The sequence below is a fragment of the Magnolia sinica genome, chromosome 17, assembly GCF_029962835.1.
Source record: "Magnolia sinica isolate HGM2019 chromosome 17, MsV1, whole genome shotgun sequence".
NCBI lineage: Eukaryota > Viridiplantae > Streptophyta > Magnoliopsida > Magnoliales > Magnoliaceae > Magnolia > Magnolia sinica.
The window spans coordinates 60773311-60917489 of NC_080589.1; the positions used below are offsets into that span (position 1 = coordinate 60773311).

Sequence of the window (144179 nt, forward strand, 5' to 3'; positions counted from 1 at the left end):
TAATAATTTTTCTCAAATCATTTTAATATATAATATAAAAAATTAGGTAGGTAGAGGGCTTAACTGGACCACAAAATGGGGATTTAACTTCCACCATTAAAAACTTCTTGGGTGCTGGCGAAGTTTCAAATCAAGCTGATATTTGTGTTTTAACTTCATCCATGTCTGCATGACATTATTAATAGGTTGGATGGTGAAAAAAACATCATGGTGGCCATTAGAAAGGTTTCAACGGCGAGAATCATTATCACTAAAGCTTACTTTGATGTGGTCCACTAGAGTTGTGGATCTGCTTCAGTTTTTCTTTAATACCTTAAAATGATATAAGAAAAGAGATGAGCAGCATGTATAAAACACTTACATCACTTTGGACCCCACAGAGCCCTGCCCAGACGGATTACCGTCTAGGCGCCCTCATCCGCATCCCGCCTCTAGATATCTATTTCCTAAAATAGAATCAGATCGAAACGGATTCATATAAGGCTGCGTTTGGATGCCTGTAAGTTTTTTAAGTTGTAAGTAAGTTACAGATAATGTACTCACACGTGAAAGAAAGTTATAGGTAATCCTGTTTGGGTGTAAGTTGTAACTAACTTACAGGTAACTTAGTTTATATGTTTAGATAACCTGTAAATTAGTTATAGATAAGATATTTTATATTCACACCAACCGGAGTTTAAAGTATAGAATTATTAAAAAATCAAATTGTCTCATAGAAAAGTTTGGATCAAAATATATAATTTTATTAAGCCCATTTAGATGACTAGTTGAACTGATTCTAAAGCTAAACTAATTATTATGTGATAAACATTATTTTTATTTTAAAATATAAGTCTGAATAAAAGCTTTCATACATACTAGGTCTTATATACTTAGGTGTTTTATGTTATACCTAGAGAATTTGAGTTTCCTCACAAGCGAGTATGTGTGTGTGTGTGTGTGTGTAAGTATGTATATATATGTGTGTGTGTGTATATGTATGTATGTATATGTATATATGTACATGAATACGTGTATATGTATGTGTGTGTGTGTGTGTATACATGTATATGTATATGTATATATATGTATACATGTGTATGTATAGGTACATGTGTATGCATATGTATGTCTGTGTATGTGTGTGTCTATGTATGTATACATATATACACACACATATGTATATGTATATGTATATGTATATTTATGTGTATATGTATATACACATACATATACATGCATATATTATATGTATATGTATATGTATATATGTATACATTTATATGTATGTGTATGTATATGTGTGTGTATGTGTGTGTATGCATTTGTATATGTGTGTACACACATATACACTCACATACACACACATATATGTACACATACATATACATATACATAAATAGATATATATGTGCACACACACACACACACACATATATATACATATACATATATATATATATATACATATATATATATATACATACACATACATATAATATATACATGTATACATATACATATATACATTCATATATATAACCATGTATGTTAGTTTATCTTACAAGAGTCATGACCCTTAAGAAGACCCGTATTGTTCATAATTTAATACCTTCTACTTATGCACTTCTCTTAGATAATTTTTTACTAAATCCTCATATTGACAACATAAGCTAATTATAACGAAAATTTTCAAGGGTTTTTTGAAATCCCAAATAACAAAATTTTGGGACATTACAAGGGTCTATAAAATTTGGTGACGTCGCTTCTCGCTATTATCAGGTTTAGTAGCTAATCCATGTCCCAACCAATCTTAAGTATTGTGATTTTCATGCAAACCTTATCTTAACCTAGGTTGGGCCCATTACAATATTTGTGACAAATCCAATTCATTCATTTGTTTTGACAATTCATTTTAGGATATGTGATTAAAGAAGAGGTAGATTTGAAGCTCAATTTGACTGCACGATGGGAAACAATGTGAAAGGATGCTCACCGTTGAAATATCTTGAGGCCATTCAGAGCCACTTTGAACCTTAGATCTTTCTCATTTCATGCCCCATGCTATCACGCCCCAAACTCGAAAATCGGGCTCACAAAATTCCCGATCACCGAATCCGGCACCGATAACCTCTATAATACTCCATTCTCGGCTCCCGGCACCCATATACCAGCTTCCGTTCCTAGGATCCTAAAATGAGGATTTTCAACATGAATTTATTTCATAATAAGCATAACCATAAGCATAACCCACAAAAACAACCAACAACATCACCACATATCCACTATAATCAAAATCTTTTAAGTATAATACATAAAGGGAAATACAAGATAATATTGAAACTCCAAAAGCTCAGCTACATGCTCCTGCTCCTGCTCGGTTATGTCTTAGCATCACCTGCACGCAACGGTCGTGTATAAGCTTATAGAAACCTTAGACGGTGGTGTAAGTGTGTGCACAAAGTATATGCCAAGTATGCAATATCAGAGTAATGCGGAATATGCTGGCGAGTCCATGAATACTATTAGTCATACCAAGGCTATGCAATGTAAGGCATGAATGCTATCAGCTATATCAAGCCTATGCGATGCAAGGCATGAATATTAAATGTCATATGCAATATGCAACACAAGCACGCCAGTCCTTGGCTGGATCTACATATCAATACAGCTCATCTCTGGGATATCACCAGGGTCAAATACACTCAACACCAGCTTGCCACCCATCTAAGTGCACAACTGGGTAAGTGGAAGATACCTCACTATCCGCATGCCAATACGGGCCCGGCTCATCGATAGCAGACCCATTCCTTAAGCTGGGTCAGACTCAGCCTAGTCATTGCCCCCTCACTTGGGTGGGTAAGGCCACACCCCCTTCCAACCGACCATGATACAGTGGGAGACGCAGCCAACTGGTATTCGGCCCTCATGCGCTCATGCATCCACTCGGTCTAGACATTGGACATCCTCTTGGCACCATAAAGGTTTGGAAACTTTCACCTTGGGACATCTATGGCGCTCCCGTGCTAGTAACAAGTATTTTCAATATCCAATCCTATAATCCACGTTATGCCTATAGAGGCTACGGCCCTGATGTCGCTAAGGCATACAGCAATCGAATCACACAATGCAAGGTGCATGAATCACACTATCCAATCATACATCAATCCTACACGTACCGTGCGCTCATGTGGGGTAACTCCATCTATCAGGGAATCTCATAAACAATCCACTCAATGGCATATGCTATGATCAGTTACTCTTTATAACAAGCATACAAATGATGCACATGGGCATGTAACATGATGTTATGCTAGCCTATACTCAGTATGTCCTACTAATTCAAGTACACTAGCATGATTACCATATATAATATCAAGATCAGTCCTCAACAGTGGATATACCAAATCTGATATCACGGATCCTTCCATCTAAGGTGATGATGCACTCTACTCATATCAAGGATAGGCTTAGATGGCCTACTCATATCAAGAATGGGCTTAAGAACAAGGAGTGGGCTTTCCTCATCAACTTTGACATGTAGTAAACTAGGCTTCCTAAGGGGCCCAATAAACATAAGATGGGCCTAACAACTTGGATAATCTACAAGGCATGATGAAAGCATCAACAATAATGGGGGCCCAACAGTTTGGGGTAAGCCCAATGAGGTGGATCATGCTAATGTTAATGGGGGCCCAATGAATTGAGATAGAATTGAGATAGCCCAATAAGGTGAGATAAGAATAGGTCAAATCAACTGGCCCTAGGGAGGATTATAATGTGGACATTTAACCACCATTGCTCTTATAATGTGGACATTTAACCATCATTGCTCCCAAGGCATGGCCCATTTAAAAACTACCTTATAATGGGGTCCATGGTCCTCGTGCTAACTAAGAGATGGATGGGCATCATAAACATTATCACACACATCATGGTGGACTCACATAACTCAATTGGGCCTCACATGCATCACATTGGGCCTCACATACATCACATTGAGCCTCATACAAGGGCCTTATATACATCACATTGGGCCTCACTCAAGGGCCTCACATACATCATATTGGGCCTCATACATCGGCCTCACATATATCGTAATGGGCTTCATCATAATTCCCGATCGCCGAATCCGGCGCCGACAGCCTCCGTAGAACCCCATTCTCGGATCCCGGCACCCATTCACCAGGTTCCGATCCTGGAATACTACAAGGAGGATTTCGAGTCATCAGTCTGATTCATAATGAGCATAACAAAAGCATAACCCACAAACAATAACCACAAGAACACCACTACAAAATCCACTATGATCAAAAACTTTTTAAGTACAATACGACTGAAAGAAAATAAAATACAATGTAACAAAAGAAACAGAACTCCAGAAGCTCGGCTGCACGCTCCAACTACAACGAGACTATGGCTGCGACTGCGTCCTGACGTCACCTGCACGCATCAATCGTGCATAAGCTTATGGAAAGCTTAGAGGGTGGTGTAAGTGTGTGCGCAATATAAACGTGCTCAAAATGCAAGGTCAGAGTGATGCGGAATCATGGTGATGAGCACATGAATGCAATCAGCCGTACAAGGCTATGCGGTGCAAGATATGAATGCTATCGGCCATAACACGGCCATGCGATGCAAGATGCAACTCAAGCATGCCAATTCTCAACATGTATCAGTACAGTTTTCATTCTGGATAATCACCGGGGTTCAATACACTCCAAATGGCACTGTCGCTCTCCTAGCCGCACACCCAAATGAGCGTAAGAAACCTCACTATCCGCCCGACCAATAGTCTGCCAATACCTATCCGGCACGTCGATAGCGGACCCATTCGCGAGCTGGTCAAACTCACCCTAGTATTGCCCCCTACCCTCGGGCGAGTAAGGCCACACTCCTTTCCAACCGACCACGACACGGTGGGAGACGCGGCCTCCCGGTATTCGGCCCTCATGCGTTCGTATATCCACTCGGCCTCGACGTTGGAGTCATCCTCCGGTACCATCGGGTTTAGGGATTTTCACCCGGGGACATCTATGGTGCCCGTATGCTAGAATCGAATATTTCCGGTGTCCAATCCCGCCATCCACGATGTGTTCTGTGGAGGCTATGGCCCCGATGTCGCTAGGGCACATAGTAACTATAATCACACAAATGCAAGTGCATGAGTCACATTATCAGTCATGCACCAGTCTGTATGTACCATGCACTTATATGGGGCAACTCCGCCTATCAGGGAGCCCATAAACAGTCTGCCCAAAGGCATATGCTATGATCGGTCACTCCTCATGTCATGCATACATATGATGCGAATGATCATGAACCATGGATCTATACTAAACATGCATATAGGGATGGGCTCTGCGTATCACAAAAATGGGCCTAGACGGCCTGCAGAGTATAAGTATGAACCTATCAGTGGCCTTAAGGAGTATGACAATGCGGACATTTAACCAACATTGTTCCCAAGGCTTAGCCCGCCATAAAGCACCATTACACAAACCATAGGAAATCACACATTGCAATGGACTAATATACATCTCATTGGGCCTCGACCCATAGTGCTCAGATACATCAAATGGGCCATCTCATATGGGCCTTATATAAGTCAAGTGGGCCGCATTAGTGGGCCTTATGTACATTGCAATGGGCCATAACCCATGAGCCTTAGAATACGTCACAATGAGTCTCGTAACATGGCCCTTATATATATCAGAGTGGGCCTCGACATCGGGCCACCAATACGTCGAATGGGCCTAACCTCATGGGCCTTATATATATATCAAGGTGGGCCTCCCCAATGGCCAGAAATACATCAATATGGCTCCACCACATGGGCCTAGGGCCCACCATAATATTTATTTGAAATCCAACCTATTCATAAGGTCACTTGGACCTTGGGTAAGGCCCACTGAAATGTTCATTTGAAATCCAACTTATTCATAAGGTCACACGGGCCAGGGAGGAGGGGAACAACAATTTTCAGCTTGATCTGAAAATTCTGTGGACCCAGAAAGGGTTTCAATGGTAGAGTTCAATTCACACTTTTTCTTGTGATGTGGGCCGCCCGAGCGCTGGATTGACCTGATATTTGAGGGGGGTCCATGTCAAATGGTGGCCCACCAAATGGACGGTGTGGATACAAAATATACATCATGGTGGGGCCCACGGATGGAACCGTGGGTCCCTGCCTCGTGGCCGCCCGTCAATGCAGCAGCAGCAGCGCTGCTGCTGCTGTTTTGAAATTTTTATTTTATTTTATTTTTTTTTGTTTCGGGGCCCACCGAGATGTGATTCACAATCCAGCCCATCCAATATGTGAGTCCCATCTAAATGACCGTTCAGACCAAGTTTCAGATTCATCCAAATTTCGGACGGGTCCCACCAAGTGTTTTTATATGTTTAGGAATGTCTTTACATGATTTTTGATGGTATGGCCCGCCTGAGCCTTGTTTATGGCTGATTTTTGGGGTGGACGGCCAGTCCATGGGGAACCATCAAATGTACGGTGTTGATGGTCGAAAGGAATCACGGTGGGGCCCACAATTGGGGCCATAAACCCAGCCCAGCCGTCCGTCCGTCAGTGGCAGCGCAGGCGCTGCCTGCGTCTGTCGTCAGCGGCAGCGGCTGCTGCTGCTTCTTTTGAAAAAGGGTTTTTTTGCGGTTTTTCCTAGGTGGGGCCCGCTTTAGTCCGATCCCCTCCCTCCATTGGTCTCTGTGGCTTGATACCAACCCATAGAGTCCAATATTGACCTTTTTCAGATGTACAGGAGCATCAGGGAGCAAATCAAAGGTAGAGATACTGTTTCCTATATCACGGCCCGTCAGAAAACCAAATCAATCTCATTTTTCGGTTCAACGCCTTAAGTGACCTGAGGAAGAGAATGGACGGTTTGGATTGTATAGAAACATTAAGGTGGGGCCTGCATGAGAGGCCCACCACTCCTTCTCTTCTTTTTTTTTTTTGTTCAAAGTTGCAACGTCCAGCGTCCAGGGACGCTGGACGGTCTGTATATTTTCACAAAAATGTGGTGGGTCCCACGTGAATGTGGCCCACCAATATATATATATATATACAGATACATTTAATATTTATCTTATATTGTATATATATATATACATAAGTACATATTATATTATATATTATATACATATATTATATAAAATATATCATACATATATATATATATACACATATAAAAGATGCATTGGGCCCATCCCAACAGTAGAGGGTGCGGATCATCACCTGTGATAGAGTGGGCCACGCCGTCTGGTGTAGATGGACGGGGTAGACGTAGCACATATTGGTGGGATCCACACCATTACAAAGAGAGAGAAAGAGAGAGATAAAGGGAGGTATACGGTGAGATAGAGGAACCCCGCCACTATGGGCCCTCTTGATTAGATCACATACATCCAAATGGGTCCCACCAACAAGTGGGCCCTGAGATTCAAATTAATGACAAAGCACCCACCTTATCTTCCTTCTCCTAGCTCCCTTGGACACCTTAGCTCCTTACCTTCACTTTTAATGGAGATTGATGAAGGATGAATGGTTGAGATTGGAGATGAGAGGGTGGGCCACACTTGAAGTTGAGAGGGAGTGTTGGATGAGTGAAATTTCTCATGGGATTTGGAAAATTTGCTAGAGAATGAGAGGGAGAGATAGAAATAATGGATGGAGGGATGGGTGGAGTGGTGGTTGTAAGAAAGAAGTGATGAGGGGTATGGCTTAGTTTGAAATTGGTGGAGAAGAGGGATGGTTGAGGTTGAAAATGAGAAAAGAGGAATGGTGAAGTGGAAAGATGGTGGACTTTTGGAAAAAGAGGGAATGGGTGAGGTACTTTGAGGTATGGTTGCATTTATGTTTAATTAGTGGGACTAATTGTGTAGAGATTCCCTCGAAATCCGCAACGCGCGGTGTTTCTTCGGAATAAACGCTGATCGGCATCTTCTTACCTGGGTATCGGTTCGGTGCGCAAGTCACGGCGTTGGAACCGCGGCGACGACGCGATCACCAAGACATAAGTTTCGGATCGAGCCGACGTGGTGTGCGGGACCTGGCTTAAGATCGTGCGCAAACACCGAATACGGTGCGAAGGTTGCCGGAATTTGACCGGAAGGACCGCGGAAGCTAATGACACATACATCATATTGGGCCTCATACATCGGCCTCACATATATCGTAATGGGCTTCATCATAAGGGCCTCATGTACATCACATTGGGCCTCACACATGGGCCTTATATACATCACATTGGGCCTCATACAAGGGCCTCATATACATCATATTAGGCCTTATACAAGGGCCTTATATACATCACATTGGGCCTCACACATGAGCCTCATATACATCATAATGGGCCTTATGGGGCAGCCCATGATTCAGTAAAAATGGATGGGTAGCATGTACAACACACACATTAAGTTGGGCCCTGCACATGCAACGGGTGGGCCTGCACATTCCAGATGGGCCCCGTACATGCAGCAAGTGGGCTTGCACCTTCTAAATGGGCCCCTACCAGATGAACAACATGGATATACAACGCATACATCATGGTGGATCCCGGTGCGGATATACAACATAATCATCAAGGTGAGTCGCACTGTCCAGGGATGGACGGTGTAGATACAACACATGCCTCAAGGTGGGCCCCACCCCCACATGCGCAGCACGTATTGGATGGGTCCCACATCCAGTAAATGGACGGACGGCATGGCTATAAAATACATACATCGTGGTGGGGTCTAGCCCACGTGGACGGCTTGGATAAAACACGTACATCACATGGGGTCCATGCCCCAGCTGGACTGGACAGTATGGATAAACCACAACCATCAAGGTGGGGTCCACGTCCAGCTGGACTGGACGGTGTGAATACAACACTTACATCACGGTAGGGTCCCACCGTCCATGAACTGGACGGTGTGGATATACACATATCATCAAGGTGGGCTCCACCATCCATAGCTAGACGGTGGATGGGATGGATGAAACGCATACATCTGGTGGGTCCACACGTGTGGCCCACCAGCTTGTATCAAGCTAATATTTATGTTTTCCTAGTCGTCCAGGCCTGCTAGATGTCCAGCGGACAGACGACTTGGATGAAATACTTACATCAGTGGGTCCCACGTACACGTGGCCCACTTTAATCAAGTTGGTATTTGTATTTTTCCTTCTTCTCGGCTGGCCCGAAAACGGGCAGTAAGGTGGGTTCCGTTAACTGGATGTCCAAAAAAAATCTAGACAGTCTAGATTTGTTGATCACATCAAGTGGGCCACACACATCATCACCACCAAAGAAAGAGAGAAAGAGAGAGAAGGAGAGAGAGAGAGAGAGAGAGAGAGAGAGACGTGTGATGGAGGGGCCCCGCCACTATGGGTCCCTCAATACATGCATCTACATACATCATACATTCATAGATCAAGATGGGTCTCATCCATGTGTGGGCCCCCAAATCAGTAAATCAAGGTGGGGATGTCATCCCCACCACAAATCAAGGGTCTACATGACCCATCAATAGCATGGATTCAAATAAAACATCATAATGGGGTCCATGGAGAATGGCCCCATCATGGCTCATGCATGCAATAAGGGTGGGCCATTGGCCACATCCAAGGGGTCAAATAGGATCTCCACCATTGATTAGTGGGTCCTACATGTCCTTAAGCAAGAAAATCAAAGAAAATAGAAGATCTACCCTAAACATGGCACCCACCTGAAACCTTCAACTCCTTCTTCGACCTTGGGGTCCTAGTGCTCCAAAAGGAAGGTTTTAATGGTTGAGATGGGGTTTATAGGGTCGGATTGATAAGGATTAATGGTGGAATATGGCTAGATTTTTGGGAGTCCATGGCTTCTCTCTTGCTAGGGGAGATGAGATATGAGGGAGAAAGGGGGAGAGAGAGAGATGTAGTGGAGGACTGATTGCCATGTAAGACAATCATCACACATGTAAGAGGCATGGGTAGCTAGGAATGATTTCATGTAAAAAGCATGGGAGTGGATGATGTCACCCCTAGGCTAGTAGCCTAGGGTGACATCACCCTTATGATGGTCCTAGGAAATTGTACTTTTTGAAATGTCCTGGCCCAGCAACATGCGGTCCACAGTCGGAATAGAGCACGGGCCACATCTCACAATCTAAGCGTCGGATTGGGGCACAAGATGTGGCGTCAGAATTGTGATGACAGCGCGGTCGCAATGGCATAGGTCTCAGGTTGAGTCGGCTCAGGTTTAAAGGGTGCGACTCAGGGTCGCTCGCAAATGCTATCTACAGGTCGCGGGTCGCCAAAATTCGACCGGGAGGATAGCAAGATCCTATGGAACGGCGAGATGCTAGGACACAGGCCTAACACATGCCCTAAAATAGGTGTCAAAATAAATGGGCGGAATAGATTTATCAGACACATCAAAGTGGAACCCACATGTGCTCAATGTGATATTTGTATGACAATCAACATCAATACATGTTGTTTAGGAGGGATAGTTGGACATTTAACCCTACATGTCAAGGGTGGCTCGATAGTAAGTGGGGCCATTATGATGCTTGTTACAAATCCACCCCGTCTATCAGATTTGTCATCTCATTTTAGAGCATGGGCTTGAAAATGAGGCTATTAGAGAGCTTGAGTGGGCAACACGAACATAAAATTGGGGATTGAAAGTTTACCATTGAAATATTCGAGGGGTTACAGTTATTTTTTGATAAATCAACTTTATCTATTAGTTAACTCAACTCATTCAGGGCATAGGCAGGAAAATGATGCAAATTCATATTCGACCTAAAACAATGGGCTATATGACAAAAAATAGTGGTAAAAAAGTCTACGTTGAAATGTCCTAAGGCAATTGTGGGGCCCACTTTGATATGTGGATTTGCCTCATTTTTGGGTCCATGCCCTCAAATGAGCTGGAAAAACAGATGAACGGGGTGGATTTCTTACAAACATCAAGGTGGACCCCATGTACAAATAGGGTGAGGGTTGGTATGGTAATAATTCAACTTCAAATTGATAGTCGCCATAAAGTAATGGAAGTTTTATACATTCGAAAATACAAAAACCAATTCGTACATATAATTAATAGTAGTAAGTTTAATGACTAACAGTTTGAACTATAAGCAAGTTTGGAGAAATAGTTTAAAGGTAGGGGGTTTTTGGTCCATAGCCAAAAAGGTAGGCAGCCAAAGAAAGAAATCCCTTAATAAAAATACCGCACGTCATCTCTGTATATATCACTTAAAGTTTCTACCTTCCTTTTTCTTTTTGTCTTTTTTTTTTCTAGGCTTTGTTTGGATGCTTGTAAGTTTTTTAAGTTGTAAGTAAGTTATCAGTAACCTACTTACATGTGAAAGAAAGTTATAGGTAATCCTGTTTGGGTGTAAGTTGTAACTAACTTGTAGATAACTTATTTTCTGTGTTTGGATAACCTATAAGTTAGTTACAGGTAAGATGTTTTATATTCACATCAAGCGGAGTTTAGAGTATGGAATTATTAAAAAATCAAATTGTCACATAAAAAAGTTTGGATAAAAGTATGTAATTTTATTGAGCCCATTTAGATGACTAGTTAGACTGATTTTAAAGCTAAACTAATTATAATATGAGAGACATTTTTTTTATTATAGAAGATAAGTCTAAATAAAAGTTTTCATACATGCTGGGTCTTATATACTTAGGTGTTTTATGCTATACATGGAGGATTTGAGTTTCCTCGCAAACGAGTGTGTGTGCATGTGTGTGTGTGTGTAGGGAAATGGTACTATAAGGTCGAGCACATAAAACCATAACATACGGTCGAGTCGTGTCCTAGTGTGAGTCATTTGATGATAAACATTCAAAATGCATGGGGAGATGAGACAACCTCTCCGGGAAGCTTAATGTGATAGGAAGTTAGTTAGGGCCCACCATCAAGTTATAAGAAATCCACATCGTCCATCTATTTTTTTATTTCATGTTCGGGTATGAGACAAAAAGGGGGGCAGATCTGAAAATCACGTAGGTTTCACGGCAAGAAATAGTGAGGAATGGATGTCTGCTGGTGAACATTGGTGGGTTACAAAAGTTTTGGATTAAGCTAATATTTTTATATTTTCAGTTCACCTTAGTAAGAATAACCCTGTGAGCAGTATAGATGGCGCATATAAGAATAATGGTAGACCTTAGGAGGGTTTCGACAGTATGCATTTAACTACTCACATTTTCTTGTTGTGTGGCCCGGTTGAATTATAGATATACCTCATTATTTTTCCCACATCCTAACATGACCAGAAAAAATGAATGAACATAGTGGATTTCTCATAAACATTATAATGGGCCCACCTATCTGTGTAGATAAAAATTCCTTCCCATACAATCCAGAGGACAGGCTATCTGCTAGGTGATTATTCAATCACCACTGTTTCCGATAGTATGGTTCACCTTAGAATTGGATCTTCTTTATCTTTCGAATCAAGACCTAAAATTGTCTTCCAAAATAGATGGCCATGTGGGTACACAATATGTAGATCAAGTTGGGCCCCGCGATGAGGGACGCACTGTCCTAGGTTAGGCGGAGGCCACACCTAATTTGCTCCCTTCCGCAGGGCACGGATTAGCTACTGAGAAGTTGAGTAGCGAGACTAGCTACTAAACTGACATCACCAAGCTCCATGGGCCCCCACCATGATGTATGTTTTGCATCCACACCTTCCATCCATCTGGAGAGATCATTTTAGGTTAATATCCAAAGAACGAGTTAAATCCAAAGCTCTAGTAGATCCCAGCACAAAAAACAGTGGGACAGTGACGCCCACCTTTAAAAACTTCTAAAGGCCACAAAAGTTTTAGATCAAGCTGATATTTGTGTTTTCTCTTATTTCATGTCTTTTTTTAACTTTTGAACAGGTTGGATTTCAAATAAACATTATGGTGGGCCTTAGGATAGCTTCAACGGTGGGAATCACTCTCCCCACTGTTTTCTATGGTGGGGTCCACGATAGCTTTTTAATTGCCTTGTTCTTTGACCCATGCCTTAAAATGATATCTAAAAATGGATGGACGGTATGGATATAACACATACATTATAGTGGAACCCACGTGTAACGCCCTGAAAATCGGGGGTCGAGCAGATACTCAGCTCCCAAGTTCCAACGCATCACTTATGCAATACCGATAATGATGAATGAAAGTTGTCCGTACTAGTGCTTTAAACATGAATGGGATTATAACAAATCAGCATATCATACTCCAGAGGCAATTAAACTATGCTAGTGGAAGACTGTGATATGTATATAAACTGCATAAAAGTAATAGCATGCCCTCAGAGTGTGAATGTCACTAGGTTAAATAATTACAAGTTTAGTTTCAAAATGTACAAAATAAGATAGTGTAATGTTCTTTATCCAAAATCGTATAGCCCCGTCAGCGCAACAACAGGACTACATAAACCCGCCTGACAGCTGCATAGAGGAGAACGCCTCCTCATCGTCCTCGAAGTCCGGCTCCACCTCGCAAGCATCACCATCACCTGCAGCTATGACAGGGTCTGGTTGGTGTTTAAAACACCATCCCAGAATGTGGGAGTGAGTGATCAACTCAGTGGAGCCATAAAGCAAAGGTTAATATGCTGTCAATTCAGTCAAGCACTAATGATAAAGCAATACAATCAAACATCCCTAAGTACTATGATTAATGCAAGAATGGTATGTAATAATGATGCATGCCCTCGCCTACACTCCCTCTGCGATCTTCATCTCACAGTCGTGGCATGTCAGTCACTTCCTCAATGCTCTACCCAACGCTAAATGGCACATGTAATGTGGTGCATGAGCATGATTACTAAGTTCTTATTTGGCCTTTTCATACAGCAGGATTGGGAAACTAAGGTACCTCTCTTATATCATTTCCTAAATAATGATCCATTCTAGGGTCGTCAGTCCTAGCTAATCTCATACGATGTTATAGTTACAGGTCGATATAAAGGGCTCCTCACCTTGATGCATGCCTAGTTTATACTCTTGTTTGCTACGGCAAGGCTCATCACCTCAGCGCAATCTTAGAGTATGCTCGAGGTCACTACGAATGGCTCGTCACCTAGTCGTAGGCCGACAGCTCGAATACAATGTCCCATACCACCGTATTCAGCTCACGAGTCTGGGTTGCTCACTAGTCACTACGGGGAGGCTCGTCACCCCAATATAGGCTGACAGCACGACCATGGTGTCTCATACCACCATGTTCGGCTCATGAGTGTTAGCGGATCGAGGTACCAAGGTTAACGGGATTTTCACTGGTGAGTTTGGTACCTTTGGTTCAAGCAGTAGCGTCCATACATGGTGAACATACATCGGGTCAATCGGATTACTTGACGAGCTCGACTGGAACGAGCACACCTCGAGTTAATCGACATGAAGTTCGTAAGCACTCCGTGTGACCTAACCACCGTCGACAACCAAAGTACGGCTCGGATTCATCGAACATGTCCTGCGTGGCGAAACAACCTCAGCCAGAACCTGTTACCAATTGCCTGGACTATACTATAGTCCTAAACACACCCAATTCCAACAAGTACTCATATGACATAGTCAAGCAGTAATGAATAAATCATTTCAATCCTACAACCATTTGAGCATGTTATGAAATACAACATACACATGAATTCATACATATGCATTCCATGAGTAAAACAGACAATACTGTGTAAGTTGCATGGAGGGATTTATACACCCAGTTAAAGTAGTGAGAATCTCATCTCAACACCCACATAAAGTATAATTCACCAAATACTTACTCATACAAACATTTTTACAAACACTTAGACTATACGTTCCAACATACATGACGTATGTTGGCCCTAATATATATTAGGGCAAATCCTTTCGCCAAGGAGCTATCGCATATACAACAATCATATATTCACGACAATTAATCATGGCAAGCACAAATCCAGATTCCATACGAATCCAGTCATTTCATCAAACACATGGAATACACTAAACTCAACATAGTTCACATATATCTAAAAAGCAAAACAAACGTCGCAATTGGCATGTGAAATGGCACCCATGTTAGTTATAAATCATTAACCGACATTGAAAGCCTTAAAAGTCATAACCTAAATGTTTATAGTCTGCACCTTACGTCAAAAAACATGTAACGAACTCAGTTTAACCACTAAGTCTTTGTCTGCGGCACCATAACAACCTATATCAGGGAATAGGTTAGCTATTTCATCTATTACATTAGTTGAAAATCCTAAAATAGGTTAGGGTTAGGATTCCTTACCCAAGTACGTTGTTAGAAACGCCGGTATAGCGATACAGATGGGGTGGTTGAGTGCGTGGAGTAGCGAGATCGAATCCCAGGAAGAATCAGCAACTCACTTTCTCACTTTCTCTCTCTTTCCTTCTCTTTTCTCTCCTCTCTCTCTCTCTTAAGGTTTTCTAAATTCGTATGGAATGAGGGAGAGAGAGAGAGGGTTTAAGGGGCTTATATGGGCCCAGAATTGATGGGAATGGCCTCAGGGCCATGATATACTTAGGTTATAGCCAAATAGTCAGTTGTTCCGGCCCAACGGAGCACTTCTGGAGGCTCCTTTTTTACGTGCGATCGGACTTAAGCTCCCAGACATTGGGTCTAGGTCAAGCTGAGTTTTCGGTCCGATCAGATTTACAAATTGACCTTGATGGAACAGTTTCAGTTCGACGGTCACCGGTACTCGATCAGGGCCACAAGTGCACTGACATAGGTTAAAAATTTTCCCTGATCCGAGGGTGTAATTGTGTCAGATTCTGACGGTCTGAATCCTTATATTTGGGTCTACAAGTGAACGACTCAGTTTACTTAAGTTTGAGTTTATTTCTTAAAGATATTCACGTTTCTCACACACTTCGCTCCGTGCTCAAGTTGTGCATTTTTGGATATTATTAGGACTTGATTTTTGGGATGGTTGTCAAGTCTAATAAGGTGGTCATATTCGTATAGTTTCGTAGTTATCGAACTTTCGACGTGCGGTCCAGGTCTAATACGGAGTTTCGATGTACTCCCGAGAGCAACCGGGTATAAAGATTGATTTTAGATTTCAGCGTAAAGTAGTGTCAATGATTCTACAAGTTTTGGGTCTTACAGATCGTATTTAAAGTGATTAGTGTTAATTTCACAGATACTCTAGTTTAGCACTAGCTAATTCTTGCCTAATTTCTAAAGGATTTAGTCCTGAGTGATTTTTGCCTGAGGTGATACTTGGGCCTTTGTATAGATTTTTCTGAGACGTTATAATCTACCCCCCTTAAAGAAAAATTTTATCCTCGAAATTAGTACCTTTTCGTATTCCTCGAGAATCTGAGGGTAGTTCTTACGGACCTCGGCTTCAATTTCTCAAGTAGCTTCTTCTTCCGTGTGATGTGTCCACAGTACCTTCACAAGTGGGATAACCTTACTACGCAATACCTGCTCCTTCCTATCCAAGATACGCGTCAGTCGTAATACGTATGTAGCGTCCTCACTCAACTGTACCTGCTCCCATTTGATAATGTGGGAAGGGTCAGGGACTTATTTCTTCAACATAGATACATGAAATACGTTATGAACATCCGCAAGTGGTGTGAGCAAGGCAAGGCGGTATGCCACCACACCCACTCAATCAAGTATCTGAAATGGGCCCATGAACCGCAACGTAAGCTTCCCCTTCTTGCCAGATCGAAGGACTCCCTTCATGGGGAAAACTTTAAGGAACACATGGTCTCCAACCTCGAACTCTAGTTGCTGCCGCCTCGTATCAGCGTAGCTATTGTCTACTCTGTGCTGCCAGAAGTCGACGCCTAATAATGTCAATCTTCTCTGAGATCCCCTGAACTAACTCTGGGCCAATCAAGCTCTTCTCGCCAACCTCTGCCCAGCAATGCGGTGCTCGATAGGGGCGCCCATACATGGCCTCATAGGGAGCCATGCCAATGCTCGCCTGAAAACTATTGTTATACGTAAACTCTGCATACAAGAGACAGTCATCCCAACAAGGACACAAGCTCGCAACATATCTTCCAAAATCTGATTCACCCGTTTCATCTGCCCATCAGTCTTTGGGTGGAACGCGATACTGAACTTCAGTTTCACACCCATTGTTTCCTAGATGCGAGTCCAGAAGATAGATGTGAATCGCGTGTCTCGGTTCGACATGATCTCTAAAGGAACTCCATGTAGATACAAAATCTCTCTGATGTACAGTCTGGCCAACTCGTCTGCTGAGTTCGAAGCTTTAATCGGGAGGAAGTGAGCCAATTTTGTTAACCGATCCACGATCACCCATATGGAATCATAACCCTTCTTCATCTTCGGTAATCCCGAGATAAAGTTCATAGAGATGAAATCCCACTTCCATTCAGCTATGGGCATGGGCTGAAGAAGTCCAGGAGGTCGGCGATGCTCTGCCTTGACCTGTTGGCATGTGAGACAACGGGATATATAATCTGTTATGTGGGCCTTCAGTTTATCCCACCAGTACGATCTCTTCATATCGCGATACATCTTCGTACTTTCAGGGTGCATTGCCATCTTCGAATTATGCGCAGCCTCGAGAACTTCTCGCCTTATATCATGAAGATTTAGGACGCATAGGCGGCCATGGTAACGTAAGCCCCCATCCATACCAACTCTCCACTCAGCATCCTCACCGTCGCTAGCCTGCTCTCGAAGCTCAGACAATCATCCATCGCCCTTCTGAGCCTCAATGATCCTATCATCAATAAGTGGCTGCACATGAACGTGCGCGACGCTCTCAAACGGCTCCTCTACAGTGAGCTTCTACTCAAAGTTTCGCATGAACTCTACCATACCCCATTATGCCACCATCAACGGAGCTACAAACTCTATGGTCTTCTTGCGGCTCAACGTGTCAGCCACAAGGCTAGCCTTGCTCGGATGGTAGGAAACCTCGAACTTGAAGTCCTTCAAGGTTTCCATCCATTGTCGCTACCTCATATTCAGGTCCCGCTGATTGAATATGTATCTGAGGCTCTTATGGTCACAAAAGAGCTTGAACTCCTCTCCGTAGAGGTAATGTCTCCAAATCTTCAAAGCAAATATGATGACCACTAACTCCAGGTCTTAGGTAGGGTAGTTTTTCTCGTGTTTCCTCAATTATCATAATAAGTAAGCAATAACCCTATCCTTCTGCATCAAAACACCACCCAAATCGATGCGAGACGCATCCGTGTATATCGTATACTTGACCCCTTGCTCTAGAAATACTAGCACAGGGGCGGACATCAACTTGTCTTTCAACTCCTGAAAAGCTGCCTCTGCCTTTTCATTCCAGGTGAACTTAATGAAAAGGCCTAGCTATATGTCCTAGAGGGGGGGTGAATAGGACAATGCCAAATAAAACTTATAACAGCGGAATTAAAAAGAATATGATAGCCAAAATAAATCACAATGCAAGAAAGTAAAATAGCCTCAAAATTCAGATCTTGAGAGGTTGATACAAATGTTGTTCTAAGGACAACCTTACACTAAAAACCAGAGTTTATGGTAGGACAACCTTATTTCTAGAAAGATCTTTGTATCAAATCTCAAACCAAAGAGGAATACAGAAATAAATACAAACTGAATTGAAATAAATTGTAATCACAAATGTATTGTTCTAGGGACAGCCATACACCATAAAAATGGCAGGGCAACCTTGTTGGAACAACTTTTAAAGGAAATTGAATATCAAGCTGATAAAGGAATAGCAGAAAATAAATTTTAAACTATTACAAAATTCTCACAATGCTTGAATTAAATGATTACAACATTCACCACCATACATACATCCCATAAAAGAATAATTAAAGATCAGAAGTATAAATCATTCAACCACAACACAAGGGATTATAGTGGTTCGCCTGTGTGTTCACCAACTGTTAAACAACAGCCACACAGAATGCTACTCCACTCCTAATATCCTCACACAGGGGATATTAGCGTTCACTAACAAAATAGGTTTTTCCAGGTTCACCCAAAACCTTTACAATTGTGTCTTTATCTGGGCTTACACAATTAAAAACCCCACTTCGAGTTTTCCTGGCTCTCCTCGGATAACCAATACAACAAGATTTTTCCGCAAATCTTGAAAGAAACCAAAACAGAAAGGAATTTACAATTGAATGTAAAATACCGATTATCTCCTTCGTTGTAGCAGCCGGTAGAACCAAAGTCGAGTAGATGATTGAATGTCCAAGTTCAATGTCCAGTACTCAATTACAATGGTTCTAATTCTAATAGATTTTAAATTGAACCAAATAGGGCTTGCCTTAATTGATTTTGATTCCAAAGAAAGGGAATAACAATTCCTCTTATCAAATTAGATTGGAATAGCAGAAAAAAAATCAATTAAATAAAGCTAAGGAAAGAGAATATTAAATAAGCACACTTAGCTTAGATGGAGCACAGAATTATCTCTCAGAAGTTCGACGAAGATTGGCTTGAATGGATTAATTAATTCAATGATTTCTTCTGAGATTCGTGCACTATTTATAGGTGAGCAGATCGCGTCTTCGACTGGTCTAGGGAGCTCTTCGACTAGTCGAAGCAATAACAGATATTTGAAAGATCAGGCGGGATAAGCTTTGATCATTTTACGACTGGTCGAAGGTCACCTTCGACTGGTCGTAGGTCACCTTCGACTGGTCGAAGGTCTCCTTCAACTGGTCGAAGAACCTGAAAAACATCGCTGGATTTTGAGTCGAAGATTTTCGACAGGTCGAAGATGCAGTCGACACTGTTCCTTCGACTGGTCGAACAGATTCCTGGACTAGTCGAAGTCTAACAGATTTTATCCGAAATTTGTAACAAACTCACGACTGATCGAGGAATTTCTTAGACTGGTCGAAGCAACTCTAGGACTAGTCGAAGAAGGCCTAGGACTAGTCGAAGAACAGACCAAACTTATGTAAAATAAACATTCGATTTATGTATCCAAAGTGACCTACTTCTAAGGTCAACCTAAGGTCAGTCAAACCTCAACCATGAAGTAAGGACATTGAAACATTAGGAACTAGTGACCTTAAAGTATGAGCCTTGAAGTCTTGATGTAGATCAATCTTGAAATCTTGATGTAGCTCAATCTTGAAATCTTACAGCTTGAGTCTTGTCATGAGAGCAGTTCTTGCATTCAAGATTGATCCTTGTACTTGTGAGCTTTGCTTGTTGTGAGCTTAGCTTGTTCATGAATGTTGATCCTTGAGAGAACTTCACTTATGCAAGTTATATATAACAGTGATTTTGGCACCACAAATTTGACAACAAACAGGGATATAAACTATAGCACTTACACTTAAGATCCTTCCGAGTCAACTGAGATAAAGGTCTGGCTATCTTGGAGAAGTCTCAAATGAATCGTTGATAATAACCTGCCAGCCTAAGAAAACTCATCACCTCAATAACCGAACCAGGCTGCTCCCAGTCCTAAACTACGGCTACCTTAGCAAGGTCCACAGCCATCCCTTCCTTGGACACCACATGTCCCAGGAACTTGACTTCCTCTTTTTAAAAGTCGCACTTCTTATACTGTGTGAACAACTGGTTCTTCTTCAGAGTATCCAAGACTACTCGCAGGTGTTCCTCGTGCTCTTCCTGACTCTTAAAGTATATCAGGATGTCATCAATAAACACGATGATGAATCAGAATAGAAATAGCTGAAACACCCTATTCATCAGGTCCATGAACATGGCCGGTGCATTCGTAAGGCCGAATGACATCACGAGAAACTCAGTGTCCAAAACTAGTCCTGAAGATCGTCTTCTGCACATAGTCATCCCTGATGCGCAACTGGTGATACCCCGTCTGCAAGTCAATTTTTGAAAAATACTGTGCCCCCTTCAACTGATCAAACAGGTCATCTATCCTGGGTAAAGGATACTTGTTCTTCACCGTCACTTGGTTCAATCTGCGATAATCAATACATAATCATAGAGATCCATCCTTCTTCTTTACGAACAATACGGGTGCTCCCCATGGAGACACGTTAGGTCGTATAAAGCCTGCATCCAACAGATCATCGATCTGTTTCCTCAGCTCCTCCATCTCACACGAGTAAAATCGATTTCACGCTGAGGGGGTAGTCCAAGTATCTTCCTGAACACATCTGAGAACTGTTGGACCACAGGAGTGTCCTCGAGTGTTGGACCATAAACATCCTCCAGTGTGGAAGCGGAACAACTAATGCAATAGGGCCAACAAAACTGCACTGGGAATGTAAAGGTCGTGCCCTCTAGTCCACAGGCTGTCACCACTCTAGTATCACAGTCAATCTCTGCCTTCATCTCTGTGAGCCAATCCATACCAAGAATGACATCATAATGATGTAATGGGGTGACAATCAAGTCGATGAGTACTGTCCTGCTCCCTACGTCTATCGAACACCCCTTATACATCCTTGTAGCATCCGAGAAAGTCCCTGTGGCGGTAAGGATTTTCACCCCAACCATAGGACTAATTTCCAACCCCAGTCGCTTGACTGCTACACACGATATTATAGAGATAGTGGACCCGGTGTCCACTATTAAAGAAGACTGGAGTACCTTGAATATGTGTCGTAACGTCAAAAGCCATAGGTGTTGTAGGTGTTGTCTCTGATGCCTTAGCTATAAGTGAGTGCACGCGAGTCTGCTGAGATCGGTTCGGCTCCGGTACCATAGGTCGCTGAGGCGGCGTAAATTGGGGTGCAGGCGGCCGAAAAGATGGATGTGCCAGTGCTAATCGCAGAGGTGGGGCTATAATGGCTTGAGGAAGCGAGCGGTTGATCCTCTGAGGCGACGAGAAGCCACTGTCCCTCATCCTAGTAAAACAATTCGTCTCTGTGTGGCCTGGCCTCTTGCAATAGGTACACCACACGGTATTCCTAAAAGCTGAGATATCATACGGACGTCTACAACTGTTTCTCGCCTTACCACAGAGATCTTGAATTGTAGAGACTCCAACATTGGGTCCCGTATATGGGCATAGAAAAGCTCGAACAGTGTTCTCACATGCGTGAGACTTGCCCTCAAAGATGGGACCCCACCCGGCGTCCACCAGGAGGTCCATTATCGGATGTAGCCCAAACAGTCTCTTGTCTACATGAGCTTCAAGTACAACCCTACGGTCACGAAATCGACCGTGCTCGATGCCAATCGATAATGCTCTTTTGATTGGAATTTGGGGATCTAGGTCCCGCGTCGACCTATACTCTCGGGCGGTGCTTGTGCTAGCTTCAGTGCCTGCTCTCCTCCTTAGACGGGTAGGACGACTAGGCCCGGCTTCCTCTGTTGGAGCCCTCTTCTTCCCCATGAGGGAAAGAAGCAAGGAAAGCAAAAAGATGGCCACCAATAGCTCAAAGAGAGCCATGAAGTCAAATAAAATAGAAGGATAGAAGGGGTTGTTGAACTTTAAAGTTTTTGAGACACAAAGAAGTGTTTGTGTTCTCAAATGAGAGGGATTAAGGGAGATGGGTAGTTGTGGAAGATGGATTTGAGAGAAGAGTGGAGGCGGTGCAAGAAAAAGGGAAGAAGATGAGATTGGAGGGGTGATTTGAGAGGGGAAAAAAGTTTTTTTTTTTTAGAAATAGGAAAGCTTGGAGGGGTGTAGGGAAGGAAAAGGGGGAAAAGGGGAAAGAAATAGGGGTCCCCACGAGATTTGGTGGGCCCCACACGTGTTTATGGGTCGGCCCGCTGCGGCTCAATAGGCCTGGTCGAACCCGACTGAGGTGCAGAGCAGTAGGCGCGGTGCCGCCGCGGTAGGGCGGTGGCCACCCCACTCCCAGGGTGCTGATGATGTATGGGGTCCCCCCCGGATTGCATCAATTTGGCCCTGACTCCTTTTTGAGTCGTTCCGGGCCCTAACTCATGTGTATTCTCATTTTCTGGGTCGTTTGAGGTTGGAATGGGTTAAATCTTCATCTAAACCCGTCGATTGATGGTCTAGAAGTAATCCGGGGTCCCCTCAAGTGATCACGGGTGTGTACGGGCCCGATCTCGACGGTCGATTTCAGTTAATTTCACCAATTGGTGAAACTAGGAATCCTATGCCTATTTTTACATTTTATCGCACCCTCCTACGTCGAAATGCATCAGCGTACGTGGTGTGACCATAACCCAAGTCCAGTTTAATCCAAATCATGATTTGATACCAACTTGTAACGCCCTGGAAATCGGGGGTTGAGCAGATACTCAGTTCCCGAGTTCCAACGCATCACTTATGCAACACCGATAATGATTATTGAATGTTATCCATACTAGTGCTTTAAACATGAATGGGATTATACCAAATCAGCATATCATACTCCAAAGGCAATTAAACTACGCTAGTGAAAGACTGTGATATGTATATAAATTGTATAAAAGTAATAGTAAGCCCTCAGAATATGAATGTCACTAGGTTAAATAATTACAAGTTTAGTTCTAAAATGTACAAAATAAGATAGTGCAATGTTTTCTATCCAAAACCCTGTAGCCCCATCAGTGCAACACCGGGACTACACAAACCTGCTTGACAGCTGCATATAGGAGAACGCCTCCTCATCGTCCTCAAAGTCTGGCTCCGCCTCGCAGGCATCACCATCACCTGCAGCTATGACAGGGTCTGGTTGGTGTTTAAAACAGTCCCAGAACGTGGGAGTGAGTGATCAACTCGGTGGAGCCATAAAGCAAAGTTAACATGCTGTCAATTCAGTCAAGCAGTAATGACAAAGTAATATAATCAAACATCCCTAATTACTGTGATTAATGCAAGAATGGTATGTAATAATGATGCATGCCCTCGCCTGCACTCCCTCTACGATCTTCATCTCACGGTCGCGGCATGTCAGTCACTTCCTTAGTACTTTACCCAACTCCAAACGGCACATGCAATGTGGTGCATGAGCGTGATTACCAAGTTCTTATTAGGCCTTTTTATACAGCAGAATTGGGAAACTAAAGTACCTCCCTTATATCATTTCTCAAACAATGATCCATTCTAAGGTCGTCAGTCCTAGCTAATCTCATACGATGTTGCGGTTATAGGTCGCTACAAAGGGCTCGTCACCTCGATGCATGCTTGGTTTATACTCTTGTTTAATAAAGCAAGGCTCGTCACCTCAGCGCAGTCTTAGAGTATGCTCGAAATCATTATGAATGGCTCGTCACCTAGTCATAGGCCAACAACTCGAATATAGTGTCCCATACCACCATATTCGGCTCACAAGTCTGGGTTGCTCACTGGCGACTACAGGAAGGCTCGTCACCCCAGCGTAGGCCGACAGCTTGACCACGGTGTCCCATACCACCATGCCCAACTCATGAGTCTTAGCGGATCGAGGTACCAAGGTTAACGGGATTTCCACTGGTGAGTTTGGTACCTTAGGTTCAAGTAGTAGCGTCCATACATGGTGAACATACATCGGGTCAATCAGGTTACTTGACGAGCTCGACTAGAATGAGCGCACCTCGAGTTGATCGATATGAAGTGTGTGAGCACTCTGTGTGGCCTAACCACTGTTAATAACCAAAGTACGGCTTGGATTCATCGAACACGTCCTGCATGGCGAAACAACCTCAGCCAACTGGTCAGAACCTGTTACCGATTGCCTGGACTATACTGTAGTCCCAAACACACCCAATTCCAACAAGTACTCATATGACATAGTCAAGTAATAATGAACAAATCATTCCAATCCTACAACCATTTGAGCATGTTATGAAATACAATATACATATGAATTCATACGTATGCATTCCATGAGTAAAACAGACAATACAGTGTAAGTTGCATTGAGGGATTTATACACCCAGTTAAGGTAGTTGAGAATCTCATCTCAACACCCACATGAAGTATAATTCACTAAATACTTACTCATATAGACATTTTTATAAAGACTTGGACTACACGTTCCAACATACACGATGTATGTTGGCCCTAATATGTATTAGGGCAAATCCTTTCGCCAAGGAGCTATCGCATATACAATAATCATATATTCACAACAATTAATCATGGCAAGCACAAATCTAGATTCCATACGAATCCAGTCATTTCATCAAACACATGGAATACACTAAACTCAACATAGTTCATATATATCTGAAAAGCGAAACAAACGTCGCAATTGGCATGTGAAATGGCACCCATGTCAGTTATAAATCATTAATAGACATTGAAAGCCTTGAAAGCCATAACCTAAATGTTTATAGTCTGCACCTTACGCCGGTAAACGTGTAACGAACTCAGTTTAACCACTAAGTCTTTGTCTACGGCACCACAACAACCTATATCAAGGAATAGGTTAGCTATTTCATCTATTACACTAGTTGAAAACCCTAAAACAGGTTAAGGTTAGGATCCTTACCTAAGTACGTTGTCGGAAATGCCGGTATAGCGATACAGATGGGGTGGTTAAGTACATGGAGTAGTGGGATTGAATCCTAGGAAGAATCGCCAACTTACTCTCTCACTTTCTCTCTCTTTCCTTCTATTTTCTCTCCTCTCTCTCTTAGGGTTTTCCAAATTCATATGGGATGAGAGAGAGAGGGCTTAAGGGGGTTATATAGGCCCAGAATTGATGGTAATGGCCTTAGGGCCATGATATACTTAGGTTATAGCCAAATAGTCAGCTGTTCCGGCCCAACAGAGCACTTTTGGAGGCCCCTTTTTTACTTACGGTCGGACTTAAGCTCTCTGACATTGGATCTAGGTCAAGCTGAGTTTTCAATCTGATCGGATTTACAGATCGACCGTAACGGACCAGTTTCAGTTCGACGGTCACTGGTACTCGACCAGGGCCACAAGTGCACTGACATGGGTTGAAAATTTTTCCTGATCCAAGGGTGTAATTAGGTCAAATTCTGACGGTCTAAATCCTTATATTTGGACCTACAAGTGAACGACTCAGTTTACTTAAGTTTGGGTTTATTTCTTAAAGATATTCATGTTTCCCACACACTTCGCTCCGGGCTCAAGTTGTACATTTTTGGATACTATTAGGACTTGATTTTTGGGATGGTTGTCGAGTCCAACAAGGCGGTCATATTTGTATAATTTCGTAGTTATCAGACTTTCGACGTGAGGTCCAGGTCTGATACAAAGTTTCGATGTGCTCCCGAGAGCAACCGGGTTTAGAGATTGATTCTAAAGTTCAGGGTAAAGTAGCGTCAATGATTCTACAAGTTTTGGGTCTTGCAGATCGTATTTAAAGTGATTAGTGTTAATTTCATAGATACTCTAGTTTAGCACTAGCTAATTCTCACCTAATTTTTAAAGGATTTGGTCTTGAGTGATTTCTGCCTGAGGTGATACTCGCGCCTTTGTACGGATTTTTCTGAGACGTTATACCACGTAACTTGGTGACGTCACTTCAGTAGCCGACTCGCTACTTTACCTGTCAATATCTAATCCGCGTCCCCTTCCGCGTGAGAAGCGGATAGGCTGGTGTGCCACACGCCACCGACTGTGTTGTCGTCACTAAGTTCCGTGGCCCCACCATGATATAAGTATTATATCTACACCGTCCATCCATTTGGAAAAATCATTTTAGGACATTAGCACAAAAATTAAACAGATCCAAAGCTCAAGTGGACCATATAGCATATAAAGTAGTAGGGATTGAACGCCTACCATTGAAAACTTCTTAGGGCCACAAAAGTTTTGGATCAAGATGATATTTGTTTGGTCCCTTCATCCAATTTTGTGTCACGTTATGGATAGGTTGGATGTAAAATAAACATTATGATGGGTCGTAGAAAGGTTTTAACAGTGGGCATCATTATCTCCACTTTATGTGTCATGGTCCACTTGAGGTTTGAATCTACCTGAGTGTTACAATAAAGCCTTAAAATGATATCTCAAAATGGATAGACAGTATGGATAAAACACATATATCATGGAGGACCCCAAACAATTGGTGACAGTAGCGCACCCCAAGATTGTATAACTCCGATTTATCCAGTTTTGCCCCTTTTTTTTCCAAGATTGCATCTCCACTGTGTATTTTGAATATTTATCATCCAACAGCTCACACTAAGACATGACTCAACTGTATGTTATGATTCTATGCGCTCGACCTTGTAGTACCATTTCCCATATGTGTGTGTGTGTGTGCATGTAGATGTGTGTGTGTGTGTGTGTGTGTGTGCATATGTATGTATGTGTATATGTGTGTGTGTGTGTGTGGCTGTATATGTGTGTATGTATATGTTTATGTATATGTATATATATGTGTATATGTATATACACAAATATATACATGTATATATTATATGTATACATGTATATGCAAGTGTGTGTATGTGTATGTGTATATGTGTGTGTGTGTGTGTGTGTGTATGTCTGTATACATATACACTCATACATGTACACACATATAAAGTTCCACACATAGGTTAATGATCAATAAATTATGATGACTTTGATAACACAATTAGGATCCGATCACGATGGTTGGCTTAATCGGAAAATAAAACAATTTAATTTTTTTAGTAAATGATATAAGAGATTAGAAAATTATGGATTAGCACCATTAACATATATTCTCAAGCGTAAGTGATTTTAAGCATTCAATATCCATGAGATAATGAATCAAATAATGTAATAGGTTGAGAATATCTTCCATCTAAGAAATTTAATTGATCCAGGTCAAATCTATCCATCAATACGGATCTCATATGATGGAAACATATGAATCTCACATGATGATAAAAAACCTAAACCTAGATAATTGATAACATGCATACACTATTCATCTCATCATTAAAAAAATTAATTATCATAATTTATAAAATCATTAAACCAATGTGCTTCCCTTTTAGCATGGGCTAGAAGGAACTAGAAAAACATAACTAAATTTAAAAATTAAAAAACAACAAGAAAGCAAGAAAATAAATTAATAAAGATTTAAAAAGAACTTGTAAAGATCTAAAAACCCTAGAAAAAAATCTTAGATATTGCCCTTCACTACCAAAAAATAGGGCAAAGTCGGCGACTCAAAACCGTCGCCATTGACCTTCCCTGACGGCTTCTAGCCGTCGGACGGGCCGTCGCGAAAAGGGGCATGGGCGTTGCTCGCCAATGGATTATAGCCATCGGCGTTTCCGACGGCTAAAATCGTTGGTGTTTCCAACGGCCAAGGACAACAGTTTTAGCCGTCGGCGTCTACAACAGCTAAAACCATCAGTATTTCCGACTGCTATGCAGGACGAAAAAAACCGTCGACATTTTCAACGGCGAAAAGCCGTCGGCATTTCTCATAAATAAATAATAATAATAATAATATTAATTAATTACCTAATCAACGCACATCAAAAACTAGATGATCCTAACCATTCTAAAGGCATTCCAAACACATTCATAAAAACATTATACTAGCAACAAAATATACACTAAAGCACAACAGAAATTAAAGATGATCCTAACCATTCCAAATGCATTTCATTGGAGAAATACATGAGTAATGTTACTAATTGCAGACAAGATAAACATATCACATTTTTTTATGTTGTTCAGGGACTAATCTTCGAGTATCTTTCAACGACTACTCAAATCACCGAAGAAAACAAGCCTAAAAGAATAAAGCATTCCATTAGAATAGATCTTACTCATTTTAAACAATCCAGACTTAAAAGAGGGGTAGGCTATAACCAAACAAGAATATTGCAACAATGCAACATGGACACAGATATGTATACCTGTTTTGGACATGGGCAACAATATTTTATCTAACAAGGAAATACGAAATTAGACAAGGTTGTGGAAAAGCGATCTTGCCCACATGTCTTGTGCAGCTTAGATTGATATTGTAGTAAAATGGCAAAATCCGATAGATAGCACTTTCAATGAATTTTTATTATCCTTTCCAAGGAAAAAAAGAAGAAAGAAGAAGCATGAGCTCACTATGCTCCCCAAAAATGTCACTCTTGCACTCTTGCTCCAATGTAGTGGCAAATGTAAATGGAGAACCAAGAGCAACTGACCATCCAAGGGCCAAGTCTGTAGCTCTACCATCAACATCCTACACAACAAGATACAAGATGTAAGACACTATGTTGCTAAAATAATACCCAAGCTAACACCGTGGTACAGTTGATTGGCTGTGACAAAACATCAGGAATGCACATGGCGAAACTGACCTGATGGACGGCTTGGAGCTAGAGCATGTGGCATCTTTTTGCGCGTGGTGATATGTGCAGATTGGCCGTGATCCACGTGTGCAAATGGCATACCTAGCATATTAAAATGACCCTGTATAATAGGACCACCCACATAACATTAGTTTGTTTGGCTTACTTATGGGAGAGTCCCACTATGTGGGGCCAATCATAGACACCTGCAGCACTTTTCTTTTAACAATCAAAGACAATTCCCCATGTCATCTCTCAACCTAGAAGTATTGATTTAAGAATTGCTAAGACAATAATCGGTTTTTCTTTCCTTTGTTCTTTTTCACTATGAACATAACAAAGGCCAATGCGTGGTTGTAAGATTAGGAAAACAAACATCCAATTGAGCACTACCAATTTAAATTTATCGTGGCCCGTACCAAAAAATTGAACTGTAAGATGAACTAGGGTACATATGATGGATACTTTTAGTATAGCATCTGGTGTAAAGTACTTATGTTTTGCATACCTTAGCCAATGATACTTGAATACTTCAACCTATCATGTCCAGTACAGTAGGATACTAATACTGGTAATGGATACTCTAGGATATTAGTACGAAATGTTTAACTGAACCCTATTGTATTTAATTTTTTATATCTAAAAATTTATCAATTTTCTTAAGCATGTAGATTCTAGCTACGCTTCCATGGTAATAATGCAAAATTTACAGAAAACTAAATAACCACAGACATTTCCAAAAACTTGCAATGAAATGTAAGAATAGGATAATTACCTATCCATGTGTACAAGCTGATGGTTGCCAACAGAAAGAATTCTCTACTAATGTTGTTGAAACTGGAAGGACAATGCAAGGTGTCGATGAGTTCATTACAACGCCAGAGCTCATAGGAATCTGGTGTGATGGTGTTTTGCAAATATAGCTTTATAAACAAGAGATAGCTTACCAGTACATGCATATGAGGTTCTCCCATCCATATAGAAAAGATGCCCAAGATGAAGCAGTAAACCTGCATTTTCAAATTTCGGTTAAATGACAAACCTTCTTAATGTAAAATGGAGATACCTCACTAAATAAATTCTTTAATTGGACTTCACTTCATGCAAAGTTCAAAGAAATTTGAAAGAAGTTCATTATAGAACTTGGAAGATGTTGTCATGGGAATGGTTGGTAGAGATCCATGTATAAATGAAGTCCATTGGATCTTTATTCTATAGCAAGTAATCATTTTGACCAGTTTGAAGTGCCAGGTGAAGCAGTAAGGATAGTCTGCTTCACGGTATAAAGGCTCCTTCAAAACCTAATGATCTGGAGTATTTCAATTTTGGAGTTTTTTTTTTCAATAAATAAAAGATATCAAGGAGGGAATCACTCTAAACATGTGAATTGAACCATATCTGAAATGAAACCTTACCCATACCCTATGAGGCTGAACGAACCAGCACTCTACACCTGTGCAGCACTCCCTCACAATTAAGAACTTCAGGAAGACAGTCTTGAGCTTGCTAAAAGATCTTTGTTAGCACAATAAACATCCTTTCTTAAAGCAAAAAAACATGCAAAACATAAAAGAAGATGTAGAGTTTAGCAAGAACGTATCATGGGGTTTATTGATCCTTCCCTAGCCATTGGATTTGCTGTCATAGACTCCAATCCAACCCCAATCCCTATATTGAGAAGATTTAGAAAAATAAATAAATAACAATAATAATAAAGATATGCTGGCTCTCATCTGAGCAAGTGAATGCAGGATGGTTGCATTTTATGCTGGTTTCCCTGGTATGCTTCCTTTTACATGGTCTATTTGAGAACAGTCGGTTTCTTTTTTTAACTTTATCATTTGTATTTACTATCTGTGTCAAACAGAAACTGTGCCTATAAGAACTGTAAACTAGCAATACTCATCTGGACTCTAAGCAGTTGTTGATATTGCTGCTGCCATTAAAGCTGGATTTTATGACATAAGTATGCATGCATCCTATTGAGAGGCAGCCTATCTAGCGACTCAGCAATCTTTGTTTGCTTCATCACCGTTGCCTACAATACCAGAGATTCTGACAATCACCATATGAAATTATTCAACAGTATATCTTTGTACAACATGCTGTGTGCATCTGAAACTTACTTTCTTCATCTTCTCAAGGTCAAACTCAATGGATTTGATAGCCTTAGAAATCTGCATTATCTGCACATTCAATCCATGTATGGTAGCCTTAGAAATCTATTATAGGCTTAAAGGATAGTTCAGATCATTCGATTGATCTGTCTAAGAGAAAAAATGCATTTAGGAACAAAAAACACATTCGATTTTCCTTACCCATGTATGATTGAACCACCAACAGCTGCCACAGATGATGATAATTCCCTACAGTTCTCTCTCTCTCTCTCTCTCTCTCTCTCTCTCTCTCTCTCTCTCTCTCCAAGTGCAAATAACACTAAAAGTAAAAATTATTACAAATCTTTCAATTCCTCAAAGGGAGGTTGAAATGCCAAACAAATATATCAAAGCATAAACGTGGGTGCTAAATCCATTCCATATATGTGGGTGTAATCTAATGTGAGTGATAAATGCATTCCATACCATTCCATATATGTGTGTGTAATCTGATGTAAGAGTTAAATACATTCCATTCCATAATATTCAGATAAGTGTCTATGTTACCGTATAGTTTGAAAATAAAAGTAAATTGTTTCAGTTTTTGTAATGTCTAATTATAAACATCATGGATAGATGGTTAGAAATAGCTTGGGCCAAATAACAAATCCTCCTATGCCGACCTCTCCAAGTGTATGATGATAACCATCTTCCTTCCACAACTCTGTGTGCGAAGCTTTAATCTCGATCAAGACAACTCTAAAATTTCCTTCGCCTAGATCCGCTCCATGGACATGGGCAGTTAGATCAACTTCATGCACCTCACCACGAGCAACTACCCATTTCTTCCAATTGCAAAGATCGCATCTCTTGCCAATATGTATCAAATCAGGCTACATGTACAAGTATAACATGTCATTAGTTTTTTTAAATGGAGGTGCATATAATCATAAACATAAATTTGTAATAGAGAAACACATACATACTAACAAGGCACGACTAGATTTAAATGGAGGTATTGTCGGTGGATCCACAACCCCCTGTTCCCCTTGCTTTTCTACAATATAATTAACCTTCATATGGAGGTCTACTAGGCTTTTCTTCATTTCACTTACTTCCTCCTTCAAATTATCTCGATCTTGTGTCACCATATTGAGCTTATCTATAATAGGGATTGTCTTCCTCAATGCAATCTTGCCTACATTTCCACCTATACCCCGCATGTGCCCTCTACTATCACTCCCAATTGACTATAATCAGAATTACAAGTCGATTTATCAGAGAATGCGTAAGTATAAATAAACTCAAGTACTTGAAGGACAAGCATATATACCTGTGTAAGGGCATCATCTACATTGGTCATCTGAGATGCTGGATTACTACTCTGAATCGACTTTGTTTTTTCCTATGACAACATCCAAAAGAAAAATTAGCAACTAAAAAACACATTTAAAATTCATATGGATAATGACAGAATGTACGAGGGTTACACTTACAAAGGCTTCGGAAAACTGTAATTTGTCATCATTTGTTGTATGGGCTCTGATGTACACATCAGCCCTACCAACCTCGACATCACTAGTAAGATTCCTCTCAATTACCTTTTCCACATTACATACATGCCAAAACACATTAGTAATGGAATTAAATGACTAATAATTTCAAATAATCATCATAAATATAGTAAGATATATATTATAAGACATGTACCATCCGATGGCATATGACAGCCATGCTACGCTGCCGAAGTGTAGAAGGGCCAACTTGTTTGGCCCGATTGGATGCATTTCTTGCACTTAATTCCTTAAATTCATTTGTATTACGTTGATCCACAAAGAGTATCCAATCCTTTATAGGCACACCAACAGGGGCTGGAGATGACTTCACAGCTACAGGATCCTTGTCCTTAACATACTTTAAATGCAACCGGTTCTTGTAATTTCTCCAAGAGGTATTCACGCATTCATGAACGTAAGTTATCATCGCATGTTAGTCATTTTGAAAATCATAACTACACTCTAAGCTTTCAATGACCCTCTGAAGGTGCTCCGGAGGCACCTGGCGAAAGTCTGTGTAGGTGATCAGGATGTGGGAGCGGGTGAGAACACCAATGCATGAATTGAATGTAACCTGATTTATATCCCCCGCATTCGGTTGCCCAAATTCATTAGTCGTAATGACCCTCTTCAATGAAGTCTTCTCATTTAATTCTCGACCTCGCGTAGCACCTCTCTTCTAGACGATGAAGATGACAACCCGTCTGCATAAAATGGGAAATCAACTACACACATGTTTCATCACATGTACAACTTGCAACTTAACCTACTGGGAACTGTCATGCACCGTAATATCTTACGGCAGAGCGGGTTCTGAGGAGTTACAAGTTGGATTTCTACAAATTATACCTGATTCAGCAGGTTCTTAAAATGTAGCAGGAGAATTGGACTTGTAACAAATAGGATTATATTCCTGAAACATCTAGAAGCGTCATCTTTCAATTCAACATTTAACAAAGGATCATGAGTATAAACATTTAAAGAACAAATGGTTGACACTTGATAACATTTATTTAACATTTAAAGAACAAATGGTGGAATTTCTTTTCAAAGGCTACAAGAGAATTTTAGACTGAGAGTTGAGACATTAGACTGAGAATTTCTCCAGGTTGGACCTTGTGCTACATGTGATGGTGTATTTAGGCTAGCAAACATAAAGTTTATAATGTGAAAGATAGATAGCAAGATATGGGAAATGAAATAGACTTCCACCTTGATGTCTCACTTTTCATACAATGCTCTCTCCTTAAATTCATAAGAGGTTTATTCCTTCCACGTGTAGAGACATACATATAAACATACAAGCGCATAAATATGAAACGTGTGTATGAGATATGATAGTTCCATCAGGTTGTAAATAACATTGAGAACTTCAACCTAAAAAATCAGACAATTACACTCTTTAAATGAGCACTGGCCACAATAAACAAAATTGACAACTACATTTTTTTACCCCATTCATTTGTTTGATATGCTGTGGCCCACGTGAGGTGTGAAATGGCCTGATTTTTACTCCAAAAGAACTAAACCACATATATCACCTAATGGAAATCTCAGATTTCACATCCGTCACATTATGAAACACGTGCCCATGTGGATGTGCGCATTTCCCAAAAACATGCGACATCAATTTGAAAAGTGCAGTTAGTCTCTCAGTTTGTTTCAGTAATTCAGACCATTGATATTGTTAGCCTCATCAGCAGCAGCCTTTGCAATGTGCACCAAAATCCCCCAAGGAAAAAATCATGATCATTCAATAAGTAGCCCAAAAAAATAAATTCACAGCTAGAAGTCGTATAGATGCCTGTAAATTGGGTTAGTGGTACATCAATTGTAGTTAAATGATTTACAGGGAGTGTTTGGATGCTTAAAAATGTCAGTTAATGAATTACAGGCTGTAAAGCATTTACAACTTTTAGTTGTAAATGAAAACCTGCTGAAATTTCACTTACCTGCAACTAAATTCAACCTAACAGCTAGAATTTTGAAATTTGGCAATAAATAGATTACAGTTTATATAATTTACAGGCTATCCAAATACAATTAACTATTTACCTGTAAACAAATTACAGCTTAAAGCCAAACAGGACATGCAGTAAACAATTTAACTGTAAATGAAAACCTGTTGAAAAGCACTGATTTCATTTACTTGCAACTGAATTCAGCATAACAACTAGAATTTTGAAATTTGGCTATAAATAGATTACAGTTTAAATAATTTACAGGTTATCCAAACACAATTAACTATTTACCTGTAAACAGATTACAGCTTAAAGCCAAACAGGACATGCAGTAAACAATTTAACTGTAAATGAAAACCTGCTGAAAAGCACTGATTTCATTTACCTGCAACTGAATTCAGCATAACAACTAGAATTTTGAAATTTGGCTATAAATAGATTACAGTTTAAATAATTTACAGGTTATCCAAACAAAATTAACTATTTACCTGTAAACAAATTACAACTTAAAGCTAAACAGGACATGCAGTAAACAATTTAACTATAATTCAATTACCTGCAATTCATTTACCACTTACAAAATTTCCAGGCATCCAAAGGACCCTTAAGGAGAAAAACATAGATAAGTAGCAAGATATGGGAAATGATATATACTTCCACCCTTGGTGACTCACCCTGATAATTGGATCAATGTGAAAGCCCACCTTTTGGATGGGTCATATGGCGTACACACGTAAATAAAGCTGATACAATTTTTATTTTATTTTTTCTGTTGAGGTGTATGTGAAGAATGAACATTACTCATTTTTCACCATACTTAATGTTCCAATTTACTACGGGTATTCTACAGACTATGGTATGTTCCATTTCTACATAGCGGATAGTGAACATGATTGGAGAGAGGGTTAGGAACAGTACAGATTCATCGAGCATTGCCTTTCGTCAGCGGATAGGCAAAAACAACCATGGTTGATCTTTGTTGGTCATCATGTTCTTGGCTACAGTTTAAGGTATGGGTACAACCTGAGTGGTGAATTTGCAAAGCCTATGGGAAGAGAGAGCCTACAAAAGCTTTGGCAGAAGTACAAGGTTGACCAACTTCATACATCCAAACACCCCTTGGTAGCTCATTCCTCACATGACATAGGGTATTTACCAAACCACAAAAGTGTTGCCAAAAGAAAATATTTCATGAACTGAATAACATCCACACGTTAATAAAAGTGAAATGAATAACTCAAACATTATCGATAATAGATGCTAGCCAACCAGCTAAATGACTCTTAGAGATATTTTATCGTGTACATTAGTAGAATGGTTTAAGATATTGTCAATTTTTATTCGCATAATAATTTGTGAATTATCATCATCATGTAAGTCTCATCCAAACTAACTGGGGTCAGTTACATGAATCCTATTCTAGCATTCCACACCATCAAGGACCATTCTTTAACCTGTATATGTTCCATAGAAAAAAAAATAGTTAGGATTTAACTTTTACCGTTGAAAACTTCCTACAACCCAACATAATGTTTATTTGCCATCCAATCTATTAATAAAATCGCATAGACTAGGATGAAGAGAAAACATAAATATCTGCTTAATTCAAAACTACTACTGTCCTATTAAGTTTTCAACAGTAGGCTTTCAATTCCCATTTTTTCACGTGATGTAGTTAGCTTAAGCTTTTAACCTGTCCCCTTTTCTAGCTCATGCCTTAAAATAATAAGTCAAAATGAATAGATACATGAATAAAATATATACATCACAGTGGGCCTTATAGAGCCACTTGTAGGACTGTCTGTCTCTAGCTTGGTAGAGACTGGACCAGCTAGAGACAAATAGTCCTGTCCTACCCATCAGGACCAAGATAGAGACGGACGGTCCGTATTTTATCCACCATCTATTTATTTTGACAGGTCATTTTAAGGCATGAACACAAAAACGAACTAGATTGAAGGGTCTGTGAGGGATAATCTGGATAATCCAGTCGATTAGCATCTAATCTATCCATCCATCAGTGGTCAGAAATTTTGATGGTACTATAAATCACCGTGGGATTATGCCACATGTATGGTAGAAGAATTGCCACCATTTTAAAGATGATGCTGAAGAATGATACCAGTACGACAGGAAAAAGAGAAAGGACAGTAAACTAAATTTGCCCCTTTATCTTACGTTCTTTCAATTTTGTATCTACATGAGAAGGAAGGCTCAATACAGCTTCTTGAGCTACAATGCACTGATGATTCTCTTTCAAGAAAGCAATGACTCATACATTGCACACATGGCAAACATATAACACGATCAAGACCGTCCAAATCATAGGTCTCATTGCAAATGAAGTACAGGCTGAAAATTGCATATAAGGGGCAATCTTCACTGTCCCATTTTGATCGTTTGATTTAGACAATATGCCTACTTTTCTTGTAGTGTGGATCAATGCAGTAAAACTCATTGCAATTAGAAGATCCTAGCCACCAATCATGGCTTTCGTTCAACAGAATGCAGTCCAGTGCTATCGTCCCCAAACGAAGCACCGACTACCATCTGACGTTCCAACGGTTATCAGCTAAATATAATCGAATGCATTCAAAAAGATCTCTAATAAACAGATATTATGAGAAGCTCTTTTTTATAATTCCTCCAGCTACATCATATTCACGAGTTTGATCAAGTTTGGCCAGAAATATAAATGTGAATACAATAATCCAAGAACGTTATCAAGAAAAAAAATCTGATTACATTTCATGACTCACCTTAGCATGAAATCTGCATATGAGCTTGTAAATGAACAGTCTGTATACGAGCTTCAAAAAGGGCGATCAAGGGCGATGAAGATGGCACTTGAAAGAGGGAAGGGAGAGGAAGAAAACGACGGTCGAAAGAGGGAAGGGAGAGGAATAAAAGGGCGGTCGAAAGAGGGAATCGAAAGAGGGAAAATGAAAATTCCTCTTTAGAGAGAGGGAAGGGAGAGGAGGAAGCGGGCGTTCCAGAGAGGGAAAAATAAAAAATCTCTTTTCTAAAATCGTGGAAAAATTCAGATCCGTTAAAATGTGAGTTTTACATATTTTATATACTAAACTATATTCACAGCCGTACAATTAAGGGTCCATTTAGTGGATTGTTAAGATATTATTCAATAAGATAATTATAAATATAAATCATCTACAATAAGACCCATTATTTGGATGGTCCGGATAGCCATATATCAAACCCACATTTTATGTAGACGAGTTTCCACTATTTAACATAAAATGTAAATTTAACATTCATTTACCGTAAAATGAAAACGGTGGCTTGGATATTGGATCTGGTAGGGCTCTATGGGCCCCACCATGATGTTTTTGTTTAATCCAAACCGTAAATCCATTAGTAAATAATTTTTTATGGTTGATATCAAAATATCATATCAAAATAAAACTCAGGTGAACAACAATACAGGAAAACAGTAGCGATTGAACGTCCACCCTTAAAATACAGGCTATCGCTACGGATTGTTTATGCTTTAGCTACGGATTTTAGCCGTCGGAATTTCCCACGGCTAAAATCTGTAGCTAAAACAGCCACACATCCGTTGGCTTTGCCCTATTTTTTGGTAGTGCATGAATGCTCTGAATGATGCTTAGGAATGCCTTGGGAAGCCCTATTTATAAGTGGGGAATTCCCACCTTCAAACTTACTTGAAAAATCTGGAAACCATCTCAAAATTTCTCATTCCACATAGGCTCCGCGTAAACCTTTCGATGACATCGAATTGCTTTCGATGTCATCTAAGACTGACTTCTGGTTTCGATGTCATTGAAGACTATATATCCAGTTTGTCCAGCGACTAAACTTGATTTTTCTGTAATTTTTCGATGTCATTTAAGACTGGCTTCAATGTCAATATCGAAACTAGTTCGATCTCATCTAAGCTCAGATTCTGTGAATTTCTGCAATTCCCTCATTTTTCACTTGGTTTTCTTGACTCTTGGGGTCTTAAAATCTTCGATCTTGGTTTCCGAATGGTCCATTCTTTTACCTTAATGATTCTTGAGCATTAAATAAACACTTTTAATATTGTTTTCACTTTAACCTCTTAAGTTCACCTTGCAACACAAACATGAGTAAAACATAACAGTAAACAGTATAATGTTCATAAAACCAAGATATAAATGGAAAAAAATATATAATATTTGCCACTCAACACATACACATACATATACATAGATATATATACATATACATATACATATATATATAGATATATATATACATTTACATATATATGTATGTGTGTGTGTGTGTGTGCGTATACACATATATATTATATGTATGTGTATGTATATGTATATATGTATATATATATATATGTATGTGTGTGTACACATATACATACATACATACATATATATATATATATGTATGTATGTATGTATATGTGTACACACACACACATATACATATATATACATATATACATATACATACACATACATATAATATATATGTGTATACGCGCACACACACACACATATATATATACATTTATATATATACATATACATTCATATATATAACCATGTATGTTAGTTCATCTTATATGAGTCATGGCCTTTAAGAAGATGCGTAGTGTTCGTGATTTAATACCCTTTGCAAGTGCATTTCTCTCAGATAATTCTTTACCAAATTCCCATATTCCCAAAGAATCTTGAACAGCTCTTGACGAGTAAGATGAGAATGAACTCAATGAAGTAGGGCAAGCTCCTCCACTACCACCACCTCCAGTTAATATGGCAGATGCTGGACAGCACGGAACTTTCATTATTCACAAACACTATTCGAGCTAACATAATTTGTGTATTGTATCCAATCAATCCATCCATTTTATTATATTATTTTAAGTCTTGATCCAAAAAATGAAGAATATCCAAATATTAAATGAACCACACCAAAGGAAATAATGTGAATTGAACTTCTACCATTGAAAAATTCTTGGGGGCCATAGAAGTTTTGGATCAAGCTTATATTTGATTTTTCCCTTCATCCATGTTTGTATGATCTTATGTACATGTTGAATTGTAAATAAACATCATTGTGGGGCCTAGCAAGGTTTCAATGGTGGAAATCATTATTCCCAATGTTTCATGTGGTATGATCCACTTGAGCTCTGGATTTGCTTCAACTTTGGTCTTAACCCCTTAAATAAGTTGGAAAAATGGATGGATGACATGGATAAATCATATGCATTCACCATGAGCCAAACTAAGTTTACTCGATATGATAAGAGATCCGATTTCCTTGCCAATAGGTTTGATGGGAAATTGGATTGCATACTGAGTTACGCAGTACGCTCTTATCGTATTGAGTAAACTCAATTAGGCCCACCCTTGAACGTATGTGGTCTATTCATGCCTTCCATCCGTTTTTCTATCGAATTTAAGGGTTTAAGCCCAAAATTGAAGCATATACAAAGATGAGGTGGATCATACCACATGATAGTTGGGATAATGATTTTCACCTATGAAACCTTTCTAGGCCCCATGGTAATGTTTATTTGTCTTATTTGTCATCCAACCTGTTTATAAGATTACATGGACAAGGAAGAATGGAAAACAAAAATATAAGCTTGATCCAAAACTTATGTGGCCCTAAGAAATTTTCAATGGTAGAAGTTCAAGTCAACCGTTTCCTGTGGTGTGGTCCATTTGAAAATTATACATGCTCTAAAATTATCTGGGAAAATGGATGGACGGAGCGGATAAATTACATGAGTCATGGTGGACTTTGTAGGGTTTACTAGCGCAGTGTGTTGCTCACTGGGCGAACCGCTTCCGTTAGATGGAAAGTAAATATTTCAGTGATCAATGATGTTTTTAATGGTAGGAATTTAGTTAAGATTGTTTCTGTTGGTGTGACCCACTTGATATTTGGATCAGCTTATCATCCAAAAATGAGCTTTCAATACGGATGGACGGTGTGGATGTAAGGAAAGTACATCACTGTGGGCCCACAGTTAGGCATCCGAAACTGCCCTGCCAAACAGCCCCGTTCCGCACTCGAGCAAAAGAAAAAAACAGGGGAGGAAAAAATACAAAAGAAAAACTAGGGTTAGGGCCTCCCTTGCCAGAGCAGAGAGAGGGAAGCTGAGAGAGAGAGAGAAGAGAGAGAGAGGGAGAAGGAGACGTTGGGTCAGAGCAGGTAGGCGCACTTTCAATGCAGCTGCGTTTCTACCACCCTCTCCCAAATTCGAAATGGATAGCCATTGCCTGTAACAAAGTAACCTGTGACTTGAAAAACACCTAATTCCTCTGTTACATTTCTTGCAATCTTACCTGATAGAAAGTTACAGGCATCCAAACAGCCCCTAAGCTGAGCCACCTGCTTCTCGTTGTTTCTCGTTCCTAGGGTTACATTCCCAGCAATAGCGCTCTTTCTCTGGCTGCGGATTGCTCGTGGGCTATCGAATCGAAATGGGAGTTCCAGCGTTTTACCGATGGCTGGCGGAGAAATACCCGATGGTGGTGGTGGATGTGGTCGAAGAGGAGCCTGTAGACATCGAAGGCATATCGATACCCGTTGACACCAGCAAACCAAACCCTAACAACATCGAATATGACAACCTCTACCTAGACATGAACGGAATCATTCACCCTTGCTTCCACCCCGAAGACAGGGTACGTATCTTCCATCTTCTTCTTCTTCCAAACATCTTGATCTTCATTTAATGCCGAATTCATGTGTCCTTTGTTTCTGTCGCGGGAAAATTCTTTTTAATTGCTCGTTCGAGATGGCTGGAAATCAGAGAACTGGTGGATAACCTTGGAAACCTGGAAAAAAAGAGGGTTGCGTTTGGATGCACTATTGAAATTAACTAAACTATGAATTTTGTTCCCTAGCATTCCTATTCATGTTCTGAGTTCCAATCTGCAATTGCGTTGTTTCCAAGTTGGGTTGAAAGCAACACGGCTACAATTCGAGGGTGACTATGTAATTATGAATAGTTGGAACCATCATTATACTTTGTTGCTTCGTGATGCCATTAGAGGCCTAGTATAGTTTGGAATTTTGGTATGTTTGTTTTTTATTTTATTTTTGGAAACAGTTTGGTATTAGTAGTTGGATATGATTAGGAGTGTGCTAGGCACAAATTAGTAATAGTTTGAGTTTCACTTAGAAACCTATGTACTTCAGCCTATAAGTAGGCTAGTAGGTCATGAACATGAACAAGATCTATGATTTTTTCAAATAAGAAATTATTTACTTTGAATTTCATGTGAATGTTGTTTTCTTCTAAAGGTGCGAGGCCCTAGAAACCGTCAGTGCTACTCCATTGGCTTCATGTGGAGCTACTCCATAAATTTATCTTTCCGTTTACAATCTTTATGCTTCAAGTCTAGTACCTTTTCTGTTTTTGAAAGGTTGAGTCTGGTAGGTGGTATTCACTTTATGCATGATTTTTGGTATCAGAGCAAGTTCCTTCCTTGGGAATTCCCTTGCTTTCTTTCCTCTCTTCTCCCTTTCCCTTTCCATCCAAAAACCATACCCCTCTCCTTCCCCCAAATAAAAAACAAATCCTTTTCCTTCTCCTTCAATCATTTCCCCCCTTTTCCTTATTTACGCATCCCAAATCCATGACCAATGTTTTAAATATCGTTATCGCGTAATTTATTGCACCCTTGGGATACGGATACATATCGGTTATCATATGGGATATATCGGTTGTATGGCGTAATGTATCGCTGTTGTTGGGAAACATGGGAACATTGGAAAATTGGTCAACTTTTTTAATGAAACTATAGGGATTGTTGAAAAAGATATCAATACACACTTAGAAATCAAAACATAACCAAAAAAAAATGCACATAATAAGGGTATCCTTTGTATGGGGTCCTAATATATGCGCTTTCTAACTGAACTGATGCAAGTATATTCAAAGTCTATTCATATAATTTATAAATGTAAGAAGACATGTATGGAAACACAAGCAATAAATTCAAAAGCAAAAGAAGAATCACTAGATCAGGTTACATACATGTTAAATTTTGTGTTTGGAATTTGGATACAAAGATTGTAACTGATTTGCGAGAAATTGAGAAAATTTGATTTTTCTCAATTTTCCACAACTTGACCCATCTCCCATAAATCTTGAAATCGAAGTTCCAAATGCATGATTTTTAATGGAAAATATGAAGAATCATATATTTGTAACAATTTGACACTGGTTTAATGTGATTTACAACAAAAATATGGATCGAAAATAAAAAATACTCACTGGATCGAATAAGTGGGATATATCGGCACCGGTGTTTAAATTATTGTCGATAATATTGAATTATTGCCGATATTTTCGGTATCGGTGGCTTGTCGATAACGAAAACCCCAAATTTCGAATCTCTACTAGATATCAATTTTCGGTATCGGTGGCTTGTCGATAACGAAAACCCCAAATTTTGAATCTCTACTAGATATTGGTGAGATTTCGCCGATTTTTTTTGATTTAAAATGGCGAAATTTCGACATTGTCGGTGATTGTCTGCGATAAAATCGAGCATGTCCAGCGTAAATACCGGAAAATTTTAAAAAATAAAATAAAAAATAGAAAATACCTTTTGAGGAGTTTTGGAAGATCTTCGGTGGGAGGATTGTGGATCAACAACTTTGGTCTTCAAAAGTACAAAATAAACCTACAAGTCTTCCGTTAGGGTGATGATTTTTAAAAATTTTAGTGAGTTTTCCGTTAACTTGCTTGATTTCCGTAAAAAAAATCCTCCATTTTTTCAGTGAGAATCAATGTTATAGATGTTTCAAACTGAATTTTAGCGTGAAAAAAGGAAAAAGGTTTCGGTTTCCCTTTTCTCACGGAGGATTTTAGGGTTTTTGCTTCTTTTTGTTTACGGAGGATTTTTAGAGGTTTAAAAGAATCGAGTTCCCTTTTTTAATAAGGACGTGCGACGACTCTACGGGCCCACCTCAACGTATGAATTGTATATCTACGCCATCCATCCGTTTTTCCATGTCATTTTAGGACATATGCCAAAAGATGAAGCATAGTTAGATCTCAGGTGCACTACACTACAAGAAACAGTGGTCATTAAACACCCACCATTAAAAACCTTTAAAGGGTCCACCGTAATATTTATTTCGCATGCAAGCTGTTCATAAGGTCTCACAGACCTGGATGAAGGGAAAACACAATTATTAGCTTGATCTTAAAGCTTTTGTGGCCCACAAAAAGTTTTTAATGGTTAGTGACCATTGTTTCTTGTAGTGCGGTCATTGGTCCACTTGATATTTGGATCTGTTTCATTTTTCGGCTCATGTCTTAAAATAAGCTAGCAGAACAGATGGACAGTGCAGATATACAACACATTGAGGTGGGCTCCACTGCCAGATTCTATCCCACCTTGTCGATGGTTCAGCGAAAGCGGATTGCATGGTGTGCCACGCACCAACCTCTATTGTGTGTTGATGCCACCAAGTTCTATGGGCCCCACCATGATTTTTTGGCTATATCTAAACCGTCCTTCCATTTGGTGAGATCGTTTTGGGGCTTGAGCCCAAAAATGAAACAGATCCAAATCTTAAGTGGACTACACAGGAATCAGTGGGGACTGTGATTCTCACCGTCGAAACCTTCTTGGGGTCCATCATAACGTTTATTTTCCATCCAACCTGTTCACAAGGTCACACATACCTTCCTAGGGCCCATCATGATGTTTATTTGCCATATCATGTTAGTTCACGGGCTAAAAATGAAGAGCATTGGATTTTTTTTTTTTTATAATTTATTTTAACAGTCTAATAATTAATTTGGATTCATGATATAGCTACGCAGGGTACCATAATTTGGACAATTTAATATGACACTTGTGTGCCACGTGTTCAATTTCTAAGTGATTGTATATAAAATCTATTTTTTATATTTAAATAAAATAAATCTATTTTTTTATATTTTAATAAAATAAATCTATTTTTGAGATAAAATAAATAATTTATTTATTTCTTTAAATGGGCCCCCTTATGGTCTGATTTATTACGTGATGAGGATGAGCTATCCTAATGGGGCCCCTTCGGACCCATTGGGGCCATTAAAAGGAAAATAAAGGATTACATTTATTTATTTATTATTTTTGGATTTACTTTAAAATATTTTTGAAATATAAATTAATAATGTATTTAATGAAAAAATATTTAAAAAACCTATTTGTATGGATTATGTAATGAATAGTTGGATTGGTGGGTATATAGGATGGATGGATTATAATTTGGATGAGTTGACGGATGGATGGATTGGATGGTTGGATGGATAGGATGGATGGATGGAATAGAATTTGGATGAGTTGATGGATGGGTGGATGAATGGATTGGATAGTTGGATGGATGGATGGATGGAAAGGTTGGATGGATTGATGGATGGTTGGGTGGGTTGGATGAATGGATGGATGGATGGGTGGGGATGGTTGGATGTATAGATGGGTTGGTTGGATGGATGGATGGTTAGATGTATAAATGGGATGGATGGATGGTTGGATAGATGGAAGGATATATTAGAATGTTGGATTTATTATAACAACATATGCTTTTAGGCCCTATTAAATGAAAACTTATTATTTATTTATTTATTTTTTTGGTACTTTTTTTATTCCTAAATATGCAAACATGTGTATTTAGACATCTCCTGAAGTTTCACAAAAAATTTCACCTTTTTTCTCATGTTTCCCCACATTTCCGATTATCAGCAATATTATCGGCGATAACGATATTTTATCTTTATCTCTGGCCAACAAAACTTGTAGCGATACCGACAACTCGAACACTGATTGGCATTACCTGTGCGTTTCGTATTGCACAGGTGGGATACAAGATATCGTAGGATATATCGGCTGATATCGTTGATATTTAAAACACTGTCCATGACAAACCCATTCCCAAAATTCATGAAAAAACCTAACTTCAAATCCATAGTAAAACCCCTAAGCATTCCCATCGCCCAAATCCCACACCCCAAATTTCCCCATTTGCCTAAATCCTACACCAATGAACCAACACAGTCGTCAATTTTGAGATGTCATCTAGAGGTGGATGCTCATACACTCCATGTGGTTCGTAAGACTTGGATACTCATAAATATTGCAATTGTTAGCACTCAACTTGCAACTACCCTTACTCATCTTCCAACTACCTGTATACCCATGTCTATCAGAATTGTCCTTTCTATTACTACATTGTTACCTGTTTTCATATGATTATTATGGGAAGTGATATCGATGCTATATCCTTTCTACACAAGCACTTGAGAATATGTTGAATATTTGAAAATATGCAATTGTTGTTGAATATTTGAAAATATGCAATTGTAAAGGCCCATCTGAGGGATCAAGGAACACTAAGAAGATATGGAAGGATGGGATGCGAGAAATTAGGGAAGAAGTCTGTGAATGAAGAAAATTAGTGAAGAAGTTTGGCCAAGCTTGCATGGATCGCTTGCGGAGACTGGATGGAAACAATGAATCTCAACCTGTTGAATTTGAAAATTCAAAGGATGATGTGTGTAGCGAAAGTGTCAATATCCAAGATGATACACACCAAGGGTCTAAGGTGGTATCAATTGAGGAACCAGTCAATGGAACACATGATGGATCATTGGCTCGATCCACGGAAAAGGCAATCAATGACTCAATAATCATGTTGGCATCCTATGGAGATCGTTAAAATTGAGATGGATGCATTAGTCCCATCCCAACAGCAATCAAAGTCTGTAAGAGGATTCAAGAAGCTAATGAGGCCGATTGATCCATCATCTGAGGCATTCAACTCCTCTGCCAAAGATGAAGTGGAAGCCAATGACAAAAAACATGTACAACATGAAAATGATGGAAGAAGTGTGATCTAAGAGGCCATCCCATGTGAGAGATGCCTATCAGATGTGCAAATCTTAACCACCGACTGCCATTGAAGCTAGGCAAAGACATTACAAAGCCAGAACATGTACTTGGATCAATCTTGTTTACCAAACTGGAACATGGGTTTTCTGATCCTAGGGGAATTGATGCAATCAGATCCCATATGGATAGGTTCTTCACTGCATGCTTCAATGTGTGGTACTGCTATAGTAGCGCACTACAGTCAAGCAATGGTACACCCAAGTTAATCTAGCACGGTTTATTTTGAGTCCTAGTATAGTTTGGAATTTTAGAATGAGTTTGTTTCTTATTTTGTATTTGGAAACAGTTTGTTATTACTTATTAGTAGTTGGATATGATTAGGAGTGCTAGCAGCCTAGCACCAATTAGGAATAGTTTTTGAGTTTCACTTGGAGACTTATGTAATTAAATTTGTAAATAGGCATGTGGGTATCGGGCGTCGGCAATTTGGAGAGGTATTCTAGCTACAAAGACTAATTTCTTGAAGGGAGTGGTGGGGTTTGAGCTTGGGAACGGGGAGAAAATCCAGTTTTGGGAAGATGTTTGGCCGGGTGAAATCCCTTTGCGTAATGTTTATCCTAACTTAGCTCGCATTTCGCCGTTCCACGATGTTCTAGTAGCTCAGTGTGCATCTAGGGTAGGATCGTTAACAGTTTGGTGCCCTCCTCCTTGTCTCTATCTATCAGATGATGAGGCCAGCGAGGCTGTCTCGCTCCTTTCTTTTATCCAACATTTCCATCTGCCCGTCAGTGAGATGGACAGTCTACTTTAGAGGATGGAGCCTTCAGGATGCTTTTTAGTTAGATCTTTCTATAATATGCTATCTAAGTCTGATGGGGGTGGAGGACCCCTCTTCACCAAACATGTCTGGTCCTATGCAGGGCCTCCAAAGGTTGCAGCATTCTCTTGGCTTGTAGGGTGGAAAAGGGTTCTAACGATAGATAATCTTTAGAGGGGTATGCTGTTGCCCAACGCTTGTTTGCTTTGCATGGAGGACTCAAAATCGATCAACCACCTCTTTATTCATTGCCCTAGTGTTTCCAAGGTGTGGGCTTCTGCTATGTCTGACTTCAATATGCCTTGGTTAATGCCACAGTCTATTGGTGCTATATTTTTTGGTCAGGCATGGTGCGAATTTACCTAAGAACAAGAGAGGTCTTTGGAGATCTTGCTTGATGGATACTCTTTGAGCAATCTGGAAAGAAAGGAATGGAAGATGTTTCCGTAATTTGAGCCACAACGTCGATTGGATTACAACAAAAGTTCGGAACTATGTTAAGGAGTGGGGCTGATCCTTTTTCGGATGATTGGGGTGTGGATTGTTTTTCGAGATGCTGGTCTTTTCGGTCTTTGGGATGGGAGGACCCTTTCTCCTGGGGGCTGTTTTTCTGTAGTATTTTGTGTTAGGGTTGTATTCTTTGTTGCATGATGGCGCCCATTCAATAAAATTCTTTGTTATCTTTCAAAAAAATAGGCACTTAGGTCATGCATCTGAACATGATTCTCTGATCTTATGAAATAAGCAATTTTATTTGAATTATTGCCATAGAAATTTTCTTAGAGAGGTGCAATGCCTTAAAAACCGTCGATGCAACTCCATCAGCTTTGTGTTGAGCGACTCCACATATTTATCGTTTGTTTATCATCTTTATGCTTTGAATCTGGTACGTGGGATCAACTTTATGAGATTAGTTTCAATCTCTTTGATTCTAGTTGCATTGTGTCATTGCTATTAATCTGGATAGCTGCAATTTGACTCACCTTTACATCCAAAAGGAGCCAAGAACAATGCTTTAACTTGAATTCCATAATTTTTGTGTTTTTTTTTTATTTTTATTTTTATTTTTATTTAAAACTTTTTTATCGTTTATTGGAGGATAAGTACTTCATTTTGGGGAAACTTATCCCTTGAATGGTGCACCAAGTCCTCACCTAGTATGCTGTAGTCAAATTGGACACTTGATGAGATGGTCATGATTTGGACTGTTTATTGGGTGGGTCCCATCATGGATCAGCCATGCTGATGGATATCATAGCTTTAATGATTTTAGCTGTCCAAGTGTTGACCAATATATGGATGATAGATGATAGATGATAATATTGGAAATGGTCATCCTAGAATGAGAAATGGTCCCTTAGTTGGGTGAGCAGGATTTCCACGTTAGTGTCAGTCTTTGGACAATGCTCCATCCACTGTCTGGCTCCTCTGTGAGTGGTCTAGATCATGGGTTGCCCTCACTTAAGTTTAATGCACCAGATTTGGAGTCTAGTAATGCCCAGGTTAGATGCCCCTGTCCCATTTTTGGGATCTTAATTCTTTTTTACAAGAAATCATTTCTCAGTAAAACAAGGAACAAATTCAGGACGTGGGGGCAGCCATGAAGCCTATATTTTAACACCATCATGTTTGCTGAGATAATGGGGTTATTGAACAATGTTCATACAGATATGAACGAGCCAGATCAGAAGATGTGGACATGTGCTCCCAGTGAATGCTTATGATCAAAATATCTATTACATAAATGTTTTGGCGGTGATGGTGATGATACCTCCATGCACAAATGGGTGGCGGTATCTCATCCCTCATAGAGTTGAACCATTTGCTTGGTAGTTAACGGTTGATATGCCAGTGGATAACCTTCACAAAAGGTGGTTTTCATTCTCGAGAATTTGCTTCATGTGTTGTGAGAACGAGGAGTTGGCCGACCATCTATTCCACCATTGCCCCTTGGCGTGCAATGTGTGGTTCCCATTTCTTTGATGTGTGGAAAAGGAAAAAAAAGTTTTTATTGGGTTTGGATCTCACATTGGAACCATCAGTTGCATTGTTTTTTTGATTGCCAATCAATCAAAGTGTGTGTGTGTGTGTGTGTATATATATATATATATATATATAGAGTCATGCTCCCCTCCGCACCTACGCACGTGCGCACCTTTGCACAGGTGTCATGGGTGTCTAATCTGAACGGTCCATGTATATATATAGAGTCATGCTCCCCTGCGCACCTACGCACGTGCGCACCTTTGCACACGTGTCATGGGTGTCTAATCTGAACGGTCCATGTGATGCGGAATCCCATGAAACCTCATGTGACAAATTTTCACCCTGATCTAAAATTCTGGTGGGCCATAGCAAAGAGAAATGCAAATCAAGGGAGGAAACTGTTTTCATTTTTCATGGGCCATCAAAGTTTTAGATCAAAGTAAAACTTGGGCCTGGGGGGTTTCACGAGGTGTTGCTTTACATGAACGGTTCAGATTTTGGATCCACATCACGTATGATGGGTTCTCAAAAAAGTTCGTATGTAGTACGTACGAACTGGTTCGCAGGTGAGCGTTTCCGTGTGTGTGTGTGTGTGTGTGTGTGTGTGTGTGTGTATTAAAAGAAAAAACAAAGATTACAAACTACAAAGCAACAACACTACTCAAGCATCTACCAAAAGTAAAAAAAGAAAAGAAAATAGGGAGTAAATACAACAACAAGAAGCTACAACTCCCAACAACTAAAACACCGTTGTCTAATGAGTATTTATGATCAGAACAACCCTCAGGCCTCTTAGGCAAGATACCCGCATTGGAATTGGCCTCTCAAAGAATGTGAACAACTTAGAAGGAGCAAACCTCGACCAATTCTCTGAGCTCTTTAGTGAGTGAATGAGATCAACTAATCGCCTAATCCCTAAGGAGCATGATGTAGAGCGGGTCGCGGATAGTTACATGGCCAAGATGGATCAGAAAAGGCCCGGTCGACGACAGAAGTGATCCAGACCATCGAACCTTAAATCGGGCGTATCTTGCAATCTGGAATGAGTTATCTAATGTAAAATATATGATTTTGGGGTAGAACGAGCTACTGAAGCCAACCAACCCAGCTAGGCCGGGTTGCGCAGCCCGGAATTGCGAAAAACCCCTGGATCGACGGTCGTTTCCCTGTTTTAATTTCGTTTTTACTATAAATAGTAAGTTTTAGTTTGATTATAACTCTTCATCCGTCGGGCTTTAGGAGTTGCGCCCAACGTGAAAAGAGCTTAGAATAATTAGGAGAACGGTTTGGTGAAGCCAAATAGGACACTTACTATTTTTGGCCGAAAACCTTGCGCACTAGTAGACATCACGACCGTCTATAAATAGTAAGTTTACTATTTATAGTAAGTCGCGGATTCTAAGAGTTTGAGTTGTAGTTTGATTCTGATTTCTTTCCCATTGCTTGGTACCCCTATTTAAAGGGTTGTGAACTCGTTTTTATTCATCAATTAATCAATTTCGAATTTCTTAGAATTTATTTCTATTTTCTGCTTTCTTTCCTCGTGGATTCGAGAAGTCTCTGTGAGGAGTCCAGAGAAGCTCCGTGGATTTGGAGTAGTTATCCTCATCACGTTCATCCCTGCGTCAGAGCAGGACCCCCCTAGTCCCACGATATCACATTCCAGGAGTCACCTTAAAAAACAACGGGGCTGAGAGCAAACTAGATATCTCTCTTGAATGCTTTGGAGGACAAGAGTAAGCATGATTTGAATCCCTAATACCATCAAGCTCCAAAAACTCGGCTAAAAACTCCTGCCGGACCTAGTTTGCCAAAAAACAACCATCAAAATTCAGTTTATACTAACTCATATGCAATGTTTCAAATAGCGCCCGTAGTGTACGCTATGTAGCGTAGCATGGCTGTAGCACTACGTAGCGTCCCAAATAACATAAATCCCTTGTAGCGTATGCTACAGGGGTTGTAATGTACACTACAACTACGTAGCACGTAGCACCCGTAGTGTAAGCTATAATGTATTTTTTTACTCTTATTTATTTATTTATTTACGTTTTCTTTGTTTCTAATGTTGAGGAATGTGACACTTGTATTATACTTGATGCTTTTAACATATGAGATTTTTATTTCTTTTCATAATTGTGACTTGTAGTTTCAATTAGACATTATTAATTGAAGTGGTTTGCTTCGAAAGTTGTTGATGTGATAATTATTTGATTTAGCTTATATATGTGGATTGGCTTTTGATAAATGATAACTAATAACTTTTTTGAACATGCTTATAATTGATAAAATGAATCATCTTTTAGGCATTTTTATATTTTACTATCTATTATATTTGTCCTATTTTTAAAATTAAAAAATAGAAGTATTGTGTAGCTTACGCTACATGTTACGTAGTTACGCTACACACTATAGAGGGGCTGAGCGCCACGCTACCGCTATTTAAAACACTGCTCATATGAGGGGCTTCCAAGTAATAGATTGTTTCATAACCTGATCACCACTAAGCATAACCTCCTTCCAACCTGACCGAAAGGAGCAGAGGTACCCCTGAAATTTTGCTGAATCTTGCACACCCCACAATCATTTAAAAAATTCTCTTAATCAAGCATTTAGACGATACAACTTTACCTTCAAAGGGCCTCCAATTTCTTTCAAGCCAAAGTGACCACATAAGTGCAAACAATGACATGATCCATAGATACCATCCATTTAAACTCCAAGCTTACACCACCTAACTTCCTATCAGCTCATGGTAGGAGCTGGGGATCTCCATGTTATCCCAAACTTTGCCAAAACAATGGCCCATATGTCTCTAGAAAATTCATAATGGAGGAAATGAATAATTATATCTTCTTGACAGCGACATCTATCATCTATTTGTGAAATTCATCCCTCTACATTTCAGATTGTCAGTTGTAAGACTCTTCTTATGACCAACCAAACAAATGCTCTGATTGTAGGAGGCACCTGAGGTCTGAGATTCTAAAAAAAAAAGAATAGTTTTTAGGAGAGTCAGACAAATCTTGTGGCAAGGAACTAACTGAGAATGCATCTTTTGCCTCTAACTGTCACACAGCCTTTTATCATCTCCATCCTGTTGGATATACATCCCTTGTAATGTAGCCATCAACTTCAACAATCCATTGATCTTGTCCTCCTTGAGATCGGGACCGAAGGAAGGACACCACACAATGTTTCCCCTACCCTCTGATAGAATGCAAGAACTACAAGAAACATTTATCAACTAAGCTCCACTAAAGGTACAGAGCGCCAAGTATCCTCCCAAAATCTCACTCTATCCCCCATTCTGACTTTGAACTGCGGATTATTAGAGCAGGAGGGTTGAGCTCTAAAGGAATGCCCCCATCTAGTAGAGGCATGATTAAGGTCCCGACTATAGTTGCACAGAGCCTGAAGTGAAGCAGTAACAAATTCAGGTGTGGGGAAGCAGGGAAGTGTCTGTTTCATAGGAAGCGGGAGTGGGAGGCTGAAGTGGAGATTCAAAGTGGGAGCAACACCTAGTTAGAAGGATCCTTCAACTAAGGACCCAATCATTTGCACTCAATTATACATGCTTCAATTTTAGATGATTAGATATTTCGCCTTTTTTTGTCGTGTTCCGAGTTCTTGTATTTAAGTATGTATGTTTCTCTCTAATTATATTTACTGGATTCTCTTTTCATATATATTTTTTTCATGGTTGTTTGTATGTTGCAATCTATTTATAAAATAATTTTTATGATGCTAAAAATTTGCACTCTGTACCTCATAAAAAAAAGTTCATATTGACCTTTATGATACTGAATATTCATGCTTGCTATTGCTTAAAAAAGTTGGTTGTATTTGAACTATATATATATATATATATATATATATATATATATATATATATATATATATATATATATATATCTATCTATCTATCTATCTATCTATCTATCTATCTATTAATTAAGGAACTTGCTAGTAGTATCTTCAAAAAAGGAAACTTGCTTGTAGCAATTGGGCAGTTGAGGAATAACATGTTCATAGGATGTCTGTAGCTGAAATGGATGAGTCATGAGTGGCAAGTGGAGGAACGATAGAGTTAGAAATCAATGCGTTTGAGGGAACTTATGAGTAGGACTGGCACCAATAGGTAATAAAATGAGGGAAAGTGGACTTAATTGGTAAGGCTGTAAGAGGGCAAGGGATGGCCCAAAAGAACATGGGTGGTGTAGTAAGAATAGACTTGATGGCGTATTATTTAACTGAGGATATGGTCCTTGATAGAGTGGATTGGCAGAACAAGCATCATGTAGCTGATCTGAATTAGTTGGGATAAGGCTTAGATGATGATGATGACCGCCGGTAGCAATTGCCCAGTGTACCAAGCACGGGAAAAGGAGGTTTGGTGTCATGTGGGCAGCTGGGTTTTGAGCTTTTGCCAAGCAATCATCAAGTTCCTGTTTTCTATCTATCTCTTTTTTTTGGCGAAACAGGATTCATAAAGCCAGCTGTCGATTGTTGCTGCAAGGCTATAATGATGATGATGGTGATTAAATTGTTGTAATTGTACCGAATCCTGACAGATGTGCTGCTATGGTGTTGCTGTGGTTTGACAGCTAGTGTATTAGATTAGAGCTGACATAACTATGTTTGATACTTCAATGACAAATGTAAGCCAGCTGCAACATCTCAGACCTAGAAACTGGGTGTGAGAAGTTCTGATGAATTTTGAAGCAGCAGACTCCATCTGAATCATCCAGATTAAACTAATATCTTTCTGGGAATCACGGTGATGAATTTTGAAGCAGCAGACTCCATCTGAATTATCCAGATTAAACTAATATCTTTCTGGGAATCAAGGTGTGCTACTAGCGCAAAGAGATTTCAGATTGCTGCCAGAACTCGATGGTTGTTCCAATGCTTCGGTTTCTAAGAATGCCCCTTCAGAAAGCTGACCATCCTAATTAGCTCCTGCTCTTGTCATGCATTTGTTGCTAGTCTCTGAGCATACTTGAAGAATTCTCTAAATGTAACTTTCTGCACCTGCAATAATGCTTTGAACAGAAGTTGGAGTTTCACCTATTGTTCTATTAGTTTCTGTTTCTTTTTGCCTGTTCTTGTTATGTTAAATTTTGCTGATGACCTTGCTTTGCATTGAGGAAGCTTGCTTTTTCTAATTCCAAGTTCACTTCAAGGATAGTGACCGTGTTGTGGCAATGTATTTGGATTAGATGACTAGGAGGGATTCGTCCACTTTGTTTTCCTTTTCCCTCATGCTTTGGTTTGAATAGAATTTTCTGTTCTGCGTTTCCTTTACGTAAAATCTTTCTATTACTTGGAGGATTGATGTTCTTCTTCTAGTCATTAGCTGCTACCAGTTATCTTTGTTTTTTTAACAAAATGTTTTCAGCAATATTGTTTGGATTGCTTTCAGATCCTCTTTAGTTTGTTATTTTTTTCTTCTGCTGGGGAGAATTTTAATGTTGATTGCTTGCCTAAGGTTTTTTTTTTTTGGCTTTATGCTGCCTTTAGTGTCTGTTGGAAATTGTGCTTGATATAGTCTTTAAGTTATAATATATGCTTGGTTGGCTTTGTTCCATGTTTCTGCAAAAGCACGTTTCAGCTGATTCCCTTTTTGTGTTTTCAGCCTGCCCCAGTAACTTTTGACGAGGTCTTCCAGTGCATGTTTGATTACATCGATAGACTTTTTGTAATGGTGCGTCCACGAAAGCTTCTCTATATGGCTATTGGTGAGTCGGCACTGGAACTCTCCTGATTAATTGTCAATACTGGCCGACACTGTCGTGTTAATTACTGCTTCCTGGTATTTGACAAGTCAATTTGGTTTGCTTCGATGCACACAGATCATCTGTTAGCATGCAGATGAATGATGAACTCATGGATGCTCGGATATTTCTTTGGATGTGTGTGATAGTTTTCGTTTCTCTTCAATTCATTTTGTATCTTTTGCTTTTGCTGCTGGATTGAAATTGGGAATAAGATTTTATTTCTGATTCCGAATAATTTATTTAATCTCACCATGTCTGTTTTGTATGCAATTATTGATGTTAGTCAACACCAAACAGCTACTAGAAGGCTATCCTGATGATGATGATGCAATTATTGATGTTTTATTATATGTAATAAACAACATTAATGCTCTGATATGTAAATGTAGATGGTGTTGCTCCAAGAGCTAAAATGAACCAGCAGCGATCTAGACGTTTCAGAGCAGCCAAAGATGCAGCTGATGCGGTGGGTCAACTTGTCTAATTTCCCAGTTGTTTCATTTTGAATTTCGTTCTCTGTGTGCATGTGTGCAGGCTTGCCAATTTATTATGCTGTGGTGAATGAAGCTTCACCTTTTGACTGTGCAGGCTGCAGAAGAAGAACGGTTACGTCAGGAGTTTGAGAAAGAGGGCAGAATGCTTCCTCCAAAACAGCAGTCACAAGTTTGTGATTCTAATGTTATCACTCCTGGAACTGAATTTATGGCTGTTTTGTCTACTGCTCTGCAGTACTACATTCATCTGAGACTAAACCATGATCCTGGATGGAGATCTATTAAGGTCTTTTTTATATTAAGTCCCTATCCCATATACATGGCGTTATGCTCCTTTTTCTTCCACTGCAACCTTAATTATTTACTCTTTGTTTCAACTCAGTCCAAACTTTTTAAGTTCTTACTAAGGCTGTGTTGTGGTTTATGCTTATCATTTGATTTTTTTGAAGGTTATCCTTTCTGATGCAAATGTTCCTGGTGAAGGGGAACACAAAATTATGTCGTATATTCGTCTGCAAAGAAATCTTCCTGGTTTTGATCCGAATACGCGCCACTGTTTATATGGATTGGTATGTTTTTCATTTATCCTGTGAAGGGCATCTGGATCTACTTTCCCAGTTAGAAAAGAAAGTTCTGGTTTAGCTACCCTTCTGGGAAAATAAATCAAAGGGACCAGCTTTTGCTTTGATCTGGTGGACATTTTTCTTAATGCATTTACTTTATTCTAATTGTTGTTAGTATCTTTTGGTAAATTTTTTAACGTATGCTGCTGTATCACAGGATGCGGATCTAATTATGTTGGCTTTAGCGACTCATGAAGTGCATTTCTCAATCTTGAGAGAGGTTAGTGCACACCCCCCCCCCCCCTCTGTTAATATTTCTCAAAATTGTGCGATTTGCAATATGAATCTTATGATTGATATTGTATTGCACATCACACAATATGAATCATAGATGGATTATTTCAAGCCCTATAGCGTTCCATCTCTGTTTGAACTGCTCATTGGCAGATTATTTATGCATGACATCTTTCAGGTCGTGTTTACCCCTGGACAACAAGATAAATGCTTCCTTTGCGGTCAGATGGGTCATTTAGCAGCTGATTGTGAAGGAAAGGCTAAGAGAAAATCTGGAGAGTTTGATGAAAAGAGTGAAGATGCCCCTGTTCCTAAAAAACCTTATCAGGTTGGCCCAAAAGTCCTTGGTGGATAGTAATTCTTGGATACATTTGTTGTGTTATTTACTGCTGTTAAATCCTTGCTTCACTGTTTTGCAGTTTCTCAACATTTGGACTCTTCGAGAGTACTTGGAGTACGAAATGAGAATTCCTAATTCTCCTTTTGAGGTTGACTTTGAATGCATTGTTGATGATTTCATCTTCATGTGTTTCTTTGTTGGAAATGATTTTCTTCCACACATGCCCACGCTAGAGATTCGCGAGGTTTGTACTTCAGCATGGTTACGTATTCCATGCTCTGTGAATTTCAATTCTGTGTTTAGAATCATATTTTTCTCAATGTAAGCTGATTATTGTACACTCCTGTATCAAATCTGAGTCCGTATTCCCTTGATTAAAGTTCATTGCCGTGTTTTGAATATATGTGATATTATTATTGTCGGTTTTATGTGTCCTTCAAAATTTAATGGCTGTAAGTTTCTCTGTAAGCTACCAATAGTTGGCTCTTTGCATAGTCATTTCTTAAGCCAATGGTTTGTTGCAGAATAACCAACGTATCTTTTCTCTTTTGGATCCTTGTATTTAGGGTGCAATAAATCTGCTGATAGCTGTATACAAGAAAGAGTTTGGGGCAATGGGTGGGTATTTGACTGATGCAAGCGAGGTAATTACTCTTTGGTCACTTTTTTTCCCCTAATTTTGCTCAAATTGAATAACTTTTTTTTTGAAGGGTCTGCAGTTGAATAAGATGGCAGTAAGAAGTATTTTTAGTTTTGGAAAAAATACCCTTCTGCTGGTATCAACAAAGATTTTTTTCCCTAACCATTAAAAATTCATATTATGCCTAATTTATTCAATCTTCCCCATTCTTTTTTGCTTGTAAAGGAGAAAAAAAGAAGAGAAACATTGAGCATCAAAGCTATTTTTAGTTGTCCAATATTTTGAATAGCTTTATATTGCTCCCATTTTCTCGAGGTGTTGGTAGCAGGGAAACAAAGTTCATCATTTGTTCTCCCATTAAATGATAAATTATTCTTTTATATTTAGCCAAGGCTTTCTCACGGGTGGTACTAGACTCGAGGTTCATCGTCCATAGATTTCCCATCGTTTTTCTTCTGACAAATGCATAAACAGAAGAAGACGACCAAAAAAAGAAAATGGAAGTTTTTGATACTCTGGCAGAGTGATGGTTCATTTACATGCACCGAAAAGCTATACATGAGGCCTACCTGTTAGTCAATTAAACCGTTCAAATCCCAGTAACTGAGAAACTATTCTTATATATTTAGCTAGGACCATCTCACGGGTGCTACTGGACTCCGGGTTCATCTTACATGGATTTCCCAGAAATTTTCTCTAACATCTACATAAAGGGTAGAGAAAAGAATGGAAGTTATTTGATACAGAGTGTGATGGTTCATTCGCACTGGGAAGCTATACATGTGGCATGCATGGTTGATTACAACCTGAAAATCAGGGTGATTAAAAGCACTTAACTTCTGATTACTGGAAATTTGTATGTTGAATATGGACCTTAGCTGCCCGACGCCCCCCAAGTCAGTAGTTAAAGGTGTGGTTACCTTGGTTTTTGTGAGAATTTTAGAAGTGGAAAAGTGTAATAATTATACATATAGAATTTGTGATTTTTGCAAATCAAACAAGAGAAATCCTTTTTTCCCCCATGTGTTCCTAATTATCAAACAGGCCCGTAAGCTTCCCAAAATAAGGGTTATGTGAATGAGTATCTCCTTTTTTTGTGACAAAATTGTGACTCTCACATGGCAATGTATCCCACACCGGGGAAAGCAAAGAAAGAACAAAGAGAGGAGGAAACATGATTCCTAAGAGTTGGATGTGTGGATATTAGAGGGAAAGCCATGGTTCCTATAAGAATTCAAATTGGATGAGCAAATCCTTGGTTTGAAATGGGAGCATAAGGTGAAACAGTTCAATCCTTCATCTAACATTTTGATCATTGATTATTGTCATGGTGTCCATCCATTATCCCTCAAATCAATACCACAGTTATTTTATCAGTTCAGTATACTTTCTGTTGATCTAACAGTCCAGTGGATCCCATGATTTGGATGTTTAGTTTGGGCTACAAATGTATGCCACTTTATAATTTCTGAATGCGTTCACAAGAACCATCACATTCTTCCATAGTGCAGAAGCAATATTCTTTGGGAGAAACTATGATACTCTCCAAAAGTTAGTTCCCAAAAAAAAAAAAAAAAAAAAAAAAAAAACCCACCACAACATTGTCTAGCAGAGTGTGATGGTTTCATATTCATGCACTAAAAAATTGTGCAAATTGCACGTGTAATTCAAATTAAATCGTCAATATCGTGGGTCCTACTATAGATGGTCAAACTGAATGTTATATTGAACTGATGTCCTTTGGTTGGTGGAAATCTAATGGGTGGTTAAAGTGTAACATAATCAAGTTTGAATACGAAAAAGAAATGTTCATTGATGAGAGGTTCTTCTCTTTAATAAATCTATTTAGAGTTCATGACCTATCTATGGTTGGACCTTGATTTGTCCAGTCAATTTGATTTTCATCTACACCAAGTGCACATGCATGAACGGTCACTCTCTAGCAGGGCATCAAGTAACTCTCCTGTCTTTACCCTGTTTCCCATTGAGTATCTGGCACCAACTTGTAGTATCCATTCTGGTACATGTGCAGTCCTGAAAATCAGGATGCCCAGTCATCAGGTGACATGGATCCACTGCTCAACATTTTTTGTTGCCATCCATTTCTTTGTAACCAAGGGGCCCCCCCCCCCCCCCAATACAAATGGGTTGGCCGGATTCTTGGGGCAAGGATCATTTTCTGTGGGTACTGCCTAACGTGCATCTCAGATCCTGCACAAATCCTAGTGATGAGTAATTCTATGATACACGGTCCTCACATCTTTGCACAGGATGGGCCATGAGGCCCGTGGTTCAGTAATCCGGACTGTGGGTCTATTGGTCAGTGAACTCTGATTAGAAGTTCTTGGTGACTGATCTTGGGGCATTTTTAGTTGAATGAGAACTGTTGTTGCAGGTTCTTCTTAACAACCTATCTGTAAGCCGCAAACAAAAGGTTAAAAATGTCCTATCAAGGCTTTTTAGGGTGTGCAAATTGCTACAGCATTTCTCAATGTTAAGAACTAGATTAATCTGTGCTGCGCAAGAGGAGATGTAGCCACAATTTGAGAACAGGTGTCATTGGAGCATCCATATTCAAGTTTTGGGTCCCACTAATCACATTGGTCCTGCTGTGAACATGTCTCAGCCTGAAAATAGTTAGGGCACTCATCAAGTGGGCTGTGCAGAAATTGCACAGGTGGCATGCATGTGCCTGTAGTCAAATCATCCGACCCGCTGTAGATAGGTTATCAGCCCCAAATCAGTTTGATTAAACTGTGCTAACCTCTGATAAGTGGACATTTGTAAGTTGAAATTGCAATATTAGCTATTTTTAATTTTAACTGCTGATAAGATGTCCACCAACTGGCCATTTAGGAGATAGTTCAGTCTAATTTTTGTTTCTTGGGTATAGGTTTCTGTGATTTGGATGATTTAATTTGAGTTACATTTATGCCATGTTCAGTTTCTGAGTCTCGCATATGAACCATCGGACTTTGCCGGAATTTCTCATTTGTTTACTGCTTCGTATAGAGTTCTGCCTAAGAAGAGATCGAAGAGGTGAATAATGGCAAACATGCCGATGTGGCATGTGTGTGAGGTCTGAACCATGCGTCAGGTGGGCTCAACATGAATGTTCCCTAGCCCAAAGGCAAGGCTGGTCCACTAATCAGGGCTTTTGACACATGCATATTGAATATTGGCTGCTGGTATTTTCTTTGTAAGCATCCACTTTCCTCGTACAAATATGGCCCATATGTGAGTTGATTGGTCTGATTTATGGGCAGGGCATGTTTGTATACCACCTATTGATAGGCCGGGATCTTGCACGCTTAAAGTGTGTCCTCTCATCTCTTCAATCTCTTCTTGTGTGGGATTGGTCTGGTTTATGGGCAGGGCATATTTGTATACCACCTATTGATAGGCCGGGATCTTGCACGCTTAAAGTGTGTCCTCTCATCTCTTCAATCTCTTCTTGTGTGGATCCTCATGGTATTTCGTGAATCTTAACTCTCTCTGTTCATCAGTGATGGGTTGCGTGCGTCTCTGTATTTAAAGCCTCACACTGGCCACGATGGAGCCCATGCGCTGGATCCAGGCATTCATTTGGCAGAAGTCACAGAGAACTTGCTACTGTCCAGTTGCAGGTTTGTCCACTGATTAGGTGGCCACACATGGAAATTGAATATGGACCATTTATCATTTTTAAAAAATGATGGTCCATTTTTCTCCTACACGTTGCCCAGTTGATTGATGCACCAGCCTGATTTTGGGACTGAGGAAGGTCCACAGTGGTTCCACCTATTGAATGACCTGGATGTTCACGCATTCCTTGTAGATGGGTCGTAATCCAAATCGAGATGAATTAGACAATATATTACATCATATGGATGGTCAAATGTCTATCAAATCATTTCTAGGAATGTCCATTAATATAATTTTGGGATGTATCTAATTTCCACAAATTGGGTGCTTTGGAGTTGTAGCCGGAAAATCCCGCTGATTGAATTGTCCCAACTGTCCCAATTAGTGGGCTGTCAAATTGATGCTTAATAATAAATGGTCAGCTCGAATCATTCAAGAAGTGCAATTCAGGCTAGCTTGTTCATAATGGGTCCATTCCAGTGCAATATTCTAAGCCAATGAATCAAGCCGGTGATCTTTTTAGGTGGGTCACAAATGGATAATCAAAAGGCCTAAAGCCATAAATAATCCACATTCGATGAAAAACAGGCGAAAGATCAAATGGTTGGGATCTTCCAATCTGCAAGATTTAGCTCCCAATTAACAGATGGCTGCAAGATTTAGCTCCCAATTAACAGATGGCCTATCCAATCAATAATTTAGAACATCAAAGCATTGCCCCACATGCATGAGATGCTGTGCACCAACCATGCATAGGATGGGGTACCTCTAGTATCATTTTGCTTGGGCTATTGGTTTTGGCTTTTCAATTACTGCAATTGGGTTTCCACATCTCAGGGCTTGTTTGGATTCATGTAGCTGACCCCAATTAGTTGGGACAAGGCTTAGATGATGATGATGGGTTTCCCACCTAAGGGGTCGTGTAGATGCTTGTAAAACCTCCCAAGTTATAAACACTTTACACCATATCTGGATGGGAGAAAAATGGTGTAAAGTGTTTACTACTCGTAAAGAGTTACACCAAAATCCCCACAAATGTATAGTGTTTTGGCCCACACAAACTCTTTATACACTTACACGCACATGCACACACACACCCCTGCACACCTTCTTATGTGAGCACCCGTGCGCACCTTCGCACACGTGTCATGGGCACAAAATCTGAACCGTCCATGTGGTGCGGCACCCCTTGAAACCTCACAAGCCTTTCTCTTTGCTATGGCCCACAAGAGTTTTGTATCGGGCTGAAAGTTGGGTTTGTTAGGTTTCAATGGGTGCCGCATCACGTGGGCCATTCAGATTCTGTGCCCATGACACGTGTGCAAAGGTGTGCACGGGTGCTCACATAAGAAGGTGCAAAGGTAAGCATTCCTATATATATATATATATATATATATATTCAAATTTATAATAGAACTTTTTAATTCATAACAATATTTTACCATTACACAGACAGAGAAAACTGTACGCCTGGTAAACACTTTACCAGTTAGTGAAACACGACAGATTGAAACAGTTTACAGCACTTACATAAGTAATGGTTTTAAAAGCATCAGAACATTTATCAGTTTACTCCTGTTGTTTACTGATGCATTCTTTTTACCATCACAGCCAAATCTGAGCAGGGTAGAGCATTTTATTCAGGCAGTGGGGTCCTATGAAGATAGAATCTTCCAGAAAAGAGCTCGATTACATCAGGTTTGTCCTGTATACTAACTTTATTCCAATGGGAACAGCACATTCACAAGCCATATGGATACATGTGCCTGCACTGTACGTAATTTATGATATGTGCACAAGCTTTGAAGGAAATATTTGTACTGTCTAGTAGAAGTGTTGTTTGTGTAAAATGCAGGCAAAGTATTGTGAAATGTTATCACTCCATTATGGAGCATCTTCATCTATTAAGGGCCTGTTTGGTTGTTGAGGAATTCATTCTCTGGTTTTTATATTTCTGGGGGAATGTTAGAGTTGCAGCATTTCCTGGGGAATGATTAAATTTTGTTTGGTTGATATGCTAGGTCCTATGGCGTTTCGACATTGAATCCATTCCTCATCTCTTCATGCACTGTTCCTAAGCCTTCCAAGTTTGGCCCACCATCTGGCCATTTTTCATGCAAACTGGGTGATGCCTTGAACGATTCCCGACCTCATATTGTCTTGGCATAATGTGGGTCCCAACAAAGACTTAAATCTCATTTGGCAGTTATCTCTTATGGCCACGCTATGGGCTATATTTATACACACACGCACAGAGAGAGAGAGAGAGAGAGAGAGAGAGAGAGAGAGAGAGAGAGAGAGACGCGTGTGCACCTCTGCACACGTGTAATGGGCGTTTAATCAGAACGGTCCATATGATGCAGAATCCCTGAAACCCCATGGGACCAATTTTCACCCTTAAGTAAAACTCTGGTGGGCCATAGTAAAGAGAGATGCAAATCAAGGTAGGAAACTATTTTCTTTTTTCATGACACACCAAAGTTTTGGATCAAAGTAAAAGTTGGGCCTTGGGGGTTTCATGCGGTGCTGTATCACGTGGACCGTTCAAATTTTGGACTCACATCACGTATGTTGAGTTCTCAAAAAGTTCACACAAGTTCCGTGCGAACAGGCGTGCAGCTGAGCATTCGGTTATATATATATATATATAAAATAAAGTTTCTTCAGCTTCTCTCAAAAGTCTTCACGCACGAAGACCCCTTAGGGCCTGTTTGTTTTTTCAAAGCCAGTGCAAATACACTGGAAATAGGTAATTATTACGGTTTACCGTGTTTGAAAATTCATAGGTATTTGTGCCATGGAAACTAGTTCAAAAGAGATAATTTTAATTTTTGAATGGTACGGTAATGTATATGATATATCCGTTTCGTCCATCTATTTTGCTACAATATTTTGAAGCATGAGACAAAAAATGAAGCAGATACAACACTCAGGTGGCCCACACCAAAAGAAACAGTAGGCCCACAAAGTTTTTAACGGTAAGTATTCGATTTCCTTTTTTGTGTGGTGTGGTCCACTTGAGTTTTGGATATACCTCATTTTTTTGCTCATAATATAAATTCAAATGGCATAATGGATGAACGGTGTGGATAAGTGAAATGCATCACAATGGGACCCATATATATTTTGTAATGTTTTCGGTTTCCGTGTCAAAAAAGTAAATTGTCAAATCAGGTATGTTGTAAATACATTGGGAAATAATTATTACGCCTTTACCTGGTATTTACCAGTGCACTGGAAATTCAAACAGGCCCTTAAGGATTGGCTTTCCTCCCTTATCGACATGATCTTGGTTTCCCAAGTCTCCACCTCCTAGAAGCTTCTTGCCCCGGGCCTACCTCTCCGCTTTTGAGGCCCCGCCTCCTCAGCATGGCTTTGTCCCTGCCTCGGTTGTTCTTAGGTCGAGTTTTATGTCGTATAATTTTGTTTCGAGTTGCAGGCTTACAGCCTTTGATTGCCTTAAGTTTCTATTTTTGTTTTTCTTCTTTTTTCTGTTTTGTTTTGTCCTTTTTTTTTTTTTTTTTTTTGAGTTGCTTGCCCCTAATAATATTTCCAGCCATAAAAAAAGAGAAGATTTTTCCATGTGTTACAAAATTTGGAGACGACCCTAATAAGTTGGTAAACCTTGATGGGAGGATGGCAAGGCCTAAATCTACTTGACAAAATGTGATCAGAAGGGATATGAAGGCTTGCATACCTACCAAGGATGGTGCATCTAATAGGAATGATTGGAAAAATTGGATTTGTTAAGTCGACCCAAACAACGAGCACAAGGTTGTTGTTTTCTCTTACTCAATCACCTTGAGAAACATCCAATAACCCTAAAAGCTCAAGGATGGTCCATCTGATATGAATGATTGGAAAAATTCGATTTGTTAAGTTGACCCAAACAACGAGCACAAGATTGTTGTTTTCTCTTACTCAATCACCTTGAGAAACGTCCAATCACCCTAAAAGCTCAAGTAACCAACTGTAATAACTCTAAACTATCAACCTTTTATCCCATGAACCTTTATCTCCAATCTCACTACTGGCTTTTGTCCAATTAGCCAAATGATACCCTTTTTCATCAAGCCACCTTATACTTGTTTAGCGACCAATTAACCCTATATTAATTCATGATTCAAGGGCGGAATGCACCTTTGACAACTAGGGTGGAATCCTAGCCTCTTCTCATATTGAATTCAAGGGCAATTAGCTTTCATTATCATTAAGCATTCCATTATCAAAATATTAATTCATTGTTTCAACAAAGGATTCCGTTATCAATATATATCAACTGTAGATTTAGATGCTGTTTGACATCTCTACTTATAAGAGCTTATTTGCTTATTCTAAAAAAAAGCTCTTATTTGAAAATAGATTGTTTGGTAAAACTATAAAATTTTTTTTTGAGACTCTAATTTTACCACTTTTTTTTTTTTTTGAAGGCACGGGTTGTCCCCACCTCTTTTTAAAGTGAGACTAATTTACCACTTATTTTTTTAGAAACTACCCAAAAAGCTCTTAAAGAATAAGTGATGGAGAGGTCACTTAGTTGGCGTAAGCAGGTAGACATTTTTGATTAATTTTTACACAAGTTTTCCTTAAACTTTTCAAGTGATTCTCATCTTGCCCTCCTCTTTGCAATCTCTTCAAAGTAGGCTCACATGATGAATGATCCGTATTGAAGGTGGGGCCCACATGATGAATGGACCACATCAAGGTGGGCCCACATAATACACAGTCACATCAAAGGTGGGCCCCACATGATGGATCACCCACATCAAAGTGTGGCCTTACATGATGGACAAACTACATCAAGCAAGCCCCGCATGATGGGTGGTCCACATTAAAGGTGGGTCCTGCAGGATGGATGGTGGACATTGAATGTGGGATCAATCAAATGATGGAAGGTTGCCATTTAAGGTGGGCCCACATGATGAAAGACCCATATTGAAGGATGGGTCCCACATAATTGATGATCCACGACAAAGGCGGGACCTACACGATGAATGGTGGACATCAAGGTAGATCTCAGAAAGGTTTCAATGGTAGGAAACTCTTTCCCCAGTTTTCCCTCTCGTCCGGCCTACTTGAGTTTTCCATCCACCTCATTTTTCTTCCTATGTCCTAAAATGATCTTACAAAATGGATGAACGGTGTGGATTTCTTACAAACATCACTGTGGGCCCCAACCATCATCCCGATGCATGAACTTCCCGCGGAAGGCTTTCGCAGGAAATCTACGTCCAAAGATGAGTACCACATGATGGATGGCCCGGATCAAAATGTGGCCCCACACGATGGACTATCCACATTAAGTGGGCCTCGCATGATAGATGGTCCACAATGATCACAACAAAGGTGGGGCCCACATCAAAATGTGGCACCACATGGACTATCCACATCAAGAGTGCCCCACATGATGGACGGTCCACATCAAGGTTGGCCCACATAATGCACGGTTCACATAAAAGGTAGGCTGCACAATGTATGGCCCACATGATATTGCGGCTCGACATGATGGACCATCCACATCAAGTAGGCCCAACTTGATGGGCAGTTCACATCAAAAGTGGGATCCACATGATGGGTGATGGACATTGAAGGTGGGCCCACATGATGATTGATTGGCATCAAAAGTGGGCCCACATGATGAACGGCCCATATTGAAGGTAGGGTCGTACACAATGAATGGTCCACATCAAGGTGGGCCCACACAATGGACGGAGTGGGCATCCCCCGTGCACATCAAGCAAATGTTGTGAAGAATAAGAGATCTCCTTTTAATATTGTTGATGGTGAACGCTCCTCCCATAAGGCACACAAAAACCGCAATCCTTGGAGAGGCTCCATAAGACTAATGGTGGAAAGGAAAAGGTGGCAAAGACGGCTTAGTGATAAAACTATAGAGTGAACGTACTGAAAAATGCTTCCAAACCATCGAATCTTCTTCTAAAGGTGAAGGCATGAAGAACTTCAGATGGTAAAGCAAGCTAAGGAACTCAAATTCTTCGTTTGATAAATTCCGCTGACATGGAGGAGGCCGAACAATAGGCACGCCACCTAGAGAATAACAACGGTCCACAAGAATAAACCAGTCCGAGCTAATACTAGTCAGTCTCGGAAAAAACTCCTGTAATGTCCTATCCTCACACCGGATGTCTATCCAAAAGCGAATACAATTCCCATTTACGAGAGAAAAAGGAATTCCTTTACAAAATATTTGCTTGGTGGACAGTATCGTCTTCCAAACATTAGAGGCATGATAGAGAGCGGAAGGTTTTATTCTCCAATCACCCATTTGAGTAAAGTATTTGGAAACAAGAAGCTCTCCATAGTGTACCCGCTTCAAAACTAAACCTCCACTGTCACTTTCCAAGAAGAGCAACATTCACAAGACCCAAAAATTTCAAACCGGCTCCTCCCTCATTAAATGGCTTGCAAACTTCTTCCCATTTAAGTACATTGAACTTCCTTTTTTCCTCAACCCATTTTCGCAATAAGTCTCTTTTGAACTTATCGAGTCCATCCAACATCGATGTCAAGCATTTGAATAGAGACAAAAAATAAATTGGCATCTTGGAAAAGGCCGCTTTGATAAGAGTCAACCGGTCTCCCAAAGAATGATATTGATACTTTCAACTTGATTACTTCCTTTCAATTCTTTTGATAACTTTGTCCCATAAGTGCTTCGCCGGCCACTTCAAAGCTAGCAACAAATTTTTTCGGAGATTATCAATCAATGTCATATCTGCATCGGAAAAGTGAATCATATCATCCTCATATTGAAGATGACTAACTTGCTCCCCCGCCTTCATGACCATGAAACCATGAATTAAGCCATTTTCATTGGCTTTATGGAGCATCATATTTAACACTTCCCTGATCACAACAAAAAGATATGAGGATAAAGGATGACCTTGCCTAATGTTACAAGTAGCCTTAAAGAAGCCAAAAGGCAAAACATTAATTAGAATGGAAAAAGATGGAGATTGAATACATGATTGTATCCAAGTGTCCACTTTCGGCCACAACCAAGTCTCTCAAGCATATAACAATCCACGTGATCATAGGCCTTCTCTATATCAAGCTTGCAAACTAATCCACTCTTCCCTTCCAAATGCTGTAAGGGCGCTATCCATAATCTGTCTACTTGCTACGAAGGCACCTTGATTTTCCGATATAATCTTGGATAAAACACCTCTAAATCTTAGAGCAAGTACTATGGCTAAGATCTTATACAGGCTTCCAATAAGGCTGATGGTTCTAAAATCTTTCTACAATTTCGTCCCTTCATTTTTTTTTTGGATAAGGGCTATGAAGGTAGTTTCCAAGTCCTTAGAGAAGCGACTGCTATTAAAATTTGACTTCTTCTAAAAAAGGCTTCCTCCACAAATAGGCATGGAAAATGAAGCTTATCTAGTCTTAGCTTCGTCCATTGATCACAAGATAGCATATTTTTGTAAAACTGGATAATGGAGTCACAAATTTGACCCTTTTATCAGGTTCTAACACCATCCCCCTCCAAGCTACTAATTCTGTTAACCCGAGCCAATGTGAACCCTATCCATTGGTAATGTGGATGTGACATTTATAGTCTTAGATGTAGATCATCATTACATAGGGTCTTTGATGGACAGTTTGATATGCCTTAAATAATAAGTGGACGTTTCTTAAGTGTACAGATGTATGAGGGTTAAAGGAGAGGGATTCCTCTTGTTGTTAGTGGGAGCTTGAGACTAGACACAATGTTCATTGTCCAAGGGTGAATTGTGGTCCATAGATCACAATACCTTGTAACACCATGACCATCTGGCAAGTTTTGAGAAGGGCTTGTGGTTATTGTTGTCATTGTGATGATGGATATAGTCATCCTTTGTGAGGGGACTTATGGCAAGCTAGGATGGTAGGTCTCCACCATCAGAAACAACGATGAGTTAGTGTGCCTTCACCCTAACCCGCATAGGATTGTGAGTGCGCCATGGATACAAGGTCTTGTTGTTGGATCTATTGGGCACTTGCATTGGTGGATTGAGTTGAAGTCTATAGCCCAGGGACCATTTGCCTTGGATTGATCAAGGGTGCACTGCAATCTTATATAATCCTTACATCTGACGACATGTGAGGGTAGGGTTAAGTTCTTGATTATATGTGCTTTGGAAATTGATCATGGGTGCATTGGAATTTGATTAATCCTTAGATCTGAGGATGTGTAAGGGTTAAGTTCTTCATTATATGTGCTTTGGCTTGCTTTATGAGGTTATCAAGTGTCTAATAAAAGTGGGTGGGGTCGGGTGCATCTATCAAGGTCCACATATCTCATGGGCCAACAAGGGATCCATTGGCTTCCTAGGAACTCATTTATGGCTTCCTTAGTCTAGGAGATCAAAGGTTCTTCAAGTGGTTTTTCCGCTAGGCACAACACTCAAAAGGTTTTAAAAGGCTTTAGAAATGTTTTCAACCTTTAAACTTTAGTTTTGACCATTGAAAAGGTTTTGTGGATGGCCATGGCAGTAGAAGGATTGGATCAAATATACATGCATGGATAAGGCATGATTACAATATTCTATGAGCGGCGATCAATCCTTGCTATACTTGGCTCCTGAGATTTTTGTTTTTTTGAGGATCTATCAAACCCAAAGGATCCCCCTTTCCAAAGATGAGATATCTGGATTACCAGGATTTTATTCTCTCTTATTTCGAATTTGTAGTGAATTGTTCCAATTGGGTATCAAATTCAACTCGTGATATTGTTAGGGGCGTTTTTAACACGATTATACTTATATGAGCGGCAATCAAGCCTTGCCATATACTTGTCTCTTGAGAATTTGATTTATAGGATCTGCAGAACCCAAACTGCCATACACGATACCCTTACCTGTATTCGGGTAACATAGAACCGAACAATTGTTGATATTTTCTTTGCCACACACTATACCCTTGTTTCCGCCATGTCATAAAGTAAGCGCCTCCGGGGATATGGAATCACCAATATCAGACCTCGTAGCATCCATAACATCATTGTTCCAGTTCCTCATATCATTTCGGTTTGCTCTCACTGGTGATGCCTCCCACGGTTTCCTCAAATGTGTCTATTTGTAACTTGTGAGTGAAAAATATTCTGTTTCTCATCTACATATGCATTTGAAAATGGCACGTACATACTGTTGTTGAAATGTAATTGTTACAATCCTTCAGTGCAGGGTTTTATCTTATGGTGATACATCGTGCATCTTCTTTCTTTTGTACCTTCAACCATTAACTATCCTAATGAGCAATTTCCTTTCTTTTCCTTTTGCAGCGCCAAGCAGAACGAGTGAAGCGTGATAAGGCACAATCGAGAAGAGGAGATGATGCAGAACCCCAAGTGAAACCTGATCTAGTACCGGTTTCTCGTTATCGTGGTTCACGTCTTGCTTCTGCTCCTTCACCTTCACCATATCTACAAACAGGATCTGGAACTTGTAATGGGAGAGGAGTTCATGTCCGTGCCCAAAAGGTTGCGCGTGTTTCCACAGGAGGGGCAACTGTTGGTGCTGCAATTGTTGAGGCCGAGAATAACCTTGAACTAGAAGTATGTTCTCATTTTAATGGAAGAATACCTTGATAAGTCTAGTGCCATTTGCCATTTTTTACAAATGCTTTTCTAGAACTTATGCACCGGTTTGATACAAGGTCTGGTGGGCGTTGATGTAATTACAATTTTCCTCTGTAATGGCCATGATTATTAGATCCTAATGTCTCCATATGATATTTATGAGAGTTATCAGCATTAACTGTCCATAAGTTTTTTGTCAGTTACGCGAAAACAAAGACGATCTGAAATTAAAGCTCAAGGATTTACTTCGCGAGAAGTCAGATGCTTTTAACTCCGATAATCCAGAGGAAGACAAGGTTTGAACTTGTGTATTAATGTTGCAGATGATTGATTTTATCCCTCCAGTTTAGTATTTATTTCCTCATACCCGACCTCCTGAAGATTGTTGCTTCAGCATGCTTCTTATGGGTTTAAGCTTTAAGCTTTGCTGTTTACCTTTGTAAGTTACAGTTTTGATATTCACGCTGTCAGGTCAAATTGGGAGAACCAGGTTGGAAAGAAAGGTATTATGAAGAGAAGTTTTCTGCAAGAACTCCTGATGAAGTTGCAACAATACGGAAAGATGTTGTAAGTTAAATGATCCAAAATAACTTGAACGCCTGTCCTCTTCATTTTTTCTTGTGCTTTTCACCAACATTGGTCAGGTTACCAGTTTGCAGGGTCCTTGAAATTTGTTTTTACAACAGTTCTGCTTTATTATAACAGAATGCTGTTTACCTATCTCTCAAAAACATAGAGCCTTACTGGGTAGCATGTTTTCCCTTCATACCATGTACCCAAACAGGTATTTTACCTTTTGGATACCAATTTGGAAACAGTATCCAAAATACTTGGTATTTTCTTTTGAGGCACTGAGGCACTGAGGTTACCTTTCAGAGGGCCAAAGGGAGGGTGATCCTGTGTGCTTTGTGAAATTTTTGTTTCAGGGTTTGTAAGTGGGTATGAGTAATTGTACGATGAGTTCAAATTTTTTTTTTTTTGGCTGTGTTCATATTTCTAATAAATTTTAAAGATAATAATACAAGTTGGACATGCAATTTGAATTTGGTGAAGAAGTTGTGGGTTCCTTGGTTCCAGATGGTGGACTCTTTAGCTTACCATGGTGGGCCCAAGGGCCTATACAGATATTCAGGAGGTCAGAAGAGTTGCAAAGTTATGCGCTAAAAGAGCTCTTTTTATAGAAATGGGCCTCCAGGCCAGATTTCTAGGGAAATCTTGCATATGGGGAGTTCTTTGATACTTTGGCAAAGTCTGCTGCTTGATACACAGGCACCAAGAAATTGTATGGGGCATATATTAACTCAAACCAACTAAATTGTGGATCCCATTCTTGCTGTCACAATCCCATGTTAGATTGGTTGAGCAATCCTAATCTGTTGTTCATGGACGCTTGTTTGTTGAAATAGGACCCTTGGTTATTATTATTATTTTATTTTGTTTTATTATTTTATTATTTATTATTTATTATTTATTATTATTTTTTTTGTTTTTTAAAAACCGTCCAACAAATGTCCACCAATCTGATAGTAAGAGGATTAAATAATTGTGATTTTTGGTTCATAATACACCTAAACTGGACCCATAATTTTGACAGTTTAATTTGATCTAATTGTATGCTATGTTTGCAATTTCTAACTAATTTCTAACTACATGCATATCATCCATCACATTGCCGAAGTTTTTCCCTTTGCATAAAGGAGATTTTTTTATGGGGGTTCAACACGTGTGGTAGGGTCTAAAAGGCTTACTGCTCAACTCTTTTGGAGAAATACATGTAAAATGGGAATGAGCTTTTTTAGTCTTTTAAGGTGTTGACAACCCATGGTGGATTGCACATTGTGTTTTCAGAGTTTGAAGGCAAGGCCTTGAGTGACTTGTAATGGAGGTTTTCTAGGTGATCATGTATAAAGAGGATTAACCCATTTCATTAGGAGTTGCGTCATTGAATGTTGTTCAAAATATTGTTCGATATGTGCACATTGGGGGTGGGGGGGTTAGAGAGAGGGAGAGAGTCTAAGCCTAGGTTGGATCGAAGTGGGCGAATTTATTGGTGAAAATCTTCGTGGGAGGTAAAACTAGATTCTTTTTTCATTTGCTCGATAGTATTCAATGTACTTCACCAAAAATAAGCCATGAACTAACAAATTACACTTATTCTGGGTGAGATTTACTCAAGTCTATATGATTTTCTCAGTTTTGGTCTTTTTTGTTTGGAATTTTGGGTCTATTGTTTCCTTTTTTGTTTATTATTCTTTTACTTAGGGCTTGTTTGTATAGGGAAAAAAGGGTTTTTGATGCAGAACAACTAACCACTTGCTCTAAAAGCTCAAACTATCCGCATTCCATGAGTTAGGACCTCGGCCGAACCCCCCCTCGTGGGCCCCACATCACGCGGGTACTGCCTCACACGGGCTACTCACCCCAAGTGTGCCCCTGCATCCCACTAGCCACCCCACTTGAGCTCGGTGTGAAAATGCCCCTGCATTAATCACCCTCGGTGAGGAGTCTCGAACATGGGACCTTTCGCTCTGATACCTCTATGATGCAAGACAACTAACCACTTGCTCAAAAAGCTTGAACTGATAGAGCATGATGAATCAATCCCTTTATCTCATGACCCATGCCCCACATCGCATAGGTTAGGACCTCGGCCGAACCCCTCTCGTGGGCCCCACATCACATTGGTACCACCTCACACGAGCCACCTGCCTCACACGAGCTGCCCACCTCGAGTGTGCCCCTGCATCCCACAGGCCACCCCACTCTAGCCCGGTGTGAAAATGCTCCTGCATTAGTTTTTCTTGATAGGACGATTTCACCAGATTAGGAATGCAAACTAACCATGTAAATGTGTTTCCTTTTTCACCTTTTGGATTGAAAATAACTTCTCATCATTTCTTCTCTCCAATTTTAGGGAAGAAAATGCTTCTGTACCTTGCCTTCGTATCTACTAGGGTTTACTTTCTCATATATGGTGAAAACAACTTTACATGCATAAATTCCACCCCATCCATCAAGTATGCTACTCCTTGTTTGGCCTTGATCTCAAAAATTAGGTTGATTGAACTCTCAGGTGGGCCACTCCATAAAAATATACCTAAAACCTCTAAATTCATGTGTTATGGCCCACGCGTGGTTTTGAATATAATATGATTTTTGGGTAATTCTTTCATCTTGATGAGGCACAATCAGTGTTCCCATTGTTGACGAAATGTCGATATTATCGGTGTCGTTAGACTAGCGACACCGATACCCCAAATTTTTGTCTCTCCATATTATCGGCGAAATATCGAAGATATCGTCGATAATTTTGTGTTATTGCCGACAATATCGACTGTAGCCACCAACCACATAACCTATCACGGGAAAGCTGTAGCCAACCACCTCTTTTTTTGATAAATAGGTAAAAATCGGGAAATAAAATTGGAAGATTGCTTTGATTTCGCTATTTTTGTAAATACATGAGAGTGATCTCGTACCTGGTTGATCGAAACTTGGAAGTCGGAAGAATGCCTCGATCGACAACGCCGATCTTCGAACATTGCACACAGAGGTAAGAAACCTTTCTTGATTGGAAGCTCGAAATTTCGGCGAAAATCAGGGATTTGGGAATTTCCTCATGATTTGGGAATCATTTAGGGTTTTGAAACCCTCCCTCAAAAATCCCTCTTCTTCGGTGTGAACCCCCCTCCGAACCAAATATCAAGTTTTTCGACTTAGAGCCTTCAACGATATAGGGTTTCGGAATAGCTACAGACATGCTTAGTAGCGATTTGCTGTCTTCAAGTTCCGTGGACCTCGCCATGATATATCTGTTATATCCATACCGCCCATCCATTTGGTGAGATCATTTTATGCCATGAGTAAAAAAATGAGGTATATCCAAAGCTCAAGTGGACCCCATTACAAAAAATAGTGGGGATAGTGTTGCCCACTGTTGAAACCTTTCTAGGGCCCACCATGATGTTTATTTGAGATCCAACCTGTTCATAAGTTCACATAGACAGGGAAGAAGGGAAAATCATAAATATCATCCTGATTGAAAACTTCTGTGGCCCTAATGAAGTTTTTAATGGTAGGCGTTCAATCCCCATTGTTTTCTGTGGTGGGGTCCACTTGAGCTTTGGATATGCCTCATTCTTTGGGTCATACCATAAAATTATTTCTTGAAATGGATGAACGGTTTAGATGTAACAGATACATCATGGTGGGTCCACAACTTGGTGAAGTCCCTACATCAACATGTTTTTTTTTTTTGTACTGAGTAACTTTTATGCTTAATCGTACCGAGTAAACCCTCCTCGGCCCACTGTGAATGTATGTGGTTTATCCACGCCGTCCATCCATTTTCCAGATCATTTTACTGGTTAATCCCAAAATTGAAGCATATCCAAAGTTCAAGTGGACAACACCAAAGGAAATGGTGAGAATAATGATTCCACTGTTAAAACCTTCCTATGATGGGGACATCCCGCGCATGCCGTCCACACATGCACGCACACCACCCCCCCACCCTCGTATGCCAGAAGGAGGGCCCCATCGTCGATCTGGATCGATGACGACGTCTAGGGAGGGCCTCCTACCTAGAAGACGAAGTTTTGATTCAAAAGAGTAGGCCCGTTAGTTAAGAAAAGCCCATCATGGGATCTCATGATCGTGGCCTACTAGTTAGATTGATTTCATATTTTAGGTTTTGCTTATTAATGTTATTTAGAACATCATGGATGCTTTAGATTTCTTTAATTAGTTTTTATTTTGGTTTACTTCATTGCCAAGTAATAGGTTGCGCACATATCGCGAGTTTTGGGGTATAAGATTTTCTTATAAATAGGCACCCCTTGTAGTTTTTTTTCATTTATTGAAGATTAATAAAAATTCTGCATTTTACTACTCTCTGAGTTGTGAAGCCTAATTGGGTGTGAAGCCCTCCCTTCATCAAAGGGTTAACTACCATGGTGCGAAGCCACATTTATCCCGATTCGCCCCCAACTATCTTCTACCATCTCTACTGCCCATCTTCTACCATCCCTTCTTCTCATCTCACCCCATCATCTATACTTCGAATTAATCATCTATTGCAGCAATTCTCCTCCCCATATCAGAATTTCAGAATCTGGCCCTACAGGAGGTCTGAAACTTCGACGGAGCACCACGCACAAACTGTACATCGGATCGAGCTGAGATTTGAGGGTCTTGGAGTCCATCCCTGGCCGACCAGGGCCAAAGTGGTCTTTTTCTGAATAGTGGGCCCCACACATATGCGGCCGAGATCACATGCACGTGCGTTTGGGCCATTGTTGTTGTCCATGCTTGCGGTACTTCTCTGGTTCGTCTCTCTCCTCGCTTTCACTCCGCTTTCACCCAAAATTCCTAAATCTAACCCTAAATTATTCAAATCTCCAATTTTATGCCTCTTTTTTTACCCTAGGGTTCCTTGATTTGATTGGTGAATCCCTTGGATTATGGACTAATTACTATGCATGTGTGGATGGTTATTTCTTATCTTTGAGTATCGTTTGGTTCATAATTTTTATTGATCCAACCCTATCATGTGTAGGCCTGGACCCGCATGGATTCCCCTTAATTGAATGTTTGGACTTTCATGTGGGATATGAAATTTGTGTAATTGTTTCTGAACTAACGTGATCTTAAGCCTGAATCTCGCATGTCATATTTAATTTTAATGTCCAGCATCAAATTTGGTATCAAAGCCTAGGGTTCTTGTAGGGGAATTCATTACATGTTTAGGGTTTGGTTATTTATGTCCATTACGCATCAATTCTTATCATATAAGGCTGTTTAGAGGTCCATAAACCCTGACATAAGCTGCTGAAATTTTCTGTTATCCCCTTATTTGAATTATTTTAGAAATTAACTTAGTTTTCTATTTCTAGGTTTAGAAACTTTCCTTTTCTGTTTTTTAGAAACTTTCTTAATCTATTTTTAGAAACTAATTTCCTTTCCTTTTTCTTTTTTAGAAACTAGTTTACTTTCCTTTTTCTTTTTTAGAAACTAACTTACTTTTTATTTTTAGAAAACTTTCCTTTTTCTTTTTCTTTAGAAACTAGGTTGTTTTTTTTAGAAACTTTTCTAATTTGTTTTTTTTTTTTTTAAATAGAAGCTTTCCTAATTTGTTTCTTTAGAAACTTTCCTTTTTCGTTTTTAGAAACTAGGTTGCTTTTCTTTAGAAACTTTCCTAATTCGTTTTTTTAGAAACTTTTCTAATTTGTTTTTCTTAGAAACTTTCCTTTTTCGTTTTTAGAAACTAGGTTGCTTTTTTTTAGAAACTTTTCTAATTTTTTTTTTTTTTGAAACTTTCCTAATTTGTTTTTTTTAGAAACTTTCTTAACTTGTTTTAAAAACTTTCCATTTTCGTTTTTAGAAACTAGGTTGTTTCTTTTCCGGAGTTTTATTTTGCCAGTGGCGAAATCTTTGCAGTCGGGGAGAATTGATGGGGACATCCCGCGCACGCCGTCCACACGTGCACGCACACCAACCCCCTACGCTAGTATGCCAGAAGGAGGGCCCCACCGTCGATCTGGATCGATGACGACGTCTAGGGAGGGCCTCTTAGCTAGAAGACGAAGTTTTGATTTAAAAGAGTGGGCCCGTTAGTCAAGAGAAGCCCATCATGAGATCTCATGATCGTGGCTCACTAGTCAGATTGATTTCATATTTTAGGTTTTGCTTATTAATATTATTTAGAACATCATGGACGCTCTAGATTTCTTTGATTAGTTTTTATTTTGGTTTACTTCATTGCCAAGTAATAGGTTGCGCACATGCCGCGAGTTTTGGGGTATAGGGTTTTCTTATAAATAGGCACCCCTTGTAGCTTTTTTCATTCATTGAACATTAATAAATATTCTACGTTTTCGTACTCTCTGAGTTGTGAAGCCTAATTGGGTGCGAAGCCCTCCCTTTATCGAAGGGTTAATTACTATGGTGCGAAGCTACATCTATCCCGATTCGCCCCCAACCTTCTCATCTCACCCCATCATCTACACTTTGAATCAATCATCTATTGCAGCAATTCTCCTCCCCACATCAGAATTTCAGAATCTGGCCCTACAGGAGGGCTGAAACTTCGACGGAGCATCACGCACAAACCGTACATCGGATAGAGATAAGATTTGGGGGTTTTGGAGTCCATCCCTGGCTAACCAAGGCCAAGGTGGTCTTTTTCTGAATAGTGGGCCCCACACATGTGCGGTCGATATCGCACGCACGTGCGTCTGGGCCATTGTTGTTGTCCACGCGTGCGGTACTTCTCTGGTTTATCTCCCTCCTCTCTTTCACTCCGCTTTTACCCAAAATCCCTAAATCTAACCCTAAATTATTCAAATCTCCAATTTTATGCCCCTTTTTTTACCTTAGGGTTCCTTGATTTGAAATTGGTGAATCTATTGGATCAGGGATTGATTACTATGCATGTGTGGATGATTATTTCTTATCTTTGAGTATCGTTTGATTCATATTTTTTATTGATCCAACCCTATCATGTGTAGGCCTGGACCCGCATAGATTCCCTTTAATTGAATGTTTGGACTTTCATGTGGGATATGGAATTTGTGTAATTGTTTCTGAACTAACGTGATCTTAAGCATGAAATCTCACATATCATATTTAATTTTCATGTCCTGCATCATCCTAGGGCCCACAATGATGTTTATTTCTCATCAAAACTGTTCATTAGATCATATAGCCATGGATGAAGATCAAACATAAAAAATCAGCTTGATCCAAGACTTTTGTGGCCCCTAAGAATTTTTCAATGGTATCCGTTCAATTCACATTGTTTCCTGTGGTGTAGTCCACTTGATGTTTGGATATGCTTCATTTTTTAAATGAATCCCTAAAATTATAGGGTAAAATGGATGGACGGAGTGGATAAGGTACATAAATCACGGTGGGCCCTACAGACTTTACTCAATATGTCCCGCGCACTCAGTTACTTAGTGTGCAATCCGTTTCAGATTTTTCCCGATGCAGTTGTGGGCATGCGACTTCTATGGCTTGGTGTTTGTGGGGCCCACTGTGATATTTTTCTGCCATCCAAACTCTTGATTAGGTCATACAGACCTGAATGAAACGAAAACACAATTATCAGCTTGATCGGCATGGCTTCTAAAATGTTTTTAATGGTGGGATTAAATCACTATTGTTTTTGTTAGTATGGTCCACTTGAGATTTGGATCTACTTCATTTTTGGGACCATGCACTAAAATGATTATCTAAAACGGTTGAATGGGGTGGATTTATCACAACGATAAAATCGGGCCCCACATGATAAAGATAACACGGCATTACCCCGGGTAACATCGAGCAGCTTTGGTGGATCCTTAGATCCACATGTCCGTGGGACCCTGACTCGAGGGCCATCTTGATGTATGCGACTACATCCATGCCGTCCATTTGTATTGGAAACTCATTTTAGGGCATGATCCAAAAAATTGAAGCAGATCCAAATCTTGTATGGAACATATATCTTACAGGAGCGCATGCCTTTTGGCCCCCATTAAATGGAAACTTATTATTTAATGCTTTTTTTTTTTTTTTTTTTAAATTTTTGAAATTTTTCATTTCTAAATATGTAAATATGTGTATTTAGGCATGTCCTGAAGTTTCACAAAAAAGTTCCACCATTTTCTCCATGTTTCCCTATTTTCCCCTCATTTCCAATTATCGGCGATATTATTGGCGATAACGATATTATATCTTTATCTTCGGCCAGCGAAACTTGTAGCAATATTGACAACTCGAACACTGGGCACAACCGATGAATGGATTGGATGGTAAGTATGTATATGTCATGATTGTGTGGGGCATCCAAAACATTTTGGGTTGGATTTCCACACTTTTTCATGCCAATCCAAACAGATGAAAGGGAAATGAAAATAGATTTCCATAGGAAATGTTGTGGAAACCAAACAAGTAGAAAGGAAATGGAAATCCAGTGGTTTTACCCAGGTAATCCATGACCTTAGCTTTACCTTCCCTCTTGGATTCACCCTATTCAAACAGGCCCTTGGGGGATGTTTGTTTGCACACAATTTACATATGTAAATGGACGTTTGTTTGTGCAGATTTATGTATGTAAATGTTTTCACACCTACTTATTACATATGTACAATGTTGTCGAAATCCTAAGATTTATGATATACGATTTGAGTTGAATATTAAGCAAAACGATTTGAATCCCACCTTGAATCCCTTTTTATATGAATCCTACAATTCCATTATTTGAATCCTATGATTTACGATTCAAATTATACTTGTTCTCTTCTATTTTAAGCTTCACCTGACTTTCACTTTATGTTTTCAAATTGGTGGGGCCGTGGGGGCTTTAAGAATCATTTAGAATAGGTAAACTATTTATTTGTTCTTTATAAGAGATTAAATATCTCTTTAACGTTAAATCACGGAGCTTTTTTTAAAAAAAAAATAAAAAATGATTTCTTACTTCTTAATTGGTCAAAACACCAAAAACTGATTTCTAACTTATCTAGAATGTTTTTATGGATGGTTACGATCATGTTGAACTACATGTATTGTGGAATGGTGTTTAGAAATGAAAATATCTTTTTTTGCCATTCTATAGTTACCAAATGCTGCTTTTCCAATGTGATTCTCCATAAAAAAAGGTAACAAGATGATAAATTCTTAACGGATCCTTGTGTTTTTTAAGGGAAATTTCTTGAAAGACAAAAATAAAGGAAAGATAAGAATCCTTTAACACTTCATGACATGGTGTGGCTTGGTGCATATTGATGGAAAAAGGCTGATTGGTGATTTTTTTTTTTTTTCTGATTAATTTATGTTTTTCATAGTTTTTCAAAATTTAAGAAAATTATAAAAAAATCTTAAGATTTACAATACAATTTATGATTCGATATGATTCAACCCATATTACGATTTGCGATACAATAATGATTTTGACAACATTGTATATGTAAATGGCCAAAACAATTTCACACATCTCCCCATGAGGCCATGAGGCCATGAGGAAGTGTTTAAATGTGTAAATTGTTGGTTTTACCACCTCAATATGGATCATCTATTCCTAAACGACTAATGGGATGGTTATATTATTTGATCAAGGTGATTTTAAAGGGATGACCATCAAAGGTGGCCTTACATGATGGACGGTTCACATCAATGGGTATACCTCTCTAGTGCAGTGTTCGAAAAATCGGTATCGCGTTACGTATCACACCCTTGGGATATAGATACTATTGGTTATCGTGCGGGATATATTGTTTTTATCGGGTAATTTATTGCACTTTTTGGGAAACATGGGGAAACAAAAAAAGCATTGGGAAAATGGTTGAATTTTTCAATGAAACTTTAGGGATTGTTAAAAAAGGCCCTAATTCACACTTTTAAATAAGAACATCTCAAAAAATAAGTGCACATAATATGTTTCCTTTGCATAGGGTTCTAAGCTATGCACTATCTAATTGAACTACTACTATATTCAAATTGAATGCATAACATTTATAAATGTAAGAAGACATTTACGAAAACACAACCAATTCATTCAGAAGTAAAAGAAGTAGAAATTGAGAAATCTACCTATGAATGATGTGACTGGTTATGGCCTAGACCCATAGTTGTGCGGTGGCTTGTAATCATCACCTACATCTCGACGGGGTTGGGAATAATGCCGCTACTCCACAAATTGACAGTACCGTGCCCAAGTCATAGTAGAATGGTACCTGTTAAAATACTCCCCGACATAATGTCAGTACTCATCCTCTCCAAATTGAACCAATTCGCCCATCCATGGGTGTTGTGTAATTGTCACAGTTTGTGGTTGATAGATGAAGCTTGTGGGTATCCATACCACTGCTCATATCCCTTGTCACGCCTCGAAATTCAGTACCCAAGTTGGTTAGGCTTGAATCCGAATCCCATGACAGATATATTTAATCAAGTTATAATGCAATCCACAATTTTCAATTCATTTCCACGGACAATTAGAGCCAAACTAAAGGAAAATAAATATAATACTGATCAATATATTATATATGTCCACTAGTCCATCAAATCTTAGTTGAAACTCTATTACATTGATATTCAATATCAAACTAACCTAATGAACAATAATAAAATAAAATCCAAACTACTCTTAATAATAAAAATAAAACTAGGAATATTGTCCAGTTTGCTCGTGATACTCCATCTCTGCACCTGCAAAACAGTCCAAGGGGGTGTGAGTGCAATGGCTCGTAGGATCACATCATTCGCATATTGGAAATTCCACGATAACACCTAGTATGAGTTCAATACCATGAACATGATCAATTACAAGAAATAAAGTGGCATTCCAATTTCCATAGTATCATTTGAGAATTTATAATAACGAAATAATATAAAACAAGTATTCTTGATCCCTTTTGGACTAATCTAGGGTAGAGCACCTGTGTGATCTTTTAGGCAAAACCCGGGGCAGAGCACCTGTAAAACATACTAATTCTTTTAGGGTAGAGCACCCGTAAAGTACACTTATCTTTTTAGGGCAAAACACCTGTAAAATACACTGTTCCTTTTAAGGCAGAGCACCCGTAAAATTTACTAAACTTGCAATAACTAAAACGTACAATTATAAAGCTACTTACATCAGGTAACACTTTCCACTAATAGAAATATCCATTGAATAATGTATTCACAAGTTTGGCAATTCAAATAAACAAAGTCCATGTTTGTATACTACACATAACGATGCATTTAAACACGAGTCAAATGACATACAAAACATACTCATGATTAATGGAATCACATCTACTATATGATAACAATAACACATCAGAATATGAACCCATGCGTTCACCATATCAACAAACTAGCGACGTTTACAATCATTGGATAACCTTACAAGTTACTTGAACTTAGTGCATGGTATCACATAAAATTTCCAAATCAAGGATAGATCACCTACCATGCGTTCACCATATCAACAAATTAGCGACGTTTACAATCATTGGATGACCTTACAAGTTACTTGAACTTAGTGCATGATATCACATAAAATTTCCAAATCAAGGATAGATCACCTACCTGACTTAGTGAGAAGATCTGATGTACGACTGGATTAGGCGGATGGACCTTAATTTGATATGAATGCAACCTATTGAACTTGGTCGATCACGAGAGGATTAGTAAACACCTTGGATGGTTGTTGACCTGAATGGCTCGGGTAAGATTTCACCATTGGAGACATTGGTTTTAATCTCTTATTCTAAGTTTGAAGTAATAATAAGTTGACTCATTGAGTCACTGTACAACGAAAAGATGTAGTGCGGGGGAGGCGAACGGTGCAACGGTAATAAAGATGCATAGGCTGAAGTTAGAGGATGCTTTGCTTTCCTTACTGATTGATGAGGAAAGACTAGTGTGGGTTTGCGATCTTGGCAATACGATGATGATATTAATGGAATTCTAAGTTGACTTGGTGGTTTGGCAGTTGCTACATGTGACGCACAACTCACGATTCCTCATTGTTTCACTCTCATATTCTCTCTACTAAGCTCTCTCTTTCTATAGGTTTCTATAGGGATTTTTGGGCAAAAATAGAATTGTTTTAAAGGTTTTTGATGGTGAGTTATAGCACAGTGTGAGGTAGAGAGTTCGCGTACGAAGGTTTGTATTTGATAAACTTCGAATAGTTTCCATTGTTTACACATCGAGTTGTGTCTAGATGCATGTTTTAGGATATCCATTGATCAAATGGGCCTCAAATATGGTTCTATAAGATTACGGATCGAGTCTTCTACAAAACTTGCAGTGCAGATACGAACGAAGAAGCTGAAGACTCTTTGATGGCAGATTTGTAGCGAATGAGTTTTCTTTTGATTTGAGGCCATTGAATGGTCATGATAGGTTGTACAAAGCTTGTGGGATCCATCTTACTAAGATTAGGGGCCATTTTGCCAGTGGGTTCGAGATTGGAGGGGTGTGGCTGCCACGTGCAGTATGGTTGTGTTTCGAGGTGGCCTCGAGGAGTGAACTGCTGGGATTGGTTGGCGACGAGGAATTGTGTTGGAGCGACAAGAGTCATTGGATTTGGAGACTTGAATCGTTGGGATTGTTGGAGAGAAATTAACACGAATTGCGGCATTGTTGTAAGTGTGGAGGAAAAGAGTTCCGCTCTCGAACGAAACTTGTGTTGCAAGGAAGCAGTTTCAGGATTTGGGAAAACCAGGTGGGGTTCACTGAGGTGTGGGATGAGAGATCGAGTTTGGGTCAGGCCTATTTCAAAACCAGATCAAGTCGAGTCAGCCCTAACTCGGTCCGACTCGACTCGATGCCCAGCTCTAGTTGAAACCCTTGATTTTCTTTACAAAACATGAAGAATTAATGATTTCAGAATCATTTTTACATGTCTTAAACAAAAATAAATGGATCGAAATGGAAAATATCTTACCGATTGTGAAATGGTCATGAATATGAGAAGAGTATTTCGACGATTAAGTTAGAAGGAAGAAATTTGAGGGAAAAATGTGAAAATTTGGTTTTTGGGGATTTTTTTTATTAACAAAACAATGAGGTTCCTGGTCGATATTATCAATATCTGTCGATATCGGGTATAAAAACAAAGTGACTTTCACGGTAAACTGTGACATTGTGCAATATATCGCACGATACGCATGAATCAGGGAGTTTTTATGTTATTCTGGTTAGGTTTCGTGCCGTTGGCCTGCGATATCGATAATATCGGTCAATATTTCGGCCTATATTATCAATATTGCGAACACTAGAGTAGTGTTGTCAATAAGGATCATCTATTTCTGAAGCCACTAATACGATAGTTAGGCTCATCCAATCAAAGTGATTTGAGAGTAACAAGCAATTGAAAGTGGGCCCCATGTGATCGACAACCCAAATGAACAACTAGACCTCTCTATTATACTCAATACAGATTGTCCATTTCTCAAACCAATAATCTGATGGTTAGGCTTATTTGATCAAGGTGATTTGAGAGGGATGGACAATAAAAAATGGGCTCTACATGATGGATCCTCCAGATCAATTCCTCAACTCCTCTTGTATACTCACTGTTTGCCGTCCATTTCCTAAACCATTAATCAGATGGTTAGGATATTTTGATCAAAGTGGTTTGAGAGGGATGTGCAGTCAAAGGTGGGACCCCACATAATGGTTGGTCCACATTGATGCTTAGAGCTCATTATTATACTTGGTATTGACAATTCTTTTTTCCAAATCACTAATCCACTCATTGTGGATTTCCATTTCCTAAATCACTAATCCGATGGTTAGACTCATCTGAGCAAAGTGATTTGAGAGAGATGGAAATCAAAGGTGGCACCATGTGATGGATGATTCACCTCAATGCTTAGGGGCCTGTTTGATTTTTCATGTAAGAGGTAATTACCTGGTAAATGGGTAATAATTACTTACCCAAGTAATTACCGCATTATTTCCAATGCAGATGTTGACGGCTTAACTTTTAAGCAGTAGAACCCAGGATGGCTGCCAAATGAATGTAGGGCCCACTGTGATGTACGTGGCTTATCCACAGCATTCATGCTATATGTCAGCCTCATTTAGGGCATGAACCCAAAAATGAGGCAGATCCAAAGCTCCGGTGGACCACACAACAGGAAACACTGGAAATTGGATGCTTACCGTATAAAAATTTGTATGGCTCTCAGAAGTTTTAGATGAAGCTGATATTTGTGTTTACCCCTTAATCAATATTTTTATGACTTCATGAACAGGTTAGATGACAAATAAACATCAATGTGGGCCCAATGAACAAATTAACTTTTAATGGTGGACGTTTAAGGTCATTGTTTCCTGTGGTATGGGCCCCTTGAGCGTTGCATCTGTCTCAAGTTTGGACTTAGGCCCTAGAATTTTCTGATAAAACAGATGGACGTTGTGGATATGTCATGCACATCACGGTGGGGTCCACAAATTAAAGTCAGCTTTTTTGGACCAATTTTCGAGATGAAAATACGCTTGAAATTTCAAATAGAGTTAAAAGGTAATAATGAGCTTTTTACCAGGTATTTCCCTGATACATGAAAAATCAAACAGCCCTTAGACCTCTCTAGTATACTCAATATGGACCTTTCATTTCACAAACCACTAATCCAATGGGTAGGATCATCTGATCAAAGTGATTTGAGTGGAATGACAATCAAAGATGGCACCATATGATGGATGGTTCACGTCGATGTTTACACTTAGTCAGTAAACTTAGCATGGATCTTCTATTTCCCAAACCCCTAATCCAATGGTTACAATAATCCGATAGAATTGATGAGACATTTGTGTTGATGTGGTGGGGACCATGGACCATGATTTGGATACGTAATGTGTGACATGTGTTCATGTGGTCAGACAATTGGTCCATCCTGCAACCAATTCTCACAAGTTTGGCCATATTCACAAGTCATGGTTAGGTCATATTCACATGTTTTCACACTTGTTTCAAGTGTAGACAAACAAGGGAAAGTAACATGTCTAAATTAGAACAAAATGACAAGCATGGTAAACTACTTACACGTGTAAATGTTTGCCTATGTAAATACTATACCATTTACATGAGAATCCTTTTTTTTGTCCCTCGAAGGATGACTGATTTAGTGTTATTAAAGTACCAATTTGACGAAAGTCTTTGTGGAAAGAATATGGCGCCAAAATTACAATATGGGAAAGACACAACTTTGAAAGCTTTGATATTCTTTAGCATGGACGCCCATTCTAACAGATCCCCTTTGGTCTTCCAAACTAACTCTTCCCATGCTCCTATTTTGTTGAGGAAACAACGTCTGTTGCATTTCCCCCATATATTCCATAAGATTGCCAACAAGACCATGCGCCATACCACTGATTGTTCCTTCTCTAATTTCCCACTGTGCCATGCTGATAATAGATCTTCTACTGATTCTAGCATTACCCAATCAGTTAAAAAATTGTTAGAAACGAATTCCACACTTTCCGTCCAATTGGACAATGAATGAAGATATGATCTATCAATTCTGCATCATTTGTGCACATAACACAAATATTAGGAAGAATCATATTCATTTTCTGGAGGTTGTCTATGGTTAAAATCCTCTTCCTCCCTGCCAATCACACAAAAGTTGCCGCCTTGGGGGTGCATTGTAGAACCAAAACCTGTGGCAATATTCTGGTCTCCTTTTATCCAACATTTTCTGTATCAAATGGTAGAAATATTGTACTGAAAATTTACCCGATGGATGAACTTTCAAAACCAGAGAATCCCTCAAGGTTGGGGATGGATGGATATTGTGTAGTCACCCTAGTAGCCGAGCAAAGTCATCTGCTTTCTCATCGGATAAGTCCCAACAGCTGGTGGGTCAACACACCTCTCTTGCCAAGTAGAGAGAAGTAGCCACTGTTATGTTTTTTGTTGGAACTAACCTTGCAAACCTCATGAAGTCAAGCCCCAATAGTTTGTCCCAACACCAAAAGTTCTCCAAGAAACGATTACGATTTCCGTCACCAAGATAGAATGCCATCCCTTCCTTAAATGAAGTAGCTATTGAAGTAATAGCTTTCCATATGCCCAATGCTCTATAGTTTGAGTTTTCCTTTGCCTCCTGACCCCCCCATGTGGACTCCATTTTTTGACACTATTACCTCTCTCCACACGTTACCCTCCTCATTACCAAACCTCCAATACTACTTCCCTATCAAGGCCACAATCATAGACTCCAACACTTTTATACCTGCACCTCCGTCAGCTATTGGCTTGCATTCCTCTTCCCACTTGAGTAGATGACACAGCTTGACTTCGCCTCTATCAACTATTGGCTTGCATTCCTCTTCCCACTTGAGTAGATGACACAACTTGACTTCGCCTCTATCAACTGTTGGCTTGCATTCCTCTTCCCACTTGAGTAGATGACACGTATGCTTGGTGTTGGTCCCTCTCCATAAGAAATCACGCCTCAACCAACTTGTTCAAAACTGACTTTGGACATTTAAAAAAAAGACAGTAGAACGGAAGGTTATTTATAGCTGCTTTGATAAGCGTTATTCGCCCTTCTATAGACAAATGATGGCTCTTCTACCTTGATTGCTTGCTCTCAAATCTTTCAATCACCTTGCTCCACAAATGTTTCGCCAATTTCCCCAAACATAATGGAAGGCCCAAGTGGATGAAAACAACACAATCCCACACTCGAATGCATATGCGAAACCTGAGACTTCCTTGAACAAGACAATGCCTAGCATCCCACTTCTACTATTCACCTTTAGACCTGAAAACTCTTTGTAACACCCTAATATTTTCCTCAAGTAGTCAACCATTGATATTTCTGCGTTGCAAAATAAGATTGTATTGTCCGAAACTGAAGGTGGGAAATCTGGTCACCTTCTTGTATTCCCTTGAAGCCTGATATTAGACCCGCCTTTTGACCTTTTGCTAACATCCTGCTTAGACCTTTCGCCACCACAACAAACTAGAAAGGTGAAAGCGGATTGCCTTTCCTTAAGACCCCTTGAAGCTTTGAAGAAACCTTTTCGTGATCCGTTAACCAATACTAAAAAAGAGGCCGATGTTACTCATTCACACATCCACTTTATCCGTTTGTTTCCACTCCATATGTAGGAATCTATTTACATATGTCAGCGCACAAAGGGTAGGGAGGGAGGTGACAGTTTCCATACGCTTAGCCTGCTATCAGGAGGAAGGGAGGGGCTAATGGTGTAGTTTGCTGAAAGTTTCCATATGCTCTGACCACTATATTATTTATTTCTCAAGCATACACGGCAAAATTATATAATGATCCAGCATATGCATGTTCCTTGCAGTTGTGCATATTTCATATATTCATTTTTTCTTTCTAGAAATTTATTTTATCATGGTAATTTATTTTAATAATCTCTTCATTTCTAAAACTAACCTTCTCTTCGACTTCTCAGTTGATCTATTGTGAGTTTGTGGTATCTGCAAGTTGATAGAGGCTTTGCATTATCTTTTTTAGGTCTTAAGATACACTGAAGGCTTGTGCTGGGTTATGAAGTATTATTATGAAGGTGTTTGCTCTTGGCAATGGTGAGTGAACTTGTAAATGTTCAGCTGTTGTGGTACATTGTGTATCTCTTGTGGTACTTCCCACAATTGTAAAAATAGAGATTATTGGGTTTCAAATCCTGATGAATTTGTTCATAACTATACACCAAATAGTTAGTCTTTCCTTTTTGGGCTTGTTTATTCATGTAATTCTTATCTGCATTCTTGTAAAACGGAGCTTTGTTTTTTTTTGGGCTTAATTTCTTTCACTTGAGGTGGTGAGGAGGGATATGAAAGACTTGTTCACTAGGCCTTAGAAATGACATGCAAAACAGAATTTATTAAGATGACCCGAATAGCTAGCACCAATATTGGAAGCAGGGATGACAACAAGGATCTTGCGGTGAAGATGCGAGTCACAACCCTAGCTGTGTGCCCTATGGCCTGAACTATTTGCCCAAATGCCCCGCCTACAAATGTGTTCAAGTCCATAAACTGTGATTGACTTTCAATTCATTAGGTTCTTGATAACCTTTTGGTCTTTTAGTTTATTGATTAGGGTCTTTTAGCCATTAGATGGTTAGAAGGTTTTTGTAAAAGAGATGCTCACATCCAACCAGTTGGACGATAAGTTGCCTTGCCCAGCAAATAACATCCACCCTATCATGTGTGTGCTACATCCCTCCCCTCCAATAGCTTGGCTCCACCCTGAGGATCACCTTGTGAAAAAAAACCGTCCACCTATAAGGTAGACCACCCTATAGAAAATAATGTGTAGCTGCTGAGAAATTACAAAATACAAGTGTGGTCCTCTTGACAAGTGGATGGGGCTGATTTCTGCCAAAGGTAATCCTCATTCTGGAGCCAACCTATTGGACAGGCTGGATGTCGCACGCACATGACATATTGGAAGTTATCCACTCGGTTGACCACATGTTATTATCCAACTGGTTGGATGTGAGCATTTCTCCATATAAAATATGGCAATTTTCTATGCGAGGGAGCGTGCTACAGTAATCCTTTAGTACAACATTCAGTATAGTAGGAGAAAAAGAAATTTTCATAATCATCTTCAGCCAGCTGGAAGCTAAAGAAATGTAATATATGAGAAGTGTTTTTTGAATATAGGATATGAGGTGTGCCATGAAGGTTTTTTTTTTTTTTTTTTTTTTTTAAGATTGAATTTTTTTATTGAAAGGGAGGCAAGGCAACCTGAAAGAAAACAAAAACAATAGAACAAAACAAAACACCTACTCAACAACCAAAACCTAAAACATCTATACTACTCGAGAAACCCGAGAATCGAAGAAACGGAAATGGCAATGTAGGCCATCTATACAAAGTCCAAACCAGAAGAGAACCCAAAACCAACCCCTAATAACACCCGAGCCAAAACACAACTCAAATAGGAAGGAAAGGAAGCTAAATGTTTCCGCTAAATCGAAAGTAGAGGGCCATTCTTTCACATCCCCCAGAGCTTGAGCTGAAACTGTAGAGGGAGGGGAGCAAGTGTTTTTATGCGTCAAGAGTCTCTCCTTTTCTAGATGGCCTAGAGAGTCGCCATCAATGCAAGCCACCATAAAAAAAATGAAGTCCTTGCCGGAGTGATGACCATGTCACATGAAGAGTAGAGATGTCACCAGGCATCATCCAAGGCATATTGAAGTTGCCTAAGATAGTTGACCAAATTTCGGAGGAGAATGGACAGTGCCAGAAGGTGTGGGGGATGGATTCAGTGTCCTGTACAGGATATGTTTGTGCTTCTCAATTTGTTGCTAGTCCTCTACAAAGTTAAAAAGACAAGGGTGCAAATAGCGTTCTGGAGTGCAATTTCAATAATAAGAGTGGAAATGAGGAAGTAGTTAAGATTGCTGACCAAGTATCCTAAAATGACCACTTTCAATATCTTGGGTCGATAAATCATGAGAGTGGAGGGATATTGAGAAGGATGTTGCCCATAGAATTCAAGCTACGTGAAAGAATTGGATATATGCCTCTTGAGTTTTATGTGATCATCATCATCATGCACCAATCAACTAAAGAGGAAATTTTATAGGATAACGATAAGATCAACCATACTTTTTGGGACAATGTTTGGCAGTTAAGGAACAACATATTCATAGGATGAGTGTAGCTGAAATGAGGATGTTAAGATGGATGAGCGGCAAGATTATTAAGGATATGATTAGAAAGGAATGCACTGAAGGGAACTTAAGAGTAGCACCAATAGGAAATAAGATAAGGGAAACTAGCCTTAGATGGTTTGGTCATGTGTAACGAAGACCAAGAATTGTGCTGGTTAGGAGTGAGTGGGTGCAAGTTGAAGGATCTAACAAGGCAAATGGAATGCCCAAAATGACGTGGGCAGAGCAAGGTATTTTGTAACAGTAACGGTGGCTGTAACAGTCACCACCATTACCTTTATGATATGGGCCGTAATGACCAGTATGGTCTCTTCTTCTTCTTCTTCTTCTTCTTGTTTTTATTTTTTTATTTTTTTATTTTTATTTTTATTTTTATTTTTATTTTTTAAAAAAAAAAAAAATTGAAATGAACCAAAAAACCCGTATTTGTTTTTTTTTTTTTTTAAATAAAAAAAAAATTGAAATGAACCAAAAAACCCGTATTTGCACAACAGATCATTATGACCTTTATGAGGGGGCATAATGGGCCGTTACGGGGACCATAACAGTGGTTATGGGTCAGTTTTTCTATAACGACCATTACCGTTGTTACAACCTCATAATGTGTAACGGTTGCCACTGTTAGTTTTACATAACAATCGTTACGACACACCATGGGTGGAGGTAGTAAGGAACAATGCTGTCAAGTGGCATAAGTGATCCCGTGCGACCCAAGGGGGCTGTGAACTTATGCGATGGCATAGTCACATATGTGATGGCATAGCCTCACAAACAGTTTTAAAAAAATAAAAAATAAAAATGAAAAATTCAAGGAAATGTGGGAAAAAAATACTACGAGTGTAGGGAATTGTTTTTTTGTAGTTTTAGTAGACTATTAGATCATTACAAGTCAACTAACTACTCAAAATGAATGCATATACTATAACTACTCAAAATATGGGAAAAAATACTACGAGTGTAGGGGATTTTATTTTTATTTTTTGTAGTTTTAGTAGACTATTAGACAATAACAAGTCAACTAACTACTCAAAATGAATACATGTACTATATTGACTATAGTGTGAAAATAGGGGGTGGGAGGCCTATTATAGACAAAAAGTGAGAGAAACCCCAAAGGCACAATAATTGCATATACCACCATCCATCACATATGCGGTCCATTGGTCCAAAATGTCATATGTGATGGCACAATTATTTATTCGATCACATATGACTACGCCTACACTCGTATGATAGAGTGGAATAGTATAATAGGATTCGTGTAGTGGACCTCAACTAGTTGGTATAAAGCTTAGATGGTGATGATGAGTCACCATAGAAGTTGTGGCAAACATATGAGGTGATCGGGACTGTTGATTAGTGGGACCGTGTGTTTAGGCGAAAAATTGCTGCAACTGGAGAGGTCTGACCAGTTGCTGCAATTCCTTTTGTTTGATCATGGACTGTTGTGGTGTTTTGAGCAAACTGTTGCTTTTCTATTGCACCAACTGGACGGTTACGACAGTCCAATCCCCTTGATTTTTTGAGATATCATCCATCCACATGATTGCCTAACAAGTCAACTGTCCTGGCGAGCTTAAACAAGTGCTGCATATTGATGTTTTGATGCATCTGTCAAAATAGCGGCTTCTTTCCTTAAACAATGTAACTGCTAGGGCTTCTTTCTCTAGGTTCCTGACATTGTTGTTTGCTTTGAGAATGGGTGTTTACTAAGCTGAGACACATTGCCCAACAATGGGGCATACATGATTCACTCTTCAGATAAAAAAAGAGAGCACATATGCGATTCGAAGAAAGAGATGCCCTGTGCCATGGGGCCATACATTACTTTCTCATGTCAAATCCTGTAGAAAATATTTTACAAACATAATACCCAACTCTAATTGCTGGAAGAAGGCTAATGTGCTAATGATATATATCTATATATATATATATATATATATGTGCATTTTAGGCCTTTCTGATTCATGGATCTTCTCTTCAGTGTTCTTTTGTCTTAATTGTTATTTTTTCCCTCTCAGGTTTTATCCCTATCATTATGCTCCTTTTGCTTCTGATCTCAAGGATCTAGATCAGTTGAACATAAGCTTTGAACTCGGTTCTCCATTCAAACCATTCAATCAGCTGATGGGGGTTTTTCCAGCTGCAAGGTCAAATTTTGCTTGGAGTTATTATGCATGATTGATCATATTTGTTCAATTTCTAATTGTGTGTTCTTACTTGCAGTTCCCACGCGCTCCCCGTCCATTATAGGTGGTTGATGAGTGATCCAAATTCACCAATCATTGATTTTTACCCCACTGGTATCCTTTATATTTTGCCAATGTAAATCCCTAGTAATTTATGTTTTCATATGAAATGCTTTGAGTTCATTTTTTATTGTGTGAATCAGATTTTGAAGTGGACATGAATGGGAAGCGATATGCTTGGCAGGTTGGGTATTCTTGTCCTCTTTAGAACAGCCTCCATTTGGATTACAGCTATGAAGGCTTACTGGAACTGTCTACTTTCAACTGGATTCCCTGAAAATATGTTTCCTTTTTTTTTTTTTTTTTTGAAGGGTATCGCGAAACTGCCTTTTATTGATGAAGATCGCCTTCTTTCAGAGATACAAAAAGTTGAGCATACATTAACGGTATGTTAGTCTGAATTAGAATCATTGCAAAGTTACTGTATGCTTCAAGTAATAATTATCAACCACACTTTCTGTAGGAGGAGGAAGTGAGAAGAAACAGTGTGATGTTTGACATGCTTTTCGTGACAGTATCCCATCCTCTCTCTCCATATATTTATTCTCTTGATGACCATTGTAAACATCTGTCAGACAAAGATCGAGCTGAAGTCAAAGAAAAACTTGATCCGAAGGCCAGGTTGTCTTGAAAAAACTTAATGTTGTAGGTCTCAGTTTATTTAACTTTAAACTGGAGTTGCAGAATCCTAATTGTCCAGATCACCATGCTAACTTAGATATCAGTTAGCCTTAGTGGTCGTTTGATGCATCTAATGAATTAAGTCACAATAGAATCCATTGATATCTGGCATTTTCTTCCCATGAATTACTGTGTCAGAACTTGAGCTTTTGAGTCAAATGTCAGGAGATAAGCTTTATTTAACTGTTTCCTGGCATTATTTATTTATTTTCGAAGTAACATTTACATTGTAAGGTGAAACTTCATTTTTTCCTACTAGATTTATCCAAACATAGATTTTGCTACCCAAAAATGTTGAAAAATAAAAATAAATTCAAACTGCCTCCAACTTCGATCTGTATACTTCCCTTTCTAAAAATATGCTTCTTGTTCCCATGTGGATAAAACCTATTCTCTGTAGAAATTGTAAAATTTTCCATCAGGGAGGATCAGCCTCTATAATTATTCATTTCAGGGAAAGGGAAAAAAAAATCTTGGGGGATATCATGAAGAACATAAAAGTCTTCAACTATAGAAATAGAAGATCATTGAATTTGGATCAGGATCTTGAAAAATCAGCTAATATTACTGTGGATGCAATATTGCAATCTGGTTGTTGTGAAGAAAAGTGTGGCATGATTGACAAAAGAGAGAGAAGAAAAAAGGAGAAGGAATGAAAAGAAGCAGAGAAAAGGAGATCCCCCTCTGCCATTAGTAATAAAAGTTGGAATACCCATTATGTCCTAAACATAGGTGCACCATAGATAGGCCATAGAACAATCCATATCTGATAATGCTCCCCCTCAAGCTGGAGCATGTATACCATGAATGCCCATCTTGACAAAGAGACAATCTAGTTAACTGCAACCTCGAGTTTTCGTGAACAAGTCTGCTAGTTGATCTTGGGACTTAACAAATGACATGCAAATTTCGTTGGTAACAACTTTCTTCTGGATGAAGTGGCGGTCAACCTCAGTATGCTTGGTACTCCAATGATAGACAAAGTTGTTGGCAATATAAGAGGTTGCTTGATTATCACAACACAATCTTAAGGGAACCTTAACTATAAACCCAAGTTCACACATTAATGTCTTTATCAAAATGAGTTCACATGGCGCATAGGCCATTGCCCTGTATTCTACCTCAACACTTGAATGGGCCACAACACTTTGCTTCTCACTCTTCCGAGTGATAAGGTTGCCACCTATGAAAGTACAGTAGTCATTTGCCTATTAGATGGAGAATCAACTCGATCTGCTTTACAATATCCTTCCACTTGAAGGTGACCATTTCACTAGTAGAGGATAGCACATTTAGGAGCTCTCTTTAAATATCCAAGGGATATAAGACTGCATTATTCCAAAATATATTCGGAACCTTCACATTCAACAACAGTGCCCTAATTACTGTAAGTAAATGACAGTTCTTAGGTTCAGTTACCCCATTTGGTTGTGGTGTGTGCACACGTGAAGTTTGGTTTGGTGAATAATGCCATGAAATAAAAGATATGAGTTAAATTTATGAGATAAATATTCTCTAGCATTATCTGAATGTAGAACACAAATCTTAGAATTGAATTGAGTTTGTACTTCTGTATAAAATTCTTTAAAATAACAAAACAATTTTGACCGGTCTTTCATCAAATATAGCCTTGTCATACGAGCATAATCATCCACAAAATTAGAAAGTACTTGAAAGCAGATAAATCAATAAGATGAATTGAACTCCAAATATCATAATGTACTAAATGAAAAGGTTTATTACTTGTCCACATGAGAAAGAAATGACACTCTATGGTACTTAACTAATAAGCCTCACTCTCTAATCTAAACACGTGTGACAACGATGGAACTAGACTCTTCAAACTACTTAAGGAGGGATGACCAAGCATGCAATGTCATTGATGCTGAGAGATATTTGTTTGTAATACAGCTCCATTTATTACAGTATCAAGGTAATAGAGTCCATTCGCTTTATGCCCTCCACTAATCATCTTCCCGGTCTTTAGATTTTGGAATTCACAATAAGAAGGATAAAATGCGACAAAAAAAGAAGAAAAAAAGAGAGGATTTGGTTAGCTTACTCGCCGACAATAAACTCAAATGAAAAAAATGGGATAAGACGCACGATACCGAACCTAGACACGGGTTGAATTACCATATGCTAATGTGACAAAAGAAATGGGTGATGACTGTAGTAACTGAGGCAATACACTGTGTACCGATCAGGAACACTATCAGAAAATGCAAGATAAATGATACCTAATTGTGCAAGAGTAGCTATGAATGATGATGTGTGAGTGGATGATCCTTCAGAAGTCTAGCATATTCTTCCTTGGATAGCTTAATTGTATCACCTGCAGTATTGGGTTAGGAAACGGAGGAGATAGGGTTTAAGACATAACCCTCGGCTCAAGCAGGCTTGCAAATAAGGTTCCAACACGTATCAACTGTGAAGTTACTAAGACCATAATAAGTGCACTACCGATGATTGCAACCATGACCACAACTACCATTGAAATCCCATGGACTTCCAAATTATTTCTACCTCTCTTCGTTTTTTATCTTTCAAAAAAAAAAAAAAAAATTTTGTACCTCAAAAGCGACCTCCCCTTGAATATCAACCACTAAAATGGCCACTGCAACTTTCTCTATTTCCTCCACCGGATGCAGAAACAAATGCAGAATGATCTAGAAGGCGAACTCTGTATGCTAACTGTACACTGAACACAAGTGAATACCTCAGTGATGGATGTGATTTCACTGCCTCTAAACATATGAGCTCGGATAGGCCTAAACTCAGAATGAATACCTGAGAGGAATTTAGCAACATATAATTCATATCTTTGTAGTCTTATAGTCTCATAATTGGTAGACAAGGGTTGGTATACATTCAGTTCTTCTCACACGTCTCGCAAGGCCGAATAATACTCTTTGACGCTCTTATCTTTTTGTTGAAGAGTGAAGTTATCCATTAGTAACTCGTATATCCGAGTTAAATTCTTTTTGCCTAAATACATCTCTCCGAATATCCCTAACTTTGCTATCTTGGAAAAGATAACATTCACACTAATCTAAGGCTCTATACTGTTCCATAACAATGCTTTAATTTGACCATCTTCTACCACACAATCTTCATATTCGATTGAACTTTCTTCAGGTTTGGGAGAAGTCAAATACTTTAATTTCCTTTTTCTGATAAGGAAAACCTCTACTGATGTGGTCCATCGCAAGTAATTTGCTCCATTGAGTTTAATCAATGTTATATGCAAATTCATCGACTTAGATGGAGACAAAAGACTAGTCTTGGCATCCGTGATGTAGGTGGAACCAAACACGCAAGGGAAGAATGTTTGGCTTTAACTTAACCCAACACGGATTTTAGAAAACTACGTATATCAACGAACGCAATCGCTTGATAGCACTACTTGATCCAAAAACTTCACATGCACACTTATTTTCTAATCTTGGCCTAATGCAACTTCCACACATTTTAGATCTCAAATATTGTCACATATGCAAATATGGGCCCACACGCACATCACTTTTGTCCATCATAATGGTATTATAAGGAAGTGGCCCTCACATGCATTCACGATTACATGACCCACCATATGGTGGTTGGAAGAGAATGTGTAGATCAGCTCTGAACCACTCTGAAAATTTACCTCAAGTAAATAGAAGAAGGAAAAGAGAGGGAACGAAGAAGTTGATGGAAGAGATAAATGGCCATATCAATTTCGTTTTGATACCATGTGGCGCATGATTGATAGAAGAGAAAGAACATTTTGGGCTGTAGAACAGTCCTTTCCGATAACAAACACGGAATTCTTTCAAAGAACATGATTTTTTTTTTATTTTTTATTTGGTTGTTGTTGGTTGAAGAAGACAGGGAGGCTGGTTGAAAACCTCAAATATTTTACTTTGGACTAAAGGAATGTATTGTCGACATACAAGCATAATTTTGATTACAAATATGAGGCAATAGATCAATTAATAATAGATATTTAATAGGGAAGAGGCAATTGCTGAAAAATCTGCTGAGCTGGAACACTTAAAAAGATTACTTGGAAAATTGCAAATTTTCATTTTTATTTTCAGGAGCATTGAAATTTGTTATGATCTTTGACATAAAGCAAAAATATCCAGCTTGACAATCGGGTTTCACTAATATACCAAAGATTCCAGGAAATAAAATGTTAAAGAATATAAGAAAAGTTTACAGTGATGTTCAACAGTAGCTACCAAAAGCCTATGAAGTTCATCAGAGAACCATAAACAGCAAAGACCTCACTGATACCTTTTTGATGAGTATTCTTTAGCTAAAATTACATGGTTTCCTTGGAGAGGAAATGAGTATCCCTTGCTCACAAGATGAGCATTTTGGGATAGAAGGCTTACTAAAAGTTTCAAAATTCCGTTGGCAACTGTATTGTAAAATTTTGTACACGTGGGTGACAAGTGAATTTTGATAGATCTTGGTGTGAAAGTTTAGTTTGTCGCTACTTATATCATATTTGTATCTTGATATATTTTGTTTACAAAATTTTACATGTCTGTTTTGAATTCTTTGGGTTGTGGGCTGTTTTACACCATCTGTGTCCAACCTGGCTTTTGAACAATGACATTTCAAATCCACATTTTAGAGCAGTCACTCTACGCTTGCTTATCATTTTCCTATTTGAATGTTTCAGATTTCTGATTTCTATGTATTTCATGATTTTGTTATAGTTTTCTAATACTTTTTATTCTCATGTGCAGTGGTGGAATGAATGGGTATCTATCCCTTTGTAATGGAGACCCATGTCCTCCCATCTTCAGGTCTCCTGTTACGGGAATGGAAGATATTATGAACAATCAAGTCTTGTAAGCTTGCCTTTCTTGAAAGTAAAATTTACTAGAGGTATTTAATCCATCAACGATCTCAGACTTCTTTCTTTGTCTCAGATGCGCTATATACAAACTTCCAGATTTTCATAAGCACATCACCCGGCCACCGGCAGGGGTTATATTCCCAAAGAAGGTATGTAGAGACTTCTCACAACATGAGCTGGGGGTCCATTTTCTTGTACTGAATGTGTCAGTATTCATTAGTGACAGTTGCATTGGACATCCATATGCCATAATTTCTTTTTTAACGCCCTATTTATTACTTGTCCATGTGCTGTCTCTTTTTCTTTGGCGTTTTCATTTCTGTTTCTGGAAAGCATCAGCCTGGTGAACTTTTTGAGTAGTGTGATATGTTTCATTTTCGTCTTCCAATAACTGGCACATCCATCTTGCAATAAGAGACATGATCATGGGAGATACCTCTCTCTTTTTTTTTTTTTTTTGAGTTGTTCTGGGATTTAGATCGTGCTATTAATGTCTACTTCTATGAGAGGGTATTTTGCTATCTGGGAGCTAGAGAAGAAGCTTTTGGTCTTCTTTGTGAATACCCCCTGTTATCTTCTTATTCTGATTGTTTTTCCTCCCCACAATCTATGTTAACTTTTTAAAGCTTTTTTAATAAAATACAAGTTGTTCATTAAAAAAAAAAGTGGTTACAGTCGAGCATTTTTTCCCCATGAATGTAATGTACCCATTTTGTTTGATTAATTTGGTCTTGACCCTTTTTGTTACTTCTGGACATTACCGCATTTTATAAAAAATATCCTGGGTATTTAAACAGTTACGATATTAATGCTTTTGATGTTTCGGCAAATTAGACCTTTCTAATATTATCAGAAGATGCATCCTTTTGCTGACCCTATTTTGGTCTTCTTTGGCAGAGTGTTACACTGGGAGATTTAAAGCCAGCACCAGTTCTGTGGCACGAAGACAGTGGAAGGAGGCCATGGGAATCTGGAAGGTACCAGCTAACTAATATAATGTCTAAAGCTTAGTTGCATGAACTTTCTTAAACACTGCTTCCTTGTGCTCGCCCTCCACTTTCTGTGCTTTTAGTCTTTTACACCTGCCAAAAATTTTCGAATGCTTCCACTCTCCCATATTCAAATAGCTGTGACAAGCTGTGGTGATGATGATGCGTTTCCACTCCCATGTCAGAACCCCTCACCATTTCCCTTTGCACTACATGCAACTAGGGGCTACTCCAGCTAGAAAGAAATAGTATAGTTATTGAATAAACTAATGGTACAGGGCAGACACGTTAGCCTTCTATTATAGTAGCTAGCAGCCTTCCCACCTCATGTACTTTAATCAAGAGGAAAGAGCATATCATATCCCATCCTTTTTTTTTTTTTTTTTGGGGGGAGCACACCACCTGTAACTTTGTTTTATATGAAAAAAAATACAAACATTCGGGTGGGCTCCACAAAAAATTCCCAGCAACACCTATCAAATAAACCTGCAAAAACATCAGCAAGGAAAGAATAACCAAAACAGCTCAGCTCCATGTCTGGAACAAAATAAATAGGACTGGGAAACTGGTATGCCTAGCTCCACAAGGCTAACTCAGCCTATTGGACCATCTGGGAGACTGAAGAGCTTGAACCTGACTGCTCCTACTGAGCGGGAGGCGCAGATATTGGATCCTGATGCTGCTCTATCTGCTCCTGATGAATGAGGAGCCCCCACACTGCCAAGGGTCTGATGGCGATGGGAGATACGAAGATGAGCACCCCCCAAACTGAACAGCAGTGCATGAGTCTGCTGCACCTGCAACCACTAAATCCTGATTCGCCTGGATATCTGCTGACTAGAGATGCTGCTGCCTGGCACCCCAACCAACCCTGCAATCAAAGGATAGTCAACACCGCAGCACACACATTTGGACGCCAACTGAATTCCCACTCGCTGGATTGCTGCATCCACTGGAACTGCCCCATTCATGTACCTTCCATAAGAACACCATCTTCAGAGGGACGAATTTGTTCCAGGCCGAACAAGTCCAAAGCTGTCTAGGACGATTAGCCAGGAGCAGATCCCAGTCTGACTTGAGAGAAGTTTCCTGTGGAACCCAGGGTCCGAACAAGCTGGGAACAGCATTGCAATCCTATCCCATTCTACTATACTAATGGAACTACCATCTTAATGAATATCCAACCTGTTAAGGGTACAATAAACAGTTTTGGGGCTGTGTCTCTACACACGTTCTTGAAAAATCTAACCAAACTCATTATCAATCTGCTAGCTGGCAACTTCCAATGCACATTCACCAATTTTGATTTTGAGCCTCCACAAAAGTTGATTACTGCAACTTTGTTATTTATTTGAAAAGGTTGAAGTGCGAGCTTACTCTACATCACGTTGTGTATTAGTGTCGAGGTAATTTGTTGATGGTTCCCCATTCAAACACCAATAAATGCTCTACTTATGCCTATTACTGAATGGTCATACAGAGATTGAATAGGGATGTTTTTACTGGAACCTCGTAATGTGATGGTTCAGTGAGGCATTTTGTTAAGTTGTAACCTTGTAATGCGACGGTTTGGTGAGGCATTTTCTTTTTGAAGTTGCCATAGATGTCACGTGAGTCATCGTCAGATGATGGCTGCAAAATGAGCATATGCTTCCTTATGCTATGGTATCTTCAAGATCGTTTTCTTTTCTTTTCTTTTCTTCTTCTTCTTCTTCTTTTTTTTTTTTTTAATTTTAATTTTAATTTTTTATTTTAAATGATAATTCACTTTGTTGGAACCGCTCAACAATATTTGGCCATCGGGGGGGTTTTCTTCCACAAACTATTGTTAGATCTGTTAACTTGTTGGTTAACATCATAGGATAATCATGGTCTCTGAAAATCTTTTGGATTGTACGTTTATCCTTTCAGGCAAAATCCTCCCGGACACATATCTGGTCGACAGCTTGGAGAGGCAGCTCATCGACTGGTTGTCAACAGCTTGCAGGCAAAGATGAATTATAATGGAGGTGAACAGATGCATGTAACGGCAGCACCTTATGATGCTGGTACAATTGGTTCATCTGCTCATTATTATCCAAATGGCACACACCGCGGTCATGATCTGAGAATGGCGACTCCAGCGGGGTATTCTGGTCATGATAACAGGTTTGCGTATTCTGCTGTCCAAAACCATCCAAGTCATGGTTATGGGCAGTTCTACACTTCCTCATCTACCACTCATTCATATGAAAGAAATTCCCATCCTCAGTATGATAGGTCATCGGCCCAACCGCAGTATGAAGGAAGTCATTGGCAGAGCCAGACAAGAGGCCCCATGAATGGATACCACAGTTCTTTTCAAAATGGTGGATACAGGGGCTATCCTAACAGACCTGCAACGCAGAGTGCACCACCAAGTGCTTATGCTCAAGTTAGGGGAACAGATGATGGCTATGGGAGCTACCAAGGATATGGAGCAGGTCAGTGGATACAACAGTATGATGGGTACAGTGGTCATGCGGCATCAGCAGCAGCAAGTCAGCAGGGTGTGGGTAGAGGGTATGGCCAACATCAACAATTGCCAAATCGCTATTCAGCCTTAGACAGAAACGGAAATCGAAGACCACCACCACCCCCTCACCATGGCTATGGCCGCTACTAGATTGCTTCATGTTCAATCTGAAGCAGCCTTTGTTGTGGTTTACATGTTGTACAATAGTAGCAGCAGCAGTAGCCCAATTTATAGCTATTTCGATACACATTTGTCTTTTCCATTCCTTTTTTTTTTTTCACAATTTTAATTGAGGTTCTGTTGCTTTGGGCAGTTTTGTTTGTGTTTATTATGTCACTGCAGAAAACACTAATAAACTGGGAGGCGAGTGTAAAATCTAATAGCTTCATTGCAATGGGGTTCATTTACTAGAATCTCTGAATAGATTGGAATTAGCTAACCCAAAAAATATGCATATTTTTCTACTTTTGTTGAACTCATGGTGAACAAATGAAAGGCGAAAGGATGCACAAATCAATATTTTGAGAAAGGTGGCCGAGAGTCATTCATGCAGGAAGGATGCATACAGGTCACAAAAGCTTCAGTTTGTCAATTCAGCTGCTTTGGCACCCTTGGCAATGATTAGGTCCAATGTGTCAAAAATAAGAGAAATGCGAAGGCGAAATTGACCATGGAGGAGATTTGCACTTGTTGAAGCATGTTTTGTGGGGGAATGGCTGCCCCAGCGTGAGTGTTGCAAGGAGAACTACTTAAGTAGTCTCGGAATGTAAATTGCCCCTAATGAGCAATTCACACAAATCACATGGCATTCCAAAAATGATGCAGTCATTGATGCTTGGCTCTTAATCCCTGCCTGGAGGCTGTTGAAGCTGTCATTATTTCTTGAGTAGATATTGCCCTTCAGGCTGGTGCTAGGGCATTGTGGGTGAAATCGTTTCGAGGTTATGAAAACTGAGAAGGAATGGTTGACTCGGAAGCTAGCGCTCATCTCGATAACCCCCAGGATTGCGTTACGTATCATTGGTTATGGCATGGGATATATTAGTTGTATCAGGGAATTTAGCACACTTTTGGGGAAAGATGGGAACCATTGGGCAATTGGTTGAATTTTCAATGAAACTTTGTGGATTGTTAAAAAAAAAAAAAACGAAAAAAGAAAAAAAGACCAACTTTTAAATCGTAAAGCAATTGTATTCAAAGAGAATTTATTAAATGTAATAAAATTTATAAATGTGAGAAGACGCGAAAACATGACCAATATATTCAAAAGCAAAGGAAGTAAAAAATTAGAAATATGCCTTAAATGCTCTAAAAATGTAATTAATTGACTATGGATAGAAATGAAAATTTGAAAATATTTATTTTTAAATAATTTATTATTAAGATTTTTCCATATGGCTGCCTGCCTTTTTGGCTGTGGACCAAAAACCTCTCTTTTTAAACTATTTTCTAAAACCTGCGTATATGTTTTATATAGGTTAAACGAATGGATGCTTAATAGATGGAGCAGGAAAAGAAATTTTGGGAAAAATTATTTTTAAATAATTTATTATTGAGATTTTTCCATATGGCCGCTTGCCTTTTTGGCTATGGAGCAAAAACCTCCCTGCTTTAAACTATTTTCTAAAACCCACCTACATATTTCATATAAGTTAAACTAATGGATGTTCAATAGATGGAGCAGTTAACTGTCAAAATATCAGTTTTGCCCTTCGTTGACCACGGATATTCTTGTTTCACCCTTTTCATGGAAATGAACGCCTACGTTTTGAGAGATTCGTGGGGCCACAGGGATTGTGAGAAATCTACCACGTCCATCAGATTTTCCATCTCACTTTAGGGCATGGCCCAAAAATGAGGCAGTTGCAAAGCTCAAGTGGGCCACACGACAAGAAAGTAGGATTGAACGCCCATCATTGAATTTTTTAGAGCCATTGTGGTGTACACTTTGAACTTTGGATCTGCTTCATTTTTGGGCCATGCTCTAAAATAAGTTGTCAAAACAGTAGACGGCGTGGATTTCTTAAAAACATCAAGGTGGCACATGTATGATCGGAACTAAGTTCTTGGACTTTATGAGAGGGCTGGTTGCTTGACTTTAGGTGAGGGCCACCATAGCAATTGTGACAAATCCACCCCGTCCATCAGCTTTCCATTATGGTTCCAAACATTAACAGATCCAATGCTCAAGTGGGCCACACATAAGAAAATAATGGAATTGAACAGCCACCATTGAAACATCTTGGGTCCACGATGGACCCACTTTGAAATTTGGATCCGTCACGTTTTTGAGCCAAGGCCCTAAAATGAAGTGGAAAAACAGATGGGATGGATTTTTCATAAACATCAAAGTGGCCATAGGGCTAGCTTAGATTATCAAGGCCAATGCTAGCCAAAACATTCAAGTCAGAGGAAGAGGGTTGCTCAACCGTAGGTGGGCTCACCGTGATACTTTTAACCAATCAACCTGTCCATCTAATTTTCCATCTCATTTAAGGGCATGTGCTCAAAAGTGAGGTTGACCTAAAGCTCAAGTGGGTCACACCACAAGAAACAATGGGATTGAAAAATAGATAGATGAGATGGATTTCTCACAAACATTAATGTGGGCATATGATGTAGAGCGGGTCGCAGACAGTTTCATGGCCAAGATGGAGCAGAAAAGGCCCGGCCGACGACAGAAGTGATCCAGACCATCAGACCTTAGATCGGGCACATCTCGCAATCTGGAATGACTTATCGGGTATAAAATATATGATTTTGGGATAGAACGGGCTACTTTAGCCACCCAACCTACTACACCGGGATGCGCAGCTGGATTTGTGAAATACCCCCAGATTGATAGTTGTTTCCCTATTTTAATTTTGTTTTTACTATAAATAGTAAGTTTTAATTTGATTATAACTCTTCATCCCTTGGGCTTTCCCAACGCGAAAAGAGCTTCGAATAATTTGGAGAACAGCTTGGTGAAGCCAAATATGACACTTACTATTTTTGGCCGAAAACCCTGCGCACTAGTAGACATCACGACCATCTATAAATAGTAAGATCGTCAAGTGTGCCCATTCCAAATATCATTTGGATCAAATGATCCGTAGCAGCCAAGACATCTCGTGGTAACAAAAATGTATTGTTCCAAGGTATATCAAGATTCAGTCTCCGGTTCATATTTCATCAACCAATTCTTCCTAATGTAAGTTGCAAATTCTAGGAGTTTTAGCTGTAGTTTGCTTCTAATTTCTCTCCCATTGCTTGGTATCCCTATTTAAAGGGTTGTCAACTCGGTTATTTCATTCATTTATCAAATTACGAATTTATTAGAATTAATTTCTATTCTTCTTACTTTCTTTCCTCATGGATTCAAGTAGTCTACGTGAGGAGTATGGTAAGTGTTGCGCAGCACGCCAACAACGCAGTGAGCCTAGATCCAATCTCAGGCCTCACCCACAAACGATAAACAAGAAGAAATATAAACTAGAAATAGATCAAAGTAATGCAAACAAACCACAAGATAAGATATACGTGGAAAAATCCAAATTAGGGTAAAAAACTACAGATGCAAACTTCCACTATGAAGAACGAACAGAGATTACAAGGGAATATACTAACCTCTTCCTTGGAAGTACAGAGAAAATCCCTTGCCCACACCTTTGAAATATTTTCCAATATTCACCTTAACCCTAGAATAGCCCTAGGGATCCCAATTTATAGTTTTGGCAACTTCCCTTTCGCACCCTTGCGAAAGGTGACACAGAAATCCGCAGTCCATATCAGATTCGGAAACGAATCTGCGTAACCACGACTGGTCGAGCGGACCCCACGACCGGTCAAGCACCTCGGACCCAAAAAAACTGATGCTCGCTGGAGTTCTAGTCGTTCCAGTCCACAACTGGTCAAGCAGGGGCCACCCAGATGTGGCTCCACTTCTCAACAATCTCCCACTTGGAGACACATCGCCATACACCTTTGTCTTCTTCATCCGGAGTGTACCACCTCCCCGTCTTCAAGCCTGAAGACTAATCAAAGCTGAGTAGAGCTTCAGCTTCTCCCGCATGACCGCCTTAGTCAGCATATCCGCAGGATTCTCACTTGTATGAATCTTCTCCAAAGCAATCGATCCATCTTCCAGTAGTGAACGTATGAAGTGATATCTGATGGTAATATGCTTGGTCCTTGAATGAAAGGCTGAATTCATAGCCAAGTGTATTGCATTCTGACTGTCACTGTACAACTTGCAATCTGCTTGCTTCTTACCCAACTCTTCCATGAAACCTTGCATCCACACCATCTCCTTGCACGCTTCCATAGCCGCAACATATTCTGCTTCCGTCGTACTGATAAATACTATCTTCTGTAACTGAGAGACCCAACTGACTGCAGCACTACCCAGAGTAAAGACATAACCTGTAGTGCTTCTTCTGCTGTCAATATCTCCTGCCAAATCTGAATCCACGTAGCCTTGTAGCTTGATTTCCGATCCACCATAGCACAACCCTACATCCTTAGTACCTACCAGGTATCTAAGAATCCACTTCACAACTTCCTAATGTTCCTTCCTGGGGTTGTTTATGAACCTGCTAACAACTGCCACTGCTTGAGCAATGTTTGGCCTCGTGCTCACCATAGCATACATGAGACTCCCAATAGTTGACGCGTATGGGACTTTAGTCATCTAGTCCCGTTCCTCCTACGTCTTTGCCCCTTACTCTTTAGATAGCTTGAAGTGGTTGGCTAATGGAGTGCTAACTGGCTTAGCACCTCCCATATTGAATCGATCAAGTACCTTGGCTATGTACTCTTCTTGTGACAAAACTAGTTTCTTGTTTTCCCTGTCACGCTTTATCCTCATGCCTAGGATTTGTTTTGTAGCTCCTAAATTCTTCATTAAAAATTTTCTCGATGGTTGTCTTTTGAGATTTGAGATGTCCTTCATGCTTGAACCGGCCACAAGCATATCATCAACGTACAGAAGAAGGATGATGTATGACGTATTAAACTTCTTCAAGTAACAACAGTGGTCTGCATGATATATCCTAAAATCGTTTCCCGACATGAAACTGTCGAACTTCTTGTACCACTGCCTCAGGGCCTACTTTAGGCCATATAGACTTTTCTTCAGTCTGCACACCTTGTTCTCCTTACCTGGTGCCACGTATCTTGTCGGCTGATACATGTATATCTCTTCTTCAAGGTCCCCATGAAGAATAGCTGTCTTAACATCTAGCTGCTCTAGATGTAAGTCCTCTGTAGCCACTATACTCAAGACCATGCGAATCATAGACATTTTCACCATAGGTGAAAATATTTTAGTGAAATCGATACCTGCCTTTTGTTGAAACCCTTTTACAACCAATCTAGCCTTGTACCGTTTCGAACCATCGTGCTCCTTCAATCTGTAAACCCACTTGTTATGAAAAGCTTTCTTACCCTTGGGTAGAGTGACTAGCTCCCATGTACGATTAGACTCAAGAGAGTCCATCTCATCATCCATGGCCTGTTCCCACTTAACCCGTGTATCTGACTGTAACGCCTCTTCAAAATACTTTGGCTCACCATTATCTGTCAGCAGTAGATAATGTAAGGAGGGTGAGTATCGGACCGTGGGTCTCCTCTTCTGAGTAGACCTCCTCACAATCGGTATATGTGGCTCTGCCTAACAATGCTCCTATGCATGATCATCCTGTGGCATTGTAACACCCGTGTCCTGTAACTCTTCCAACTCTACGAATTCTTTCTCCTCGGCCTTATTTTTCTGCACACTGTCATTATGCATCACTTTTTCATTGAAAACTATGTCCTTGCTTCTGATGATTTTCCTGTTTTCTGCATCCCAAAACCTGTACCCAAAATCATGCTGCCCGTAGCCTATAAACGTGCACCTCATGGACTTCGTATCCAGCTTGTTTCTGTGCTCTGCATCAATGTGAACATATGAAGTGCAACTGAACACTTTGAGATGTGCAAGGTTCACTTCTTTCCCAGTCCACGTTTCTTCTGGTAGCCCACCATCCAATGGTGCTGAGGGACTTCTATTGATGAGATATGCAGCAGTATTCACAGCATCTGCCCAAAAGGTCTTAAGCAACCCTGCATGTAGCCTCATTCTCCTGGCACGCCCAAGGATGGTCCTGTTAATGCGCTCAGCCACACCATTTTGTTGCGGTGTTCTTGAAATCATTTTCTGATGTTTGATTCCGTTTGCTGCACAATACTCCTCAAATCTCTTATCACAATATTCTCCCCCATTATCAGATCTGAGACATTTTACTGTTTTACCTGTCTTATTTTCTATCATAACTTTTCACTTCTTAAATATATCAAATATATCAGATTTGTACTTTAAGAAATAGACCTACAGCTTTCTACTAGCATCATCAATGAAAGAAACAAAATAACGTGAGCCACCAAGAGATAATACCTATGCCAGTCCCCATACATCAGTGTGTATAAGACTCCAACAGATACGTTTTTGGAGCGCGTCCCGTGTTCTTGAAGCTTACCCTCTTCTGCTTACCATATACGCAGTTCTTGCATAATTCCAATTCAATAGACTTCAGCCCTGGTAGCTTCCCTTTTGACAATAGCACTTTCATTCCTTTTTCACTCATATGTCCCAACTTCTGATGCTATAACTGCCCATTCACTTCAGTTGATGCAACTAGAGTGAACTATACAATCCTAAAGTCACATATAAAGTACCTTCCTTCTTGCCTCGAGATATCACCAAGGTACCTTTTGTGATCTTCCAGGAATTACTAGTGAATGTCGTCACATAACCGGTATCGGCCAACTGCCCCACTGAGATCAGATTCCTTCTCAAACTTGGTACATGTCTGACATCCTTCAATTTCAACGTCGTTCCGTCTTTCTGATTTATATGAACGTCTCCCTTTCCAACAATACTGCACGGCTCATCATCACCCAGGTAGACTCTCCCAAAGTCACCTGACACATAATCACGCAGAACTTCCTTATATGAGGTGGCATGAAACGAAGCACCCGAGTCTATAACCCAAGACTCATTCCTCGCATCAAGAGATAAGATCAACGCCTTTGTGTCACTCTCCTCAGATAGATTCACTGAATCCTTCCCGCCTTGAGAGCTTCCTTCTTGTTTCTTGAGCGCCTTGCAATCACATTTCATATGCCCCTTCTTGCCGCAATGCTAACACCCGTCTTTGTATTTCGGTCCCTTGGACTTCTTCCTTGACTTAAAACGACTGTGTTGATTGCCTCCTTTGTTCAGCGATCTTCCTCTTCCTTCAACCTTTAGAGCATTCCCTGAATCCCCTGAAACTCCTGATGTCTTTCTTCTAGATTCTTCGCTGAGAATTAGACCGACTATATCATCAAATTTCAGCTTTGTCGACCCTGAAGAATTGCTCATAGCAATCACCAAACCATCCCAACTGTCTGGCAAACTAGACAAAATCATTAGCACCCTAACCTTATCCTCAAAAATAATACCAACGGATTCCAACTGGCTCGTAACTGTATTAAACTCGTTTAGATGTTCAACCATGCTCCTACCATCTGATATCTTCATGTTGAATAGCTGTTTCATAAGATGAACCTTGTTCGATGCTGAGAGCTTTTTATACATGGTGGCTAGGGCTTCCATTAATTCTTTTGTAGTTTTCACCTTGGATATATTGAAAGCGACGCTCTTAGACAAAGAGAGTCGGATCGTTCCTAAAGCCTTTCTATCCAGTAAAAACCATTCATCATCTGTCATCTTTTCTGGTTTCTTCTCTTTTCCTCCTAGAGGAATATAGAGGTCCTTCTGATACAGATAATCCTCCATCTGCATCTTCCAGAAGGCAAAGTTTGAACCATCAAACTTCTCAATTCTAGTTTTCCCTTCTTCCGTCATCGCTCCCAATAGAACTAAACCAATAGCTCTGATACCAGTTGTTGCGTAGCATGCCAGCAACGCAGTGAGCCTAGATCCAATCTCAGGCCTCACCCACAAACGATAAACAAGAAGAAATATAAATTAGAAATAGATTAAAGTAATGCAAACAAACCATAAGACAAGATATCCATGGAAAAATCCTAAACTAGGGTAAAAAACCACGGATGCAAACTTCCACTATGAAGAACGAACAGAGATTACAAGGGAATATACTAACCTCTCCCTTAGAAGTACAGAGAAAATCCATTGCCCACACCTTAGAAATATTTTCCAATATTCACCTTAACCCTAGAATAGCACTAGGGACCCCAATTTATAGTTTTGGTAACTTCTTTTTCGCACCCTTGCGAAAGGCGACACAGAAATCCGCAGTCCACATCAGATTCGGAAACGAATCTGCGTAACCACGACCGGTCGAGCGGACCCCACGACCGGTCGTGCATGGCCCACGACCGGTCGAGCACCTCAGACCCAAAAAAACTGATGCTCGCTAGAGTTCGAGTCGTGCCAGTCCACGACTGGTCATGACCAGTCGAGCGGGCTCCACGACCGGTCGAGCGGGGGCTACGACCAGTCGTGCGTGGCCCAGATGTGGCTCCACTTCTCAACAGGTAAGGTTATCATTGAGGAAGACGGTGATTGTGACACTATGATGATTATGTAAATCCCCTCCGTCCATCTGTTTTGCTATCTCATTTTAACGCGTGAGCCAAAAAAAAAGAAGAAAAAAAAGAAAAAAAAAGCCTCATCCATAGCTAAAATGGGCAAAACGAATATGAAGCAGTGGGGATTGAATGCCTGCTGTTGAAACATACGTTGGGCCACACGTTGTCTGTGACAAATCTACCACGTCCATCTGTTTTACCAACTCATTTTATGATATGGGCACAAAAATGAAGCCGATAACAAACGCCACGGGGTCAAACGACATGAAAGGGTGGGGATTGAACGCCCACTATTGAATCTTCCTAGATCCCACTTTGAGCTTTGGATCTGCCTCGAATTTCAGTCCTTACTCTAAAATGAGCTAAAAAAACAGATGGGTGTGGTGGATTTCTCACAAACATCTTAGGGGCTGCACGTACCGTTAGGGTTATAAGGTAGCACACCATGAGAGATAGTTAAGTGCAGTAAAAAATGGAGGGTAGTTTAGTTTAACAATATGAAAATACAGAAATTTATTCATACGAGTAAGTAACAGCAGACAATTTAATTTCTAATGTTGAAAACTATAGGCAGATTTTGGGAAATAGTTTAAAAGTGGGAGGTTTTTGGTCCATAGTAAAAAAATCAGAAAGCTATATGAAAAAATTCTTTTGTCATTATTTTTTAATTAAAAAATATATTTTTAAAATTCTTAAAACTAAATGATTCAGTATATCAAGCCCCACACACATTTGATTTTGTGTTTCGAAAATAAGATTGTAACTAATTTGGGAGAAATTATAGAAATTCAAGTTTTCTTTAAATCCGACCACCTAAATCCCAAAATTAGTGTACATGGAATTGGGCCCAATTGACAGATGATCAAAGTGATATTTTGAATTTGTTTAATATTTTATTTTTTTAATAATTCTTTTTTTTCAAAAAAGTCTTCAAAATTACATGAATTACTAAACCTTGAGAAGAGAGTTTTATGGTTTTTTGTGCTTGGTCGATATAGGCAGTAGTGTATGAAGGCCTCGATCCGAAGTCTATCCAAGTGAAACCCATAGTTAAGACCTCCATACCTAAACCTCATAAAAGAATTGAGAAGAGAAATCAATGATTTTACTTATACCACTTGAAATACCTCATACAACGTGATCGTATCCATATGTTGATCAAAGTCGCCACTAGCTGAAAAAAAAAGAAGAAAGGCCACAGAATCCACGGTAAAAATTCGTGAAATTGCATAGAGATTGGAAATATCGAGGAATTCTTGACTCGAGTGACTTTGGATAGGTCTGTGCCATGGATTCTAGGTAAGAGCTTTGGTTACGGAAAAAGAAGAGGTTAGGCACCATTTTACTGCTCGTTTCAAACAGTCTCTACTTTGTTAGGTTGTATGCTTTCAAAGAGAATTTAAGGAATTTTTAGTAAAATAATAAGATTTACATGTGTAGGTTACAAAACATAAACTGAAAAACGAAATGGAAATGGTAGAAAAGGATTTTCGGATAAAAGTACGGAAAAGAAAAGAACACGGAGTTTTTGGTTACTCATTTAAGTCACGTGGTTCTAATTCAAAAGATCCTCAAGAAAAACATCTGTAGATCATACTTTGCATGATGTAGAGCAGAGCCTACTCCATGTGTTCAAAGTAGGAGGTTTTCTTTTTGGATTAGCTCATTAGTAAACACCTCACTGTCAGTACACACTCCACTGTTAGCCACCCCTATTAGGGAATTGATACCAAGACCTCAATGTTGAAACAAGGGTATCTTCACTCAGTCTGCCACTTAAGCTATGGATCAAGGTGTACAAAGCAGGAGGGTTCGAATAGGTTGGAATATGAAGACTGGTAAGATGATAGATTGAAAGTGTGCAAGTGGTTTGTAAATAGTGATGAAGGAATTGAGTTTTGAGATAAAAAAAGTACATGAAGAAATAAAAGATTAGAGGAGAGATCGGAAGCCAGAGCCCGGTTTGGTGAATTTGTTTCACATTCACACCACCCATCCATTTTTTGAACTCATTTTAGGACGTTATCCCAAAACCTAATCACATCCAAATCTCCAGTGGACCATACTAGTAGAAAACGTGGTAAATGACCAGTAAAAACTTTTTTTTATAGGCTACTAAAGTTTGGATATGATATTTGTATTTTTACTTCATCCCGGTTTGGTTGAACTTATCAACGGGTTGGATGGCAAATAAACTTTAAGAATAAGCTTACAATGGGCCATGGGAAGTTTTAATGGTTGGCATTCAATCACCACTGTTTTCGGTGGTGTGGTCCACCTGGGATTTGCCCTTAAAGCCCCTGAGTTCACACATCGCGGCTCAGCGTAGTTTTGCATTAGTTCGATTTTTTTTTTTCCTTTCCTTTTTTACTTCATCTCAGTGAGTTATGCTTGATTAACAGGCTTGATCAAAGATGCACATCGTAGTATTCCTACTTAAAAACTTATGGCATCCTGAGTTCACACATTGTGGCTCATCATATATAGTTTTGGATTAGTCCATTTTTTTTTTCTTTCCTCTTTTGCTTCATCTTAGTGAGTTATGCTTGATTAGCAGGCTTGATCAAAGATGTGCATCATAGTATTCCTACTTAAAAACTTATGGCATCCCGTTCCCATTGTTTTCTGTAACATGGCCCACTGGACTCATAGATCTTTGGAGGCTAGTTCAGCTGGAGTAGGTGAGACCCTGAATCCACCAAGGCGAGGTCCAGTAATGTACGTGCCTTAAATCCACACCGTCCAATCATTTTAAAAGCTCATTTTAGAGCATATATGATCCAAAAATGAAGCATGCTCAAAACTTAGGTGGACACAACACAGGAAATAGTCGTGATTGAACCCCACCGTTAAAAACTTCATGGAGTCCACCGAAATGTTTATTTGCCATCCAACCTGTTGATAAGGTCACGAAGACCTATATGAAGAGATTGCACAAATATCATCTTGATCCAAAGCTTTTGTGGCTGACAAGTAATTTTTAATGGTCAATTACTACTATTTCCTTTACTATGATCCATTTGCGACAGATCTGCTTATTTTTTAGATCATGTCCTAAACCGAGTTTTCAATACAGATGGACAATGTCGATGTAGTCACATATATCAACATAGGCCCCATATTTAGAGCAAGGCTTTGAGTCAAGTCGGATCGAGTTAGGGCTGACCCAACTCGATCCGGTTTTAAAACATGCCTGACTCGAACTCGACCCAACTAGGTACCAAGTCCAACATGCCTAACCCGATCCAAGTCCAGTATGGCTTGAGCCAGACCGATTCTGAACCGTTTAAAAGTACCGATTCGAGTCGAGTTGGCACCAAGTTGGATCGAGAGATGAAGGAGGGAGGGAGTGGAGAGGAGAGAGAGGAGGAGGAGGAGGGTGGTGATGGTGGTGGGTGGCTGCCGGATTTGGAAGAGGAGGAGGATGAGGGAGGGAGAGAGAAAGTTTGGGTTCGGATCAGGGTTGATGTTCGACACCAATCACGGTGGGGTCCACACAGCTCGACTTCATGGGAAGTTCCCATGAGGTCGACCTCATAGTACCATTTGCTACACACACACACACGAATTCGAGTCTAGTCGGGTTTCGGATCGAGTCGAGTCTGTCCGGATTGAGTTTCGGGTCGAGTTACTTGGTAACTCGGACTCAACTCAGTTTGAGTTCGGATTGGGCGAAGCCTACTCGGTTCAGACCGGCTCACCCATTCGGTTTGGGTCGAGTAAGAACTGAAGGAGTTGGATGAGTCGAGTCAGAGTCGAGTCGTCTCATGGCCAACTCTACCCACACCAGGGTATCCGTGCCCAATTCAATACTGGGGAATATGCAAACTTGTGGAACTTTGGCAGGCTACACTTGATACACAGGTGCTTAGAATTGTACATGTTGTGTATATTACCCAAATGAAACAGACTAAATTTTCCATTCCACTATTTCTATGTTATAATGACGATATTAGATTTTCTTTTCTATGGTTCTATTCTCTGATTTGTGGATGCCTGATTGTAGGAATAAGGACCATTGGATAGTTTTCATTTTTCCACCATTCATTAAATGTCCGCCAATCCAATGGTCAAATAATCAAATAAGCTTGGTTTTTAGTTCTACACTAGGTACCATACTTTCGACTATTTAATTTTAACAGTTATATGCCACCTTTAAAATAATTTCTTTGTAACATCTAATGCCTATTGCCTACATACCATCACACTCTGACAAGTGGATTGGTTCACCATAATGTATATTTTATATCTAATTTGTTCATTTGTTTTTCCATATCATTTTAAGGCATGTACCCAACCTAAAAATGTAGCAGATCCAACATTCATAGAACACCCCACAAGAAAGAGTGGGGATTGAATGCCCATAATTAAAATTTTCTTGAGCGTGACGGAAATTTTGTTTAGCACTTGGTGCAGTTCGTTATTATAAAATATTGTTTTTATATATTTTTTAAATAAAAATATATTATATATATTATAAAAAGGTTTGCAAAAAATCCTTTTTTAACAGTTTTGGGAATAGTCCCACATTGGAAAAAGAGAAAAAAATTCTTTGGTATATATGAGAATGGAGTATTGTTACGTTTACCCACCTAGTCCGAGAAGTATCGGACTTGCATGTTCCAGTGCCCCGCGCTCGGGCACGGGCTCCGTGCGAGGGCGTGGGCATGTGAGGCAGTGTGCCTGTAGAGGCGCTAGTGATGTACTTTGTGCTTCGCGAGCTATGGCGAGTGGCTGAAAGTCTAGAGGATTGAATGAGGTCCCTTAGCTTATATAGAGGCCGGAAATAGAGCCCTTGCATAAAGGTGTAACTCCTTATACAATTGATAGTTGACCATGCAAAAACTATTGCATGTGGCTAGCCTAACATCTAGAAATGGCTAGCCAATGTCTTACAATGGTGAGAAATAGTTGCATGTAGTAGCTATTACACCACATGCATAACAGTCAGAAACTGCCAATAACGGCTAGTTTCTTACAACAGCCAGAAAATGGTCATTTGAATTAAATTCCCTGGACCAAAACTACCAGCTAGCATATCATATATATACTGGGCCTGGATGGGTTTCCAATCCATCACAAAATCACACTCCAGCAAATATATACGAAATTTTGTTATACAGGCAGATACTCCAGCAAAATAGTAAGGTTCATCTAAACCATTGCTTGAAGAACAGATCATCGTTGTGGTCTAGAACGGTTCATCTGAACCATTAGCTGAAGATAAGACTGGCGTAGTGGTCTAACACGAATTTTCTTCTCCTTTTGAGAATTTTCATTTTTTCTATTTCTGCCAGACAATTTGTGTAACAAGAGTTCCATTAGTGGGTCTTCGTGTTTGCTGAACACAGGTCCACTTCAAGCTCGTCGTATCTTAGAAGCGATTTTCCTGTACCTTTCAGCATACTCAATCTATTTGAGTAGGGGCAAATTACGCTTTAAGGATAGTGTTTCATACGTGCTTCAGCCTGTCTTAATTCCATATTATTTTCAGCTTTTTATAATTTATAGAAAATCATTATTTCTATATTAGTTTCGACAATCTTAAAGCATAATTTTAGATGGAAGCCAAAAACGTATCTTCCATCAAACTGATGAATCATGACTTGATTTGCCTTGATCGGTTCGATGGAGCAAACTTCACTAAGTGGCAAGACAAAATCAAGTTCCTTTTAACAGCGTTAATGATCTTTTACATCCTAGATCTGAATCTGTAGCCGCTGCCTAAAGCAACCGATAAAGACTCGAGTGAACATATTGCTGCCCGAGACAAATGCACTGAAGACGAACTCTTGTGTCGTGGACACATTCTGAATGCTCTCTTTGACCGTCTGTACGATCTATACATGCAAACATCGTCTGCAAAAGAGATTTGGACTACCCTAGAGTTCAAATACAAAGCTGAAGAAGAGGTACCAACAAGTTCCTGATAGTCAGGTACTTCGACTATAACATGGTAGATAATAAACCGCTGCTAGCTCAAATCTAAGAATTGCAGCTAATAGTAAATAAAATCAAAGCCATTAAAATTGATCTTCTTAAGTCATTCCAAGTCAGGGCCATTATTGTTAAGTTGACCCCGATCTGGAAATACTATAGAAAGAAGTTGTTGCATAAGACTAAGGACTACACACTGAAACAAATCCAAAAACATCTAAGAATTGGGGAAGAATCCCGCGAACGAGATAAAAAGAATGACAACGAGAATACCTCATCCAAAGTGCAGCAGTAGAGAATATAAATAACAAGAATCTTGAAAAGGACGATTCTCTGAAACCTAATAAAGGAAAATTCAAGCAAACCACCCAGAAAAGGAATGGAAAGTTCAAAGGCCCTTGCCATGTCTATGGAAATCAGACACTATGCTCGAGTTTGTCGATATCGCGAATCTAAAAAAGAAGTAAGTGCAGTAGAAGGCGATATCGTATCTATGATTACTGAGGTGAACATGATCCAAGGAAAAGTTCACGGTTGGTGGTACAATACTGCCACTACCATACATGTCTGCTACGATAGATCAGTCTTCAATACCTATGAAGAATTGACCGTTGGTTAAGAAGTTCAATTGAAGGTTGTCGGCGAAGGAACTGTCAAACTGGTGTTTACTTCTTGGAAGAAAGTGATTCTGACAAATGTATTGCATGTCCCAGACATGAAGCGAAACTTAGTTTTTGGGAATCTTCTGGGCAAACCTGAAATAAGGGTAGTGTACGAGTTAGAAAAACTAATTCTATTAAAGAATAAGAACTTTGTCGGAAAGGGATATGCTTGTAACGGCATGGTTAAGTTTTCTCTGAATGAAAGTATCATTTCTGCATATATGATTGAATCCATTGGACTATGGCATGATAGACTAGTTGTCACGCCCCAAACCCGGAAATCGGATTCACAAGAATCCTGATCGCCGAATCCGGTGCCGACAGCCTCCGTAGTACCCCGTTCTCGGCTCCCAGCGCCCAAATGCCAGGTTCTGATCCTGGGATCCTACAAGGAGGATTTTTTCAATGTATATTTATCTCGTAAGAAGCATAACCACAAGTTTACCCAAATCATGAAGGCAACATCATCATCATCACATATCCGCTAATATAAACATTTGAGTACAGTGCCGAAAGGAAAATACATATATCAAAAATCAAGCTCCAGAAGTCTGCTGCATGCTCCAAGCTCAATGCTGCTACAACCTAACATCACCTACACACATCTATCGTGCATAAGCTTATAGAAAGCTTAGAGGGTGGTGTACGTGTATGCACAAGTGCCAAATATTCAATACAGTGCCATAATCATATAATATCAGCAATACTGGGAAGATTATGAATCATACAATATCAGAATAAGCGGGAATAATGACAAATTCATAAGTCATACAATTTTAGAGTACGCAATACAGATCAGCTATACAAATAAGGAGTTATAAAGAGCTAAATATCAGCTGCCGAGGATGCAATGTAATATACAATTCCTGATGAGTTCACAAATACCGTCAGCTGTATCTAGACCAAATAAATGCAGAAACATAGTAACCCGAAATGCCATATGCCGTGGATGTAATGCAATATGCGGTGCGAATGGGATGACCATGCTGGAGTATGAAGTCAGGATGATAGTACGTAGTATCGCAGGCTACGGGGGTCCATCATAAGGGACTTCTATTCAAACCAGTCCCATACCTAATTTGGATAGTTAAACTCAATGTGGTAAACTCCTGATCTCAGGTTAGTCGCGCGCCTCAACTGAAATCCTGGCCATTGCGAAGGCACACATAATAAATAGTTGCACACCACCAGCCCGAGTGGCTAGTGAATGAATGAATGAATGAGTATGTAACGCCTACTCTACAAATCCGTACTGTACATCTCTGGAATCATCACCGGGGTCTACTACACTCTACATACAAATCGCTGCCCACTGACGCGCGATCATGCAAGTGAAAGAGACCTCACTATCCGCCTGACCAATAGTCAGCCAATATCTACCCGGCACGTCGATAGCGGACTCATTCAAGAGCCGGTCAAACTTAGCCTAGCTATGCCCCCTACTCTTGGGCGGGTAAGGCCACACCCCTCCCAACCGACCATGACACAGTGGGAGACGTGGCCTTCCGGTATTCGGCACTCGGGCGCTCATGTATCCACTCGGTCTCGACGTTGGGGTGTCTCCTGGCTACGGAGGTTTAGAGACTTTTACCCACGAACATCTAAAGTACCCAGATGCTCGAACCAAATATTTTTTATGTCCCATCTAGCCATTCACGACATACCTGTGGAGGCTACGGCCCTGATGTCACTAGGGCGTACAGTAATCACAACACATAATGCAAGATGCATGAGTCATACAATCCAGTCATACATCAACCCTACGCATACCGTGCGCTCATGTGAGATAACCTCCGCCTATTAGGGAGTCTCATAACAATCTGTCCAATGACATATGCAATGGTCAACCACATTTCATAACAAATATGTAGATGATGCATATGGGCATGTATCATGATGCTATGTTATCACATACTTATAATTGATATTAATAATCGGCATTAATAATGTAGACATTTAACCAACATTGCCCCCAAGGAATGGCCCACATAGAGCCTAACATATAGTGGACCCATGGCCTCACACAAGGGCCTAATATACAACACTATGGGCCTCACTCAAGAGTTTAATATACATCACGATGGTTCTCTCACATGGGCCTAATATACAACATAATAGGCTCTATCGCCTGGCCCTCAAATGCACCACAATGGGCCTCATCACATAAGCCTCACATACATTACATAGGCCTCAAATGCATCAAGTCGAGGCCGAATGCTCATCAGAATGGGCCTCAAATACGGGCCGCATATACATCATAATGGCCCTCAGCAATCGGCCTTGATATCAGGCTTCGACAATTAGAGTCGACCTCAATAATTAGAATTGGCCTCAATAATCGGAATCGGCCTTGATAATAATCGGAATCGGAATCGATAATCGGCCTCGATGAGAATGGGCTAAACAAGGCTTAAGGGAAGGTCACAACGTGGACATTAAACCATTATTGCTCATAATGTGGCTATTTAACCAATATTGCTCCCAAGGAGTGGCTCACATAGAGCCAAATATAATATATAGTGGGCCCATGGCCTCACACAATGGCCCAACACACATCACTTATGGGCCTCACTCATGGGCCACACATACATCACAATGAGCCTTGGCACATGGGCCATAAATACATCACATCGGGCCTCATATACCTCAAGTGGGTCGCATCAATGGGTTGCACCAATGGGCCTCATAAACATCAAAGGAGCTGCATCAACGGGCCGCACCAATGGGCCTCATAAACATCAAATGGGCTGCATCAACGGGCCGCACCAATGGGCCTCATAAACATCAAATGGGCCGTATTAGTGGGCCGCACCAATGTGCCTCATAAACATCGAGTGGGCCGCACTACTTGGGCCGCACCAATGGGCCAATCATTAAATGGGTTATATCAAATGGGCCGATTCAAAAGGGCCGAATTAATGGGCCAATAAGATGGGCCGGGTTGAATGGGCCGAGTCAAATGGGCCGGGTCGAATAGGCCGAGTCGAATAGCCGAATCAAATGGCCTGGTACCAATGGGCCGAATCAATTGGGCCGATTAAATGGGCTGAGTCAAATGGGCCGGTACAGATGGGCCGAATCAATTGGGCCAGTACAAATGGGCTGAATCAATTGGGCCGGTACCAATGGGTCAAATCAATTGGGCCTATCAAATGGGTCGATATAAATGAGCCGAATCAAGTGGGCCGATCAAATGGGTCGATTCCAAAACCATTCATCCATTATTAAAAATCATTAAAGGACTTATATATATATATATATATATATATATGAATCATATATATATATATATATATATATATATATATATATATATATATATATATGAATCATATCCAGAGGATCAGCCGGACCATACCACAATTGGTAGTGGTGATAATAATTTCCAAGGTGGAATTTCCAGTGGGCCCACCATAGTGTTTATTTTCCTGTCCAGACTATTCCCAGGTCACAAAGACCTGAAGGGGGGAGAAACAAATATCATATTAATTCAAAACTTTTGTAACCCAAAAGGGTTTTCAATGGTAGGCGTTCATTTCCACTGTTTTGGCAGTGTGGTCCACTTGATACTAGATCTATCTTATTTTTAGCCTCCAGCCTTAAGACAAGCTTGCCAAATGGTGGACGGTTTGGATGTAACACATGCAACATGGTGGGTCCCATAAGGATGGACAACATGAATAAAGCACATACCTCATGGTGGGGGTCCACTCCGATGAAAGGTGTGAATACAATACATACATCAGTGGGTCCCACATGGGGCCCACCATAACGTTCATTTCCCACCCAATCTGTTGGTAAGGTCACGCAGACCCGGATGGAGAGGAAAAAAAATTTCATAATGATCCAAAACTTCTATTACCCAAAAAGGGTTTCAATGGCAAATGTTCAATCACACTATTTCCTGTGACGTGGGCCACCTGAGTTCCCTACACGGTTGATTTTGGGGGTGGCGCTCCACTTCCCTAAGGGGCCCACCCAAATGCACAGTGTTGATGATGACACACATCATGGTGGGGCTCACAGCTGGGACCGTGGTCCCTAGCCCGTCCTTCATATCTAGCGCAGTAGGACGCTGCGCGTCCTCTGGACAGCAGCAGCGCTTGCTGCACATGTTGTTATTATTATTATTATTTTTAAATGGTTTTCTGGTGGTTTTTCGTAGGTGGGGCCCACATCAGGTGAATCCAGCCCAACCATTGCATTCTACGGCTCAAGATAGTCTAAATGAGCCTAATATGCGGTATGTTTTGGCGTGTAGAAAAATTAAAGTGGATTTCAATGGTAACGCCACTGTTTTCTATGCTATGGCCCGCCAGATGGTCGGATTTATTTCATTTTTTAGCTCAACGCCTAAAATGACATGGGGAATGGAATGGACGGCGTGGATTAAATTTATACATCAAGGTGAGGCCTGTATGAGTGACCCTCCCCAAAGCTTGTTGAATCAAGCTAATATATACATAATATACATACATATATATATATATATATATATATATATATATATATATATATATATATATATATATATATATTTCAATTCACATCTAGCGTCCCTGGACGCTGGACGGTTTGGGCACAATACATGGATATAAGGTGGGCCTTGCTCAGGTGGGCCACCAAAAGGTTGGATGGTATGGATAAGACATATATCAAGTGGGGTACATCCAGGTGGGCCACACAACCACATCATCACACACTAAACAAATGAAAGAAAAAAAAGGGAGAGAGAGAAAGAAAGAAGGACACGTGTGATGGAGGGCTCCGCCACTATGAGCGCCCTCCCTTGCATTCAATCATACATCAAGTGGGTCCCAATATATGTGGGCCCACCAAATAAAAAATCAACGGTGAAGATTCCTTCTCCACCAAAATGAAAGGTCTAGATGACCTCTATTCATGCAAGAAAAATAAACATCATGATGGGGTCCATGGAGAATGGCCCCATCATGGAATGATCATGAGAATCAAGGTGGACCATCGGCCACACTTAGGGTCCAAAATAAGATCCATACCATCAATCTGTAGGCCTCACTTGGTGTCACGCCCCAAACTCGGAGACCGGGCTCACAAAATTCCCGATCGCCGAATCTGGCGCCGATAGCCTCTGTAGAACCCCATTCTTGGCTCCCAGCGCCCATTCGCCAGATTCCGATCCTGGGATGCTACAAAGAGGATTTTCAACATCAGTTTAATTCGTAATAAGCATAACCAAAGGCATAACTCACACACAACAACCAAAAACTCCATCACATTTCCACTATAATAAAAAACTTTACAAGTACAATGAGCATAAGGGAAATACAATGAAGATGAACAAAACTCCAAAAATGATCTGCCACGCGCCTAAGCCTCAGCGCTGCTGCGATCCAACGTCACCTGCACGCAACAGTCGTGCATAAGCTTATAGAAAGCTTAGAGGGTGGTGAAAGTGTATGCTCAAGGTGGTAATGCAGCTATATAGTATCAGAGTAATGCGGAACAAGCCGATGAATGCCAAGAATACTATAGCCGTACCAAGGCCATGCGGTGTAAGGAATGATGTCGGCCATATCAAGGCCACGCGATGCGAGATGTAACTCAAGCATACGAATCCTCATCTAAGTCCACATATCAATACAGTTCAAATCTGAAATATCACCGGGGTCTAGTACACTTCAACCAGATTGCCACCCCATCACGTGCAATAAGGTGAGTAGAAGAGACCTCACTATCCGCCTGCCAATATTGGGTTCAGCTCGTCGATAGCGGACCCATTCCTCGAGCTGGTCAAACTCAGCCTAGCTTTGCCCCCTACTCTCGGGCGGGTAAGGCGCACCCCTTCCAACCGACCACGACAGGGAGGGAGATGCCGCCTATACGGCCCTCGCGCTCATGCATCCACTCTGTTTAGACGTTGGAGCAACCTCCTGGTACCATAAGGGTTTAGGAACTTTCACCTAGGGATATCTATAGCACCCCATGTAGAACAAGATTTTCGGTATCCAATCCTGCCAACCACGATATGCCTGTGGAGGCTACGACCCTGATGTCGCTAGGGCGTACAGTAACCATATCACTCAATGTGAATGCATGAATCACACTATCCAGTCATGCAGCAATCCTGCGTGTATCGCTGTACGGGGCCCCTAGACAATCTGCTCGAAGGCATATGCTATGATCAGTCATTTCTCATATCAAGCATACGTATGATGCATATGATCATGAATCATGGAACTAAACATGTTATATAGGATGGATGATAATCATAACAAAGATGGGCCTAGACGGCCTACACATCAGACGTACGAGCCTAACAATGGGCCCCAGGAAAAGTCATAATGCGGACATTTAACCACACTATATTTGCAATGTGGACGTCAAACCACCATTGCTCCCAAGGCATAGCCCTGACGTAAACATCATTACATAAATCATGTTGGGACTACACATTGCAATGAACCTTAGGTACATCCCATTGGGCTTTAAATATATCAAATGGGCCAAATCACATGGGCCTTATATTCATTAAGTGGGTCACATCAATGGGCCGCACCAATGGGCCTTATGTTCATTGCAATGGGCTATAACCCGTGGGCCTTAGAGTGCATCAAATGGGCCTAATCTTATGGGCCTTATATGTATCAAATGGGCCTCGCCAGTTGGGCCCCATACGTGCATCAAATGGGCCTCAACCCATTAGCCCCATTACAACTTAATGGGCCTCGACCCATGGGCTCCTAATACATTAAATGAGCCTCGACCCATGGACCTTACATATACATCAAAGTGGGCCTCATTCATGGGCCACAAGCAACTGAGGTGGGCCTTACCTATATATCAAAGTGGGCCTCAATCATGGGCCTCAACATAAGTAAATAAAATATTTATATACATATATATATATAATATAGTATAAAATATACATATGCATAATACATATAATATTACATGAAATATAATATTATATATATCTATATATATATACATATACATATATATATATACACACACACACATGCACGCATCACAGTGGGCTCCACGCCATCATCACAGTGGGCCCACACAATCATCACAGTGGGCTCCACCGTCCAGGCGGACGGTGGAGATAAAACACTTACATCACTGTGGGCTCCATGTGGGGCCCACCATAATGTTTATATTTCATCCAACCCGTTGATAAGGTCGCCTGGACCCAGGTGAAGGGCAAAAACAAATTTCATGCTGTTCCTAAACTCCCGTGGGCCCAAAAATGGGATTTCAATGATAGTGGTTCAATCCCACTGTTCCCTACGGTGTGGGCCACCTGAGTCTTGGATCAGCCTGATTTTTGGGGAGTGATCCACTGACGTTAGGGCCCACTGTATGAATGGATTAGATGACAAATAAACATCAATGTGGGGCCCACAGCTACAGCCGTGATTGGCTGTACGACGGCCAAGCCGTCCGTCCGCTGAAACGCGCAGGCAGCGCTGCTGCAGTTTTTTTTTTTTTTTGATTTTTCTGTTTTCTCATGGATTTTACAAGTGGGGTCCGCATCTTGCAAATCTACTCCGTCCAATGGCTCTCCATGCCTCACGACAGTCAAAACAAGCCCAATATTGGGCCTGTTTCAGTGTATAGAAGTGATAGAGGATGTTTCAATGGTATGCCCACTGTCTGCCGTGTTATGGCCCGCCTGGAAGTCTGATTGGTCTCATCTTCTGGCTCAACGCCTAAAACCATCTTGGGAAAGGAATGAACGGCATGGATTTAATACATACATCAAGGTGGGGCCTACATGAGTGGGCCACCCAAAGCCTTGAACCAAGCTAGCATTTGTGTTTTCTCAATTAAACGTCCAGCGTCCAGAGAAGCTGGACGGTCTGCCATACAAGGTGGCCTGCTCAGGTGGGCCACCACTGATGAATGGTGTGGGTAGTACACATATAAGGTGGGCCCCACTTAAATAAAATACATACTACATGGTGGGGTCCATTCAAGCGGCCCACATAACCTCATTAACATAAAAAAAAAAGAAATAAATAAATAAAAGGGAGAGAGATAGAGAGTGAGACCGTGTGATGGAGGGACCCCGGCACTATGGGCCCTCCCTTGCACTAAATCATACATCAAGTGGGTCTCCTTACATGTGGGTCCATTAAAATTAAATCCAACGGTGGAGATCCCTTCTCCACTAAATTAGACGGTCTAGATGACCCAAAACATGCAAGGAAATAAACATCATGATGGGGTCCATGGAGAATGGCCCCATCATGGAACGATCATGATAATCCAAGTGGGCCATTGGCCACATCTTAGGGTCCAAAGTGAGATCCAACCATTGATCGGTTGGTCGCACTTGGCCCATCTTAAAACATCAAAACTATCCTATCAAAACACCCACCACTAGATCTTCTTGCTCCCTTGGCTTCCTTAGCTCCTTGTGCTACTCTTTGATGGAGGAAGATGAGAAATGGATGGTTGAGATGAGAGATGAAGGGGTAGGAAAGGTGGGCCTCACAAATGCCATTTTCTCACCATGGGGGACTCATACGTATGGGACTTGCTTATGGGAGAGTATGGAATGAGAGAGAGACTTGTAAGGGAGAGAGAGAGAGAATGATGGGTGATGGAGTGATGGATGGGAGAGAGAGGGATGGGGGTGTAAGAACTTTTTGACTTTTTTGGCAAAAGTTGTAAGAAGGGGTATGGGTGGTGTAAGAACTTTTTGACTTTGGGCGTTGCTTGGGAAAGGGTGAAAAGTGATGTGTACTTGACATGATGGGATTGATTGATGTGACACCTTGTAGAGATTCCCTCGGAATTCGCAAGCGCGGCGTTTCCTCGCACCGAACGCTGGCCCACAACTCCCGACCAGAGCATCACATTAGCGCGCGAGTCGCGGCATCGGAACCGCGGCGACGACGCGGTCGCTAAGGTACAAGCCCAGGGTCGAGTCGACTTGGGTTGACGGCACGAGAATCCAGGTCACGCGCAAATACCGGTTAAGGGTCGAAGGTTGCCGAAATTCGACCGGGAAGACCGCGGAAGCCTAAGGAAAGGTACGGTCTAGGATACGGGGCTTATACTTGGCTCATCATAAAAACATGAAATCTAGGCCTATAGAAACACCCACCTTTGATCATGGACTTCTTCTTGGGCTCCTCCTCATCATAGCTCCAATGGGACATGATTCAACAGTTGAGATCGGTTTTGAAGGGTGGGGATAGGAGGTAGGAAGGTGCCCACACCTAGCTCTCTCATAAAGCATTGGACGTGGGTTACTTGGGAGGAAAATAGAGAGAGAGAGATGAGAGAGAGAGAGGTATAAGAGAGAGAGAGAGAGAGATGGGTGATGAGTGGATGTACTTGTGTAAGGGACAGAGAGTTGACTTTGGGGATGGGTAGTTGTACTTAGGGATGGGTGTGAGTGATGTGAGTGATGTGAGTGATGTGTACTTGATTGAATGATTGATGACATTGATGTGATGGATTCTCTCGGGATTTGCAATGCGCTGCGTTTTCCTCGGATTGAACGTGGGCCCACATCTCCTGGCCCGGGTATCGCCTCAGCGCGCGAGACGTGACATCGGAACCGTGATGACAGTGTGGTCGCAGGGATACAAATCTCGGGTCGAGTCGACTCTGATATATGGGACATGACTCAGGATCGTGCACAAACATCGATAACAGATCGCGGGTCACCAAAATTCGACCAGGAGGACCGTAGAAGCATATGGAATAGTACGGGCTATGATACGGGTCTCACACTAGCCCATATAGGGTATAGTACCTTAAATTTTATGGCTAAGAATGGTTTCATCTCATACATAGAAAATGAAAACGATAAATGTGAAGTGTGCATATGATTCAAAATGACAAAGAAACTTTTTCTAAGTGTCAAGAGATCATCTCAAGTGTTGGATCTTGTGCATAGTGATATCTGTGAGTTAAACGATATTCTTACTCATGGAGGTAGAAGGTATTTTATAACCTTTATTGATGATTGCTCTAAATATGTGTATGTATACCTGTTAAAGAGCAAAGATGAAGTATTGAACATGTTTAAGGTATATAAAGCGGAAGTAGAAAATGTAAGACCCGTATCTTAGTCCATACCGTTCCGTAGGTTTCCACGATCTTCTTGGTCGAATTCTGGTAACCTTCGACCTTTATCCGATGTTTACGTACGATCCTCAACTGAGTATTACAAACCTGAGTCGACTCAGACCGAGACTTACACCCTTGCAACCGCGCCGTCGCCGTGGTTCTAATGCTGCGTCTCGCACACCGAGGTGATACCCAGGCTACGAGATGTGGGCCCGTGTTCAGTTCAAGGAAAATACTACGCGTTACAAAACCCAAGAGAATCTCTACCAAATGTCACATCCATCAATCAATCAATCCCATCAAGGGTCAAGTACATGTCAAGTACACATCACCTCACACCCATCCCCAAGCAACCCCTAAAGTCAAAAGTTCTTACACAAGCCCATACCCCTTCTAACACAGCCAACCCCTAAGTCAACAAACTCTTACACCACCCATCCCTCTCTCTCCCATCCATCACTCCATCCCATCTTCTCTCTCTCTCTCTCTTATTTCTCCCTTCCTTTCCAAGCAACCCAAACCACAAGAAAAACAATCCCACGTCCAAGCATTTCCCAAACCTCCATGAGAAGATTTTATGTGTGGCCCACTTCCTAATCCTCTCATCTCTTATCTCTCATCTCAACCATCCAAACTCCGTCTCTTCCATTAGGATCGAAGCTAAGGAGCTAAGGAAGCCAAGGGAGCAAGAAGAAGTGGACGGTGGGTGATCTTGGACCCACATTTGCATTTGTTTTTATTTTGTGATTAAAGGGCCACATGTGGTGGGACCCACTTTGATGTATGCTTGTATCCATGAGGGGCCCATAGTGGCGGGGCCCCTCCATTATCTCTGATTTCTCTTCTCTCTTCTCTCTCTCTCTCTCTTTCAATGATCACGACCCACCTATGATGTGTATATTTTACCCATGCCATCCAACTTGTGAGCCACCTTGATCCTTGTTTGGGGCCTGCATGACCGGACAGTCACACAGGCTCGGATGTAAGGAAAACACAAATATTAGATGGATCCAAAATCAGGTGGGCCACGTCCGTGTGGGACCCACCATGATGCTTGTGTTGTATCCACACTGTCCAGTGTCCTGGGATGCTGGACGTGGGCTATCAGTGGAGTGTGGACTGACAGTGGGCGCACTAACGTGGGTGTACTAACAGTGAAGTGTGTGCACACGGTGAGGTCCATGGGACCCACCCACGTCATCCATCCATTTTGGTGGGCCACACCATAGTGCATGTGTTTTATCCTAACCGTCCACCGTCCAGGGACGGTGGGACCCACGTCCATGTGGGGCCCTCCTTGGTGCGTGTGCACACCCAGATCCATAGCTCCAGTGGTAGGCGGAGTGAAAGATACCTCCTTTCAATGCTGAAGTCTTGGCATTGAATGCCTAGTGGGGGCGGCTGATAGTGAAGTGCGACCTGATGGTGGGGTCCATGGGACCCAACCACGCCGTCCATACATTTGGAGTGGGCCACACCATCATGTACGTGTGGTGTCCACCATCCTTGGACTGTGGGACCCACCCCACGTGTGGGGCCCTCCTTGATGCACATGACTGTCCAGGCCGTGGATGGCCTGGACGTTGATTTTTTATATAATATATATATATATATATATATATATATATAAAATACTATATCTGGTGGATTCCCACGTGGGGACCTACCTTTTGTGATATTGTATATATAATATAATATATATATATATATATATATATATATATATATATATATATATATATATATATATATATATATATAATACTATATATGGTGCTGTGTTATTTATATAATTATATATATTATAAATATAAATGAGATGGTGAGCCCTACGTGGGTCCCACCTGTTCCATCCACGCCGTCTATCTAGGGGACCCACCATGACGCATGTGTTGTATCCAAACCGTCCAACCATTTTGACAGATAATTTTAAGGCTTGAGATCAAAATAAGACAGATCTAGGATCAGGTGGACCACATTATAGAAAACAAGGGATTTGAATGTCCACCATTAAACCCTTAGGAATTTTTATGGTGGAAATCCTTACCACCACTTATATTTAGGTGTGGGCCATTTGATATACATATGGCTCATGTGATGTGGCCCACTTGCCATATTTATGGCCCATTGTTGAGGCCCATCTTGATGTATATGAGGCGCATTGTTGAGGCCCACCTTAATGTATATGAGGCCCATTGTTGAGGCCCACCTTGATGTGTATGAGGCCCGTTATTGAGGCCCACCTTGATGTGTATGAGGCTGTTGTTGAGGCCCACCTTAATATATATGAGGCCCATGTTATGATGCGCATTGTGATGTATGCAAGGCCTATGGGTTATAGCCCATTGCAATGTATGTAAGGCCCAATTGGTGCGGCCTATTCGATATATATATGAGGCCCATGTGATTAGGCCCATCTTGATGTATTTGTGGCCCGTCCATTGAGGCCCACCTGTTGTATATATTTGTGGCCCGTTCATTAGGGCCCACCTATTGTGTATTTAAAGCCCATGGGTTGTGGCCCATAGTGATGTATAGTAGGCCCATGTGATGTAGCCCATAGTGATGTGTTTTAGGCCTAGGTATGTGGCCCACCTATGAAGTATATCTGAGGCCCACTTGTGATGTATTCGAGGCTCATGGGCGAGGCCCAATGTGTTGTATTCGAGGCCTGGGGGCAAGGCCTGATGTGATGTATATGTGGCTCATTGAGATTGTATGAGGCCCATGAGACGTGGCCCATTGTGATATATCCGAGGCCCATGGGCGCAGCCCATTGAGATGTATCTGAGGCCCATGGGCATGGCCCATTGTGATACGTTTGGGGCCCTTGTAGGAAGCCTAACGTGATATATGAGAGGCCCATGAATGAGGCCCAATGTGATGTATGTGTGGCCGTTACGTTGTGTATGAATCCCTTATGTAGGCCACTCCTTGGGAGCAATGTTGGTTAGATGTCCACATTGATATACAATGATGGTTAAATGTCCTCATTGTGACCCTCTCGTAGGCTTTGTTAGGCCCATTCACACCATTCTCTAAGTGGGCCCCATTCACCATAGACGGATGGCTCCGTGCCATCATATTTGATATAACCATGGCCGTGGGCCAATCTTTATATTATGGTTGATCAGCTGTCCATCTATGGACCCCGCCTTGTTTATATGTTGGTTATCGATGCCGATTATCGATGTTGATTATCGGTGCCAATTGTTGAGGCCGATTGCTGAGGCGAATTCTGATTGCCGAAGCCTATTATGATGTATTCGAGGCCCATGGGACGTGACCCATTGTGATATATTTTCGGCCCTTATGATAAGGCCCGACTTGATGTATATTAGGCCTGTGTGAGCGGCCCATTGTGATGTATATTAGACCCGTGAGATGCGACCCACTTGATGTATATGTGGCCCATGAGTAAGGCCCATCGTGATGTGTATTAAGCTCTTAAGTGAGGCCCATGGTGTTGTATATTTGGCCCTTATGGGAGGCCATGAGTCCACTGTATGTTAGGCTCTATATATAGGTCATTCCTTGGGGGCAATGTTGGTTAAATGTCCATATTGTCGAGGTTGATTGTCGATGCCGGTTATTGATACCGATTATGAGTATGTGACAGCATAGCATCATGATACATGCCTATACGCATCATCTGCATGTTTGTTATGAGATGTAGTTAACCATTGCATATGTCATTGGGCAGGTTGTTATGAGACTCTCTGATAGGCGGAGGTTATCTCACATGTGCGCATGATATTCGCAGGATTGATGTATAACTGGATTGTATGACTCATACATCTTGCATTGTGTGTTGTGATTACTGTACGCCCTAGTGACATCAGGGCCGTAGCCTCCACAGGCATATCGTGGATGGCCAGATGGGACACCAAAAATGTTTGGTTTGAGCATTGGGCTGCCATAGATAGCCCTAGGTGAAAATTTCTAAAACCCTCTTGGTACTAGAGGACGCCCCAACATCGATATCGAGTGGATATATATGAGCGCCTGAGTGCCGGATACCAGGAGGCCGCGTGTCTCACTGTGTCATGGTCCGTTGGGAGGGGGTGTGGCCTTACCCGCCCGAGGGAGTAAGCATAACTAGGCTGAGTTTGACCAGCTCAAGGAATGGGTCCGCTATCGACGAGCCGGGTAGGTATTGGCAGACTACTAGCCAAGCGGATAGTGATGTCTCTTCTACTTACCCAGTTGTGCGCTTGATGAGGCAGCAGGTGATGTGGAGTGTATTAGACCCCGGTGATGATCCCAGAGAGGAACCATACTGATACGTGGACTTATTGAGCAGGAATTACAGACTCATTCATTCATTCATTCATTCACTATCCACTCGGGCTGATGGTGCGCAACTAATTGTTACGTGTACCTTCGCATTGTCAGGATTTCAGTTGGGTGCACGATTAACCTGAGATCAGAGTTTACCACATTAAGTCTGACTATCCAAATTTAGATATGAGACTGGTTTGGATAGAAGTCCTTGTGGTGGACCCCGTAGCCTACGATACTACGTACTATCATCCCGACTTCACACTCCAGCATGGTCATTCCATTCGCACCGCATACTTCATTACATCCCCAACATATGGCATTTTGGGTTACTATGTTTCTGCATTTATTTGGTCTAGGTACGGCTGACGGTATTCGTGAACTCATCAGGAATTGTATATTGCATTGCATCTACGGGATCTGATATTTGTCTCTTTATGACTCCTTATTTGCATAGCTGATCTGTATTGCGTACTCTGATATTGATTGACTCATGGACTTGTCAGTATTTTCGCTTTACTTTTATATCGTATGATTCATGATCTTACCAGTATTTCTGATATTGTATGATTATGGCGTTGTGTTAAATACTTGGCACTTACCTTACACACACTTTCACCACCCTCTAAGCTTTCTATAAGCTTATGCACGATAGATGTGTACATGTGGCGTTAGGTTACAGTAGCGTTGATCTTGGAGCGTGAGATATCTTCTGGAGCTTTGATTTCGATATATGTATTTCCCTTTCAGCATTGTATTCAAATGATTATATTAGGGGATATGTGATGATGATGTTGCCTTTATGATTTGGGTATACTTGCGGTTATGCTTATTATGAGACAAATGTACGCTTGAAAAATCCTCCTTGTAGAATCCCAGGATCGGAACCTGGCGTATGGACGTTGGGAGCCGAGAATGGGGTACTATGGAGGCTGTCGGCGCCGGGTTCGGAGATCAGAAATTTTGTGAGCCCGGTCTCTGAGTCTGGGGCGTGACAGAAAATCAATTAACCAAGAAAGTAAAGATTCTTCGTAGCGATAGAAAAGAATACTTTTCTTATGAATTTAATAACTTCTATGAAGAAAATGGATTAATACATCAATGTACTGCGCCATACACACCGCAATAAAACAAAATAGCAGAAAAAATAAAACATTAGTAGAGATGGTCGACTCAATGCTAATACGAGAAAAGTTGCCAGTCAGTCTATGGGGTGAGGCACTGCTTGTAACATGTCATATATTAAATAGAATTTCATTTAAGAAATATAAAATATCTCCATATGAAACATGAAAAGGTAGAAAACCTAACCTAGGATATCTTAAAGTGTGAGGTGAGGCACTGCTTGCAACATGTCATATATTAAACAGAATTTCATATAAGAAATATAAAATATCTCCATATGAAACATGGAAAGGTAGAAAACCTAAGTTAGGATATCTTAAAGTGTTGGGGTGTCTTGCATATTACAGAACTCCTGATCCAAAAAGAACTAAGTTAAGACCCAAATCTATTAAGCGCGCCTTCGTAGGATATGTACAAAATAGTAAAGCTTATAGACTCCTATATCTAGAGTCTAACACCATAATAGAATCAAGAAACATTGAGTTCTTTAAGAACTCACTATCTTTGGAGTTAAAGGAAAATGAAATCCAAACTCCCGATAGAGAACCCGATAGTATAGCTCCACAAGTAGTAGAAGCTCCTATTGAACCTCATAAGTGTCAAATGATAAGAGTAGAGAAGAGTCTATATGATGATCATATAGACTCTTAGCACATCTTTTTCCATCTTATAAAAGGAGATAGAGAAAATGTTATAAAAAAATACTTATAGTAATGATTATAGAAAATGACCCTAAAACATATAAAGAGGCTATATCTTTTAGAGACTCCGCTTTTTGGAAAGAATCTATTAATGATAAAATGGAATCTATAATATCAAATCAAACATGGGAACTAGTTAACTTATCTCTAGGTTCTATACCAATAAGTTGCAAGTGAGTATTTAGGAAAAAAATATCACACTAATGGGACTATCCAAACCTTTAAAGCTCGACTAGTAGCTAAGAATTTTAGACAAAAAGAACGGATAGATTATTTTGACACATATTCTCCCATTGCTAGAATAACATCCATTAGGATATTATTTGCGCTAACTTCCATACATCATCTTCACATCCACTAAATGAAAGTAATGACCGCATTTTTGAATGGTGACCTCAATGAGGAAGTATACATGCAACAACCTAAAGGATTCGTTCTACCAGAAAATGAAAATAAAGTATATAGATTAATTAAATCTTTGCATGGATTAAAACAAGTATCAAAACAATGGCATGAGAAGTTTGATTCCAAAATACTGTCTCATGGTTTCATGCATAATGTAGCTAATAAATGCATATATTCTAAAGTTGATGGTAGCTGTATTACTATTATTTGTCTATATGTTGTTAATATGCTAATAATTAGTGATAAAATGGAAGGTGTAACTGAAACAAAGAGGTTTTTATTTTCTGTATTCAAAATGAAGGATCTTGGACAAGTAGATACCATCATAGATATAAAAGTTAAAAAATATTATAGGGGTTATGCTTTGTGTCAATCTCATTATATTAAGAAGATACTAAACAAGTTTAATCATCTGAATATTAAAGAAGCAAAAACCCCATGTGATCCAAGTATCAAGTTAAAAGAGAATAATAGAAGAGTAGTTGCACAATTGGAGTATGCGAGTGCTATAGAGAGTCTTATGTATGCTATGTAATGCACTAGACCTGATATCATATATATTGTGAGTAAACTTAGTAGGTTTACTAGAACCCTAGTACTAAACACTGGAATGCAATCAGTAGAGTCCTAGGCTACTTAAAAGCAACCAAAGACTTAAGGCTATTATATTCAGAGTTTCCTTCCGTATTAGAAGGATATACCGATACAAGTTGGATATCGAGTGGAGAAGACAACAAGTTTATTACAGGGTGGGTATTCACTCTAGGATGTGCAGCTATATCTTAGGGATCTAAGAAATAGACATGCATAACGTACTCAACTATGGAGTCTGAATTTATAGCCCTGACTGCAACTGGTAAAGAGGCTGAGTGGCTAAAGGATCTTTTACTAGAAATCCCTTTTTGTGTAAAGTCTATATCGGCTGTGTCACTACATTGTGATAGTGAAACCGCATTAGCTAGAGCCTATAGCGGCACCTATAATATGGTAAGTTTAGACATATAAGTATATGACATGTTATGTTAGACAATTGATTTAGTATGGAATCATTGTTATTTCCTTTGTGAAATCAAGAAATAACCTAACGAGCCCTTTTATTAAACCTCTACCGATAGAGGTAGTAAAGGCAACATCTATAGGGATGGGGTTGAAGCTCTTCAAGCAAAATTTCACTAGTGATGGTAACCCAACCTAAAATCAAAAAATCTCTAATTTTAGGTTTAATGGGTAAAAATAAGTTACTGATATGTGGAAAGGTTTTTCAGCACTAAAATTATATATGACCTCATCCATCATAGATAAGTGCTGACTGTTACGAAAGAAGGTTGAGTCTTAGAACTCTTAATGAAATCCAGTCTAAAGGACAAGTGTCTTAAAGTAACGAAGACACTGGAAGGATTTTACCTATGTGGACGTAGTGATGGTGCCGTCTCTCATGAGAGTTGGAGTTTCTCTTGGGATCGTTCATGAAATAAGATGAGCACATGACCATTAATCATACTGAGCAAGATTGTGGGAACTCTAATATACACAATAGTGAATATGTGTGTAGTTTCTCTAGTTCTGTTATATAGGAATAACTGGTTCAACGTTGCGGCTACCAGTCATTCCGATAGAGCTTTGAGTTACTTACACTAAGGGAAGATTCAAATAGAAAGATACCTTTCTTTATACATATAAGCTGTTTTTATTCTGGCAGAGATAATTTTTTCAAAAATATATTTTAAAAACAAGCGGGGGATTGTTATAAAATATTATTTTTATATTATATTTTAAATAAAAAATATATTATATATATTATAAAAAGGTTTGCAAAAAACCATTTTTCAAGAGTTTTGGGAATAGTCCCACATTGAAAAAAGAGAAGAAAATTCTTTAGTATATATGAGAATGGTGGAGTATTGTTATGTTTACCCACCTAGTCCAAGAAGTATTGGGCTTGCGTATTCCAATACGAAGCACTGGAACACCTGTACATGCTCTCGCACTCAGGCTTGGGCTAAGTCTCGGTTACGGGCATGCGCTCGGTGCGAGGGCATGGGCATGTGAGGCAGTGTCGCAGAGGGTCGCTCCTTCGCAACCTTACGCGAACCGGCTGAAGATAAGATCATTGTTATGGTCTAGAACGGTTCATCTGAACTATTAGCTGAAGATAAGACCGGAGCAGTGGTCTAACATAAATTTTCTTCTTCTCCTTTTAGGATTTTTCCTTTTTTCTATTTCTGCCAGACAATTTGTGTAACAAGAGTTCCATTAGTGGGTCTTTGTGTTTACTGAATGCAGGTCCACATCAGGCTCGTCATATCCTAGAAGCGATTTTCCTGTAACCTTTCAGCATATTCAATCTATTTGAGTAGGGGCAAATTACGCTTTAAGGACAGCGTTTCATACGTGCTTCAACCTGTCCTGATTCCATATTATTTTTTACTTTTTATAATTTTCAAAAAATCATTATTTCTGTATTGGTTTCAACATTCATAAAGTTCCTATTAACCTTATGAACGGGTTGGACAAAAATAAACATTATAGTAGACCGTATAAAGGATATGCAGCATGTGTCTTTGTGGTGACTTCATATATTTTTTACAATTTGCTACCACATGGCATCATCTGAGTTATTAATCTAATACTGATAAATTAGGTATAAAAATGCAAATAAGCTTTATTTGATTTTTACATAAGGTGATCCTCATGATGAAACCAAACATGTGTTGGATGTTTCTTGAACATGAAAGGTTAGGAATTATTTTTGGCTGGTCTATGACTGGTCTATGACTTATAGCCTAACTAGTTGACTCAAGACCTTCTCCCTTAAAAGATGACAATGTTGGGTTTTTGTCTATGGAATCACACAGATCTAGATCTAGGATAGCAATCCAAGAGCACCAAGCAAACACAACAATTTTACGTGGATAACCCTTGCGGGAAAAAATCATGGCACAAAGCAATAGATCTCCACTATGAAAATAGAAATTACAAAGCGAAAGGACTTACCCGATTCGAGCAACCTCGAATCTCACCCTTGCTACACCCTTTAGAAACCCTAAAACCCTTTTAGGAACCCTTGGAACCCCTTAAAAAGCCTTAGCATTACTTAGAAAAGCCCTAGGGACCCTTATTTATAGTTTAGGAAACTCCACTTATGCACCTCTCTGAAACTGCCTCAAATTTATACAGTCTGTGCAGAATTTGTATAGAATCTGTGTAACCCTCAACTCGTCAAAGGAGCCCTTCGACTGGTTGAGCCTGACCTTCAACTGGTTGAGCACCACAGAACTCCAAAAAACATTGCTGTTGGACTTTGAGTCAAGTGGGCCTTGACCAGTTAAGCAACCCCCTCGACCGGTCGAGTAGTGCGGAGAATACAAGATTTAAGACATCATTTTGCAACAATCTCCATCATGTCTTCTATCTTTAACCATGTAGCTTCTTGACTTCTTCTCTTATCTCTGCATCGCATCATAGCTCCTCGTGTATACTCCGTCCTTCTTTTACGCCATCGCCAAGCCCAGAGAAATTGCACAGAACTTGAACTTCTCTATAGGAACGACCTTGGTGATCATGTCTTCCGGATTCACGCTGGTGTGAATCTTCTCTAGAGTTACGCTTCCTTCCTTAAGTACCTGTGAGGTAACATGGACATCCAACTAATTGCTCCACCCACTAGTACAAACAAGTAACCTGAAGTCAACCTTCTGGAATCCACACTGCATGCGTAATTTGAATCCACACACCTAACCGACTTTATTCATGTCTTCCCAAAAGTAAAGACGTTGTCTTCTGTACCATCTCACCGCTACCCAATATTGCTTTCCGGGGTATTTGCTCATAACACCGATAGCTTGTGAAATAACCGGTCTAATACATATCATGAAATGCACTGCCATCCACATTTGAATAAGGCTTATAAGATATATCTTGCTTTTTCTCATCTGTTTTGGGACATGTCCCGAGGAAAACTTAAGGAGAGACGTGTAGGGAATGCTCTCCGGCTTTGCCTAGTCTATCACATATTTGATCAATATTTACCCAATGTATTCTACCTAAGATAACCAAAGCCTACTCCTTTTCTAGTCTCAATGCTGAGAATCATCTTTGTAGCCCCCCGATCCTTCGTCCTGAATGTCTTACTTAACCGAGTCTTTAGTACATTGATTTCAGATATGTCATGATTGACGATCTACATGTCATCAACATACAATACCTGACTCACCATGAAGGAATTAAACTACTGCCTAGGTGACAGGTCATACTACGACCTCCTGTAAACTTTTTTCTCAGCCCCTTTAACTTCGAACCGCTCTGGTTGCTTCATGTAGATCTGCTCTTCCAATTTTTCTTGTAGAAGTGCGGACTCCACATCCATCCTTTCCAGCTCAAGATCGCATTAGCTAGCGTAATCACGAATCTAATAGAGACCTGTTATACCGTCCGTGAGAATATCTCTGAGAAGCCAATCCCTTCTCTCTGAGCATAACCCTTCGCTACCAACCTCGCTCTGTATCTATACTTTATCCTCCTGAAGATCCACCTGCATCCAACCACTTTCCGACCTCACTAGAAGCTCCACCTGATTCTATCCGTCAATCTGGTACAACGAGTTTATCACATCGTCCATAGTCACCTTCCACTTCTCAGCACTACGTTCACATAGAGCCATCTGAATAGAGAACGAATCCCTTGCGATAATGGAGTTGTCTATGTACCTCGCCAATATCCTACGATTATGCTGTGTGATTCTTCTCACAGGTGGCTGCTCCACCTGCTCTGTATCCCTGTCCACATGTCTTAGCCTTCATGCCCTGCCCGCTCATGTGGACAGGGATACAGAGCATACCACACACGTGCAGAGGTAGAATCCGCTATAGTCATTGTAGCTCCACCTTTTGAAGTACTCCCCATCAACCTATAAACATTATCGAGTCATGATTGACTGTGCCCCCCTTAGATACTTTAAGAGCACCATCAATACTTGTGAACCTACACCCTATAGCCTCGAGTGCACCAATAGAAATCAGGCTCTTTTTCATGTCAGGAACGTGCCTCACCCCAGCCAGGGTATGCTCTATCCCATCAAACATCTTAACACGCACCGTACCAATAGCCACAAGATTATAGGCACTGTCATTGTCCATAAATACCTGTCCACCATCGCACTCACTTTAGCTGGCGAAACAACTCCGATGAGGAGTCATGTGAAAGGATCCCCTGTGTCTAGAATCCACTTGCCCTTACGATTATCCTATGAGTGTCTGATCATAGACATAGACAAAATATCACCATCACATCCACTCGATCCATCTGACGTGGTAGCATTGGCCTTATTGTACGAAGCCTCAGATTCTTCTCTCTTAGATTTAAGATTTGTGCAATCCTTCTTCACATGTCCTTCCATCCCACAGTTCCAACACTTTACCTTTCCTTTCTCCTTGCCCTTGGATTTAGATCTAGAATCTGAAGAACCTGTACCTTGTTCAGAATTCCTACCCTTTGTAAACAGTGCATCAAAAGATATCCCTATGTTGACGTTAAGCTTTCTCATAGCCTTCCCCTGGAGGGCTGAGATAATGGTGTCGACACTCAGGGTTTTATTCGTGGTGCACATTGTGTCCTTGAATGACTCATACGACGCTGGAAGAGAATTCATCAACATACATGCTTGTTCTTCATCTTTCATCATTTCCTCCATATCTAGCAATTTGCAAACTAATTTATTAAAGTTACTAATGTGAGCCTCCAGATCTCTACCCTCTACAATCTTGAAGTTATACCATTGCCGCTTCAAGTGTAGGCAATTTTTAGAGGATTCTTTTTTTTGCATAGACATCCTATAACTTTGTCACAACTTAGCCGCAGTTTTCTCCCTTATGACATTGTAGAGAACCTCATCCGTGAGACATAATTGAATTGCCTTCTTATCAAGAGTATTCTAATTATCATTAGTCATAGTAGACTTTCGCTCCTCAAGAGCACCATCTTCGCCTTGTTTGATTAAGGAACTGATCATCTTGATCTTCCATAACTCAAAATTATTTTTCCTTGAGTACTTCTTAATATCATACCTAGTGCTTCTCATTGATGTTAATCCCTCATATTCAGATCTGTGCCCCAACGATAGCTCTGATACCACGTGTTGGGATTTATGTCTGCAGAATCACACAGATCTAGATCTAGGATAGCAATCCAAGAGCACTAAGCAAACACAAGAGAACATAATGATTTTACATGGAAAAACCTTACAGGAAAAAATCACGGCATAAAGCGGTAGATCTCCACTATGAAAATAGAAATTATAAAGAGAAAGGACTTACCCGATTCGAGCAACCTCGAATCTCACCCTTGCTACACTCTTTAAAAACCTTAAAACCCTTTTAGAAACCCTTAGAACCCCTTTATAAAATCTTAACATTATTTAAAAAAGCCCTAGGGACCCCTATTTATAGTTTAAGAAACTCCATTTACGCACCTCTCTGAAATCGCCTCAAATTTAAGCAGTCTGCACAGAATCCACATAGAATCTGCTTAACCCTCGACTAGTAGAAGGAGGGCTTCGACTGGTTGGAGGACCCCTTTCGACCGGTCAAGCCTGACCCTCAATTGGTTGAGCACCACGAAATTCCAAAAAACATCGCTGCTAGACTTCAAGTCGAGTGGGCCTCGACTAGTCAAGCAACCCCCTCGACCGGTCGAGCAGTGCCGTGAATACAAGATTTAAGACATCCTTTTGCAACAGACAATGCCTGTGGATTGCTTGTAGTGCCTCTCTTGACTACCCCACCCATCCCTAGTTAGGAATAGATAGGGGCCGCCGTGATGTATGGGTTTTATCTACACCGTCCATCCATTTTTCCATATCATTGTAGGGTACAAGCCCAAAAATGAGGTGATTCCAAGGTTCAAGTGGACCACACAGTCGGGATTAAACACCTACCATTGAAAAGTTTTTGGGGGCTGATGGAAGATTTAAACTCTTCTTATTCGGTCATGTTTCGAATAGGTGTGATTTTTTATTTTATTTTTATTTTTTTTAGTTTATTTTTCAAAAATTTCCAACATATCATATGAATGGTCTAGATCAGTAAGCACAGGGACCCACTTGTACAAACTGAAAATCTGAGTATTAAGGGTGGGCACCCTTGACCAGTGTGGGCCACAAAAACTGCTTGCATTACCATTATCATTAAAAATGTACAAACACGGTTTGTTTGAGTTGCCAATTGAAATAATGTACAACCACTACAAGAAAATTGACCTTCCTGGCAGTCGAAGCCGCCGGTATATGCCACGGAAAATGCCAACAAATGTTTTTTTTTTTTTTTTTTTGTTCATTTGGTTGGTTTTACATATTTGATTGAAACCTATATTTGTTTTTTCTTAAGAATTTAAAGCCTAAACCTAAAAAATGATGCACATTGCAATTAAAATTTAATATTAGTGATGCCTAAAGCAAAATTTGTATTACTTTACACACACACACACACACACACACACACACACACACACACACAACAATAAGTTACAAATAGTTCAGAATACATAAAAAAAAAAAAAAAAAAAAACCTCCATCCAACCCTCATTCGTCTCTGCTTACAACCTACAAAACAAAAAAACAAAAAAAATAAAATTAATTAGTATTTATAATCTCATACTAGAAGTTCTACTAAAAAAAAATCTGTTAAGCTGAAAAAGTGGAAGTAATGGAGAGTTACTAATGAATTAAACTCAAGTGGGGATTGCAGTCACCACCCCCATCAAGCAAATGTTCCCTAAAAAATACATATAGACAGGTTCTTTATTTTGAAACCTTCTTTAAACGGTAAAAAGTAGACGGCTGGGCCTCCCTCCCATCCATTTTGAAACATTCCCCCCCTTTTTATTTTTATTTTATTTTTACATGTGGCCCACCTGCTGAGCAGACAGGGTTGATGAACTGGCCGATTTGATTTTTTGCCAGTTCATCTGCCCGGTGTGGCACACAGGATACCTGGGTTGGATATGGGACATGTGGCTTTGCTGTAGGAGGGCATGTAGGGAATGGTGTGAAGTATTAGCAAACCTCATATACTTCAATACATTAGATGGACAAAAAAAAAACATGCATTTATTATATATAAGGTGGTAAAAGGGAGGGAAACTGATGTAGAACGGGTCGCAGATACTTTGATGGCAAAGATGGGCCAGAGAAGGCCTGATCAAAGGCGGAAATGATCTGGACTGTCAGAACCTTAAAACAATCGTATCTCGCATACCAGGATGAGTTTTTGGACGTATCATATATGATTTTGGGGTACGATAAGGTACTCTAGCCAACCAAACCCGCTATGCCAGGTTGCCTAAGCTAGATTTGCGAGAATCCATCAGATTGATGGTCAAAAGTCCCTTTTATTTTCATTTTTACCATAGATGGTAAGTTTTAGATCGCATATAACTTTTGATTCTTTGAGTTGTAGGAGTCGTGCCCAATATGAAAATGGCTTAGAAAAATTAGGAGAACAACGTGGTCAGGCCAACTTGGAAGCCCAGCCATCTCTAGGACTATGAAGTACAATCTGCTCTTATTTTGTTCTGGCTTGGATTTTAGACTTACTCTTGAATTCAATTCTGCAGCATGCACTTGGTGGAAAATTTGAAGATTCTGTGCACTTTTTTTTTTTTTTGGATATTACATACAATTCTTGCTTATGTAAGTTGTCTATGAATTACGTCTTACTCTTAGCCTTCTAAATCCTACTTGCAACGAATTCTTAGCTCTTTTCGATGGAGATTCTTGTAATTCATAACATTTTGCTCCTTGTTTCAGAATTTCAGAGCACAACTGCTAGGAGACAGTGTAGAAACAGATTTGAAAGATGTCCTGCAGCTTAGCTAGTGGGAGCTTCACTATTGCAACTTGTCAATTGAGATCTCCAAAAGGACTCATCAGAAGCTTGGAAAGCTTATACAGAAATTTTCAGTTATATTAAAATTTTCCTCGAATGATTGCAAGATTTATTTTCAATGATGATTCACTAGAAATGGATGAAAATTTAACACGTACAAAAGTGTGAAAATATTTCTATTCTTTTCCTTTTGTCAATTGTCATACAAATATGATCTTATGGACAGATATTGCCTCCTTTTATGTCCAATATCCGGTAGGATCCAGAGAATTCCTTCCTGAAAATTTTTAAGTCAAGCATGATATTAGAATTTGAGAATGGGTGATGCCTGTGCAGTTGGGCATTTGTTGAGGCGTATAGACAACCTAATGCTAAATGAAGCACATCTCCCTCCTCTCCTTTATGTTTGCATAGCATAAGCATATGCAGTTGTGCATTTGGGGCCTATGCTTTTGATGTTGCTTAGTTAAATTAATTTATTGAAAACCATAGAGAAGAATGAGGCATTTCAAAGCAAAGGAATGATTCTGCATCTTCTGTCCACTTTGGAGCATGATAATGCCTCCATCTTTCCTAATATCAGAACGAGAACTGACACTAGACTTGCACCCTACCTGTTAAATTTGGGGCCCTTTCTTCCCTGAGCCAAACACAAGATCAGCAAGGAGTTGTTACATCCTCAATACCAAATTAGAAGTTGCATCTTGCATTTTAGATGAAACTCTAGTTGAGTGGTTTCTCATTTTTATTCACTATATTTTCATGTTGTGCATATGCATAGCATGTAGCACTGCTTCTTTATTTCTTTCTTTATTATTATTATTACTATTTTTAAATAAAACTTGTTTTGGAGAGAAAAATCAAACAATGGGGAGCTCCCCTATACAAAGATTATCCCAATTAAGACGACATTCTCCAACATATCAGCCAACTCGTTCACCTCTCTACCAACAACAAAAGGTTTGGCCATAAGGGTGATTTCTCAAATTTCAGAAAATAAAATGATATCTTCTATGGTCCAGACTACCATGGCAAAGTTCAAAATACGGCACTGTTAAAGTCATCATTAATCTAAACAGATATTAACTTGGTTATGTTGCTAAGCTTTGATATAAATTTTGCTGGATCTGGCATTTGCTTGTCATGATATAATTAACCTTACCACCCAAGACCTCTGTGTTATGTAGGACATGTTATAACAACCAGTAATGATTCTTCTTAACCAAGAAATGCAAAAGATTATTAAAGTTCCAACATTGTTTGAAACAAAGCTCTCTGATGATGTTCATGACATGAATGTGGAGCTGTTGCCAAATGCAAATGGTCTGCCACAGTTCAGTGATGCAGAAAGGTTATCCGTTTTGGTTCTATTTGGATGTGCCATATTAATTCCACTTGAAAGGATTTTCTTCTAGAAATTTTTTATTTCCGAATATGATTT

At 40.0% G+C, this 144179-nt stretch overlaps 2 protein-coding genes across 3 annotated transcripts; one reads left to right on the forward strand and one right to left on the reverse strand.

The window, feature by feature from the left end:
* Window positions 1-31504: 31504 nt before the first annotated feature.
* LOC131230553 (uncharacterized) lies at window positions 31505-33147 on the reverse strand. Its single transcript, XM_058226458.1, has 5 exons — window positions 32875-33147; window positions 32661-32816; window positions 32498-32569; window positions 32151-32414; window positions 31505-32057 (listed from the first exon to the last, which is right to left on the reverse strand). The coding sequence occupies exons 1-5, from the start codon at window positions 33145-33147 to the stop codon at window positions 31791-31793; spliced, it is 1032 nt and encodes a 343-aa protein (XP_058082441.1). The 3' UTR covers window positions 31505-31790.
* A 7573-nt stretch (window positions 33148-40720) lies between these two features.
* Window positions 40721-102507, forward strand: LOC131231985 (5'-3' exoribonuclease 3-like). 2 transcript variants are annotated; one of them, XM_058228405.1, is made up of 24 exons: window positions 40721-40864; window positions 41072-41340; window positions 54993-55095; window positions 55524-55600; window positions 55723-55914; window positions 56078-56197; window positions 56409-56471; window positions 56664-56813; window positions 56905-57069; window positions 57392-57469; window positions 62701-62787; window positions 70376-70648; window positions 70873-70968; window positions 71144-71239; window positions 88657-88727; window positions 92851-92979; window positions 93056-93132; window positions 93222-93262; window positions 93390-93464; window positions 93542-93699; window positions 98499-98603; window positions 98685-98760; window positions 99509-99588; window positions 101512-102507. In XM_058228405.1, the coding sequence occupies exons 2-24, from the start codon at window positions 41137-41139 to the stop codon at window positions 102242-102244; spliced, it is 3249 nt and encodes a 1082-aa protein (XP_058084388.1). In that variant the 5' UTR covers window positions 40721-40864; window positions 41072-41136; the 3' UTR covers window positions 102245-102507. The 2 variants fall into 2 exon arrangements, with proteins under 2 accessions (XP_058084388.1, XP_058084387.1); XM_058228404.1 differs by lacking the exon at window positions 40721-40864 and having other exon boundaries at window positions 40871-41340.
* Window positions 102508-144179: the final 41672 nt, after the last annotated feature.

Excerpts from the sequence above, each read along its gene's own strand:
- LOC131230553 (XM_058226458.1), bottom strand. The coding sequence starts at position 33,147 with ATGATAACTTACGTTCATGAATGCGTGAATACCTCTTGGAGAAATTAC. Across the intron at positions 32,415-32,497 it reads TAGATGATGCCCTTACACAG|TCAATTGGGAGTGATAGTAG; the intron begins GTATATATGCTT and ends TTCTGATTATAG. Across the intron at positions 32,058-32,150 it reads AATCTAGTCGTGCCTTGTTA|CCTGATTTGATACATATTGG; the intron begins GTATGTATGTGT and ends TTGTACATGTAG.
- LOC131231985 (XM_058228405.1), top strand. The coding sequence starts at position 41,137 with ATGGGAGTTCCAGCGTTTTACCGATGGCTGGCGGAGAAATACCCGATG. Across the intron at positions 71,240-88,656 it reads CAACAATACGGAAAGATGTT|GTCTTAAGATACACTGAAGG; the intron begins GTAAGTTAAATG and ends TATCTTTTTTAG. Across the intron at positions 99,589-101,511 it reads AGGCCATGGGAATCTGGAAG|GCAAAATCCTCCCGGACACA; the intron begins GTACCAGCTAAC and ends TTATCCTTTCAG.